This window comes from Lactuca serriola, chromosome 7, assembly GCF_051521515.1.
Source record: "Lactuca serriola cultivar US96UC23 chromosome 7, Lser_US96UC23_V15, whole genome shotgun sequence".
NCBI classification, from domain to species: Eukaryota; Viridiplantae; Streptophyta; class Magnoliopsida; order Asterales; family Asteraceae; genus Lactuca; species Lactuca serriola.
Genome location: NC_136414.1, coordinates 177,840,558 through 177,984,736, shown reverse-complemented (window position 1 = coordinate 177,984,736; position 144,179 = coordinate 177,840,558). Strand labels below are relative to the sequence as shown.

Here is a 144,179-nt window from a genome sequence, read left to right as displayed (position 1 = left end):
AAAAATCAGAGTACCTCTTGTAATAAAAATGTTTGCAGAATTTGTTCCGAGTAAAACATGATAAATACGTTATCAAAGCATTTCCGAATAAAAGTATTTTTATTCATTTTAAAACATTAGGGTTGTCATCGTCAATACAGAAACATAAGCATAAACAGAACTTACATTCATTATCACTAGTGATTTATATCTCCTTAATCTCTCAGTGTAATGTGACTTCATATCAACACCTATAATATAAGTAAACTGAGTGGGTCAGGTCAGGAAACCTGGTGAGTACATAAGGATTTCAATCCCACAATGTTATATCATATATATAATTTAGAACTCACCAAATATACAATTTCACCATATATGTATAAGCAACTCTTATCCCACCCCGTCGATCCTCACAACGAGACTATCCATACTCTCAAACCCAAGATTTACCGTTTTACCTAATCCATACTCCCGGATCATAAATGAACGGCTTTAATTAATCCATACTCTTAGATTAATGATGAATGGTTATGCCTAATCCATACTCTCGGACTAGGGACGAATGACTAATCCATACTCTCGGATTAATGACGAATGATCATGCCTAATCCATACTCTCGGACTAAGGACGAATGACTATATCTTAATCCATACTCCCAGACTAAGGACAACTGGCTATGTATTAATCCATACCCCGACTTAATGACAATTGACTATCTCCAATCCATACTCTCGGACTAGGGACAATGACTGTGTCTAATCCATGCTCCTGGATAAATGACATATACTAAAGTTGTATTCTCTGAGTATAACTCACTTGTACTCATAAGAAAATACTACCCAATATTTCTCATAATTAATTTAGGTCTACTCTTTATCCTAAATCATCATATATAATCAGGTATGTTCTTTAACACGTATTTTAAGCAACATCAATTAACTCACATATAAACATATAATTAATACTTCAATCTATACATGTATTAAAATCATGTTCATGAAAGGGACTATGCACTCACACATAAACTCTTCATCAAATATTTAACTCTTTAACATATATTTAATACTTTAATTAATACTTGTATTAAAATCATGTTCATGAAAGGGACTATGCACTCACCTGATACGGTGGCGATTCCGAACACAAATAGCGCTTCGCTTCTTAAAAAAATAATTTCCTTCGACGAAACCTAGTATTATTACCACTAGAGTTTAGTCTATTATTCACCGAGACTAATTAATAGTCTAGTTATTATTACTATTATATAAGTGTTAATCAATACTTATATAATCCATAATAATAGCCAAAGTACTTATTATAATTTCCTAATAATGTTACTATAATTAAATAAAAGTTATTTAAAAAATAGCGTAGGCGTAGCTCACTTACAACGGGTTTTATGGAAAACCGAGCTTCGCTGGAGCAGCGTTTCTGAGTCGAAAGCTTTTCTTCTCGGAGCCGTCGGGCGCTCTGGGGCTTCCTTCTCGTGTTAGGGAGGTTCCCTAGACTTGGGAGGGCATTAGGGAGGCTAGAGAGAAGTTAGAGAGAGAAAGAAAGGCTTATGGTGTGAAGAAAATATGAGGAGTTCACCCTTTATTTATAGGAGTTTTATAGTAAAGTAGTCTCTAAGCTTTGTTCGTATCTTCCGCGTACGAGCTCCATTTTCTACGTTATTTATATCCATGTGTTGGTATTTACGAGTAATATTGCTTTTATTTAGACTCCGTCGGCTAATTCTTATAGTATCTCAGATTTACAAAACTGTATTCGAATCCGCCGCCCTCGAAAAGTAGAGACTAAGCTTCGTCCATATTTTTCGCATACGAGCTTCATTTTCGACTATCTTTTTATCGTTTAACTCCTATTACCGATATTTTCATTTCTTGTTTAGATTGTTTTGGTTGAAAATCGACCGATTTAAAATTCGAATTTTCGGGTTGTGCACTGTTATGCTAAATGTTAGAAAAATCATAACTTCCTCATACGAAGTCAGATTTGGGCGTTCTTTTGATGGATGTTCTCGGTTTAACGTATACTAAAACTTTGTTTTAGATCACTAAGGCTAAAAAGTCCTCTATCGTAAATTCACTATTTATGTCTCACGGTGTCGTGTCGGTTTTGCCGAAAATGTTCGACGTGCCATAACTTCTTCGTTAGAACTCGGATTTCGGCGTTCTTTATATGTACGGAACCCTTGAGATATATTCTACAACATGGTTAAGATTAATCCTTATAAATAATCTTCCATTAAAAAATCATTTTTGACGCTCATTGTCTTTAAATTGGCTAGCCCGAATCTGCGGGCGTTACAATTATCTCCCCCTTAGGATGATTACGTCCTGGAATCATCAACGAAACTGGGCATTATAATGACTCCATACGTTATCTATTCATCCTAGGTAATAATCGTAACTTCCTTGTTTTTTCGAATGAGTATCTAACTCTTGGACTTCTTGACTGCAGGCGGTGCTCGATCTTGCACTTGCTCCCTATTTCACGTTAGACTTCAAATTATGACCTTCAAGTCAAAATCTTGATCCTCACTGGATACGAACTTAAAATAAGTTCCTTTATTACTACAATGGAACGATGTGTCATATTCTAATGACCTATCATCATATGTTGTGATACTTAGACTCAGGTTTATTAGAGTCATCCAGTACAGACTATACTTTCCTTCATGTTCTAATCTCATCTTAAAAAGGTAGCATTTCTAGCTACAAGCAACTATCACGATACCTCTACCGATTGCTTTGATTATCTTTGATTTCAATCTTCTGGCTTAGGTCATATGTTACATCAAACTTGGCTCTCTGAACCGCGTAACATACTTATCGTAGTCGGACTCAATTCGATATGACCATTAGGATCGGAATAAAAATCATCTTCTTAGTCATTACTGAAACAATGGTAATGACATATTTGAATAAAACGAAATCAATTACTAGCTTCTTGGTAACCTTGTGACTTTCCCTGATCCAAGCGTGAGTCCTGTGCTTCCGGTAGTATAGGCCTCTACTACCTTTCACACCTACTCATACTCGTCCCAGGTATTGTCTCGCACTATATCCAAGTCACCATGCAAGCAAATCACACAATCATTCAACACATCAGATAACAAAATGAAGGTTTTATATTATTTCTTGAAACTATTACATAGGTGTTCAAGTTCACCCTAGACTATGCCTCTAATAGGCTACACCATAACAGACTATATACATGGCTTCTTCATAACTTGATCTTCATATATCCATCCTCACTCCTGATTCCTTTCATTGTCTGCTGCTTCGTCTAGGATCATATGGAATGCTCTTGCCATCGGTTTTGGCGGCACATTTGGTTTTGCTGCTTCTTCTCTCCTTGGGAAGTCTTGCTTGAAGTGTCCTTCACCACACTTAAAGCAGACTTCTCTCTTGGTTGTGGATTCGCTGGCGTAATGACCAGTTTTCCCACATTTAAAGCAGGTCATCTCTTTAGAGCATTTCCCAATGTGCTTCTTTCTGTACTTGTCATAACATTGCATTCCTTCTTTGAACTTCTTTGAACCAGACTTCGAGAATTTTCTCTTCTCGTCAGACCTTGAGGATCCTTCAAATTTTCTCTTCTCGCCAACCTTCATCTTGCTGGCGGCTCTTCCTTTGATCATATCTTCAACAGACTTGGCAGCCCAGATAGTTGCCTCCAGAGTAGGTGCCTGGCGTACTGGCACCGCATACTCCCATGGAAGTCCCTTTGCGTACTTGTCAATTTTTGTCAGCTTGTCCGAAACATGGCGCAAAGCAAACTCAATCTTGTCCTTGAAGTTATTGGTGTATTCATCGATGGTCATGCTTCCTTTTTTCAAGGTTAGGAATTGGTTCTCCAGCTCGAGCAGGTTTTGGGCTGAACCGTATTTACGTTTGAATGCACCAAAATCTCTTCCCATGTCAGTTGTAGGGGCTCATTGGGGCTTAAAGTCTTCCCCAGGGTGTTCCACCACCGAACAACACCTCCTCGGAACTGCCGCACTACAAACATGGTCTGTAATTTGCCTCTGCAACCACACGTCATGAAAGCCAACTCCATCTACGAGATCCAATCCACAACTTCGATTGGATCTTCCTTTCTAGTGAAATTCGATGGCTTGCAAGTCAGAAAATCTTAGTACTTGCATCCATTCCTCTCGACTCCGTCATCTTGATTAATCCTCCTAATCACCGGTTCATCGGCTTGACCAACGGTCCCACTGTAGTTCCCTTCCTCTGACTGCCCATTTGACGATCCAAAATCATTTGGATCATTGCTTGCACTCCGACCATTGTGATTGGCTCAGGATCGGCTACGACAACAGGTATTTGCTTAATCAGTGGAGGTTGATTCCTGTTTCCAGTCGCGTTCCTGACTCCACTTTGGGTTCTTGTCATTTCAATCTCTACACCAGATCAGATGTTCGGGGCGAAATTACGAGAATTAAGATAGGAAAGATTTGATTAACGATTGACGTGTAAATCTCCTTATTACTGCGAAAAAATTACATATCAGTTCTAATACCGTAATTAAACATTTAGAAACCTGAACACATAAATTTTCTAGATCCGGTCGGCAACATACCATAAATCCGTTTATATAATGCATATCATAAATCATTTTGCACATAAAAGCATGTTAGGCATTTTCCCTAAATAAGCTAGTGCTTGTGTCTATTCAGGTGTATTACCTAAATCCATTAGACACACTCCTCACAATCATTCCTTAGCATTCTAAGTTTATGTCTAGAAATAAATCCATATTCCTAGTTCGCTTAAACTAATGCACTTATACCAACTGTGACATCCCCATTTTCTCGGACAGAATAGACCGATTTTGTTTATGCTTTATAAAAATCAGAGTACCTTTTGTAATAAAAATGTTTGCGGAATTTGTTCCCAGTAAAACATGATAAATACGTTATCACAACATTTCCGAATAAAGTATTTTTATTCATTGTAAAACATTTGGGATGTCATCGTCAATACAGAAACATAAGCATAAATAGAACTTACATTCGTTATCACTAGTGATTTATATCTCCTTAATCTCTCAGTGTAATGTGACTTCATATCAACACCTGTGATATAAATAAATTGAGTGGGTCAGGTTGGGAAACCTGGTGAGTACATAGGGATTTCAATCCCACAATGTTATATCATATATATAATTTAGAACTCACAAAGTATACAATTTCACCATATATGTATAAGCAACTCTTATCCCACCCCGTCGATCCTCACAACGAGATTATCCATACTCTCAAACCCAAGATTAACCGTTTTACCTAATCCATACTTCCGGATCATAAATGAACGACTTTACCTAATCCATACTCTCAGATTAATGATGAATGGTTATGCCTAATCCATACTCTCGGACTAGGGACGAATGACTATGTCTTAATCTAGACTCCCGGACTAAGGACAACTGGATATGTCTTAATCCATACCAACGAATTAATGACAGTTGACTATGTCCAATCCATATTCTCGGACTAGGGACAATGACTGTGTCTAATCCATGCTCCCGGATAAATGACATATACTAAAGTTCTATTCTCTGAGTATAACTCACTTGTACTCATAAGAAAATACTACCCAATATTCCTCATAATTAATTTAGGTCTACTCTTTATCCTAAATCATCATAGATAATCAGGTATGTTCTTTAACACCTATTTTAGGCAACATTAATTAACTCGCACATAAACATATAATTAATACTTCAATCAAAACTTGTATTAAAATCATGTTCATGAAAGGGACTATGCACTCACACATAAACTCTTCAACAAATATTTAACTCTTTAACATATATTTAATACTTTAATTAATACTTGTATTAAAATCATGTTCATGAAAGGGACTATGCATTCACCTGATATGTTGATGATTCCGAACTCAGACAACGCCTCGCTTCTTAAAAAAATAATTTCCTTCGACGAAACCTAGTATTATTACGACTAGAGTTTAGTCTATTATTCGTCGAGACTAATTAATAGTTTAGCTACTATTACTATTATATAAGTGTTAATCAATACTTATATAACCCATAATAATAGCCAAAGTACTTATTATAAGTTCCTAATTACATTACTATAACTAAATAAAAGCTATTTAAAAAATAGCGTAGGCGTAGCTCACTTACAACGGGTTTTATGGAAAACCGGGCTTCGCTAGAGCAGCGTTTCTGAGCCGAAAGCTTTTCTTCTCGGAGCCGTCGGGCGCTCCAGGGCTTCCTTCTCGTGCTAGGGAGGTTCCCTAGACTTGGTAGGGGTTTAGGGAGGCTAGAGAGAAGTTAGAGAGAGAAAGAAAGAAAGGCTTATGGTGTGAAGAAAATATGAGGAGTTCACCCTTTATTTATAGGAGTTTTATAGTAAAGTAGTCTCTAAGCTTCGTCCGTATCTTCCGTGTACGAGCTCCGTTTTCTACGTTATTTATATCCATGCGTTGGTATTTATGACTACTACAACTTTTATTTAGACCCCGTCGGCTAATTCTTATTGTATCTCAGATTTACAAAATTGTATTCGAATCCGCCGCCCTCGAAAAGTAGAGACTAAGCTTCGTCCATATCTTTCGCATACGAGCTTCGTTTTCGATGTTATTTATATCCACGTGTTGGTATTTATGAGTACTACAACTTTCATTTAGACACTGTTGGCTAATTCTCATTCTATCTCGGATTTACAAAACTGTATCGAATTCGCTGCGCTCCAAGAGTAGAGACTAAGCTTCGTCCATATCTTTCACATACGAGCTCCGTTTTCGACTACCTTTTTATCGTTTAACTCCTATTAACGATATATTCGTTTCTTGTTTAGATTATTTTGGTTGAAAATCGACCGATCTAAAATTCAAATTTTTGGGTTGTGCACTGTTATGCAAAATGTTAGAAAAATAATAACTTCCTCATACGAAGTCAGATTTGGGCATTATTTTGATGCATTTTATCGGTTTTGTAACGACCGAAAAATACAACCAATTTTAAATTTTTCAAAAACAACTCGATTCCATTAAATCATTACAAATAGGTTTTCAATACAAAACATTTAGCGTATTCCCAGAATCACATTACTACAAAATCATGAGGAGCGGTACGATCACGCCTTTGCCTTGCCATGGTCTCCTGAAGAACCTGAAAAACATAAAACCACAACTGTAAGCCCGAAAGCTTAGTGAGATATCCCCAAAATACCAACCACTTATACCATCCACGCATAACATGCCATAACATACCTGATCACAGAACAGCCATGCACTTTGGGTGTACTGTGTGACTGGTCCGCCGCACGGGCCTACAGTCCACCTGGTCCAGCCTCTGAGTCTAGCCATAAACATCGAGTCTACAGTGTGATTGGTCCGCCCGCACCGGGCCTTCAATCCACCTAGTCCACTCTCCGAATCTAACCACATACATTGAGTCTGCAGTGTGAGTGGTCCGCCCGCACCGGGCCTTCAATCCACCTGGTCCACTCTCTGAGTCTACAGTATGACCGGTCCGCCCGCACCGGGCCTTCAGTAGGCCTGGTCCACTCTCCGAGCCTTGGCACGTCTGGTCCGCCCTCTTGGGGCCTACAGCCTATCCGGACCGCTCGCTGGGCCTTCGGAACAACCGGCCCGCCCTGGGTATCTTGGCCTACAGCACAAAGCAGGACCCGCCTCAACCCAACTCCAGTCCAAACAACCATGTGCACATATACATATAATCATATAGCAATTCACAGTCAACAAGCAGATCAAACAGATCACATAACATATCATCATCCTAACCAGGATACAGACCTAACAGGTCACTAGCATAGCATCTCCCTATCTCTCAAGATACCGATCTCAATCAGGTCTCTAACATATACCATCCTAGCTCTCAGGATGCAAACATATCAAAGCAGTAACATAACAACAACTACCCGGATCTCAATCTGATAAGGGTCGGCCTTGGTGCCTTAGACCCTATTGATATAGTGAGGATAACTCACCTCGAAACTGCCGGCTGAAAGGATAAGATCCCGCTGCTCCAAACTCCGACACGAACTCCTCCACTGAACACCAAAACACTCAACACAATAAATACCCTTAATTACCAAAATACCCCCGGAAGACAATTGGTCAACCCTTGGACAAGGTCAAAGTCAACCCCTGACTGACTCTACTCGCCGAGTCAACCTGATGACTCGCCGAGTCCCCAAGCTCAGGACTTCCCTCAATCCGCGACCTAACTCGCCGAGTCACCCCGAGGCTCGCCGAGTCCAACAACTCTGAGTCCACTCGCACACAACTCACCGAGTCATCCCTTGACTCCCCGATTCTCGACCCGACCAGAAAATATTGGGACTCTTCGACAAGACTCGCCGAGTCCAAGAATAGACTTGCCGAGTCTAAGGCTATCTTCAACCTACTCGCCGAGTTGTTCATACAACTCGCCGAGTTCCAGGCCATCTTCATCCAACTCGCCGAGTTGTTCTTCCAACTCGTCGAGTTCCAGCTCATCTTCAAGCAACTCGTCGAGTCCACCCATGTGACTCGCCGAGTACCACCGGTCTGAATCCATACAGAAGCACTCCAGGCCATGCAATTGATCCAAAACATAGATCTAACCTCCTACAACCCATCCATCACGTAAAGTGACAAAATTTACGTGAATCCAAAGAGATCTAAGCCTTTAACACTTTAGGGCTAGGGTTTGGGACATGATAGCTTCACTACACACTCAAACACAAGGACTTTCAGGAATTCCAACCCTTCTCCATTCCAGATCTTAGGTAGCAACCTCAGATCTAACCTCTAAACTCCAAAACACCAAAAGATAAGCTCCCCACAAACCCCATAATGATGAGTCCATAAGAATAACAGCCCAAGGACGAGATATTACCTCAAAAGAACGCCCCAACTGCAATGGAACTCGAATTCAAGCAAAGCCCCATGCTCCAAGCCTCCTACCCTTCAAGATCTCCTCAATAATTGCTTCTCCAAGCTTCCCAATGCAATATGATCACTCACACACGAAGGCTAAGGGTTTTTGGACTTGAGGATGAGTAAAGAGGCTGGGGGAATGAATGTTATGTTCTTTATATAGGGCTCAACCCCGAGAATTAGAGTTTTCTCCACTTAGCGCCTACTCGCCGAGTCCACCTTACTGACTCGCCGAGTCGGCCACTTAACACACGACCAAGTCGCGACTCTGCTCGCCGAGTTACCCTTCCAATTTTACTCTTTTAGCCCTTCCACTATACTCTTTGCTATTCCGGGATGTTACAATTGTCCCCCACTTAAATTAGGCTTCGTCCTCGAAGCCTACGACAACTCAACTCCAAAATACTCCCACGACGCGCCACCTGGCCCTAACCAGACCAGGTTCCTCAAGGTATAACCATCGAAACTCGAACTCATTTCCTCTTTCCTTGCGGTGTCCTGACCACTGTCTCAAACCGGGCACCGGTTGTACCCTCTGCTAATCACACTCAACAATCGAGAATTACCCAAGATGCATCACTGCTCCAAATCACAACCATCACTCGACCCATATGAGTTAGAAGATAACCATGCACCACCGGATTCTCAATCCGAGTCCAACTCTAATCATTCTGCTGACAGGAAGACACATTCTTCAGAGCAACTCCCATGAGTTCTCCTCTTGTAATCACATACACATGCTGAACTAACTCTAGCACCCTCAGGTTAGGAAAACCCGATACACTGATGATATCTCCAAACATCCCCCAGGATGAACCACTACTACGCACTCAACCCTTGATCAGAATCACACTGAGAGCCCATGACTCTCTCCCTACATCCCTTCCAAGCCTCTTGGCTCTACAGCCGCGGAATTCCCTCCGCGACCTCAGCAGACATCCCAATCCGGATGTGACTCCATTCCACTACCGCAAACATGCTGCTCAATAACCATACACGGATCACTCTAATCATAACTCTGCTCTGCCGTTTTCACTTCTGTGAACTTGCACTCCCTCTCAGAGTTACACTCCTCTCCCATTCCTTACCAAGGAAATCCACTTGGCTGCCTTGTCACCACAACAAGTGCCATGGTGCTCACCCAATGCTGCACCACCCCTTTATAGCATAACCGCTATCCATGCAACACACATGCTTTGAATCTGCTCGCAAGGACCCTCGAGTCCATGCACCATCTCCACTAATCAAGATCAATACCCGGGGCCAGACCTCCTGATGCTAACACATCGCAAAATACTCAATCCATCTCCTCAACCGGACTAGCAATACATGCTGATTCTTCAGCATGACTGGACCGCCTCACCAGGCCTTCAGCCAATCTGGACCACTCTCAGAACCTTCAGCTAATCTGGACCGCTCTCAGTGCCTTTAGTTTGGCTGGACCGTTCTCCGAGCCTTCGGCCTGAATGGTACGCCTACCAGCCTTCAGTCTATCCGGACCACTTAACTAGCATTCATCATTCTGAGCTATCTCTCCCGGAAATCCTCCCATGTATACTGTTCTAACCCTTTAAGGGTTCCGAACTCTGTCTCAATCGCACATGCTCGATCTCGGCCTGCTCCCAGGCCCTCCACAATCGAATGCCCTAGGTCTGTATTCTGCCCCGCATGCCTGCCACTTACTCGTACCAACCTATACTCTTGACTGACAGAACCACAGATGAAACCCAAGTAGCTAAGCACCCTTAAATACTCATCGATCTCCCGGAGAATTTTCCAATTCTCCCCCACTTGTAGCACTGATTAACAACCACCGGTCGCCATCACCGACCTCCTAGAACAGCTCTGCACATAACCAACACTTACACGTGGACTAATTTACACAGGCATAAACAACCTTAACAAGATCCCACATCAACACTGATTAACCCGCTCAAAAGAAATTCAATCTGCATCTAACCACTCCTCAGAAAGCAGATGCTACCCGGCCTTCATACCAATGCTAGGTTTCCACTAATAACCCTCATGAATGATACAACGAAATTCCCAATACAATAACCCATAACCAAACCACAACCCTCAAAACGACGAATACCGCATCGAAAACCACACAAAGATACCAGCACATAAACAATACAACACAAATAATCACAAGATAACAAGATATCAAGAAAGAAACATACCCGCAGCTGCATCTGGCACTGTTCTGACCTCCTCTGCCGCAAGCTGATAAGCACGACCCTGAGCCCTTGGGGGCTCCGCTCCACCCTGACCTCCACCTGTAATCCTCAAAGTGGTCGGTGCTGGAGCCTGCACCGGTCCCGCAGCAAGCTGTGGACAGTTGACCCTCAAAAGTCCAACCTGATGACAATGATAACAAATCCTCAAATCCCGAACCGGCACTGACTGCCGACAATCCCTCGCATAGTGCCCCTCCTTTCCGCACTTGCGGCATGCACCACCGGAGCTACAAACTCCGGTGTGACCCCTCCCACACTTCCCACAAGTGTGGCTGCTCAGATCCCCCACTCTAACATCAACGGTCTTGGACCGTTTCGGCGCCGGCTGCGACTGCACCGGAGCCTGCCTCAGTTCACGCAACTGCAACTCAATCTCTAACTCACGCCGCCTAGCGGCCTCCTACAACTCCAACAAGGTCTCGCACCTCTGGGTAGACACAAACTGTCTGATATCCTTCTTGAGCATGCTCAGATATCGAGACATCTGAGCCTGCTCCGAAGCGAACTCTGGGCAAAACATTGCCCTCTCAGTGAACATCCTGGTGATCTGAGTCACCGACTCCGAACCCTGCTTCAGCTCAAGGAACTCCTGAGCCAATCTCTCCCTCTCAACTTGCGGAACATAACGAGTACTGAACATCTCCCTGAACTGATCCCATGAAACCGCAGCCCTCTGCGCATCCGAATATGACCCCGTGGTCAATCTCCACCAATCCTTCGCCCCGAGCCTCAACAGGTTCAGAGCACACCTCACCCTCCGATTAGCAGGGCATGAACACATGAAGAAACACCCCTCCACGTCCGATAACCACCTCATAGCAACAATCGGGTCCTGAACTCCATCAAAGGTGGGAGGCTTCGTATTGTCGAAGTCCCGATACTGAAAGCCCCGACCAGCTCCTCCCCCTTCCGCTGCTACAGCTGCTGTAGCCGCCGCGGCAGCCGTCTCTATGAGAGCTGCATAGCGCTCATCAAAATACTCAACCATGGCGGTCTTGATCGACCCAACCAGCTCCGGTAACTCAGCCCGGAACAACTCAGCAATCTCATCACGCAGGATCTCACGAATCCTCGCATCCAACTCACACGTGCTCATCTGACCGATAACCTCAGGCGGTACTGACCCGCCCGGAACTCCCTCTCCTGCTCCCAATCCTGATCCAGATCCACTCTCATCATGCCTCAGAATCTCCATACTGAAAAACACCACACAAAATCTCAGACGCTTCCCATTATCCTGGGATCCAACTCTCTCAACCCAACCCTAGAGGTCATGGTTTCCCTGATACACAAATGGGTCCTGTGCTTTCAGTAGTACGGGCCCATACTACCTTCCACACCTACCCATATTTGTATGAAGTACTACCACAACACCCTAGTGAAAACATGCATAATAACTCTCAACCCTCACCACTAGAGGAACTCTGAAAATCTCCCACAAGGAAACCCTAGGCTACAGGCATCACAAATCAAGCAACATTATCATGAAATCCTGAAGATCCCTAGCCTAACACTAGCATGCTGTTCTATCAAAGCTCAAAAACAAATAACATGTATGGTATTTTGGGGTTACTTACTGGCTCCGGCTGATCGTACCTCCGCGTCCTCATTTACTCATTTGAAAACCATTTTAAACTCTCTTTTGAAAACTCTCCTCGATTTCAGACTGGAGTCACATGAGTGTTTCTCCAATTCACTCAAACCAAGGCTCTGATACCAACTTGTAACGACCGAAAAATACAACCAATTTTAAATTTTTCAAAAACAACTCGATTCCATTAAATCATTACAAAAAGGTTTTCAATACAAAACATTTAGCGTATTCCCAGAATCACATTACTACAAAATCATGAGGAGCGGTACGATCACGCCTTCGCCTTGCCACAGTCTCCTAAAGAACCTGAAAAACATAAAACCACAACTGTAAGCCCGAAAGCTTAGTGAGATATCCCCAAAATACCAACCACTTATACTATGCACGCATAACATGCCACAACATATCTGATCATAGAACAGCCATGCACTTTGGGTCTACTGTGTGACTGGTCCGCCGCACGGGCCTACAGTCCACCTGGTCCACCCTCTGAGTCTAGCCATAAACCTCGAGTCTACAGTGTGATTGGTCCGCCCGTACCGGGCCTTCAATCCACCTGGTCCACTCTCCGAATCTAACCACATACATCGAGTCTGCAGTGTGATTGGTCTGCCCGCACCGGGCCTTCAATCCACCTAGTCCACTCTCTGAGTCTACAGTATGACCGGTCCGCCCGCACCGGGCCTTCAGTCGGCCTGGTCCACTCTCCGAGCCTTGGCACGTTTGGTCTGCCCTCTTGGGGCCTACAGCCTATCCGGACCGCTCGCTGGGCCTTCGGAACAACCGGTCCGCCCTGGGTATCTTGGCCTACAGCACAAAGCAGGACCCGCCTCAACCCAACTCCAGTCCAAACAACCATGTGCACATATACATATAATCATATAGCAATTCACAGTCAACAAGCAGATCAAACAGATCACATAACATATCATCATCCTAACCAGGATACAGACCTAACAGGTCACTAGCATAGCATCTCCCTATCTCTCAAGATACCGATCTCAATCAGGTCTCTAACATATACCATCCTAGCTCTCAGGATGCAAACATATCAAAGCAGTAACATAACAACAACTACCCGGATCTCAATCTGATAAGGGTCGGCCTTGGTGCCTTAGACCCTATTGATATAGTGAGGATAACTCACCTCGAAACTGCCGGCTGAAAGGATAAGATCCCGCTGCTCCAAACTCCAACACGAACTCCTCCACTGAACACCAAAACACTCAACTCAATAAATACCCTTAATTACCAAAATACCCCCGGAAGACAATTGGTCAACCCTTGGACAAGGTCAAAGTCAACCCCTGACTGACTCTACTCGCCGAGTCAACCTGATGACTCGCCGAGTCCCCAAGCTCAGGACTTCCCTCAATCCGCGACCTAACTCGCCGAGTCACCCCGAGGCTCGCCGAGTCCAACAACTCTGAGTCCACTCGCACACAACTCACCGAGTCATCCCTTGACTCCCCGATTCTCGACCCGACCAGAAAATATTGGGACTCTTCGACAAGACTCGCCGAGTCCAAGAATAGACTTGCCGAGTCTAAGGCTATCTTCAACCTACTCGCCGAGTTGTTCATACAACTCGCCGAGTTCCAGGCCATCTTCATCCAATTCGCCGAGTTGTTCTTCCAACTCGTCGAGTTCCAGCTCATCTTCAAGCAACTCGTCGAGTCCACCCATGTGACTCGCCGAGTACCACCGGTCTGAATCCATACAGAAGCACTACAGGCCATGCAATTGACCAAAACATAGATCTAACCTCCTACAACCCATCCATCACGTAAAGTGACAAACTTTACGTGAATCCAAAGAGATCTAATCCTTTAACACTTTAGGGCTAGGGTTTGGGACATGATAGCTTCACTACACACTCAAACACAGGGACTTTCAGGCATTCCAACCCTTCTCCATTCCAGATCTGAGGTAGCAACCTCAGATCTAACCTTTAAACTCCAAAACACCAAAAGATAAGCTCCCCCACAAACCCCATAATGATGAATCCATAAGAATTACAGCCCAAGGACGAGATATTACCTCAAAAGAATGCCCCAACTGCAATGGAACTCGAATTCAAGCAAAGCCCCTTGCTCCAAGCCTCCTACCCTTCAAGATCTCCTCAACAATTTCTTCTCCAAGCTTCCCAATGCAATATGATCACTCACACACGAAGGCTAAGGGTTTCTAGACTTGAGGATGAGTAAAGAGGCTGGGGGAATGAATGTTATGTTCTTTATATAGGGCTCAACCCCGAGAATTAGGGTTTTCTCCACTCAGCGCCTACTCGCCGAGTCCACCTTACTGACTTGCTGAGTCGGCCACTTAACACGCGACCAAGTCGCGACTCTACTCGCCGAGTCCACCCATGGACTCGCCGAGTTCCCCTTCCAATTTTACTCTTTTAGCCCTTCCACTATACTCTTTGATATTCCGGGATGTTACAGGTTTAACATATACTAAAACTTTGGTTTAGATCACTAAGGCTAAAAAGTCCTGTATCGTAAATTCACTATTTATGTCTCACGGTGTCGTGTCGGTTTTGCCGAAAATCTTCGACGTGCCATAACTTCTTCGTTAGAACTCGGATTTCGGTGTTCTTTATATGTACGGAACCCTTGAGATATATTCTACAACTTGGTTAAGACTAATCCTTCTAAATAATCTTCCATTAAAAACTCATTTTTGATGCTCATTGTCTTTAAATTGGCTAGCCCGAATCTGCGGGCGTTACAATTATCTCCCCCTTAGAATGATTACGTCCTGGAATCGTCAACGAAACAGGGCATTATAATGACTCCATACGTTATCTATTCATCCTAGGTAATAATCATAACTTCCTTTTTTCTTCGAATGAGTATCTAACTCTTGGACTTCTTGACTGCAGGCAGTGCTCGATCTTGCACTAGCTCTCTATTTCACGTTAGACTACAAATTATGACCTTCAAGTCAAAATCTTGATCCTCACTGGATACGAACTTAAAATAAGTTCCTTTATTACTACAATGGAACGATATGTCATATTCTAATGACCTATCATCGTATGTTGTAATGCTTAGACTCAAGTTTATTAAAGTCATCCAGAACAGACTATACTTTCCTTAATGTTCTAATCTCATCTTAAAATGTAGCATTTCTAGCTACAAGAAACTATCGCGATACCTCTATCGATTGCTTTGATTATCTTTTATTTCAATCTTTCGGCTTAGGTCAGACGTTACTGATGGGTTTTAGCCATAAGAACTTTCCTATGTGTGCATGCAAAACCCTAATGCTTGGATCTAGGCTTTCTAATTAAACATGCTTTGAATCCAAGACTTCTAATGACTATTTAGGTATAAGAACAATGTTAAAATAGATCTAGAATCATACCTTTGAATCCCTTGTTGATCTTGTTGTCTTGGAGCTTCTAGAGTCACAATTTTCACTCCTCTAATGGCTTACAAACACCAAATAGCAAGGAGGATGATTTGGGAGAGAGGAGAGGGGAGGAAATCGGCCAGGGGTTCTATACTTTAGATGAAGTGCCGATTTCCCTTTGCCATAGGGTCTATTTATACTTGTAGACTCCTTAAGGGTTACAGCTTAAACCCTAATTGGATAATCTTCTCTTAAAGTTATCCAAATCCATTCCTTTGATAACCTTGGACGATTTGAAGTTATCCCTAGCTTCTAGAATCCGTCCAATCCCTATCAATATGGATTTACAGTCTAAAGTTTAACTATCAAACAATTGACAGTTTATACCCTCTTATTTAATTAATCTCTTTAAGTCACCAAATTAATTCCAATTAATTCTATGACTTATATTAATCAAATAACAATATTATTATTCTTTATATTATTCTCATAATATATAAATAATATTTATTCTCTCTTAATAAATCATCCTATGAAGTTGCTATGGTGAAGGCAACCCAAAAGGACCATGCACAACCGGGTCAAATACTTGCCTAATATAGTTGCAGCCTTAGACACTATTCCAACAGTCTCCCACTTGGATATGTCTAGTAACTATATGCACAAGTACAATCCGGTTTGCAATCGTAGCTCTCAAAGACGCTGTCAAACTCTGATCTAATCAATCTTGTCCTTTAGATAAGGGATCGTACAGTCCTCTATTAGATATCATGCTGACAATCCTATGGAATGGTTAGTCAAGCATTTAGGTTTCTCGATCTATGATTCATTTGACATAGAACATAATCGAACACATCAATTCAGTTCTGACCGGGCCCGACACATATGTCAAATCAAATCATCAAGCGGCCGAGATATCGCTTCTACCTTCTTAGATAAAAGTTACAGATAAACTTCGACTTATATGCATTTACTTATTCATTAACCAACTATACACAACAAGGCGTTTTATAACACCGAGTTACTGATGCGTTTTCACATTATCAATGTACAATCAATTAACAAATAACAAACCATATATCTAGGTTTTAAGACTATATGATATTATCGTCTTGCGATCACCCTTTTATATCATATTCCATAAGGTGATTCCAGCAAGCGCGGGTTTGTTCCAATGCTCAAAACTAGTTCATAAGCACTCATGAACGTTGCAGCAACCCTTTGCTATGTCTAACACCATTTAGACAATCTACACAACAATTCATGACAATCTTCATTCATATCTACTTCCAACATATGAACGATTGTGGACAATTTGAACAATTCGATTATTCCTAATAAACTCAATTATTCTGAAGTCAAAACATGCAAAGTGAAACAATAGTTAAACAATTAACATAAGACAGTAACATTACTCATAAATAAAACTCCTTTATTTAATCATCAAATGTTAATTACATTTATCTATTACACGTTTCTAATACTATCTAATCTATACTAATATCATCCTTCAGCCCAATACTCCTAGCATGCTGCAACTGCTTAACCCTACTCAGTCCCTTCGTAAGCGGATCTGCTGGGTTATCTTCTGATGATATCCTCTTCACTATGAGTTTTCCTTCTTCTACACGATGTCTATTGAAGTGATATTTTCTGTCGATATGTCTTGATCTACCATGATCCCTCGGTTCCTTGGCCAAGGCAACCGCTCCTTCGTTATCACAGAAAATCTCCATGGACTCCTTTATGGCAGGTACAACTCCAAGATCACCGATGAAGTTCTTCAGCCATATTGCCTCCTTCGACGCTTCGCTCGCTGCAATGTACTCTGATTCGCACGTTGAATCAGCTACGGTTTCCTGCTTGGAACTTTTCCATGTCACTGCTCCTCCATTTAGGGTAAAGACCCAGCCCGACTGCGAACGGTAGTTGTCCCTGTCGATCTGAAAACTGGCGTCACTATACCCTCGCACCTTCAAGTCATCACTCCCTCCGAGGACTAAGAACCATTCCTTCGTCCTCCGAAGGTACTTAAGGATATTCTTCACTGCAATCCAATGTGCTCTGCCAGGATTCCCTTGATATCTATTAACCATGCTCAAAGCTAAGGCTACATCAGGGCGAGTACAAGTCATAGCGTACATGATTGAGCCAACTGTGGAAGCGTATGGTACTCGGGTCATTTCTGTTATTTCAGCTTCGGTGCTTGGAGTTTGAGTCTTACTCAACTTGGCATTACTTTGTATCGGTAATTCTCCCTTCTTTGAGTTTTCCATACTAAAACGTTTTAGTACCTTTTCTAAGTAAGTGTTCTGACTAATTCCAATTAGTCTCTTACTTCTTTCTCTTACTATCCTTATTCCCAAAATGTAAGAAGCCTCTCCGAGGTCCTTCATAGCGAAGCACTTCCCGAGCCAGGACTTAACCTCCTGCAGAGTCGGGATGCCGTTTCCTATGAGTAATATGTCATCGACATATAGAATGAGAAATCTTACTACACTCCCACTGGCTTTGACATATACACATGATTCATCTTCGCTTCGTACAAATCCAAACTTTTTGACTTTCTCATCGAAGCAAAGATTCCATCTGCGAGACGCTTGCTTAAGTCCATAAATGGACTTCTCAAGCTTACACACTCTATTCAGATGCTTCGGATCCACAAACCCCTCTGGCTGAGCCATGTAAACATCCTCAGCCAACTTTCCGTTAAGTAAAGCGGTCTTGACATCCATTTTCCAAATCTCATAATCATGAAATGCGGCAATCGCTAGCATCACTCTAATAGATTTTATCTTTGCAACGGGTGAGAAGGTCTCATCATAGTCAACTCCGGGAGTTTGAGTAAAGCCCTTCGCAACCAATCGCGCTTTATACGCGTGTACGTTTCCATCCACGTCGGTCTTCTTCTTGAACATCCATTTGCACCCAACAGTCTTACGTCCGGGCACATTATCAACCAAATTCCAAACTTGGTTATCATACATGGATTGGATCTCGCTATCCATTGCCTCTTTCCATTTTGCAGACTCCGGGCCTGCCATGGCTTCCTTATAGCTATTAGGTTCATCAAGATTTGTTAGTGTACCATCACTAATATACGTTTCCCCTTCGGTAGTAATATGAAAACCATAAAACTGGGGATGAACTCTAACTCTATCGGAACATCTAAGAGGTAAGGACTCGTCCATCGGTTCAACTGGAGTTTCCTCCTTGGGTTGAGTACCAGTGGTAGAGGTTCCTTCATCTATCGACTCTTGAATCTCTTCAAGCTCGATTTGCCTCCCACTGTCTCCTTGGCCTATGAGTTCTCGCTCTTGGAAAACTCCTCTTTTCGCAACAAAGACAACATTGTCCTCTGGTCTATAGAAGAGATATCCAAAGGATTTCTGCGGGTAGCCGATGAAAATACATCGCTCACTTCGAGGTTCGAGCTTGTCATGAGTATCTCGTCTTACGAAAGCCTCGCAACCCCAAACCTTGATATGTGCCAACGAGGGAGCTTTCCCTGTCCACATCTCGTGAGGTGTTTTGGCAACCTTCTTAGTAGGGACTCGATTAAGGATATGGGCGACAGTCTCTGAGGCATACCCCCAAAAAGAGATAGGTAGTGAAGCACGACTCATCATAGAGCGAACCATATCCAATAAGGTTCGATTACGCCTTTCTGCCACACCATTCAATTGCGGTGTCCTAGGTGGCGTCAATTGTGAAACTGTTCCACACTCCTTGAGATAATCGTGGAATTCAAAACTTAGGTACTCTCCTCGTCGATCGGATCGAAGCATCTTGATTTTCCTGCCCAATTGATTCTCCACTTCATTCTTGAACTCTTTGAACTTTTCAAAAGTTTCTGACTTTTGCTTGATTAAATAGATATACCCATATCTACTATAGTCATCGGTAAAAGTCACGTAGAAGCGGTTCCCATCCTTTGTGATTGATCTAAACGGTCCACATACATCGGTATGTATTAGGTCCAATAGACCCTCACCCCTTTCACACGTACTTGTGAAGGGTGACTTAGTCATCTTTCCAACTAAACAAGACTCGCACGTGTCATCTTCCCTAAGGTCGAATGACTCCAACACTCCATCCTTTTGGAGTTGGGCTATGCGTTTCTTGTTGACATGTCCAAGACGACAATGCCACAAGGATGCTTTATCCATACTAGTGGAAGAATCTATGTTCAAAACATCATTTCCTAAGTTATCAACAATCATAACAGTTTCATAAATTCCATTACATGGTATAGCTTCAAAGTAAAAGACACCATTTAGATAAGCCAAAATAGAACCATTCTCATTATTAAAAGAAAATCTAAAACCTTGTCTATATAAACCATGAAATGAAATGATGTTTCTAGCCATTTCTGGCGAATAGCAACAATTGTTCAAATCTAAACATAAATTATTCCTAAGCACTAAAGAATACACTCCAATCTTGGTCACAGGCGACGATCTTCTGTTCCCCATGATTAGATTGACCCTTCCTTGCTCCACATCCCTAGTTCTTCTTAGTACCTGCACATTAGAACAAATGTGATAACCACAACCGGTATCAAGAACCCAAGAAATAGCATGATTAGAATCGTTAGATTTAATTGTGTATATACCTGCGAAAGATGGCTTGATCTTTTCTTCCTTGATGGCTTGCAGGTACTCTAGGCAGCTTCTCTTCCAATGTCCTATCTTGTGGCAGTGGTGGCACTCTGCCTCCTTAGGGTTAGGGCAGGGCTTAGTGGGATCAACTTTGGTCCCACTAGAAGAGGCACCATCTCGGGCTTTAACCTTGCGATAGTTCTTAGACGAGGCCTTCCTCTTCTTTCCCTTTCCTTGACCAATAGCCAAGACAGGAGCAGCGGGTGGATTGGGAGTTGGTGCAACAGACTTGTCTTTGAAGTTGCTCTCAGCGACCCTCAAGAGACCTTGGAGTTTGCTTAGGGTGACCTCCTCTTTGTTCATGTGATAGGTCATCCTAAATTGATTGTACATCGGAGGCAAAGAGTGAAGCACCATGTCGATCGCCAAGTCTTCCCCAAAGTCAACATTTAACTTGCGAAGGCGGTCGACATACCTTTGCATCTTTTGCAGGTGCACAGTAAGAGATTCTCCATGACCCATCTTAGCGGAAATCATGTTAGTGAAAATCTCATAACGCTCTTGTCTCGCATTCTGGTGGTATCTCTCCAATAAGTCTTGATGCGTCTCGTACGGGTACATGTCCTCGTAGGACTTTTGGAATTCAGAGTTCATGGTGGCTATAATGATGCAATGTACCTTCGTTGCATCTCGCTCATGAGTTTCAAAAGCGGTAATTTCAGCCGGAGTAGTGATTTCAGGGTTGATTTTCTCGAGCTTCTCATCGAGGACATACTCCTTATCCTCATAGCGGCAATGGTGCGAATGTATCTTATCCATTCGCTAAAGTTCGTTCCATCGAAGGTGACCTTTTGGCAAAGGCTCATCAACGTGAAAGAACTAGTAGCAACGTTGTTTGCGTTCAACATCTACAAATAGAAAGGACAAAGATAGATTAGAATATGAATCCCTAATTATCACCCAATAAGAAAAATTAGGGCTAGGATCCGACAATAACATTTACATATTAGAAAAGGGATGCCGTAATCTAACATGCAAATAAATTGAAGGTAAGTGAATGACGATTCACTAATTCTCCACCATAAAACCTAACTATTAGTCCTAAATTTATTGAGAATTCCTAGGATCGGATGAGATTCATTGAAACTATTCAATGGCATGTTTAAATCTCGATAGGCCCCTCTTGTTTGTGACTGGGATACCGAGGATCACAAAGCGGGTGTGAATTACCATGCAAATTCACATGGTGCCTTCATTGTAACGATCACCTATTCGATGTGCCGGTAAACCCCACACACTCAATCGAACTATGATAAACAATGAATCACCCTTTGCCACCTTTGCTTAGAACCAATTAGTGTGCCGGTAAACCACACACGCTCCACTAACTTCTTAGCAAGGGTGCAAAGTGTAATTTCATCGGATTGCATCAATTCACTTTTCCTAAAGTAACTAAGATTGGGAAATTTTAAAAATGTGTAGTTACTTTGTATTACTTATTATATTTTTAATGAGAGGATGAGGTTGCCCTATCCTACCCGTTCGGCTAACGACCCTCCACCGATTAAGCACCATTTTATAGGACGCAACCTTATACCCACCTTATAGATCGGCTTCATGAATGAGGCCTACTAACGGTAAGACTAGCATTTTAGTTATACATATATATATATATATATATATATATATATATATATATGTATATATATATATGTATATATATATATATATATATATATATATATATATATATATTATTCTTGTAATATTATATTAGTATAGGGTTGTATTTTAAACCTTTTAAAATCTAGGGTTTGAAATTTAAATTATTTAAATTAAAACTTTTAATCACAAAATATAAATTTCAAAACTTGAGGAGAAGTTTTAAACATTTAAAACATGGAGGATCAAATAACAAATAATTTCAATTAACAATTAATTTCCTAATTATCTATATTTGATTTATTCAAGATTTCTTTCAAGATAATTACCAAAATAATCAAAATAATTAATTAATTATCATATAAGGAAATTAAATATTTTATTAGTTGATAAATATCTTTAATTAGATCAAGATTATAGTCATATATATCAAAAAATCTAATTAGGGTTGATCTAATATGATTAAGGTAAGTTTCCATAAGATAATCATGAAGAAATCCCGAATCTGGCCATTCATGACGCTTGGACTCGCCGAGTCAAGCCAACTCGCCGAGTCCACTATGGAACTCGCCGAGTCCATGACTCAGAAACACAAAATTTCGAATTTTGCAGTTAAGTTTCAAACAAGCAACAATTCAATGAAAACCAAGCTAGGCTTTGATACCATTGATGGGTTTTAGCCATAAGAACTTTCTTATGTGCGCATGCAAAACCCTAATGCTTGGATCTAGGCTTTCTAATTAAACATGCTTTGAATCCAAGACTTCTAATGACTATTTAGGTATAAGAACAATGTTAAAACAGATCTAGAATCATACCTTTGAATCCCTTGTTGATCTTGTTGTCTTGGAGCTTCTAGAGTCACAATTGTCACTCCTCTAATGGCTTACAAACACCAAATAGCAAGGAGGATGATTTGGGAGAGAGGAGAGGGGAGGAAATCGGCCAGGGGTTCTATACTTTAGATGAAGTGCCGATTTCCCTTTGCCATAGGGTCTATTTATACTTGTAGACTCCTTAAGGGTTACAGCTTAAACCCTAATTGGATAATCTTCTCTTAAAGCTATCCAAATCCATTCCTTTGATAACCTTGGACGATTTGAAGATATCCCTAGCTTCTAGAATCCGTCTAATCCCTATCAATATGGATTTACAGTCTAAAGTTTAACTATCAAACAATTGACAGTTTATACCCTCTTATTTAATTAATCTCTTTAAGTCACCAAATTAATTCCAATTAATTCTATGACTTATATTAATCAAATAACAATATTATTATTCTTTATATTATTCTCATAATATATAAATAATATTTATTATCTCTTAATAAATCATCCTATGAAGTTGCTATGGTGAAGGCAACCCAAAAGGACCATGCACAACCGGGTCAAATACTTGCCTAATATAGTTGCAGCCTTAGACACTATTCCAACAGTCTCCCACTTGGATATGTCTAGTAACTATATGCACAAGTACAATTCGGTTTGCAATCGTAGCTCTCAAAGACGCTGTCAAACTCTGATCTAATCAATCTTGTCCTTTAGATAAGGGATCGTACAGTCCTCTATTAGATATCATGCTGACAATCCTATGGAATGGTTAGTCAAGCATTTAGGTTTCTCGATCTATGATTCATTTGACATAGAACATAATCGAACACATCAATTCAGTTCTGACCGGGCCCGACACATATGTCAAATCAAATCATCAAGCGGCCGAGATATCGCTTCTACCTTCTTAGATAAAAGTTACAGATAAACTTCGACTTATATGCATTTACTTATTCATTAACCAACTATACACAACAATGCGTTTTATAACACCGAGTTACTGATGCGTTTTCACATTATCAATGTACAATCAATTAACAAATAACAAACCATATATCTAGGTTTTAAGACTATATGATATTATCGTCTTGCGATCACCTTTTTATATCATATTCCATAAGGTGATTCCAGCAAGCGCGGGTTTGTTCCAATGCTCAAAACTAGTTCATAAGCACTCATGAACGTTGCAGCAACCCTTTGCTATGTCTAACACCATTTAGACAATCTACACAGCAATTCATGACAATCTTCATTCATATCTATTGAAGTGATATTTTCTGTCGATATGTCTTGATCTACCATGATCCCTCGGTTCCTTGGCCAAGGCAACCGCTCCTTCGTTATCACAGAAAATTTCCATGGACTCCTTTATGGCAGGTACAACTCCAAGATCACCGATGAAGTTCTTCAAATGTACAAGAGTAAGAAACATGTTAATCTACATTTGATATGTGTTATAAACCTTTTTCTAAATTATGTCACTCAAGTTACAATCTTAGATTATGACTCTAAGACTTGATTTTGGAACGAAGTATGATTTATCTTTTGATTTAACCATTTCAACAATTCATGATTCATCTCCTTAGCCAAGCAAATGCACTAAGGTTTCTTTAGAGGATCAATTGTGATATGGTTTTATAATCACTAAGATAATCATAAAACAAGATACTCAAGTACTCTCTTATCTCTTTAGATTGGAGAAACTATTATCTTTCGGCCTAATTTGATTCTTCTTATTCACTTTGCCAATCATTGAAACCTTTCCAATGTTTCAGAATTATACTTAAACTTGTAAGCATAACCATATTTACTAAACTTTAGTAAATCATAATGAATAACCTTATTAGCCTTTGTGGTGGACCTGACCAGCGCACAACCTAATGTACCCGATCCTATAGTCCTTCACTTGACTCACATGTACATGTGAACAAGGAATTAGTCTTAATTTACAAAAGATGAAAATTCTCATTCATCATACAATACAAGTTGCATGATTCCAAGTTTCTATCCAATTGAAACTTGGGTGATGAGAATCTTTTCTTATTTGGTAAATTATGACACTAGCACAAATGAAAGAATCAAATCCATTTCCCAATAATGCTATCAATGAAATCATATAAACGACAATTTTTCACAAATGTCATTGTAAGGATACTTAAAATAAAAAAAATCAAAATTTTTCTTTTATTTTAAAACTTGTGGAAAAACATATCCTTACAATGCAAATACATATGAAAAACATGTTGTTATCTATTCCTAAGCAATTTATCATAACTCTTTAAGCAGCAGCTCAAAATTCTGATCACCGAACCATGCGATTGAAATCCATCTTCGTGATCAGAATCAGCATGCACCTTTTTTCCTTTGATTCTTCCAAAACATCAAAATGAAATTACATTACATCATGTATTAAGAATCTCCAAAAGAGACTTCATAGAGTTAGATAATGGACTCTACCTGAAGTAGAGTAAAACTTTTTGACTTTACCATCCTTATGATCTTTCAGGTAAATTGGGCAGCTTCGCAACCAATGTCCCTTCTCTTAGCAATAGAAACATATGGACTCTTTGGAAATGGTACACGAAGCTATCCCAGACTTAGACTTTCTCTTTACCATTAGGTCAAATGACTTGACCATGGCCAATCCCTTTCCATTGGGAATAGAAAGCTTTTCTGCACTTTCAATGTTACCATTACCAATGTCCATGGAAGCATGGGAAGTAGATCTTCCAATCAAATTTGCTTTACCATTGCTCCGAATAATTGCTGATTTTAGCAGCAACAAGCAAATAGGTATGATCATTAAGGGTCATGTCATGGTCTGTCACATAGAAATCCTTAAAGAAATCACTATTTGACTTGAGAAGTGATTGAAGAACCCAGTCAACAGTCAACTTCCTTAAAAGTTTGACACCCAACTCTCCCGGCTTGCCAATATGTGACTTAATCTCCAAGATGTAAGCACATATAGACTTTGTTTGACAAATAGGGATTGGGTGATCTTGAACGTGTGGGTCAGGGAGAATTATTGGAGGAGGTAGAGGAAGTGAAGTATGATGTCCAATCCTATTAATGCACAACAAAGGGATTGATCTTTCACCTTGATTGCCATTTGGGATATCATCTTCTTTAGGAAAGCTCTATCCAAAAGGATGAGGAAGACCATAGTTGTCTAAACTTTAAACATCTATGAGGGAGAAATTCAAGTTTCAGTTGATTTAAGCCCTTAACATAACACCCAATATGAAATATATGTTGGGTTTTGAGCATTCTAACACTCCTAAGGTGTACATGCAACCCTAGAAACCTTGGATCTATGTTTTACTATGATACATGCAAAATTGATTTTCCAAGTTTCTTAACCTATCTAGCATACCATGGGGAACTTTTAAACATAAATGCTAGAAAAAGAAAATACCTTTTTGTAGTTTGGATTCCTTGAGAACCTTGTGAGCCTAGCACCTCAAGTGTGATGCCTCAAATGTCTCACATAACACTACAACTCTTGGAATAGACTTGAGAGAAGTTCACTTAACCTCAAAATCGACTAGCCCTCTAATTTGTACAAGTAGTAGTGCAAATTTTGCTTCCATGGGGTTCTTTATATAGTTGTAGCACAATTAGGGTTACACCATGTAAACCCTAATTGTCATGGCTTTTCATATTCCATGACCCATAGGTTTGTAACCTCCATGGATTATCCATGGAGCACCTTTTGGGTTTTAGCCCAATCCATACAAATCATGGATCATTAGCCCACTATATAAGAATAGATTATTTACACAATCAACTCCATATATTTAATTAGTCTCCTTTTGATCACTTAATTAATTTCAAATCAATTCTTTGATCAATACCAATTAATTAATATTATTAATATATTATAACTTATAATATATTAATAATCCTTAAGTGTCCTTTCTCTCATTTAGTCTATCCAAGTGTTGCAATGCCATGCAACCCAAATGGACCATGCCAACCGGGTCAAGTACATCCCAGAAATAGTTATGAACTTAGACACCTAATCCAACAGTCTCCCACTTGGATAAGTCTAATAACTATATCTGCAAGAATAACTTCAAGTACCGATCAACAATCGTAGCTCTTTCAAGGTCTCGCAGAACTGAGATGATGATGATATGTCCTTTAAGATAAGTGATCATATAATCCTCTATTCTAGATATTAGCCAGACAAATACATGGAAAAATGTCTTACTTATTGTCCAAATTGTTTCCCGATTTCTGATTTGTTTGACATAGAACTTAATTGAACACATCAACTTATTTCTGACCGGGCCCGGTACATGGGTTAACACAAAATCATCAAGGGGGCCAGATATCGCTTCAAATCCAAGAAGGAACAGATAAGCTTCGACTCATATGCTTGTTCTACTACTTGTTGAATCATACACAAAGGCACATTTTATAACATCGAGTTACCAATGCGTTTACGTACAATCAATGTATAACCAACTCATAGGCAACAAGTTATATCTCTAGGTTTGAAGACATATATGATATTACTATCTCACGATCACTCGAGATAAATTCCATGAAATGGTACCAGTGATCGTGGGTTAAATCCAATACTCAGAACTTATGAGCACTCATGAATGTTGCAGCAACTCGTGTTATGTCCTATACCTTGGACATCTGCAATCCAGCTTCATGACAGTCTTGATTCATATCTACTTCCAACATATGACCGACTGTGGATGGTTTGAATAACTTAGTCATTCGGGAAGAATGACCTAGTTATTCTGGAAGTCAAAACATGCAAAGTGAAACACAAGAATAATCAAATCAAATATGGTTTCAGAACTTATGAATATAAATAGAACATCTTTTATTTATCATCATATTGATTACACATTATTCATTGCATACTATTTCAAACTATCAACTTTATACTTGAAGTAAAACAATAGTTGTCCCATGCTCCAAGCATGTACACTATGGTTTTTTTCTAAACACTAGTCATGCCATACACCAAGTATGCACACTATGTTTTTCCAAACATTAGTTATGCCATACACCAAGTATGCACACTAAGCTTGTCTATGATCTTTACTCTGTGAAATAGATCGATTGAACATAATTCCAATGATACTCATTTCACAATCCTAAATCCTTACTGCAAAATGCAAGAATTCCAAATTCCTGCCATTTACCTAAATTTGTTAGATTCTAAACTTATATGCATTGGTCCTCTTGTAATGATTATGCACAAAGTCAGAAAGACTTGTCATCAGACATTAAAGAGTATTCCAATGGAGATCAACTCCATGGAAACGAAGTCTCATATTCAAAGTTCATTGCTTTGAACATTCTTCTTCATTAAGTTTCCTAATATTACACAGATTTAATGAATAACTTCCACCTATGGGAACATTTCCATATTCCCTTTTTGACTATTACTCCTGAACAAGAGTTGCCTCTTTTCAGAATATGTCAATAAGGTCCTTCCAAAATTAACACTATACTTTCAACTGTCCCTGAGCAACCGATCTTTGGTAAACCTTAGATTGTCCTCGACAATTTCTTAATCAAATTAATCATATCTAGTTCTAGTACTTTTTCCCTCTTAATGCTCTAGGCATTTGGAAAAATTTAGAACAAATAAATATTATAGCACATACAATCGATCCTATATCTGAAGCATATGGGACACGATTCATAAAGACATGACACTAGACCAGTCTTTTGTTATAATATTTCTATTTCTATTTGCCAAGTTCTCACTGATGGGTTTTGGTCATAAGACATCCTATGTGCTCATACAAACCCTAATGCTTGGATCTAGGTTTCTCTATTGTACATGCTTTTGAATCCAAGACTATAAACCCTAATTCTAGCATACAAGTAATCATATTAGATATTAGAATAAGTTTATAATGTTACCTTGATTGTTATGTAGCAATAACAATCCCAATTCCTCCTTGAATTGACTTTGGAAGGCTTAGAGTCACAAGTGTCACTCCTCTAATGGTTCACAAACACCATAAGCAAGAGGATGAAGAGGAGAGAGGATGGAGGCTGCCCAAAACGTGTTCTAACCCTAGAAAAGAGGTTCCCCACGTTTTTGATTCATAAGGGTCTTATATATATATATAGTAAGGCTATTAGGGTTATCTAACAAGGAAACCCTAATTTGGTTGCTTAAGCCCTAAGCAACCCATGGAGCCCTTTCTTAAAGCCTTGGACGACTTCATATGGGCTTCCCCCATAGAATTCGTCCACCTTATAATAAAAGGCAATCCATGGCCCAAATTGCAATTATCTTATAATTACAATTCCAGTCCCTTAAGTTTAATTAATCTCTTTTAGTCACAAAACTAATTACTAATTAATTCTTGACTAATATTAATTAAACAATATGATTTCTCCTTTAATATATTATTCCCATAATATATTAATAAATCATATTTAATCCTTTCTCTCCATAATTCATCCTATCAAGTTGCTTTGGTGAAGGCAACCCAAAAGGACCATGCACCATCGGGTCAAGTACATACCAAAATAGTTATGGACTTAGACACTAATCCAACACTCATAATTCAGATTCTGAAAAGGGATGTTGTAATCATAATCGAATTTTAGAACGCAAATATTGGACCCATATATGAAATTTCCTTATGTTGAGCCATTCCAACATAAAATTCATATATATATATATATATATATATATATATATATATATATATATATATATATATATATATATATATATATATCTTTGACTAAAGATGATTAAAACCTTTAGAATTTAAATGAAGTATAATTTCCTCTCTCTTAATAATAGCAAAACAACTTTTTCCCAATTGAAACCTTTTGTTTTTCTATAATTAACATTGCTAACTTGCAACACTTATTATAATTATCATGCTCCCACTTGCATGATGATTATTATGACAACCGTCAAAATTCGAAGCGGTTCTAGATTTGATAAACTTAGTTGTACGTGTAGGCATGACACATACTAGACTTAGTAACTAGAAACTAAGTTATAACCTACTAGAAACTTGGAAACAATTAGAATTAATGGATAGTATATTTAGATTTCACATTGATATGTGAATTCTACAACTACTTAACTGTAGTGAATATCCAAATTTAGGTCACTCTTTGACTCGAACACCTTTTCATCAATCATATACACACATCATGCACTTGACCTAGTGGTAGAAATTAGGTCCTAGTCTCGTTGGAACTTAAGTCAGAATTGAAAACTAGGACTAGTATACTTGATTCCTCAATTTCGCTTGAATCTTGGAGTCACTACATAGAATGCCAATAAACCGATAAAATAAGTTACAAACATTATTTATAATTATAAAAAGAGTTATAATAACATAAGATAAATTGAAATCTCAAAGATTCTATAGATTTTGATATCCAAAGATTTATTAAATCTCAAAACCCTAAAAGCCCTAAAACCTAAATTTTATAAAATTTAACATTAAGAATTCAATAAAAATAGTTATGAAACTTATAATATTATCTTAAAATGATTAAATTCAAGGAAATATAATCAAGGAAAATAAAGTTTACGTCACTAACATTCACCCTTAATTTACAAGGCAAAAATCAAGGTTTTATGGATATATAGATTAATACGAATATTTTATAAAAATTTTATAATTTTATAAAATATATGAACTTTATAAAAAATGGAAGAGAGGTAAACCCTATTTCATCCCCTAAAATCCGTTCTCTCACTCCCACTATATCTCTTTCCAAAGTAGAAATCATTTAAACAACTCTTACACTCTTCCTTCTCTTTCAAACTTCACTCTCTCACACTCTCAATTACCAACTTCAGTCTCTCCCTTCTCCACCCTCTAAACCACGAAATTTTCTAGAAAATATAACCTCATAACACTCAAAACTTTCATCATCAAGTGTGGTTCTTGAGGTAATCACAAAACCTTCATTCTCCCTTCACTTTTTCCTTCATAACTTTATGTTTTCTTGCACTTTCTTCTTCTTCTACACCATCATATGGGTGGATTATGAATCATATGTTCATAACCACGATTTTTATGATGTTGGAGGTAGTATTTAACCCAAAAACCAACATGCATGTGATGATCTTCAAGCTTAGAGGCTTGATCATCAAAGTATGTTGTTAAAAAGCTTTCAAATGGGTTTATAAAGAATTTATTCCCAAATAAATATTTAAAACACCTTTTCTGATCAAATCCGATTTTTCCCTATATTCCAACAACAAGATGAGATGTTCTACAAAGTTTCAGAAAATAATTCATTTCTCTCGAATTATTATAATTATTGCAAGAAAATAGGGAAATAATTCATATAAAGTCCTTTCTAAGGTCTATAAATCATAGGTAAATTCTTGGATGACCCTTAAAGTGAATGATGACATATCAGTGAGTTTCATCGATTTTTGTTACTGTTTGCTATGACTTTGAATTTTCTTTTTGTTTAATTATAATAAATCATAAAACCACTTTAAAGAATATTAAAAGTCTATATAATAATTTTTGTAGCTCTTAACCTATGTGTAAGACTTAGAAAAATATTTTCAGAAATTTTCATAATGCATTCCTATTTTTACCCGATTTTTGTATTTATAATGGACTAATAATGGGAAAAAGATTTCTAATCATCCAAAATTCGTTATAATTTATCAGAAGACCTTAAAATATATTATAACACTAAATAAAAGTTATGAGGATTTTTATATTCAGGATACTATTTTCTCCTATTTTCTAAGAGTAAATACATTTAAATCCACAAAACCGGATTACACTATATAAAAATCACCATTGGGACTTTTCCCAGATTATTTACACTGTAAATAAAGTTTACAAATATCTTGGTAATTTACTCTAATTATTCTCCAATTAATGATTATTTAAGAGGATAAAACAAAAAAAAAATAGAAAAACTAATTGAAATATATATTTTATATTTTTCACAGCTGCTAAATGTATAATAACATTGTTAAAAAAATTTTGGGCAATTTTGGAAACATTTTTCTATTTATTTCAATTTTTATTAGAATAAATGAACAAAAATCATAAAATCGGGTTAAACAATTTAGAAATCCATTTTTATATTTTCCCCAGTGTACTTATGTCTAATGTCACTATCATAAAAAGTTAGGGAATTGTTATCATTTGGATTCTATTTTTAACGAATTTATATTGTTATGAAGGCTTAAAATTTTGGAAAAATAGTTAATCATATCAAAAATTCAAAGGAAAATTTATGGAAGACCTCTACTGTGATTAGAATCAAAATGAAAAGTATGAGAATTTTTGGAAACTGTTTGATAATATTTTGGCTTTTAAGAGCTTAAAACACATTTAAATGTGTTGAAATACCCTCAATTGATATTACAAAAATTCTGGAAAATTAATATCCAAAATTGTCTTAATCACATGAGTTATAAAACTTCACCATTTCAGAAAAATGTTTGTAACTTATTAATATTAAATTTTGACACAATATTGACATAATTTTATTGTAGTAGGAAATATACTAGTGTTAGCTTTCTATCAGAGACTCGTTAGTGTGTAACATCGTGTAGGAATCGATAGTGGTACAAGTGGATCGTAGTTGAAGGCACCATTTGCATCATCTCAATGCATGTAGTGAGTATTCACCACTCCCTTATTTTCGGTTTTTAAATGTTTTGAGGTAGAAAAGCATGTCCTAAAATATTATATTCGTTGTATTTATTTGACTCGTATAAAATTGGTTGCTATATTTTGCATATTGTGAGTATTCACGACTCCCCCTACTTTCGGTTTTTATGTTTTGGGGTGGAAAAGCATGGCTTAAACTATTTATGTTCGTTGTATTTAATTTGACTTGTATCAAACTTGGTTGCTATATGTTGCTATGTATGTGTATGCTATTGTTAATTAATGAGGTCTTATCGTGTTTAAGTCCCTGGAATTAGTTCACACAACTCATTAACTCATTTGAGCCTATGGTTATTATGGATAGCGCTATTAGGAGGTAGACAACTCCTCACTCACATGATTCGCTTGAGTGCATTTTACCATATTTCCCTATGTTAGCAATAGACATAGAAGAGGGCACCCTCGGTCATTAGGCTTGGGTTGTGAACTCATGGTATAATCATTATGCACATACGAACCTTGTATCTCGTTTTAGCAACAAACTTTATTTCCCATGAGAATATGAACGTTGCATCTCATTTGGGCAACATACTTCATTTCTCATGATGACAACAAACTTTGTTTACGCAAACTTATTTACTCATATTTGCAATATATATCTATTTATGGAAAGTTTATTTCCCATGAGAATATGAACGTTACATCTCATTTGGGCAACATACTTTACTTCTCATGATGACAACAAACTTTGTTTATGCAAACTTAATACTCATTTTTGCAATATATTTCTATTTATGGAAACTTTTATCAAAACTTTGATTTCGATTCATGAAACCAATATTATTATTTTTTTATCTGTGAGTACACACAAACTATTTTTATAGTTGATGCTCGATTTACATGTTTTTTCAGGAATCATAGAGTAAGTGGCACTTAGGGACACTTCACTGTTAGGAGCATTCACATGTGTTGTATTCCAATTTTCATTGTAATTTCTTTTAAAAGTTGTTCAAAACCCATTGTAAATTTGTAATGATTTTTAAAACTATGGTTGGTGTTGTCTTTTTAACTTTTGCTATGAAACCTTTTATACTGCCACGCCTCTTGTGCTGGTTAACGATACACACTCCACTAACAACTTTGAGAATGCAAATATCACAATTTCTATCTACTTAAAATCTACTTAGTGAAAGTGTTTCCTCACCATCATTTTCATGAATCGGAGAGAAACCTTATGACACTTAGATTTTATGGTGTATGTGTTCCTATCCATGTGAATTTGTCAAAACCATAATCACAAGACAAGGATAGTGACAAATCCAAACTCTTATGGATTGAACTTGTGCAGTCTTAACTTCATGCCATCTGGAAGCACAAGGGTCTGCCATTGCTTCCAAGTTGTTATGAAACCAATTGAGAACTCTCAGAACTCATATGCAAAGCCAACTTTAGCGGGAATAGGCATAGAAATAGGAATATGTCAACACAATAGGTTATAAACCTCAAGTCGTGTGCTAGTGATAAACTACATGTTTTATTCTTGATTAGATCTTGAAATTCTTTCATTATCTTTAAGACTCTCACTGCCCTCTTGACATATAAGAGTTACTTGTCAAAATTTCAAGAGATAGTGCGGATTCTTTATCAAGACAAACACTTCACACAATTGGTCTTAGTTGGTCTTTGTTTTATCCAAAACATCACAACTTACCAACTTCAAATGTACAAGAGTAGGACACATTTTACTCTTACATTTGACAAGTGTTATAAACCTTTCTTTAAGATATGTCACTCAAGTTACAATCTTGGAGTATGACTCGAAGACTTGTTTTGGAACGAAGTATGACCCATCTTCTTGATTTAACCACTTCAACAATTCATGATTCCTATTCTTAGCCATAAGAATGCATTAAGATGTCCTTAGAGGACCAATTTTGATATGGTTTCTTAATCATTAAGATGATCACTAAATATGATACTAAAGTACTCTCCCATCTTTTCAGATTTGAGAAACTTTTATCCTTCTGCCTAATTTGATCCTTCTCATTTGTCCTGCAATACATCAAAACTTTTCCAATGTTTCAGAATTATACTTAAACTGGTAAGTATAACCATATTTACTAAACTGTAGTAAATCATGCCGAATAGTCTTATCGATCTTTTTTGGTAGACTTGACCAGTGCACAAGAATGTGTACTTGATCCCTTTGTCCTTCACTTGACTCACATATACATGTGAACAAGGAATTAGTCTTAATTTTCCAAAGTTGGATGTTCTCATTCATCATACAATACAACTTGCATGATTCCAAGTTTCGGTCCAATTGAGACTTGGGTGATGAGAATCTTTCCTTATTTGGTAAATTTAGACACTTCCACAAATGAAAGAATCAAATTCATATTTCCATTATTGCTAGAAACATATAAACATAAATTTTCCATAAAAGCCATTGCAAGGAGATATAATAAAATAAAACAAAATTTTATTTATTTATAAAAATGCGGAAAAAACTTTTTCCTTACAATGCAGCTTTAAAAGAAAATTATGTTATTACATATTTCCTAGCAATCTATCATAACTCTCTATGTAGTAGCTCAAGAATCCGATCATCGAACCATGCGATTGAAATTCATCTCCGCGATCAGATTCAACATACTCTTTCTTTAAGTTCCCTTCCCTTTGCTTGATCTTGCCATACATCAAAACGTATTAAGAATCTCCAAATGGGAACTTAATTGAGTTAGATAGTTGACTTACCTGAAGTAGAATCAAAATTTCTGACTAGACCTTCTCTAAGATCTTTTAGGAACTTAGGGCAGCTTTGCAACTAATGCCCTTTCCTTTTTGGCAATAGAACCATATACCCTTTGGGAATGGTACACAGGACTATCTCAGACTTAGCCGTTCTTTTTACCATTTGGTCAACCAAGTTGACTATGGCCGATCCCTTTCCATTGGGAAGAGAAAGCTTTCTGGATTTCCAATGTCACCAATTTGTCAATGTGCATGGTAGTTTGGGAAGTTGATCTACTAATCAAATTTGCTTTACCAGAGCTCCAAATCATTGCTGATTCAGCAGCACCAAGCAAATAGATAAGATCATTAAGGGTCATGTCATAGTCTGTTACATAGTAGTCCCAAAGAAACTCACTATGTGACTTAGAAAGTGATTGAAGAACCAACTTTCTCACGACTTTGACACCCAACTCTCCCGGCTCGTCAATATGTGACTTCATCTCCAAGATGTGATCACACATAAACCTTGCCTACCAATAGGGCTTGAGTGACCTTGAACTTGTGGGATAGGGAGAATAATTGGAGGAGGTGGAGGAATTGAAGTATGATTTCCATGATCCAGTCACGGGACATCATCTTCATTAGGAAAGCTTGTTCCAAGACTTTTGGGAAGATCATAATTGTCTGAACCAGACATCTTTTGGGAGATATTCAAGATAGTTGATTTAAAGTCTTTAATATAATACCCAATATGAAATATTAAGGCTAGGACCCAACACAATATTTTATAACTTGGAGGAGGGATGTCGTAATCCAAGCTATAGAATATTTGAAGGTAGGCGAATGACGATTCACCAATTTCCACCATGAAAAACGAAATAAATTATTTGGTTTTAATTAGTTTTGAAACTCCTAGATTCTTTGAGATTCATTGAACTTTTCAATAACATGTTTCAATCTCGAGTGTGCCCTTCAGGTTTTGTGACTGGGATGTCGAGGATCAAAAAACAAGGTGTGAAGTAACCATGCAAATTACTTGGTACCCTTAATACTTACCCCTCAATCGATGTGCCAGTTAACCACACACACTCCATTAATACTATGATAAAAAAATAAGTTACCCTTTGCCTACCTTGTTAAGTCTAGCTAGTGTGCCGGTTAACCACACACGCTCCACTAACCAACTTAAGCAAAGTGAAAAGTGTAATTTCATGGGTTAGCATCTTATTCACATTTTCCTAAAGTAACTAAGATTAGGAATTTATAAAACATTTAGTTACTTTGTATTTATCATTAATACTTTTAATGAAGGGAGAATTCTAGTCCTTGTGCTACTCGTTCGGCTAATGACCCTCCACCAGTCAAGGAAGCGGTGGGTGAGAGTGGACACCCATTAAGCTGTCATTTTATAGGCAGCAACCTTATACCCCCTTATAGACCAGCTTCATGAATGAAGCATAGTAACAGTAAAACGAATTTTTCTTATACATATATAATTATTTTTAAACTTATAATATTATAAAGTATAAGGGTTGAATTTTAACTTTTAAAATTCTAGGGGCTGGAACTAAAGTTTTTTTAGAGACTTTACATGTTCCAAATCTTGAGGGCAAGTTTTGTAACTTTCAAAACTCTTTATCTTTCATAACTTATGAGTTAAATGGTTTATTAAAATGAATGACTTTTCATTTTATGTAACCTATGTGCTTATGTAATCGACTTTCAAAGTGTGACTTTTGGTAATCCATAACTTGATGACAAATTATGGATTCCATTAAAATACATAATGATCAAGAATTAACCTAATAATTGCTCAATCCTTATACTAATAAAATAATAGCTTTTTTTGCCATGTGTCATCATATTAGACATTTTAATTAATGTGTTGCCACTTGTCAATCTATTACTTTTCCATTTTAAATTTATTACACCTCCTCATTAATGTGATTCCATTTTAATTTTTAAATTTTGAATTTTAAATTATTCTTTTCATTAATTCACAAATAAAAAATATCTAATATATATTAAAAATTAATTTTATATATTTATTTGAATCAATGATTATAATTTCACATAACTAATAAAAATATCTCTTAAATTAATAATTTATTTAAAATAACTTATTAATAATTTTGAGTTTTTACTATAAAAGTTTGATTAATTTTATAACCGTGGTTCCCACGAGTTATAAACTAGTAACAATAAATAATATTGTTAATTTAGCGAAAAAAAAATGTACATTTTTGTTAAATTTTCAAAATTTGGTTATTTTTCCGGTGAACTTTAATAAATTTGGTAATTTTAATGATTAACTTTATAATTTGGTAATATTTGGTTATAAACAATGTAACACAAAAAAAAGTATTTATTTGAAATTTACCAAATGGTTTTGAAATTAAATAAAATACACTCGAATTGTTTATAATATCTTTCATAATATTATTAAAATAATAAACATTTGAAAAAAATAAAACAAATCTATGTTGAAGAGAAAGGTCCAGTGATGCACCACACAACACACGCACAACAATATTTAAGTTAGAAGTCTTCTAAAAAAACAAATAGTTATGAAATGTCAAGTGTTGCGCATGTGCTGCGTAATGTAGACAGAAATAGTTAGAAGTAGTTTTAAGAACATCCCATAAATGTCAATGACCGACTCTTTAGGTTGATTGTGGCTATCTGCAATGGTTGTTGATTTTGCACGCATGAAAGAAATAGCCAATATTAAATGTTATTTCGAATATTTTGTGTATCTTTGTTTTTTTTGCATTGCGTTTCTCAATTCTCAAAAGTCAAAAAACAAGATTTGAGATTTTAGAAACAATTCCTCATTCACTATGAAATATATCACCTCTTTCAAACATAAAATCAATCGTAATTTCTCTATGTTACTTAATTTTTCGCATGTATAATCAAATTTCAAGTGTTCACTATAACTTTATAAGTGTTGTTTTTTGTTACTTAATGATTATTCATTAATTTTTTACATCTTCAAAACATCAAAGAACTTCTTTATTCCATGCTTGTGATTGATGTTATTTGTTTTATATTATTTTTTAATACTCTTACTTAATATATATATATATATATATATATATATATATATATATATATATATATATATATATATATATATATATATATATATATATATATACTAGTTTATAACCCGTGGGAACCACGGTTACAAAATTAATTAAGCTTTTATAGTAAAAATTCAAAGTTATTAATCAATTATTTTAAATAAATTATTAGTTAGGAGATTTTTTAGTTATATAAAACTATAATTATTGATTTTAAATAAACATGTGAAATTATATCACTTTATAATTTGTATTAATATTATTTTAATGCTATTAATTTAATGTAGATAGAGTGAAAAATTTAAAATTTAAAATAATAATCAATAGGTTAACATGTGTCAAGTATTAATTAGTAGACATAAAATGATGACACATGGAAAAAGAATAATAAAACATGCATTAATTAAGAGGTCTAATAAAATGACACATGTCAAAAGGAGAATAAAACTATTTTTTTATTAGGATAGGAAGATATATACATTCGTAGGTAAATTGAAAGCCAAGTAATGTTTATATTTATGATGGGAACTCCAAATCTTAATAGAAAACTGAAAAACATCGACATTCCATATTCTCATTATAATTATGTGTTATCGTATTAGCAATTTTATAATAAATGTTAGTTTTAATAAATTAGTGGATTTCATTATTTCATACATCGTTGAGGATTTTAGTTATTTGACATTAGTTTATATATTTTGAAAGACCTCAATTTCATTTTTCCCTCAAGCCTCAAACGGATTTGGATTACCCTATATGCGAACAAGAAATCATTAAAAATGAAAAAAATAATAAAAAAACTTTATAAATATTTATCAAACAAACAATATACAAAAACTAATAAAAAATTACATCATTGTCATTATTTACAAACTAACCAAATATATCAAAAAGAATTTAATTTCTTTTGAAAATTCAATTTTATAAAAAAATTCTCCTAGCTTTGACGGATGTGTAAACGCGGACATGTGTGATTCACGTGAACCTTTGTGGGGAACCCAAAATACTTTCCTAAAATAGAAACAAACGTTCTCGAAAGTTGGGTCAGTCTCAAAGTTTTGAAGAGGAGACCCGGAGACACAATTTTGACTTAGCCAGAGGAAACAAGGCAATGCCTTTTTTATTATTTTATTTTATTTATTTTTAATTTTTTTAATAATTTTATATTATGTGACAGATAAGATTTGATGGTTTGTTCTGTGGTTTGTCACAATGACACGGAGGAATACCAGCCCCACCTTATGATCTCGAGTAATGATAGTGGTGGTTGCGGAGGTTGCATATGTGGTAGAGGTGGTAGTCGTGGTGGCAAAAGAGGCGGTGACGGTGGTGATGGTGGTGGTGACACAAGTGGCATAAGGGGTGTTGATGATGTTAGTAGTGACGAGGGGCAGAGATGGTACTAGTGGTGGCGGAGGTGGTGGCAATGGTGGTTGAGGTGGCAGAAGTGGGGGTGGTCGAGGTGGTGGTGGTTCCAGAAATAACATTTTCGCTAACGAGACTTATCAGTATGTAATATTTACGTATTATCCACACATATTGACGGAGGGTTTTGGAGAGCCGGTCGGAATTGAAGAGGCGGTGGGAAGCATCTAGATAATATAAATGGGCGATGAGTTTCTAAAAAGATATAACACGTAGTAGTGCCAACAATAAAAAAAAACAAAACAAATTTAATAAATAAATAAAAGAAAAAAAAACCCACCTATAGGAAACAACTCTTTTTCACCAAGAGAGTTTACAATTAGTATATTATATAATAATATGTATACATAAAATTTTAAAAATTACCCACATATATATTGAAGTTTTTTACATGTGAGGGTATTTACTCTGCCACATTATTTATACAATATCAAATATTATTGTTATTTAATTTAGTTAAGTTATCAACACATATCTAAAGTAATATTATGTGTTGGTAAAACGAAATGAATCATGGACACATCCAATTAATTTATATTTATATGTAGGTATATTACCTACACATAAAGAAAAAGTTCAACATGTGTGTAAATTTACATTACGTAAATCACAAATCTCGGAGGGAAAATTTACTCCCAAATAAAAGGTTACTATAAGGTATAACCTATACATATTGAATGTTATATGTTATGAGAATTTATTATTTTCAAATACTCACACATATGCGAATTATGTGTAGGTAGTTACATATCTACCCCACCCCACCCCCCATCCCTACGAACACACACACACCCACATCCACCCACCCACATACACAAACACATACCTACCCTCACCTTCACCCCCACAAACACACACACACACACAAACCTACAAACCGACCTCTACCCCCTACAAACACACACACACACACAACTACAAACACACACCATCCCAATCCCTCCTCCCCCCAAACACACACATCCATATACACACACCCCCCACCCCCATACACACACACCCAATACCCACCACACCCACACCCACACCCACAAACACACACAGACACACCCACTCAACACCACTACCATAATCATCGACCTACCATCACCATCACCACCACCACTAGGGATGTCAACGGGGGCAAACGAGACGGGGAGTGCATCCCCCGCCCCCGCCCCCGAAATTTCCCCGTTCCCCCGTCCTCGCCCCTGCCCCCGAATCCCCTTTATTACCCCACCCCCGCCCCCGTTCCCCCGTTCCAGATAGATTTTGTTTTTTTGTTTTTTTGTTTTTTTTTGTTTTTTTTTTTTTTTTTTTTTTGCTAAAAGAAGGTTTTATTTAGGCTAAAAGAAGTTTGTTTTTTAAGTAACAAATAATTATTTATAACAAAATTTTATATGTTAAAAATAAAAACGTTATGACATCTAAAAAACATTATACTAACAACTTAAAAACATGTTTTTGATGAATTTGGGAAGCTCGAAATCATGGTATTCTTTATTATATTTATATAATTAATATATGCAATTTATTAACGGGGTCCCCATGGGGGTTTCGGGACGGGAATGCCTACCCCTACCCTCGCCCCTGAAATAAAACCGGGGGTTAACCTTGCCCCCGCCCCCGTCCCCACCCCCGATATTTTTTAAAAATTTCCCCCAAACGGGACGGGGTCACACGAGACTTTTTGACATCCTTAACCACCACTACCCCATCACCAGAACCACCACCACTGCTACCATCACCATCATTGCCATAAATTATGCCGCCATCACCACCGCATGTCATCACCACCACCGCCGCCGACCCGCTGCCGCGCCGCCCCCACCCCTATCCTACCATCATTATCGTTTTCTAAAATTGAAAACCGATAGAAAAATACACATCTAAACACGTTTTTTAATTTTCTAAAACTAAAAATGAAAAATGAATAAGTTTTAATTAAACACGTTTTCTAAATTTTTCAATGAAAAATGAAATCGGAAAACAAAAACTGAAAAGGGAAAACGAAAAACGAAAAACAGAAAATGAAAACTGTTTTACTGTAACTAAATGCAACCTACACTTTTTGATGACTTGGGCTATGGTAAACACGACACCACACCCCAAAGTGTAACTAATAAAAACATTCCTATATTAATTAAAATTTCAAAATGTTTTTCTAATCAAGATTTTGAAAACCAGACCGAACATCAAACCGGCTACCATACCTGTTCGATGGTTCAACCGGTCGGTCTGGTCCAAAAAACCGGATGACCTCATTGTTACATTAGTATTGTATTATTGTATATTAAATTAAAAAAAATTCAAAAAAATACAAAAATAAAACGTACAAAACAAAATACAAATAAACATGTCTTGACATTAAGTAAAAATATCAAACATACAAAATACTATTAAAATACCAAGAAATGTATCAAAATCCAAACTTCAATCACATTGTAATCTTCATCTAAAGGAATTCATATCAATTTCTTTTAAGAGAACTCCATCATTCTATTCTTCATCATCTTTAATATCAAACAGAAATTCAATTTTAGCAAAACTTAAAATCAGATGAAAGAATAACAATAATATTTATAGAATAATATAAAATACTAACCTTGATAAACTTGGGATTCAAACATTGTTGATTCATTGTAGTTAAGTGGCTCTTCTTTAACCATATTCTCCGATTCGTTATAAGTGAGTTCACCTTCTGGTAATTCATCAACGACCCAAACTCGATTTTATCAATGCTTGCATAACTGACTGGATCATAAGACTTTTTGTAATAGCTTAGAAAAGAATATTAATATACTTTTAAACATAAGTAAAGAAAGAGGAAAAAAAATTGAAGGTATAAGTTACCTATTTTGTAGACACAAATTATAATGAACATAAATAATGTCTTTAAGCCTTTAATGCTCTAACTTATTCCTTCTTTTAGTGCAGATTCTCTTAAATACACTCCAATTCCGCTTACACCAGGAAGATGAAGCAGTTTGGCTTAAAATTCGAATTTCATATTTTTGAAAAATCGGAGCATCTCCACCATGTAATTTTCTCCATTCATCTAATGGAAAATAACAAAATAATATAATGATCCTTTTGCTATAATTCACCATGAATAAAAATTTGAAAAAATGTTACTTGGACGAGTAGTATTACGAGAAGCGAAAACAAATGTTCTACCAAAACTACATTCATGCTCACGAAACAACTTTAGTGTGTCTATGCGAGTTAGACCATTGACAATACCAACACTACTATAACGCTCAATCATATCCATAACCCTCGCAACCACCTCTGGTTTCTTACATAATCAATTTTGATCATATTGAAAGAGTGGATTCAACCAATAAGCATCACCATGAAGACTCCTATCCAACATCTTATCACAACGATTTTTAATGTTGTTAGCATACGGGTGTACAAGTCTCTGTTGTTGCAAAAAAGTTGGTTAATTCATTTTTTCCCTATACTTCCCTTCGTATACATAACCTTAAATAAGAAAAAGAAAACATCATTGAAAATAATTAAAATGATAATATATTTGTAAACATCATTAAAGAATATAAAAAAAAGTTATACCTAAAGCCGGCTTCTCATCAGAATTACAAATCTGTAAAAGTCTCAACATATGTCCAACCTAGTTTTTTTCTTAACCAATTTAATGGCCATTTGTGGTTATAAACAAAAATTGTAACCCTCAATGCAATTGTAACACAATCATCGACTTGAGGCTTCTTCGACATTTCCTTCATAATCAAGTTCATACAGTGAGCTACACAATGAGACCAAACAATAGACGGATATTTCTCACATAACAATCTTCCTGCAAGCTTACAGTTTGCAGTATTATCAGTGACTAAATGAACTACATTCTAACGACCAACAATCTCAACAATCTCACTAAATAAGTTGCATAATGTTTGCGCATTACTCTCAATATCCAATACATCAACTGGTTCAATGAAGGAAATCCCTTTTCACAATACACCATAAAATTGATAAGGGGTCTTTTTCTTGTATCCCGCTACCCATCACCCATAATTGTACAACCATTTTCTGCCTAGTAATGTCTATACGAATCAACTATAAGTTGTACAGACTGTTTCGGATCTTTCAGCAACGTAACATACATAACATGATATGAAGGTCCTTTGTATCCATGACCCATACTAGCAACTTTGCTCGTTGCTATTTGAAAAAAGGGAGAATTCACGACATTCATAGGTATGCAAGACTCATAAAACCACATAACAAGAGCTAAATTTGTATCATGCCATCTTTCCTTACTTTGCAATGCTGCTTTTAATCAATGGTTGTGAAGGAACATGCAATACTCGTTTGAAAAAAATTGGCACGATTTGTGTTTGGGAGGTAGGATGAGCTTTTCTTTTTCCATTTTTTTGAGTTATTTGTTGGGTGAGTACTTGAACCTTATCATCATCATCAAAAAAACCATACAGGTTATGTACATTCATACTCGAACTATCACCGAGCACAACGACATGTTTCTCTTTTGCGTTTTGGGTATTTTCATCCAATGAACTTAAATTTTTATGAGAAACTTTATATCTCTGGGACAACTCAGACATGTTGAAATACTACCTGGCAATGAAGCAAGGTGTTGTTTCATTCTATTGCTACCTCAACCATTGTACGTTTTTTCATAAAAGGTATAAAAATATGACTTTTTTCCGGCTCCATATCGTAGTTCAGTAATATACCTCCAAGAAGGATCCATTTTTTTAATCGAAGATTTGGTTGAGTACAGGTTTGTGAACCAGAAGGGACATAATTCGGCTATGCTTTAGAAGGATTAGATAGATTGGAACTTGAACCAACGGTACTCATAATCTATAACACATGCACAAACAACCAATGTTATAGCATATCACAATCTAATAAAAAATATGGTGAGTTCACAAACTGCTTTCAGAAATCAAAAATGAAAAATCTAATAAGTGCACAAATTATTTTCAGAAATCAAAAATATAATAAGTGCACAAACTGTTATAAGAAATCAAAAATCCGATAAGTGAACAAACTGTTTTCAGAAATAAAAAGTTCGATTAGTTCACAAACTGTTTTCAGGAGTACTCGTAATCTAAAACACAAACACACACTATTTTCATAAATCAAAAATGGAATGACAAACTGATATCTTGATACTGACATTAAGAAACACATCAACGACAATCTGATACTAATAATCTAACATTCAAAACAAGTGATAACCTTTGTCATACTCCAAAACAACTAACCATAAAATCAAGCTTCTAATATCTATACTAAAAAGGGTAATAAAGTAAGAAACAATGATATAACAAAATCATAGAATCATTACCTGGGGATTGTGGAAGTGTAGAGTGTGGACTCGTCGGTGGTGTAGTAGAAATTGAAGCCACTGGTTTTAAGTTTCTTTCAAGAATGGAGTGATCACAGATCAACAATCAAGAGGCAGGACGAAGGAAACGATGGAGAGCTATGATCGTAGAACTGGAAATCAAAAGCGAATGGAATTAGTCGACATTAGGTTATGAATTTGGAACTTTGGGTGTGTGTCTAATGTTTGCGATTCAACGATTGGGAGAATTCGGGAATGAACTTCATTTGTCCGATGGATTTTAAGAAAATAAAAAAAAACAACTGGTTCTGAAGCCGTTTACCCGGTATAGTCTGACCGATGTTCACATAAAATCGTCGGTTTTTTACGGTTTGATGCACAAACGGTTTTAAGACGCTAAAGAACTGGAATCAGTATCGATTCCTAGTTGGACTGGTCGAACCGGACGGTCTGGTCCGGTTTTCATAACAATGTTTATAATAAAAAGATGCTTGTTGTAATTCATAATCAAAACAATAAAGTTCCAATGACAATAACTAAGGATATAAATACATAATTAATAAAATTAGCTGAAACTAGTCTTTATTTGTATAGAAATATTAAAAAAAATATAGCTTTTTGAAAAAAATATAAAGAGAATATTGCAAGAAAGTCACTCTATTACCACAAAATTTTGATTTTTGACACCGAGCTATTCTTTTTCTCAATTATGTCACTACATTTATAATTTTGTTGTAATATCAACCAAATGACCGGTTCTCTTTATTTTCGCGGTAACCATGTTTCAAGAATTGCAATAAAGTCACTAAGTTTACCAAAATTTTGATTTTGACATCGAGTTTCAAATTTCAAGAAAGTCATTATATAACCACAAAGTTTCGATTTTGACACTGAGTTTTTTTTCTTAATTATGTCATTACATTTACAATTTTGTTTCAATGTGTTACATCCCAAATATAATAATAAAAGGTTTTCATTTTTAAAGTCATCAACTCATAGATCAAGTTTTTTCAATCAATCATAGTAAAAATGAATCGCAATCATCAAAATAAAAATAATAGTCATCGATGTGGAAACATCTAAACGGGATGATGTACAATCAAGTCAGGCTCTTCCCTTTGGAACTGGAAGTACCTGAAAATGTTAAAACCATAAACCATAAGCATAAAGCTTATTGAGTTCCCCAATATACCACAAACCAAATAATAGGCACAACCCAACATGTAAATGGGCCCTGTCCAACGTGCATACAAATGGGCCCATCCGAAAACCTAATCATGCAAATGGGCCCAACCCAATCATATAGTAAGTAGGCCTAGACCAATCATGGAAACGGGCCCAGCCTAATCATATAATAAATGGGCCCATCCCAACATATAATAAACGGGCCCAACCCAACATATACATGCAAGAGTCACAAAGACATCTACCATCCGATACACTATAATGAAAAGACTCACCTCAATCTGAAGACAGACAAATCTCACACTCGAGTTGCCGATACTAGAGCTCCCCACACTAATCAATATACAACAAGACCCTAATTAGAAATTAAGGAAATAATTCCCACTCAAAAGCCTTAGCTTATAATCATTCCTTCTCTGTGGTAAAAGACCATTTACCCTTCCAAGTCTAGAACCCACTCCACTTTACCAATAATCCAATTTGTCCAAAATCCCCTTTTCTCATGCTACGCCTAGCATACCCCATGCTCTACGCCCAACGTAGAGCCTAAGATGAAATCGGGGACACTTCAGGCTACGCTGAGCGTAGCCAAAATTACGCCCTGTGTAGCACGTAGTTTTTCCAACTTAAGAATAAGCTCTTAATGCCTAAAGACCAACCATCTAATTCTTAGATTTGCACCTAATAAGCATCCGAAGTGATAAAGTCTCCGACTTTACACCTTTGCATGGCTTAAAAGGGCACTAAACCAAACCCTAAATCCAAAACACACTCTAATGCTCAAGAAGTCGTGCATGGATGGATGAGAGTGACCAAGATCCGATTTTTGTGATTATGTAAGCTCATAAATGACTGGAAATAATACTCATAAGATCTAGAGTAGCTCATACTTATAAAGACCAAGGTTAAGGGACAAAAAGAATAAAAACCCATGAGCTAATTAGATCTAACAAAAGGAGTATCAAGATGAGCTTTATACATTCTGGAGTGTAACGTTTATTCCAAAATACATTTATAATTTTTTTAGTAATATAAGAAATGTGGAATCCTCAATGCTGCTGATGAGTGTGTACAATCATGTCTTCACCTTCCCAAGATCATCGAATTAACCTAAGAACATAAACAATTAGATGAGCACAAAGCTTAGTTAGTTTCCCCCAAAATACTTCATACAACAAACATATTAGCATGAAAAACGGGCCCACAATGATTGGATTGGAATACCGTAGCCCAATCAGTCATCAGACTGGAATGCTAACATGCAACGGTCTAATCAGTCATCAGACTAGAATACCCCATGTTTGTTGGTGTGCCGCCTAAACCCAACCAATCTTCTCGAGCCTTCGTGCCTACGACTTACGACGCACCAGGTATCTTCACCTACAACAGATAGTAGGACCACCTCAACCTCATCCTCCACCATATGTCGACATATAAAAACTCAATGATCAAATAGGCGCATAATACAAGCAATTATCAATCATACAACTCCCTACCGCCTACTAGTCCTCTCATATCATACTGCTCTGCTACTAACTAACCTCTATGAAATACATAACCATAAGTAATTAGATGTGAGATAGCCACCCAAACATATGATCTTATTCCAGAGCCACAACCAAACAAGAAACAAGCAAAAAAGCCTAGATCAAAAGTTCTCAGGCTATCCCACATGACTACCTACAACCCTTAGAGCACTCCACTAGGCGATAACCAACCTACTGGTATTCTAACCAACACACCGCTACCGTTGCATCCTATCCTACAAGGATCTTTGTATATAAATCTAGTAGATCACTACAGCACAACAACGTCCCATACACAATCCAAGGAATGCATAACCATATGTACCCAGAAGTGAGATAGACATGCGGGCAGATGATCCAAATCTAGAGCCACAACTAAATAAGTAACATGCAAGAAAGCCTATATCAAGAGTCCTCAGTATATCCTACGTGACTACATACGATCTGATGGGTTTTATGAATAAGAACAATCCTATGTTCTCATACAAACCCTAATGCTTGGATCTAGGTTTATCTATTGTACATGCTTTGAATCCAAGACTTGCAACCCTAGATCTAACACATATAATTCGAAATCAACATCATAAGAATAGATCTAAGTGTTTACCTCTTTCAAATTGCTTGAAATCCTTGAAGTCTTCTTGGTCTTGAGCTTAGAGTCACAGTTGTAACTCCTCTAGTGGTTCACAAACCCCACAAGCAAGAAGGCAATATGAGAGAGGGTGAGAGATGCTAAAATCGGCCCTAGGGATCTCTTGGAATCAAGTGTAGCTGATTTTCATAGCCTAAGGGTCATATTTATACTGTAGGCTCCTAGGGTTTCAGTCTAAACCCTAATGGACAACTTAGCCACCAAGCAGCCCAAGGAACCTTCTGGAATAAGGCCTTGGATGAAAATATGATGGATCCCTATCATAATTTCGTTCCCCCTTTATTCCATTAGGTTTCCCAGCCCAAAACTCAACTATCATACATTTGACAGTTTATGCCCCTTTATTTAATTAATCTCTTTTAGTCACAAAATTAATTCCTAAGTAATTTATGACCAATGCTAATTAAATAAATATGATTTCTCCTTTAATATATTATTCTTATAATATATTAATAAACCATAATATTCTCTATCTGTCCATAAATTACCTTGTCAAGTTGCTTTGGTGAAGGCAACCCAAAAGGACCATGAACAATTGGGTGAAGTACATACCAAATATAGTTACGGGCTTAGACACTAATCCAACAATCTCCCACTTGGATAAGCCTAGTAAATATATCTCACATATGACTTCAGGATCCAATTAGCAATCATAACTCTTATACGTCGCCGTCAACTCTGATCAACAACTTGTCCTTTAGATAAGGGATCGTATAATCCTCTGTTCTAGATATCATGCTGACAATGCTTATTGTCCAACATTTGTTCCTCGATCTCTGATTTGTTTGACATAGAATTTAGTTGAACTCATCAACTTCATTCTGACCGGGCCCGACACATAAGTCAAACCAAATCATCAAGTGGCCAAGATATCACCTTTATTCTCATAGAATATTGGAACATATTAACTTCGACTCATATGCATCTATTATTTACCAATTAAATCATGCACAACAATGTGTTTTATAACATCAATTTACTAATGCGTTTACACATCATCAATGCATAACCAACTAGCAAACAACAACCATATCTCTAAGTTTTAAGACTATATGATATTTTCACTTTGCGATCACTTAAGGTAAAACACCACAAAGTGATACCAGCAAACGCGGGTTTGTTCCAATGCTCAAATCATATTCATAAGCACTCATGTACTTTGCAGCAAACCTTTGCTATGCCCAAAACTTTTTAGACAATCTACAAACAATTCATGACAGTCTTCATTCACATCTACTTCCAAAATATGAACGATTGTGGATTGTTCGAAGAATCCTATCATTCAGGAAGTCAAAACATGCAAAATTGAAACAATAGATAAATAACCAACAAAAGATAGTAGCTTTACTCATAAATAACACAACTTTATTTATTCATCAAATGTCAAGTACAAATTATCTATTACACGTTTCCTATCTAATGCAAACTTATATCATCCTTCAGCCCAATGCTCCTAGCATGCTGCAAGTGTTTGACCCTACTCAGTCCCTTTGTAAGAGGATCTGTTGGGTTTTCTTCTAATGATACCCTTTTCACAACGAGGAGTCCCTCCTCTCCCCGATGTCTGATAAAGTGGTATTTTCTGTCGATATGTTGAGATCTACCATGATCTCTTGGTTCCTTGGTTAAGGCAACCACTCCTTCATTATCACAGAAAATTTCCATTGGCTCCTTTATGGATGGCATAACTCCAAGGTATGCAATGAAGTTCTTCAACCATATAGCCTCCTTTGACACTTCGCTCGCCGCAATGTACTCTGATTCGCACGTTGAATCAGCTACGGTCTCCTGCTTGGAACGTTTCCAAGTCACTACTCCTCCATTTAGGGTAAAGACCCAGCCCGACTGCGATCGGTAATTATCCCGATCTGTCTGAAAACTAGCGTCACTATACCCTCGTACCCTTAAGTCATCACTCCCACCAAGGACTAGAAACCATTCCTTGGTCCTTCGTAGGTACTTAAGAATATTCTTAACTGCAATCCAATGAGCTCTACCAGGGTTCCCTTGATATCTGCTGACCATGCTCAAAGCGAAGGCCGCATTAGGGCGAGTACAAGTTATAACGTACATGATAGATCCTACTGCGGAAGCATAAGGTACTCGGCTCATATCAGCTCTCTCTGCCTCTGTACTCGGGCTCTGAGTCTTACTCAGTTTGGTATTGCTTTGGATTGGCGACTCCCCTTTCTTGGAAATTTCCATACTAAAACGCTTTAGTACCTTATCCAAGTATGTATCCTGACTGAGTCCTATCAGTCTCTTTTCCCTGTTTCTCACTATCCTTATTCCCAAAATATAAGCAGCCTCTCCGAGGTCCTTCATAGCGAAACATTTCCCAAGCCAGGACTCGACCTCCTGCAAGGTTGGGACGTTGTTTCCTATGAGCAGTATGTCATCGACATACAATACGAGGAAGCTCACTATACTCCCACTGGCTTTGACATATACACAAGATTCATTTTCGCTTCGTAGAAAGCCAAACTCTTTAACTTTCTCGTCAAAACAAAGATTCCATCTGCGAGACTCTTGTTTCAATCCATAAATGGATTTCTCAAGCTTGCACACTCTATTTGGATGCTTCGCATCGACAAAACCCTATGGCTGATTCATGTAAATATCATCAGCCAACTTTCCATTAAGGAAAGTGGTTTTCACGTCCATCTGCCATATTTCATAATCATGAAACGCAGCTATTGCGAGCATTACCCTAATAGACTTTATCTTCGCAACTGGTGAGAAGGTCTCATCATAGTAAACTCCGGGAGTTTGAGTAAAGCCCTTCACAACCAATCGTGGTTTATAAGTGTGCACTTTCCCATCCATGTCCGTCTTCTTCTTGAAGATCCACTTGCACCCGACTGTCTTACGACCCGGTACATTATCCACCAAATTCCAAACTTGGTTGTTGTACATGGACTGAATCTTGCTGTCCATTGCATCTTTCCATTTAGCAGACTCTGGGCCTGCCATGACTTCCTTGTAGCTGCTAGGTTCATCCAAATTCATTAGTGTTTCATCACTAATAAACGTACCCCCTTCACTAGTAATATGAAAACCATAAAACTGGGTTTGAACACTAACCCTATTAGAACGTCTTAGTGGTAAGGACTTGTCAACGGGCTTAACAGGAGTTTCCTCCTCGGGTTAAGTGCCAGTGTTAGAGGTTCCTTCATTTGTTTGCTTTTGAATCTCTTCAAGATCAATTTGCCTCCCACTGTCCTCTTGGCTTATCAATTCTCTTTCTTGGAAAACTCCTCTTCTAGCAACGAAGACAACATTGTCACTCAGTGTATAGAAAAAATAGCCAAAAAAATCCTCTTCTAGCAAAAGGAGGCTTGAGAGAATAAGTTGATTATCACAAAATTGATTCACACTCTCTAAGAATGTATGTGGAAACCGATTTTTGCTCTAGGGAGTTCCTTTTATAGTGTGACAAGCGCTAGGGTTACATCCATGCTAACCCTCATACACCATGACTCTTCATATTACTTAGGCTCCATGGACTATCCATGTTGGTTTAGCCCATCCCAAATAACCATGGATCATTGGCCCACACTATAAGAATCATTGATTTACGAAACCAGTCCCATATATTTAATTAGTCTCTTTTGATCACTAAATTAATTCTTGATCAATACTAATTAAATAATATGATTTCATATTAATATATTATACTTGAAATATATTAACAAATCACTAATAAACTTATTCTCAAAAGTCCATCCTATCAAGTTGCATTGGGGAAGCCAACCCAAAAGGACCATGCTACTCTCGCATCAAGTACATACCAATTATTGTTATGGGCATAGACACCAAATCCAACAGTCTCCCACTTAGATAAGTCTAATAACTATAACTGCAAGTACGCCTTAAAACCAACTAGCAATCATAGGTTTTAAAAGCCGCTGTCGAACTCTAACCCAGTCAGTGACGCGTGCTTTAGATAAGGGATCATATAATCCTCTGTTCTTCAAGATATCGGCCAGACAATTACATGGAACAATGTCATACTTATTGTCTAACAGTTTCTTTCTAGATTTCCGATTATTTTGACAGAGAACTTAATTGAACACAACAATTTAGTCTCGACCGGGCCCGACACATAAGTCAAAACAAAATCATCGAGGGGCCCAAGATATCACTTTTAATCCTCTAAGAATTAAAAGGAACAGATAAACTTCGACATTATATGCTTGTACTAACTATTCATCAAATCATACACAATAGTGTGTTTTATAACATCAAGTTGCTGATGTGTTTTCTCACTGTCAATGTACCACCAACTCATAGTCAATAACTCATATATCTTCGTTTGAAGACTTATATGATATTATCGTCTCACGATCACTCACTACAAGAAAAAAGGCCTTTTACGATGCTCATTGCGCGACGTAAATGGCTCAGACGACGCGCAAATGCGTGTCAAGGAAGGCCAAGTCATAAAGATAGACGACGCGCATTTACGACGCGCATTTACGACACGCATTTACGACGCACGGTTACGACACGCAATGCGTATCAAGGAAGGCCCTGTCATAAAGGAAGACGACACGCATTCGCGTGTCGTAACCTTACGACGCGCGTGTTAATGACACGCAATGCGTATCAAGAAAGCCCCTGTCAAGAAAGGCCATGTCATAAATGAAGACGACACACATTTTTGCGTATCGTAATTTTAATTTTTTTTAAAAAAAAATATATTTATATATTTATTAATTTATAAATTAAATTTGCATTTAATCTCTCATAATAGAAATGAAATACCATATACAAAAAATACAATCCATTGCATAATATAAAATAAAATACCATATACAAAAAATACAATCCATTGCATTTAATTTGTATGTATAACAAAGACACATGTGTTAAACTTGTTACCATTAACATCTAATCGTATGGACTCGAGTGTAAAACTTGTTACCATTAATATCTGATTCATAATTCCTTTCAACAAGATTGTTACCTGCATAAATGAAAACAAATAGGAACATTAACAGCCCAGCATGCTCAAGCCTCATCAATACAACAAAGGAGACAAAAGTAATGTAATAAGCCAAACATTAAAACCAAACATTAATATAAGAGATGGGAAATCTTTTACCTGAATATAACTAGCACCAAACAAACCACCATTTCCAAGCTGGAATTGAGTCCGATGCAATGTGACTAAAAAAACACAAATCACTCTCAAATTTCACTTACCCCTTTCACTTTCACATAACACCAACCAACCTACTTATAAGTTGCTAATTATCTGTAAATAAATGTGAGTACTGAGTACATTGCTATAACGGGTAAAGAAATGCAAAAACTTAATTAAATTTCATTGCCCATATTTATAAACTTGAAACAGTTTTTTACCTTGAGAACGTGGGAGAAACCTAATTGGTAAATGGAATAGCGTGCTATCTCACAAAGATCACATGAACTCAACTTCCAGACCTGTATTCCTCCACCAAGAGTTCCTTTGTGAGATGGATTTGTAAGGGGTCATAAGTAGATGTATCCAAAAGATTGCCTTAAGATATTATTGGAATCACTTCCACAATATTTTTAACTACATCTAATTTTACTTAGAAAAACAATCCATACTCAAATTCCTCAAGATAGAAAGTACGCATATACAAACAAACATCAAGGCAAAGAGTGAGTAACTTGGAGTTGATTGTATAACAGATGCAATATTGCAATTCTAAGGCAAAGCCCAAACTAGAAATCCTTTAACAAGGAACAAAAACAACATTCTTAAGTTGCTGGTGGCTTAAGCTTATTATTAGAAACAAGAAACGACAACATGATACCTGTGGTAAAAATTCAACACCCTTGGCTTATGTATTTTCTACATAAAAGAGTACGACAGTGAAATCTACAACAATATTATATGAATCTAAAACTTCACACTACCAACACTTTGCTCCAAAATTGTGATCTAACAACATTCTAACTACAACAATACTTCACAATAACAAGACACAAAGAAACCAAAAAAGAAAGTGGTGCATATGCATTACATCAAAACAATGATACCTTTATAAAAAAATGGCCTCATTTCCTCTTGTTTGAAAGAAATTGGTGTTTGTAATCTATGAACAAAAAACGCAAAGACCAAGGTTAGCATTTGCTATATAGAAAGCACAACTGGACATATGAATATATAATACGCAACATAAACTTCTATCTCACAAAAACTGCAGATCCCAACTCATCAATTTCATTCATCATTTTCCTGATCTTTTGATCTTCTTCATCAGCAACATCCTCAAAAACTTCTATCTTTTTCCTTCTCTGCATAAACTTCTATCTCACATTCAGTGTAGTTTTACACAGAAATGTTGACCAGCATTATAATTTATATGAATGCAATTATCTTCAAACAGGGGTCCACATCCAAACTCACAACAGTAGCACGTCGAACCCTAGCCTGTGACATTATAGAAATATGATAAATTTCAGTAAAATGAGCAAATTATAACAAGCACTCCACAAATCAACATCTACTCTATAATAAGTAGAACCTAATAAAAGCTCAGGAGGCCGATACCACAAAGTAACAACTCTACTTGTTAAAGGTTGCCTTTGATTGCTGCTAAAAATAGTTGCTAGACCAAAATCCCCAATTTTTAAATTCCCATTGTTGTCAATCAAAAGATTTGAGCCCTTGATGTCTCGATGTAGGATTCCATGATTGTGGCAGTGTTCTAGCCCACAAAGTAATTGTTTCATATAACATTTTATTTGCAAGTTCAATACAATAAATCCATATTAGAAGATAGAAGTTATGTGTTATTGGAAAAAAATTCTTCTACTCAATAAACAAGATGGCTGCCTAAAAGAAAGAGATATACCTGTGATTCGGTAAACTTAATCATAGGAGATGCTGCAAGTCCAGCAAGATCATGCTCCATGTAATCAAATACAAGATACAAATTCCCAAAAACCCTAGATGTTAGTAAACCTTCAAGCTTCATCAGATTTGGATGGTCTAACCTACGAAGAACAATGATCTCTCTTGCCATAAACCTAACACTTTATGGATCCATCTTAGTGAACCTTACCTTCTTTAAAGAAACAATCTTTCCAGTTTCAATGTCTCGAGATCTGTACACACTGCTGTAAGTCCCCTGTCCAATCTGCATCCAAATGTACACAGTTTATATAAAATCTAACAGTTTCACTTTAAAATATAAGCAAAAGAAGGGCAGACCTTGTCTAATTTGTCAAATGAGTCTGCTCTTCTGAGCAACCATCCTTTAATGGCTTCCCCTGCAACAGCAGTGAGCCAAGAAGGCCAACCAGCAGCTTCTTGAGCACCATCAAATCCATTGGCAACGCTAAATGTTCTACAGATTTTAGGCTGGTGTATCTCTCCGTTTCCCTTGGTTTCAGTTTTTACAGGTTTTTGAGATAGTTGCACAAGCGGTTGCACTTGCACCACAGGTCGCTGCTCATAAACCACACTCTTTCTCTCCCCTTCATCCCATGGTGTTTGTCCTGAACTTGCTGTGTTTTCTCTGTTACCCTCTGAAATTAGCCTAGCAGTAGCTTCATTGCTGCCATTATCAACCTCCACTGCAACTTCATCCCTTCTTGAAGAACCGAGGAAATGTTTTGATGATCTCTTTGATTCCTTCTCTGAATACTCATTTGCTGATATTCCTTTCGAGCACATAAGATTTAAAAACTTCTTTCAACCTTCACTAGGTCTCCAAGTTCTTCAACCAACCAATTCTCCAAAAGATTCTTCAACCAACCAACTGTGTCTGGGGTACGGAGAATGCCTTGGGGAGATTCTGCAGCAAGCTCAGCAGCCTCTTTGTACTTTGTTTGAGCAACCAATTCTTGGAAATGTTGTACAACCTAATCATTCATGTGAAAAGTGCATTTGTGTTTAATTTTTATATAATGTTTTCAAAGACTATGGAAAATAAAAAGAAACTTACCAAATTCTCTACACCAGGTAAGTTTCCTCTTTTTGCAAGATTGACAGAAAGCTCCAGGTTGTTTAACTGCAGTAAGACATCAAATTAGGATTGTGATAGTAATAAAATAGTAATACATGTCAATGATGAAACAACTGTAAGAACTAACTTGTCCGCTAACAAAAGGCACAATAGTTGCTTCATTTAAAGTGGCAAGTAAGACCCGCCCACGTCTATTGACAGCATAAAAACCCCCAACTGATGAAGCTTCAGATGTTAGAAAAATTGGGTATGGGCTAATTCTATTTCCGTAGACTGCAGTAGCTGTTTCAAGATCATATACGAATAGAAGCCCCAGCTTGGTGATTACGTAAATCAAACCATACTTGTGAGATATCTAAAAAGTCAAAAACATGTATGTATAAAATAATATTAAATATGTAATGCAACTTGTTACATAAAGAATGAAAGATTAAGTACCTGCATAGCAACTGGAAAATCATCTGCAAAATCTGGAGGGAAGAAAAGGTCTGCTTGTTTCTTGGTAAAAACAGCCTTCCCTGCATTATGTTTGCAATAGAGAAAGAGAGGAGGAGGAAAATTAGATGCAGTACATAAAGAGACACAAAAAGGGAAGAAATAATAATAAACGGCTCATAAAAGAATGAAACCTGGCTGGGCCACAAGCTCAATGACATGCAGCTTTGATGTAACCTGTCCAGCATTGGAGCTTTTGGTGGCAAAATAAATAAGAATAGAAGGATTCACATTGCCAGAGACCTGTTTGAAATGTATAAATATCCGATCAACTTTATGCAACTGTTTACAATGTGAAAAGATATAGAAAGCAACTATCTTCTATCTTTTTTCAGTTGCAGTATTAAAGTAAATATGAGTACTTTGAAAGAGGCAAATGATGCTGCATGTGCTTCAAGGGCTTGACTCCGCTGCTGGTAAACAGAAAAAAGATGCATATTTCCTTTGCCTAACTGGGGTTTCTGTCAACATCAAAAAACAGGGTTAAAATGATCCATAAAAGTAAAATGGTTAAGTGTTTGCATTTAAGTAATGAGTAACAGCTAACAACAAACCTCTGGTGAGCCAGGGGCAATTCCAATTAACACCAGCCATTTCTCAGATGGATCACATTTGTATGTAATGTGTGTGCGGATGGTATGTTGGATTCTTGTCTCGCATCTGCATTGTTGATTCATTCTCATGAGGCGAGTCCATATCTCCAAACAGTTTGATTACAAAATTCTGATTAATGAACCAATAAAATAATTGTAAGGCTGAAAGCACTATGTTTGAATTCTTACAGAAGATGGTCAAACTTACCGGCTACAATCAAAGTCAAACAAATCCCGCCATGTTTCTTTGAGGCATTACAATGAGTTCTTGAATAAGATATTTCTTTGAGGCATTTCTACAAACAGGTTATTGGCAGCTGACAAAATGTCATTTGTATGAACATATGTCACCTCTCGCCCTCCCCAGTTCAACAGTTTGAACCTCCATATGTCACCCGACGCGTTGTCTAGAGAGAAAAGTAGCAACAAAATCGAAGAGAAAGAAAAGAATTAGACGAACTCGGTATAGAAATAAAAATCAAACCTTGAAAAGCATAAGACATGGCGACTGGAGCTCTTAATAGAGGGTGACTCGACAAAAGGAAGCAGAGGCAGCGAGGCACGTTGCATCGGCGCTTCGAAGCAAGCAGTAGGTGGCAAGAAGTTTTGGGGGAAACGTCGACGCCAAGAAAGAAAACCCACCGAGAAGTCTCCTGCCTCTTCTTGAGGCGACAGCTTCTTTTCTTCTGATTTTCTGGCCAGGCAAAGTAATAGGGCGAAACCAAACTCGTATTAAGAGGTGAGTCGGCTATTTGAGGGAAAAGAGAGATGAGTTGGCTATTTGAGGCGGGAAAGGGGAATCAGGTGGAGAATGGAGCTCTATAGGTGACTCGACAAAGGGAAGCAAAGGCACGTTGCATCGACGCTTCAAATATGTAGGCGGATGACCAGGAATTGCAAGTCTACTGTTACCTTTATCGACGGATGATCGGGAATTGCAAGTAACGATGGTCGAAGTGAGAGGGAAGAAGTAGGCGGCGTCCATAATTTGGGCAAGAGGGAAAGGAGAAAAAAAAGGAAGGCGGGGTTTTTAATTTTTTCATAATTTCATTTCCCCCTACTGTTAAAGGATGGAACGCGCGTTCCATTAAAAATTATAAAGCGACATCCTTAGACAACGCGCATTTTATTATAGGTGCCCTCCGTGTTTTTTTTTTTTTTTTTTTTTTTTTTTTTTTTTTTTTTGTTTAGACACTAATTTAAGGGCACGCAATAATGCGAGTCCTCTATTGTTAATTTTTTTGAAGAGATGACACTTTTTTAATGTCACTCTCTTTTGCGTAACATAAATCAACGAGTGTCGTGGTTTGCGCGTCGTAAAAGGGTCTTTTTCTTGTAGTGACTCGAGATAAATTCCATGAAGTGATTCAAGTGAGTGTGGGTTTAATCCAATAGTCAGACCTTATGAGCACTCATGAATGTTGTAGCAATCTCTTGCTATGTCTAAAACACATCAGAAAATCTACAAGCCAAATTCATGACAGTCTTGCCTCAATACCTACTTCCAAAGTATGATCGACTATGGACAGTTTGAATAATATCATAATTCTGGAAGTCAAAACATGCAAAATGAAACAATAGTAAACAATTGACACAAGATAGTAACTTTACTCATAAATAAGACACCTTTTATTTAATCATCAAATGTCAATTAAATTTTATCTATTACAAGTTTCAAAATAGCTATCTAATCATTAAAACTGATATCATCCTTCAGCCCAATGCTCCTCGCATGCTGAAAATGCTTAACCTTACTCTGTCCCTTCATGAGGGGATTTGCTGGGTTCTCATCTGATGATACCCTCTTTACCACGAGGAGTCCTTCTTCCACTCGTTGTCTTATGAAGTGATATTTCCTGTCGATGTGATTGCATCTGCCATGATCCCTTGGTTCCTTGGTTAAGACAACCACACCCTCATTTTCACAGAAAATCTCCATAGGATCCTTTATAGGTGGTACAACTCCAAGGTCTCTGATGAAGTTCTTCAGCCATACCGCCTCCTTCGATGCTTTGCTTGCTGTTATGTACTCAGATTCGCACGTTGAATCAACTATAGTCTCCTGTTTGGAACTTTTCCATGTTATCGTTCCTCCATTCAGGGTAAAAACCCAGTCTGACTGAGAGCGGAAATTATCTCTGTCAGTCTTAAAGCTGGCGTCACTATACCCTGTGACTCTTAAGTCATCACTCCCACCAAGAGTAAGGAACCAATCCTTAGTCTTGCGTAGGTACTTAAGAATATTCTTTACCGCAGTCCAGTGAGCTTTACCAGGATTCCCTTGATATCTGCTGACCATGCTCAAAGCAAAGGCCACATCAGTGCGAGTACAATTCATAACATATCTGATCGAGCCAACTACGGAAGCATATGATACTCGACTCATCTCAGCTATCTCAGCCTCTGTACTTGGACTCTGAGTCTTACTCAGTTTGGTATTGCCTTGGATGGGTAATTCACCTTTCTTTGAATTCTCTATGCTGAGCTGTTTCAACACTTTGTCCAAGTAGGTACTTTGACTAAGTCCAATTAGTCTTTTACTCATGTTTCTCAATATCCTTATCCCTAGGATGTAAGCAGCTTCTCCAAGGTCCTTCATAGCGAAACACTTCCCAATCCAGGACTTAACCTCATGCAAGGTTGGAATGTCATTTCCTATGAGTAGTATGTCATCCACATACAACACATGAAAGCTAAATGTACTCCCACTAGCCTTGAAATACACACATGACTCATCCTCGCTTCTTGAAAATCTAAACTCTTCGACTTTCTCATTGAAACAAAGATTCCATCTACGAAATGCTTGTTTCAATCCATAAATGGATTTCTTAATCTTACACACTCTATTAGGGTAATTTGCATTGAAAAAACCCTTTGGCTGACTCAAGTAAACATCTTCAGCCAACTCCCCATTAATGAAAGCGGTTTTGACATCCATTTGCCATATTTCATAGTCATGAAATGCAGCTAAGGCTAGCATAACCCTTATAGATTTAATCTTCGCTACTGGTGAGAAGGTCTCATCATAATCTACTCAATGACTGTAAGTAAAGCCCTTCGCAACCAGTCACGCCTTATATGTGTGTACTTTCCCATTTTTCTTAAAGATCCATTTGCACCCGATTTTCTTACGACATGGTATATTGTCAACTAAGTTCCAAACTTGATTGTCATATATGGAATGAATTCGCTGTCTATAGCCTCTTTCCACTTCGCAGACTCGGGGCCTGCCATGGCTTCCTTGTAATTGTTAGGTTCATCCAAATTTACCAGTGTGCTATCACTGATAAATGTATCACCCTCAGATGTTATAGGGAAACCATATAACACAGTTGGAACACTAACTCTACTGGAGCGCCTCAGAGGTACGGATTCGTCAACCACTTCAACAGGAATTTCCTCCTTAGGTTGATTGCTAGTGTTTGAGGTTCCTTAACCACTTGACTCTTGAAGCTCTTTAAGGTCAATTTTCCTCCCACTGTCTCCTTGACCTATGAGTTCTCTCTCACGAAATACTCCTCTCCTCACAACGAAGACAACATTGTCACTCGATTTGTAGAAGAGATATCCAAAGGATTTCTGTGGGTAGCCGATGAAAATAAACCGCTCACTGTGAGGTTTGAGCTTGTCGTGAGTCTCGCGTCTCACGAAAGCCTCGCAACCCCAAACCTTGATGTGTGATAACGAGGGAACCTTCCCTATTTACATCTCCTGAGGTGTTTTGGCAACCTTGTTAGTTGGGACTAGATTAAGGATATGGGTGGCAGTCTTTAAGTCATACCCCTAGAATGAGATAGGTAATGAAGCTCGAATCATCATGGAATGAACCATATCGAACAAGGTTCGATTGCGCCTCTCAGCCATACCATTAAGCTGTGGTGTCATAAGTGGTGTCAATTGTTAAACAATCCCACAATCCTTAAGATAGTCTTGGAACTCGATACTAAGATACTCACCATCCCGATCGGATCAGAACATCTTTATCTTCCTTCCCAGTTGATTCTCCATTTCTTGTTTAAACTCTTTGAATCTTTCAAAGGTTTCTGACTTATGTTTGATTAAGTAGATATAGCCATATCTGTTGTAATCATCAATAAAAGTCACATAGAAGCGGTTAGCATGCCTTGTGGCGGTTCTAAATGGTCACATCAGTATGTATGAGATCCAACAAACCTTCACCCCTTTCACAAGTACCATTGAAGGGTGACTTGATCATCTTTCCAAGCAAACAAGATTCGCAAGTGGCATCCGACCTTAAGTCGAATGACTCCTAGATTCCAGCCTTTTGGAGTTGGAATATGCACTTCTTGCTGAGATGTCCTAGAAGACACTACCACAAGCATGCCTTATCCAAAATATTGGAATAATCAATGTGCAACACATTATTTCCTAAGTTGTCTACAACCATCACAACTTCATATACACCATTACAAGGAAATGCTTTAAAATAACAAACACCATTATAAAAAATATTAATAGCACCAATTTCATTATCAAATGAAAAACTAAAACCTTGTTTGTGCAAACCATGAATGGAAATAATATTTCTCGCCATATCAGAACGAGTAGCAACAATTATTCAATTCTAATTCTAACCCACTACTAAGAAATAAAGAATAAACTCTAATCTTGGTGATAGGTGAAACCTTCCTATTCCCCATGATCAAGTTCATTTTCCTGTGCTCCACATCCTTACTTCTTTTTAGTCCCTGCAAATCAGAACAAATGTAAAATCCACAACCTGTATCAAGGACCCAAGAACTAGAATGTAATGAGTTATTAGATAGAATAGTATAAATACCTGAACGAATGGATTTAACCTCCCATCCTTGACATCCGACAAGTATTTGGGGCAGCTTCGCTTCTAGTTCCCTTTATCATGATAGTAGAAACACTCTTCTTCTTTTGGGTTGGTAAATGGATTTGCAAAACCAGCCTTGGTCCCACTGGAAGAAGATCCATCAAGAGACTTTCCCTTTCGGCTCTTAGAGGGAGCCTTCCTTTTCTTCCATTTACCATGTCTAATTGCTAAGATAGGGGTAGTAGCAGTAGGAGTAGAATGATATCGATGGCCAACTCTTCATCGATGTTCACATTTAACTTCATCAAGTGGTCCACAAACCTTTGCATTTTCTGCAAGTGGGCCGTGATGGGTTCTCCATCCTTCATCTTTGTTGTTATCATGGAGGCGATGATTTCATACCTCTCTTGATGAGCACTCTGATGGTATATTTCCATCAGGTCTTGGTGCATCTCAAAAGGGTAGAAGTCCTCATAGGACTTTTGGAGTTCAGTTGTCATAGTGGCCAACATGATACAAGACACCTTGGTGGCATCCTTCTCATGAGTCCTAAACTCAGCGATCTCCTCAGGAGTAGTAGAAGACTCATCAATTTCCTTAAGCTCTTTATCAAAGACATATTCCTTGTCCTCGAAACGAGTAACCATCCTGATGTTCCTAATCTAATCATTAAATTTGGAACTATCAAAGATAACTCTCCCACATAAGTTCATTGGGAAAAAGAGCCAGTAGGGCTTGAGCCAGAAGCAGTTTTGGAAGACATCCGAAAAAGAAAGAAAAAGTTTAGATTTGATAAGAGTCCTTAATATAACACACAAATGAAATATTAAGGCTAGGACCCTACACAATATTTTACAAGTTGGAAGAGGGATGCCGTAATCCAAATGCAAAATATTTGAAGGTAGGTAAATGACGATTTACCAATTTCCACCATGAAAAACGAAATTGATTATTAAGTTTTAATTGGATTGAAATTCCTAGATTCCTTTGAGATACATTGAAATTTTCAATGGCATGTTCAAATCTCGATTATGCCTTGAAGTTTGTGACTGGGATACAGAGGATCACAAACAAGGTGTGAAGAACCATGCAAATATGCTTGGTACATTCGATGTCATTTATCACGTAATCAATGTGTCGGTTAAACACACACACACTCCATTGATCTATGACAACATCAAGCTAACCTTTGCCACCCTTACTAGTCCAAGTTAATGTGTTGGTTAACCACACATGCTCCATTAATGACTTGGCAAGGTGCAAAGTGCAATTTCATGGATTAGCATCAATTTCACATTTTTCCTAAAGTAACTACGATTGGGAATTTAATAAAACATTTAGTTACTTTATAATTATCATTATACTTTTAACAAGAATTAAAGTCCTATCCAATCCGTTTGGCTAACGACCCTCCACCAGTCAAGGAAGCGGTTGGTGAAAGTGGACACCCATTAAATCACCATGTTATAGGCAGTAACCTTATACCCGCTTATCGATCGACTTCGTGAATGAAGCCTACTAATAGTAAGACTGACTTGCTTTATACATATATATAATTATTAAAATTTTAATATTATAATAGTATAAGGGTTGAATTTTAAACTTTTAAAATTCTAGGGTTTGGAATTAAAGTATTCAAAAGTGTGACTTTACAAATTCCAAAACTTGAGGGCAAGTTTTGAAACTCTTCAAAAATTTTCATTTATATAACTTATGAGTTTAATGACTTTTAAATGTGAGACTTCTCGTTTTCCATAACTTGAGGAGAAGTTATGGAATCCATTAAAGGCATTTAGATCAATCTTTTAATTAACAAAATAATCAAATAATTTATCTATGATCTAGTTAAACTCATAAGTCAAGATAATTCATATCAACAATTTACAAGATATTAGCCTAATCATATAAACTAATACAAATCTTGAAATTTTGACAATTATCTTTTAAGTGGATGAGCATGATCACTACCATATCAAGAAAATAGATTTTATGTTTCAAAAAACAATTTGTGGTAATGATCCTAATCCAATTCTGGCCAAAAACTCGAAAATCTGCAACTAGAGCCATAAATTCGATGAGTTCATGAACCTAACTCGTCGAGATGGTCTTTTACTGAGTGGACTCGTCGAGTCATCTAGTGGACTCGACGAGTTCATCAGTCAGAAGCCAGAAAATTGATTTTTTCAATTTGGAAAATTAGTAAGCATCAAGTATAATAGAAAACAATCCTAGGCTCTGATACCACTGAAGGGTTTTGAGCACTGTAACAACCTTATGGTGCACATGCAACCCTAGATGCTTTGGATCTATGTTTTCTCTAATTATACATGGAATTTGATTTTCCAAAGAATACATCCTAACTAGCATACAATTTGACAATTGAACAAAATAACTAGTTAGATAACTTACCTCTTAGTAGGACTTGTAGTTCTTGGCCTTCAAAAGCTTTAGCACCTCAAATGTGTCACAAACACCAAGTGCAAAAGGAGGCTTGAGAGAATAAGTTTCTTACCATAAAATCGATTCACACTCTCCAAGAATGTATGTGCCAACCAATTTTAGCTCTAAGGAGTTCCTTTTATTGTGTGACAAATTCTAGGTTTACAACCATGCAAGCCCTAATACACCATGAATCTTCATATTACTTAGGCTTCATGGGTTAAACCTCCATGGACTATCCATGCAAACCCTAATACACCATGACTCTTCATATTACTTAGTGCTAGGGTTACATCCATGCAAACCTATTACTTGAGCATGCTCAAGACAGACATCTGACAGTTTGTATCCACGCAGTGTTATGGATCATTGTTGGAGTTGTAGGAGGCCGCTTGGCGGTGGGAGAGTGAGATGGAGCTCCAAATAAGGGAGCAAAGACAGGACCCATCGCATTCATAGCCTACGCTGAAGCGATTCAAGGCCAATGATGTTAGATGTGGGAGTCAGAGGTGCCGCACTTGTGGGAAGTGTGCCAAGGTTCATGATGGTGGTTGTCGATCTACTGGTGTATGCCACAAATGTGGCAAAGAGGGGCCCTACACGAGGGATTTTCACCAGCTGGCCCCAGTTCCGAGTACCAGGATTTGCTATCACTATGATCAGGTTGGCCATATGAAGGTCAACTGTCCATTGTTTGCCGCCAAGCCGACGTAGGCCTCGATGTCAGCCACTTTAATGATCACCATGGGCGCCAGGGAGGGAAGAGCCCCCAAGGGCTTGGGGCCATGCTTTTCAGCTCGCTGCCAAGGAGGCCAGAGCAGCTCTAGACGTCGTGGCCGATATGTTTTCATTATTATTCTGTTGATTATATTTTATGGAATGCTTATATTTTATCTTTCCAATAGGTATGTTCTAAGTGAACTATGTGTCGGCTCTTATGTTATTCGACTGGGGCGCAAGTCGGCTCTTTGTGTCTCGATCATTCAGTAGGAAGTTTAACATGCCTATTGGGGAGTTAGAGTGTCCCTTGCGGGTTTCTATCACCAATGAACACGGGGTATCTACATTCACAGTGTATCAGGATTGTGTATTGGAGATCTTCGGGGTGCCTTATCCGATTGATCTTTGTTGAAACAATAAAATAGTAGATCGATAGATTCAAAACAGTAAAGTAAGTCAACCAATAAAAATAATGATCGAAGTTGTGCTGAACAATTAATAATCAATGCCTTAACATAGTTCGATTTGAACTTTTCTGTAAAGATAATGGAGGGATTCAAAAGAACGATTAACCTAAATACAAAACATGCATGCAGTATTTATAGCCTAACCCTAGCAACATAAATGCAGATGGACAGGCCCAATATGATTAATAAAGGCTAAATACATACATATTAAATTTTGACACAACACAACAAATTACCCAACAATCTCTCCCTCTGTGTCAAATAAGGAACGAAATTCTCCATGCACTTCTTAGCTGTAGCATCATTCGCTTTGCATTGTTCAGTTATTCCCAATACGTAGTTCAGACAGTGTATACAACACAGATGCTTGTCTGATAAAGAGAACAAAAACCTCTGAACAATCATACCATCTCTAGCACTTTGTTGAAACGCCACACTCCAATTATCCGTTTGAATTATTCCGAGTTTCATCTTGGTGAAATTGTTCATAGCTTCTTTGTCACACCCCCAAACCAAGGATGGAGGAAACGTCCGGGGGTGGAGGACTTCATGTATAGTATCACAACAGCGAGTATAATAGTGCTCAAAGTAAATATAAACATCATAAATATAATTGAAAAAGTTATATCATAGTAAGTTTACATGTTTCAAAATCAATTATATTATGATGACAAACTGAACTGTTTGACGATTTAACGTCCCATCCTCAAAATGATGTTGTTTTCCTATATCACTGATATCCTGAGAATACAAGTAGTTTTGAAAAAGTGTCAACAATTAAGTTGGTGAGTTCATAAGAGTTTTGTTTGAGAAAGAAGACGTTTTCCTTGTAAAAGAGACATAATATGTTTCCAGAAAACCCAAAATTTTCTTTATTAAGTATGAAATGAATGCTTCTATGTTATGCGACAATGAACCCTAGAAAGTCCCATAGATTCCTTCTATAATCGTCCAATGTATATAAATTATATAAATTCAAGTTAAATAAACCGTTGAATATAATGGGTTTACCCTAGGTCCACAACCAAACAAGGAACAGGAGATGAGGAGGGCCCACAAATTCTAAGTCGATTGTGACTAGATTCTTATATAACCCTAGCATATACACTTAGCGATTGTTGTTGAAGTCTAACAATTCTAGCTTTATGTAGTTTTAATAGAAATGTGTTTCCAAAGAAAATCCAATGTTTTCCTTATAAGAGTTAGGTAGTCCTAAATCCCAGGACCGAAAATAAACAAGTATTTTTCCTTACATAAAGATATATAAGTGATTTTAAATCGACATAAAACCCTTTTTGATACGAAAGTGTACAAGTATTTTCCCATACTTAAAGTAATTCCTGTGAGTTAAATCGACATAACTCGCTACTTTAAAAGTAGAACCCGTAAATCTTATGATTTGTTAATACCACATGTGAGTTATTATAACCATGCTAAGAATCAGGCGGCCTCGTAATATGACGTCCTTCACGCGTCGCACGTTAAATGACACTTGTCACCTCAGACATGCCGGTCTAGCTGTTGCAAGCAGCTCTTGTGTGGGCTTGTCATACCCAATATAGATCTATATACAACTATCACGCTCTCCGTACAAGAGACTCCGGTTACAATTTACAGGACTTTTGACTTTGTTACCATGAAGGTAACACGAAGGGAATGTCTCACAAATTTATTCGTTAACAGATTTACGTGAACTGAACTGAAAACCTTTGGTAAATAAGTCTGAAATGTAAATGATACATAAACTATATTTGTTATAGTTTATCCAAAACGTTTGTAATGTAAAAGAACTCTTTTATGAAAATACATTAGTGCTATGAATCCATAAACTATGCTTATTATAGCTTTTTATATGTGTTCTAAATGAATGAAGAATCTTATCATGAATGACTAAATTTCAGTTTATGATGATAAACTAATAAGAAAACACAATCAATATTTAGAACTTATAATTATACACTTTGCTCAACATAATATGAAGTTTTATGAAAGTTATATGCTATTAACTAGTTTTTAACCTTTCTGTACTGTTTTAGAAAAATCATAGAAAAATCATACGAAGTCGAAAACTCAATTCGTAAATTCTGAGAGTTCATAAAATGTGTCTAGTTTATTCATAATTTTATTATGATTTTTGGAAGTCTTTAACTTGTGTTAAAATGTTCATATTCACGGACTGGTCCGAATTCTTTTATGAAATGATAGGTTGTTTTGTAAAAATCACCATAAATCGTAGAAAAATCATATGAAGATGTGGAAGTAGTAATTTTAAAGGTATGAACCTGAACTATTTGCCCCTAATACAGTTTTCAAAACTAAAATGTTTAAGTTAACCAAAACAGTCCATGAATGGAGTTAAACGTTTTTGATGAAGGCTGTTAAATGAGTTTAGTTATGTTCTTAGAGTTTTAACTTGTATTCCCCCCTTAAAACTTAAGAAAAACATGAAAAGATAGGTGTGATTTCAGTGGGTGGATGTTGAAGGAGAGATGTGTTCAACTCAAGAACACTTGGAGGATTGCTTGAGGATTCGAGAATCTAACACAAATATGATGGAGTTTGTGTAAGGAATCTATGATTTGAGAAAAAGGAAGTGTAATAACCATATGAAGGGTGATGATACTTACCAAATGTAGAAGGAAAGCTTGAAAAATGCCATGGAAATCTCGAAACTGTGAGAGAGAATTTGAGAGAAAAGATGTGTTTGATTTTTTTTGGTGGAAATGAGAGAAATGAGAGGAAAGTGAGGAGAGATAGGAGTTTTCGGCCTTTCTCCAAGAGTGTGGCTGGTAAAATGGTGGAAAAGTACTCTTGAATGACCATGTATGGTGGAAGGACATTGGCTGGTTGCTTGTGTCATACACTAAGGCAAAGTCAACACTCCACCACAAGATCTTACTTAATAGATTTTTACTCTTAAATAAGGATTTCCCTAAAAATATGCTTAATTTATGAATATATGTGGTCTTATATGTCAAAATATAAGTTTGGGTGAGATTCCCTCGTTAAAATAATTAAAAACGGGCTTAAAACGGAGTCGCAGTCGAAAACAGGGTGAAAAATGGGAAAATATGAAGTCAGGGGCGAGGGTCCGGTCTCAGCAGCCTTAAAACCGGAGTGGCTTGGTCGCTGAAGTGGATCCGAAGGAGAAAGGACTGCGGTCCGTGCAGGTACCGCATGCGGGTTCGTCAGGTAGGAACGTAGGTGATGTTCGGATGCGGTGTTCTAGGTCCGAGTTCGGTTCGGCGCTGAGGGTCTTCATCAGCCTCGGTCCTCAGCAGATACGGTCCGCTCCGATGGCTGCGGTTCAATGGCTGCAGTTCGGTGGCTGCAACTACTCAAGGGTGACTCTGGTCTTGCTTCTTGGGACTTCGGCTCAGGGAGGGTTTGGTCCCTATAGAGGGACTTCGGTCCTAAAAGGATATTTTCTAAGGTATCATCCCGTTTCGAATGATTTTTCACCAAGTCAAGTGTCGGGTCGCCCCAAATGATTACAAAATTAAAAGAGGTTTTGAAAGAGATTTGGGAGAGATTTGACATACTTGGAGAGATTTCTCATACGGAGAGATATTTGGGAGATATTTGACATACTTGGAGAGATTTCTCATACAAAGAGAGATTTTGGAGAGATTTCACATTCTTGGAGAGATTTCTCATACAGAGAGAGATTTGGGAGAGATTTCACATTCTTGGAGAGATTTGGGAGAGATTTCACATTCTTGGAGAGATTTGGGAGATATTTCATATTCTTGGAGAGATTTGGGAGATATTTCACATTCTTGGAGAGATTTGGGAGAGTTGGAGTGCAAGAGATTGAGAGAGACTTCTTTTGTGACCTTTTTGAGTGTTTGGCTCTATAATTCAAAGTTTGTAAACCTCGTTAATTCTTGTTATGATTATCATATGCCCCCGAGGGTTAAGGAATAATGTTTTATCGAGTAGTTTCATCACTTGCCCTGATTAGGGTTTAGAATTTCTGAACACGTGAAAACTCAAAGTGATACTTTGTATTACGATTGCGAGTTGTTCAATAAGAAACATAATGAACACCCTAATATAGAAGGGTTAGATGAGTTGACGGGTTTGACTTGTTGACTTTAGTTGACTTTGACTTGACTGGAAATTAACGGTAGTCACATCATCCCCCCGTTAGAGGGAATTTCGTCCCGAAATTCGCATTTTGACTGGGAATTCAAGAGTTCGATAAGAGATGTGGGTACTTTTTGGTGTACAAGAAATTGGTATCGCGGGGGACCAATCCGCCTGATGTTAAATGAAGAACTTGGAATTTCTTACTATAACTTGAGCTAAGTCGATTTAAAAGAGTTATTGTTTTTGAATGACAGTATATTCTACACATGCCTTTATACTCTCCGTTTTATTCTCGCTATTACCACTATGAATATTTTAGGTTGTAGTTCGTGAGTATTAGCACTAAAAGGGTTTCGAAAATTAATGACAAAGTTGGTAGTATAAGCCCTACCAGTTCTTTTACAATCGCTTGGTGTAAACTAGTCGTATATCGTTAAGGTTGCAAGGGCAATCGAATGAGTGACTCTGCCTTAGGCCCACATCCAAACAAGGAATAGGAAATAAGGCGGAATTATACATTCTAAGTCCTTAGAATCTTAATGATATATGACCATAATGTATACACTAGCCATCATAGATTCGCTAGTAAAAACCCTGTGTTTTTATATACGTGATAAGACTTACTTGGATTTGTTATGTTCTCTAGATCTGTGGTTGATAAACCCTAAGTCAACACTAGTCTCAGCAAGGATTTAACACCTACATGTGGCGGTTAGAAGCACGTACCGCTATTGACGGGTGGTTCCGGGGGAGTTTCTCCTGCGGTGATCATAAGCACCATTCCACCGTCACCAGCATTCCTTGTCCTTGGACAGTCTCTCTTAAAGTGTCCTGTTTCACCGCACTCGTAACAAGTTGGGGTGGCTCCAATACCGGGGACCTGGTTGATGGGTTGTGCCGGTGCCCTACAGAAACGGATAGTGTGCCCCTTCCTGTTGCAATTCTTTCAATGCATCGCCCAGAAAACCCCAGTATTATGGAAGTTACACTTGTTGCATTTCGGAAGGGTTCCAGCGTATCGATTTATGGGTGCTGGAGTGGCAGGAGTTGTGGCAGCATGAACAGCAACGGTCTATTGCTTCTTGGTGGAGTCCTGGGCTGGTTGGTCCTTCTTGTTGTTCTAGAACTTCCTTTTGTTGCTTCTCCCTCCGTTTTGCTCAGGAGTGGTTGTTACAGTGTCATGGCTGCCCCTATGGTCGATGAGTTGTTGTGCCAACTCCTTGGCACTGTCAAAGGTAGCTGGTCTTGAGGCCAACACGCTATTTTGAATTTGGGGAGACAATCCCCAGAGGTATTATTCCACTTTCTTTTCCTCAGGAGTGACCATCGTGGACAAGGAGTACTAGATCAAAGAATCGGTCGGTGTAAGTTGTAAGGTCAGAGCTTGTCATTTTAAGGTTCCAGAGTTCTTGCTCCAGGTTTTGCACTTCGCCCCTTAGGCGGTACTCTTTTAGCATCATCGTCTTTATGACTTCCCCGCTTAACGAGTTAGCCACTGCAAGCATCAGTGACATAACGTGGCTGTTCCACCAAGTAAGGGCTCAGCCAGAGAAAGTGCAAGTTGCAATTTCGACCTTGCTTGCTTTGGGGCATGCACAAATTTCGAAGACCGATTCGGTCTTCTCGAACCATTGGATCAGTGTGATGACTCCCCTGCTTCCATTAAAAGAATCGGGTTTTCCATTAGTGAAGTCCTTACAGGAACACTCCCTCAAGCGCCCTTGGCTTTCTCCTTGAGTGGAGTTATTAATACCACTCCCTGTCCTTCTGGTACCTTCAGTGCTGATTTGGGACATAGCAGCTGCCATCACGGCTGTGACCGCAGCTTGGAACATGACATGATCATATTGGGGAGGGGGCGGTGTTTGATTTGTCTGCGTTCCGCCAGTGCGTCTAGTAGACCTATGAGGCAACATCTTTCTGTTGTAGAATTTCAGACGAAATGGGTATCAGTCTTTTAGTAATGGTTATTAGTCATGCGTCGTAAAACTACGTTATCAGTTTTTAAGTATAGCATTTCCCTGTTGTTCGAAAGTGGAAATCATTTCATAGTAAAGGTCTATATAATTAAGCTTATGTATTTAGTAGTAATGAGTCGAATGAAATCTTGTAATCTTGTAATCTTGTTCCACGGCTGACCCACTCCCAAGATCACTTGGCATATACCAGTTGTGTATAATTAAGGTCCAATAGGCCGTTAAACTTAATGAGTCTGCCCTAGGCCCACAACCAAACAAGGAATAGGACCCAAGGCGGACTCACTATTTGTAAGTCGATCTTCTCTTCATTATACCTAACCTGGGGGTATACATTAAGCAATCTTAGAGGCACCATAAGCGAATCATTTGTAATACCCGGTTATGAAATATTTGATAAACTCCCAATGAAATAAAATGTATGCTAATTTCATTTATATAGTTTAGTACGTAAACTTTTGGAAAGTTTGACCTTATAGAAGGTCCACAATACACTATGGTATGGAAAGTTTTCGACACCGACATGACTCTCTTGAACGGTGTAGTCTCTAAATTTGAAGGGTCAAACTCATGCATGTGAGGGGTAGTGTTTAAACGTATTCTAGTAGTTTGAGTCTTTATCGGTTCGTCAGTAGTGTACACACTACTCGCGGTGGGTGATGTTTCGTGGGCCATAGAATGAAGGCATGAAAGTATGCATCGACCTAACTCCTGCCCTGGCTTCTGTGATTTGGTGTTCTGCCTTTACCACGCGTTTTCTCCAACGCCGTTTGGCGTTCCAGGTACTCTCTAATCTCGGCTCGAGTTGCGGTCACTTCCTTCTGAAGGTTTTGATGCGGTTTCTGATATGTTCATGGCCTCCGTCCAAGCGACCAAGGCAAATTGTAGTGATCTTGGTGGTAGTTCCAACCTCCACGCTTCGGCTGACCGATGCTCACGTTTGCACCCACTAGTGAGTGATGCGGCATACCATGACCAGGAGAGCCCTGTCTACAAATCCCCCTTTATTGAGGTCGTAGAAGCCCCATCCATGCCACACGGAGGGTGTTGACCTTGTTCCTAACTCTATCTCTGTAAATCTACGACTCATCGAGGTGTCGGACCATGGAAATCTTGTCGGGGACTTCCTTTATTATTTCTTCAGGATCCTCTTCGAAATTCTCTCTTTGAAATTCTCTTTGATCCAACCACCATTTTCTTGGTTACGAAGAATAGGGTCACTTGGTAGTTGAGCTCCCGTCACGTTGCTGGTGCGAGAATAGGGGTAGAAGAGATAATTAATAGACGTCTAATCCTATAATTACTTATAGGGGGTGATCCTCATCAGTCACGTCTATAATCACATAGTGCATACCAATTATACATAATATGAGATAGAATAGACATTCGAATAAATGACTCTACTCTAAGTCCACAACCAAACAAGGAACAAGAAGTAGAGAAATAGTCATAGATTCTGATTCTATAATATCTTTGATTATGTATAACCTTAACGTATGCACTTAGTCATTATAGATCTACTAATAGGGGTCTTTAGTTTTCACATAAATTAGTTATAGTATCAGAAAATACTCCTATAGTATTTTAATGTTTAAATTATTCTTTTCAATGTTTCTTGGTAAGTTTTTAGACTTGTTGCAACACCACAACCATTCCTGGGCATATGCTAATCACTTTTGGGTCAGACATAGTTGATCAGGCTATGTCATTTCCAGACCTGACTATACATCCCCAAGCCTACTTGTGCCATTCAACAATCACTACTTTTGTTTTGTTCTAGTATGATGCTGACCTTAGTATGTATGCATGTATACTTTTAACAAGAAACTATTTATTTCTAAAAGTATAGTTGTTTGGAAATGTTTAATCAGAGACTTTAGTCCCATTGTATTTATAGTTCGTATATCTTATGTGGTTTGATATACTTAGTTCATTATAAACAATATTATGATACCAATCTGTCACACCCCCAAACCAAGGATGGCGGAAATGTCCGGGGGTGGAGTACTTCATGTATAGTATCACAACAACGAGTATAATAGTGCTCAAAGTAAATACAACCATCATAAATATAATTGAAAAAGTTACATCATAGTATGTTTATATGTTTCAAACTCAATTACATTATGACGACAAACTGAACTGCTTTACGATTTAACTTCCCATCCTCAAAATGTTGTTGTTTTACTGTATCACTGATTTCCTAAGAATACAAGTAGTTTTGAAAAAGTGTCAACAATTAAGTTGGTGAGTTCATAAGAGTTTTGTTTGAGAAAGAAGACATTTTCCTTGTAAAAGCGACATAGTATGTTTCCAGAAAACCCAAATTTTTCTTTATTAAGTATGAAATGGATGCTTCTATGTTTTGCGATAATGAACCCTAGAAAGTCCCATAGATTCCTTCTATAATCGCCCAGTGTATATAAATTATATAAAATTCAAGTTAAATAAACCGTTGAATATAATGGGTCTGCCCTAGGTCCACAACCAAACAATGAACAGGAGATGAGGCGGGCCCACAAATTCTCAGTCGATTGTGACTAGATTCTTATATAACCCTAGCATATACACTTAGTGATTGTTGTTGAAGTCTAACAATTCTACATTTATGTTGTTTTAATAGAAATGTGTTTCCAAAGAAAATCCAATATTTTCTTTATAAGAGTTAGGTAGTCCTAAATCCCAGGACCGAAAATAAACAAGTATTTTTCCATACGTAAAGATATAAAAGTGATTTTAAATTGGCATAAAACCCTTTTTGATACGAAAGTGTACAAGCATTTTCCCATACATAAAGTAATTCATGTGAGTTAAATCAACATAACCCGCTACTTTAAAAGTAGAACCCGTAAATCTTATGATTTGTTAATACCACATGTGAGTTATTATAACCATGCTAAGAATCAGACGGCCTCGTAATACGACGTCGTTCACGCGTCGCACGTTAAATGACACTTGTCACTTTAGACATGTCGGTCTAGCTGTTGCAAGCAGCTCTGGTGTGGGCTTTTCAGACCCAATATAGATCTATACATAACTATCACGCTCTCCATATAAGAGACTCTGGTTACAATTTACAAGACTTTTGACTGTGTTACCATGAAGGTAACACGAAGGAAATGTCTCAAAAATTTATTTATTAACAAATTTACGTGAACTGAACTGAAAACCTTTGGTAAATAAGTTTGAAATGTAAATGATACATAAACTATACCTATTATAGTTTATCCAAAACGTTTGTAATGTAAAAGAACTCTTTTATGAAAATACATTAGTGCTATGAATCCATAAACTATACTTATTATAGCTTATTATATGTGTTCTAAATGAATGAAGAATCTTATCATAAATGACTAAAATTCAGTTTATGATGATAAACTAACAAGAAAACACAATCAATATTTAGAACTTATTATTATACACTTTGCTCAACATAATACAAAGTGTTATGAAAGTTATAAGTCGTTAACTAGTTTTTAACCTTTCTGCACTGTTTTATAAAAATGATAGAAAAATCATACGAAGTCGAAAACTGAATCCGTAACTTCTGAGAGTTCATAAAATGTGTCTAGTTTATTCATAATTTTTATTATGATTTTTGAAAGTCTTTAACTTGTGTTAAAATGTTCATATTCACGGACTAGTCCGAATTCGTTTCTGAAATGATAGGCTGTTTTGTAAAAATCACCATAAATCGTAGAAAAATCGTATGAAGATGTGGAAGTAGTAATTTTAAAGGTATGAACCTGAAATACTTGCCCCTAATATAGTTTTCAAAACTAAAATGTTTAAGTTGACCAAAATAGTCCGTGAATGGAGTTAAACGTTTCGGATGAAGGTTGTTAAATGAGTTTAGTTATGTTCTTAGAGTTTTAACTTGTATTCCCCCCCTTAAAACTTAATAAAAACATGTAAAGATAGGGTATGAACTCACCTTATGTGATTTCAGTGGGTGGATGCTGAAGGAGAGATGTTTTCAACTCAAGAACACTTGCAGGATTGCTTGAGGATTCGAGAATCTAACACAAATATAATGGAGTTTGTGTAAGGAATCTATGATTTGAGAAAAAGGAAGTGTAATAACCATATGAAGGGTGATGATACTTACTAAATGTAGAAGGAAAACTTGAAAAATGCCTTGGAAATCTCGAAACTGTGAGAGAGAATTTGAGAGAAAAGATGTGTTTGATTTTTTTGGTGGAAATGAGAGAAATGAGAGGAAAGTGATTAGAGATAGGAGTTTTCAGCCTCTGACCAAGAGTGTGGCTGGTAAAATGGTGGGGAAAGTACTCTTGAATGACCAGGTATGGTGGAAGGACAATGGCTGGTCATGGAGTGGGCATAGGGTGGTTGCTTGTGTCATACACTAAGGTAAAGTCAACACTCCACCACAAGATCTTACTCAATAGATTTTTTTTCTCTTAAATAAGGATTTCCCTCAAAATATGCTTAATTTATGAATATATGTGGTCTTATATGTAAAAATATAATTTTGGGTGAAAATCCCTCGTTAAAATAATTAAAAACGGGCTTAAAACGGAGCCGCGGTCGAAAACCGGGTGAAAAATGGGAAAATCCGAAGTCAGGGGCGAGGGTCCGGTCTCAGCAGCCTTAAAACTGGAGTGGCTTGGTCGCTGAAGTGTATCCGAAGGGGAAAGGACTGCAGTCCGAGCAGGTACCGTAGGCGGGTTCATCAGGTGGGAACGTAGGCGAAGTTCGGATGCGGTGTTCTAGGTCCGAGTTCGGTTCGACACTGCGGGTCTTCATCAGCCTCGGTCCTCAGCAGATCCGGTCCGCTCCGATGGCTGCGGATCAATGGCTGCAGTTTGGTGGCTGTGGCTACTCAAGGGTGACTCCGGTCTTGCTTCTTGGGACTTCGGCTCAGGGAGGGTTTGGTCCCTTTAGAGGGACTTTGGTCCTAAAAGGCTATTTTCTAAGGTCCCAAATGATTACAAAATTAAAAGAGGTTTATAGAGAGATTTGGGAGAGATTTGACATACTTGGAGAGATTTCTCATATGGAGAGAGATTTGGGAGATATTTGACATACTTGGAGAGATTTCTCATACAAAGAGAGATTTGGGAGATCTTTCACATTCTTGGAGAGAGTTGGGAGAGATTTCACATTCTTGGAGAGATTTCGGAGAGATTTCACATTCTTGGAGAGATTTGGGAGAGTTAGAGTGAAAGAGATTGAGCGAGACTTCTTTTGTGACCTTTTTGAGTGTTTGGCTCTGTAATTCAAGGTTCGTAAACCTCGTTAAATCTTGTTATGATTGTCATATGCCCCCAGGGTTAAGGAATAATGTTTTATCGAGTAGTTTCATCAGTTGCCCTGATTAGGGTTTAGAGTTTCCGAACACGTGAAAATTCTGAATGATACTTTTTATTAAGATTGCGAGTTGTTTAATAAGAAACATAATGAAAACCCTAATATACAAGGGTTAGATGAGTTGACCGATTTCACTTGCTGACTTTAGTTGACTTTGACTTGAGTGGAATATGGCGGTTGTCACATTCTTTTTGTTGCATAATGGGTTTCTTTCGGAGTACAACCGCGATCACGACATCTATTTTCCCGATTTATTGAATGTAGGTGACCAACATTTTTTTCAGATGTGCCAAAATAGGTTTGGATTTCTATTCATCTTTAGATAAAAGATGGAACAAATAAATCCAATCATATGGATTAAGGCACGACAAACCAGCAAGAGTCAATTCAATGATCGATTTGCTTGCCCCTCGTGATGCTTTGAACCGAGCATTGAAAACGCTTTATATTTCAACCGAACCAAAGAATTTCATAGCAGTAATCTTCTTCGAACTCCAAGTATAATATTGGGGCTTTCGTTGCTTGAGATAAAAGGAGATAAGCATGAGATTGGCATCGTTATCTGAATCAAGAGCTTTCTCAACCTTATCAAAACAATGGAATAAAAATGCCTTCGGAGTGATCGTAAAATCAAGCTGAGACTTCGAAGTGTTTTCCAATTCAAACGTAACAACTGGCACCAACCAGTAAACATTCGGATTGTCAATGGCTTCATTCAAAATTCGCTCCATCGACCAAGGAGGGAAGAGGGCCTTCTAAGTTTTGAGTGTGACTTGAGCATCATGAGCCTCCTTTTCCCGAGCTTTAGCTGCTTTTGCGACTCGCACATTCTCATCAAGCTCTTTTTCACGTTTCCTTCATTTGAGCTTTGCCCCTTCAGATAAATATTCTTCTTCTTCTTCATCATCATTAACCAGCTTTCCTTTTCCTTCCGATCCAGAAGCTTCATTACCCTTCTGATATTCTTTTGCTTTCGGCTATGGTTTTTATTCGTGCTCACCAGAATCATCAGATGGTTTCTTGGGTTATTCAGCAGATGGCTTCTTAGGTTCTCCCCCTAGTTTTGGAAGAGATCCAGATTCCGAAACACCCTCTATACGACGAAGCATGGAGAATATTGGTTTGAATTTTTCAGCAAGATGTTGGCGAACCGAGATTGTGAGCAAGGAGTCATGAGTCTCTACGAGATTTTGCAAGAAAATATTGACATCTACGACACAACTCTTGAGAATAGCCTTTTCGGACTTTAAAGCATCAAGTTGTTGATTGTAATTTGAAAGTTGTATAGAAAGAACCTTCACCTTTTCAGTCTTTACAACTAGCTTATCTATGATCTCATTTTCGATGCCAAGAGCTGCCTCTAACTTCTCAATTTTTGAAACAATGGAGGCACTTATATCCTTATTATCCACTCAGAGTTCTGAACGAACCTTGGATAAAGCTTCTTTCTTCGTTTGAAGAGTATAGCCAAGACTCGTAATCACCTTGTTCGCATCTACTGTATTCTTATCAGAGGAACTCCGAAAATCCTTCATAAACTGAGTGACATCAACAAATAGTTTTTCAACTTTTTCGGTCGTTTCATGAACTGTGTTTTCTAATTTTTCAACAACTTTTGCAGAAGAATCGAGGCTTTTGGCATGCTCCTTAGTGAGAGTCTCAATTAATGATTTGTGAGCCTCGAAGGAATAGGTACTATCAGACAAAGATTTGGAAGACTGAATCAGAGTATCCAGTTTAGAATTGAGGGCCTTGAACTTCGCTTTCGTCATGGGTGCATCATCATCACTCTCTTGATGAACATTGAATGGCTATAGTGGAAATCATGAAAATCATCACAATCATCACCAAAGATCGTATAAGGATCATTTGTTCTTAAAGGTGATATTGAGGTGGAACTAGGACCGATCGTAACACCACCAGCTCCTACCCCCATATCAGATAAGTTGACAGTCACTTGAGTTGAAATCGTGGTTATGGTGGTTGTTGCGGTGGATTCGGTGTATAGGGGAATGGTACAAGCAATCAAGATCTGTGGTTGCGAAACACAAACAAAAAGATTGGGACTGACTGTGATCGGTGTGGATAGGGGAGTAGATGTAGTAGGAGGAGAAGGAACATGAAAAGAGTCATCTGACATGGGAATTGAAGTGGAAATAGGAGATGATACCTTCGCAGTAGACTATGTGCGAGTATGCTCCGAGACTGTAACACTCCAAACCAGGTATTACCTTAAAGCCCTTGAAGATTTTAAAAATTGCATAATAGGTCCCTTAAGTACGCTGGGTGTACTCATGGGAACGCTTAGTGTACTATGTATGATTGATCGCAGAGGGACAATCTGTACGCTGGGCATACCAAAAGTATGTTGGGGGTAAGTGACAGATGTCCAAACCCTAATTTTTGGACTTGATACATATATAAGCACCCTTATCTTATTTGAGCCTGACCTTAATCAGCCTCTTTCACCTTCAAACGTCTATGAGAAACCTAATACCATTTAAGAGTGTGTTTTGAGCTTAAGGAGTGCATTTGTGGCCATTATAGTGTCCATTCAAGACGAAGAAGTTGTCAAGCAAGCTTGGATTGGCATTGGGCTTCAAGAATCTGCATCTAGTTCACCTTGAAGAGCTTCTCGAGGTATAAAGCTTTCATCTTTCCTTCTTATTCATTAGATCTAGCTAGGGTTTTCTAGTTTTGTCCCTTTTGTTGGTTTTGGATCTCCTATTGTGGGTTGAGAAACTCCAGAGGCTGGAAAGGTTAGATCTGAGGTCCTTTGGTCCATTCATAGCATAAAAATGAAGTTGTGATGGGTGTTTTGACCTCATGCATGGATTAAGACCCTTGGAAAGGTCTTAATGTGTTGTTGGGAACATATGAGACATGAAAAGGCATAAAGTTGCCAACATTATGCCCTAGGTAGTCTTAATGAGCTTAGAACTGACTATTAGACGTGAGAAAATCGAGTATTAAGCACTTAATGGACGAAATTTCTTAATCTGTTAGCATGTTGGGTGTAACTTAGCGTACGCAACGCGTACAACCCAGGGACTCAATATGTTGCGCGTACCAAGGTGGTACGCTAAGCATACACACAACAGATGGACTTGAACTTGTTTTGGGCCTTTGAGCTTTTGGGCCTCAATTTTTCATTAAGCCTCGTCATGTTTTGGGGTTAGTGGGCCAGTTTATCTGTTTTGGACCATGGGTGTTATGATTGGGCCTTATTGGACCATGAGGCCTATTAATGATTTTGGATATGGACTTTGGGCACATTGACTAAGGAAGACCTTTTGGGCCTTTGTGAAAGGACTTGGAGTTTGGGTTTTTCAGTTAGGTTGTGCTTAGCCCTAACATTGAGTGATATTATTATTGTTCTGCACGGGTGTCTACAGACTGTTAGGAGAGCAGCCTTCGGATTCTACAGACAGAGGTGAGTCTTCTCACCATACTAATGGGTCTAAGGCACCAAGGCCAACCCATTTTATGATATGTGGTACACTAGCTGTAGTAGAGATATGTGGTATGATAGTTAGCTTTATCCTAAGTTGTATGCATGTGATTGTGTGATATTTGTATGAAAGACCATGGGGGAGCCCATGCCACTGTTGGATAAGGTGTCTAAGTCCATAACTATTTCTGGTATGTACTTGACCCGACCCGACATGGTCCATTTGGGTTGCATGGCACCATGCAATTGGATAGACTAAATGAGAGAAATTACACTTGGGAATTATTAATATATTATAACTTCTAATATATTATTAATATTATTTAATTATTTTGATCAAGAATTAATTTAGAATTAATTAAGTGATCAAAAGATAACTAATTAAATATATGGGTTGAATATGTGAATCATCCATAACTTGTATAGTGGGCTAAGAGGCTCCATGGATTATCAAGTTGGGTTCCACCCATAGGATGCTCCATGGGAGTTACAAACACATGGGTCATGGAAATGAAGAGTCATGACACATTAGGGTTTACATGGTGTAACCCTAGATGTGTCAACACTATATAAGAAACCCATTCTCCACAAAAATCGGCTACACATATGAAACAAGAGGGCTAGGCCGATTTTAGAAGTGTGTGTTCTCTCTAAAGTCTTTCCAAGAGCATTTGGTGTTGTGTGAAGCATTTGAGGCATCACACTTGGGGTGCTAGGTTCACAAGGTTTCAAGGAACACAAGCAACAACAAGACAAACATAGATCCAAGGTTATTAGGGTTGCATGTACACTTAGGAAGTGTTAGAATGCTCAAAACCCATCAGTGGTATCAGAGCCTAGGTTTGTTTGTTTGTTATTTGTGCAAAATTGCTGAAAAAAGTCGATATTGTGCAATCTGCCTGATGAACTCGCCGAGTCCATGGGGGGACTCGCCGTGTTCATGTGTAAATTCATCCTACTCGCCGAGTAGGTTCGTGCACTCGACGAGTAGGAGCGTCAGAATGCAGATTTTTTACTTTTGTTGCTGGAAATGGACTAGAAACATTACTCTAAACTGTTTTGGTACTTGAAAACTTGTTTTAGATGGTGTAATGTTTATGCTAATCCATTTGCAATGACAATTATCAAAATTACAGATTTTTAAGTGTAATTTTGATTCTTGAAAATGTTCATATTCATGTTCTTGAACTTATGAAGATTAGATGATCATAGGAATTATTTGTAACCTACTTGGTAGTTTAATTCTTGATCATAATGTGTTTTAATGGAGTCCATAACTTGTCCTCAAGTTATGGAAAATCGAAATTCACACTTTTATTAAAACCATTACAAGAACACATGAGTTATAAAAAATGAAGAGTCTTCATTTTACTACTTAATTAACAAATAAGTTATAAGAAATGAAAAGTTTTGAAAGTTTACAAAACTTTCCCTCAAGTTTTGGAACATGTAAAGTCTTGATTAAAACTTCAGTTCCATCCCTTAGAATTTCAAAAGTTAAAATTCAACCATTATATTTTATAATATTATAAGTTAATAATATATATATATATATATATATATATATATATATATATATATATATGTATGAGATCAAGTCGTCTTACCGCTAGTACGCCTCATTCACGAAGCCTATAAAATGGCAACTAAATGGGTGTCCACTCTGACCCACCGCTTCCTTGATCGGTGGAGGGTCGTTAGCCGAACGGGTAAGACAAGGACTTATAAATTCTCATTAAAAGTATTATGAATATTATAAAGTAACTAAATGATTTTAATTAAATTCCCAATCTTAGTTACTTTAGGAAAAAATGTGAATAAGGTGCTAATCCATGAAATTACACTTTACACTTGGTTTAAGTCGTTGGTGGAGCGTGTGTGGTTAACCGGCACACTAACTTGGACTTAACAAGGTAGGTAAAGGGTGACTTAGGGTTTATTATAGTATCGATGGAGCGTGTGTGGTTTACCGGCACATCGATTGAGTGATAAACATTAAGGGTACCAAGTGATTTGCATGGTTACTTCACACCTCGTTTTGTGATCCTCGGCATCCCAGTCACAAAACTTGGAGGGCACACTCGAGATTGAAACATGCCTTTGAAAAGTTCATTGAATCTCAAAGAATCTAGGAATTTCTAAGAACCAATCAAAAACCTAATATTTAAACATTTCGGTTTTCGTGGTGGAAATTGGTGAATCGCCATTCACCTACCTTTCAAATATGGTATAGCTTAGATTACGGCATACCTCTTCTAAGTTATATTATATTGTGATTGGATCCTAGCCTTAATATTACATTTGGGTGTTTTATTAAGAACTCTCTTATATCTAAACTAATCTTGTTCTCTTCTTTTTCAGATGTCTTCAAACAATGCTTCTGGCTCTAATCCTAATGGCTCCTTTACCCTTATGAACTTGTGTGGGAAAGTCACTTTTGGTGGATCCAACTTCAATGAATGGATCAGAAACATCAGGATGATTACCCGCTACGAGGACAAAGAATATGTTCTTGACAAGGAGCTTAAGGAGATTGATGAGACTACTTCAACTCCCCAGGAGATCGCTGACTTTCAGGCACATGAAAGGGATGCTATCAAAGTGGCATGCATCATGCTGGCCACGATGACAGCAGAACTCCAAAAGTCCTATGAGGACTTCTACCCTTTTGAAATGCACCAAGATCTGATGGAAAGATACCACCAAAGTGCACGACAAGAGAGGTATGAAATCATCTGCTCCATGATAACAACCATGATGAAGGACGGGGAATCTGTCACGAGCCACATGCAGAAAATGCAAAGGTATGTAGATCGGTTGCTGAAGCTTAATGTGAACTTCCCCGAGGAGCTTGCAATAGATATCATTTTGCACTCCTTACCATCGTGCTATGATCAATTCCGCATGACATATCACATGAATAAGGAAGAGGTCACACTCAGCAAACTTCGGGGACTTCTTAACACCGCAAAAACAGGTCTTAAGGGGAAGTCGGTTGTTAATACTCCTACTCCAAACTCCGCCCTGGTTTTGGCAATCGGGAAAAGTCGAGGGAAGAAGAAAAAGAGCTCTTCGAAGGGTACCAAGGCAAGGACCCTTGATGACTCTTCTTCAAGTGGAACCAAGAAAGGTTTCGTCACTCCTTCTTCTGACCCAAAAGAGGCTGAATGCTTCTATTGCCATGAAAAGTCACATTGGAAGCAGAACTGCCCAAAATACCAGCAAGATGTGAAGGATGGGAAAGTTAAAACCAACCATGCAGGTATTTACACTATCTTATCTAATAACTCACCCCATTCTAACTCTTGGGTCCTTGATACCGGTTGTGGTATTCATATCTGTTCTGATTTGAAGGGACTAAGAAGAAGTGAGAATGTGGAGCAAGGAAGAATAAACTTAATCATGGGGAATAGGAAAGCTTTACTTGTCACCAAGATTGGAGTTTATACTTTATCACTAAGTAGTGGGTTTAGTTTAGATTTGAATAAGTGTTGTTATTCGCCAGAAATGGCAAGAAACATTATTTCCTTTCATGCATTGTATAAACAAGGTTTCACCTTTTCATTTGATATTGAAGTTGGTTCGATTAATGCTTTCTTTAATAATGTTCTTTATTTTAAAGCAATACCTTATGATGGTGTGTATGAAACAGTATCTGTGGTTGATAACTTAGGGAATAATGTATTGTGTATTGATTCTGTTAATGATAATAACTTGGATAATGCATCATTATGACATTGTCGTCTTGGATATATAAGCAAGAAACGCATAGGCCAACTCCAAAAGGATGGAGTCTTGGAGTCATTTGACCTAAAGTCAGATGATAGTTGTGAATCATGCTTACTTGGAAAAATAACAAAGTCACCCTTCACAGGTTCTTGTGAGAGGAGTGAAGGTTTGTTGGATCTTGTACACACGGATGTGTGTGGGCCATTCAAACATGCCACAAAGGATGCGAATCGTTATTATTTGACTTTTTTTTGATGATGATAGTAGATATGGATATGTCTACTTAAGCAAGCACAAGTCAGAGACTTTCGAAAGGTTTAAAGAATTTAAACAGGAAGTCGAGAATCAATTGGGTAGGAACATTAAGATGCTTCGATCTGATTGAGGTGGTGAGTATCTTAGTTCCGAGTTCCTCGACTATCTTAGGGAATGTGGGATTGTCTCACAATTGACACCTCCCAAGACACCGTAGTTGAATGGTGTGGTTGAGAGGCGTAATCGAACCTTGTTCGATATGGTTCGTTCCATGATGGGTCGAGCTTCGCTACCAATCTCATTTTGGGGGTATGCCTTAGAGACTGCCGCCCATATCCTTAATCTAGTCCCTACAAAGAAAGTTGCCAAAACTCCTCATGAGATGTAGACTGGTAAAGTACCCAAACTAGACCACATCAAGATTTGGGGTTACGAGGCTTTCGTGAGACACAAAACTCATGATAAGCTCGAACCTCAAAGTGAGAGGTGTATTTTCATCGGCTACCCACATAAATGCTTTGGTTACCTCTTCTACAGACCCAGTGAAAATGTGGTCTTTGTAGCTAGGATGGCGTTCTTTTGAGAGGGAGAGAGAGTTCATAAGCCAAGGAAACAGTGGGAGGCAAGTTGACCTTGAAGAAATTCAAGAGTCAAGTGGTGAAGGAACTTCAAACCCTAGTGCTCAAATTGAGGAGGAAACTCCTGTTGAGCCAATTGACAAGTCTGTACCTCTGAGGCATTCCACAAGGGTTAGGAGTGCACTTGAGCACTACTATGGATTCCATATTACTGTGGAAGGTGATACACTTATCAGTGATGAGACACAGATAGGTCTGGATGAACCTAACAGTTACGCGGAAACCATGGCAGGCCCTGAGTCAGCCATGTGGAAAGAGGCAATGAACAACGAGATACAATCCATGTATGACAATCAAGTTTGGAACTTGGTTGAGAATGTACCAGGTCGTAAGACTGTAGGGTGCAAATGGATCTTCAAGAAGAAGGATAACATGGATGGTTAGGTACACACTTATAAGGGACGACTAGTTGCAAAGGGTTTCTCACAAACTCCAGGAGTTGATTATGATGAGACCTTTTCTCTAGTGTTGAAGATTAAGTCTATTAGGGTTCTGTTAGCCATAGCCGGATTTCATGACTATGAAATATGGCAAATGGATGTCAAAAACGCTTTCCTAAATGGAAAGTTGGCTGAGGATGTTTACATGAGTCAGCCAGAGGGTTTTGTCAATACAGAGTACCCTAATAGAGTGTGTAAGCTTGAGAAGTCCATTTATGGGTTAAAGCAAGAACCTCGCAGATAGAATCTTTGCTTTGATGAAAAAGTCAAGGAATTTGGCTTTTCTAGGAGTGAAGATGAATCTTGTGTATATGTCTAGGCTAATGGGAGTATAGTTAGCTTTTTGGTGCTGTATGTGGATGAAATACTACTCATAGGAAATGACATCCCAACTCTGCAGGAAGTTAAGTCCTGGCTTGGGAAGTGTTTCTCTATGAAGGACCTACGAGAAGCTGCCTATATTCTAGGGATAAGGATCTTGAGAGACCGGTGTAAAAGACAAATCGAACTTAGTCAGAGTACATACTTGGATAAGGTGCTGAAGAGATTCAGCATGCAGGACTCCAAGATAGGAGAGTTACCCATCCAGAGTAACGCCAGACTGAGTAAGACATAAAGCCCTAGTACTGAGGCTGAGATAGCAGAAATGAGTCGAATACGTTATGCTTCGGCTGTAGGATCGATCATGTATGCTATGACGTGTACTCGACCTGATGTAGCCTTTGCGTTGAGCATGGTTAGCAGGTATCAGGGTAACCCTGGCAAGGCACACTGGATTGCGGTAAAGAATATCCTCAAGTACCTACGGATTACTAAGGAATGGGTCCTTACCCTCGGTGGGAGTGATGACTTGAGAGTTATAGGGTATAGTGATGCTAGGTTTCAGACTGAAAGGTATAATTTCCACTCTGAGTCAGGCTGGGTCTTTACCCTAAACGGAGGAGCAATTTCTTGGAAGAGTTCCAAGCAAGAGATAGTAGCTGATTCAACTTGCGAATCAGAGTATATTGCAGCTAGCGAGGTAGCAAAGGAGGCGATATGGCTGAAGAACTTCATTGGACACCTTGGAGTTGTACCAGCTATTAAAGAGCCAATGGAAATTTTCTGAGATAGTGAAAGTGAAGTTGCCTTAGCCAAGGAACCAAGGGATCACGAGAGATCGAGACACATCGGCAGAAAATACCATTTTATCAGACATCGAATAGAACAAGGGCTCCTCGTGGCAAAGAGGGTATCATCGGATGAGAATCCAGCAGATCCCCTAAGAAATGGACTGACTCGGGTTAAGCATCTCCAGCATGCTCGGAGCATAGGGCTGAAGGATGATATTAGATAGAGTAGTTAGATAACCTTGAAATTTGTAAAGTGTAATTGACATTAGATGATGAATAAAAGGTGTTTTATTTATGAGTAAAGTGTTGCTATCTCTTGTCGATCGTTTACTATATTTCTTTTGTACGTTTTGACTTCGAGAATAATTATGTTTGGTATATCATATTATTCAAACCTCCATAGTCGGTCATATGTCGGATGTAGGTATGAATCAAGACTGTCATGATTGGTTGCAAAGGTCTAAGGTGTTGGACATGGCTACAACAATCATGAGTGCTCATAAGTTTTGAGCATTGGACTCAACCCACGCTCACTAGAATCACGTCATGGAATTTATCTCGAGTGATCGTGAGACGGTAATATCATATAAGTCTTCAAACCTAGAGATATGATTTGTTACTTATGAGTTGGTTATGCATTGATTGTACGAAAACGCATTGGTAACTCGATGTTATAAAACGTGCTTTTGTGTATAATTCAATGAGTGGTAGAAAAAACATATGAGTCGAAGTTTATTTGTTCCTTCTTGGATTAGAAGCTAATATCTGGGCCCCTCGATGATTTTGTTTTGACCTATGTACCGGGCCCGGTCAGAACTAAGTTGATGTGTTCAATTAAATTCTTTGTCAAACAAATCGGAAATCGGGAAACAAACTGCTGGACAATAAGTAAGACATTGTTCCATGTATTTGTCCGAATGATATCTAGAACAGATGATTATATGATCACTTATCTTAAATGGCGTATTATCATCTTCTCAGTTTTGAGAGACCTTGAAAGAGCTACGATTGCCGTACGGTTCCTGAAGTATTACAGTTATAATTATTAGACTTATCCAAGTGGGAGACTGTTGGATAAGGTGTCTAAGTCCATAACTTTTTTTGGTATGTACTTGACCCGACCCGGCATGGTCCATTTGGGTAGCATGGCACCATGCAATTGGATAGACTAAATGAGAGAAATTACACTTGGGAATTATTAATATATTATAACTTCTAATATATTAATAATATTATTTAATTAGTTTGATCAAGAATTAATTTAGAATTAATTAAGTGATCAAAAGATAACTAATTAAATATAGGGGTTGATTATGTAAATCATCCATAACTTGTATAGTGGGGCTAAGAGGCTCCATGGATTATCAAGTTGGGTTCCACCCATAGGATGCTCCATGGATGCTGCATGGGAGTTACAAACCCATGGGTCATGGAAATGAAGAGTCATGACACATTAGGGTTTACACGGTGTAACCTAGATGTGTCAACACTATATAAGAAACCCATTCTCCACCAAAATCGGCTACACATATGAAACAAGAGGGCTAGGCCGATTTTAGAAGTGTGTGTTCTCTCTAAAGTCTTTCCAAGAGCATTTGGTGTTGTGTGAAGCATTTGAGGCATCACACTTGGGGTGCTAGACTCACAAGGTTTCAAGGAACATAAGCAACAACAAGACAAACATAGATCCAAGGTTATTAGGGTTGCATGTACACTTAGGAAGTGTTAGAATGCTCCAAACCCATCAAACACTTGGATGTAAGACCATGTGAAGGAGCCCATTGCTGTCCAACAGGGAAAGACCTTAGGGGATCCCATGGTACTTAGGTGTAAGACCATGTGCGGCAGCCCATGGCATCCTTTTGCAGGGATATGTGGTAGAGATAGCTTTTATAGCTAATATTATATGGTAGAGACAACTTTATGGCTAATATGATATGTTATGTGGTAGAGATAGCTTTTATAGCTAATATGATCTGTGTTATGTGGCTTGTGTGTGGGTTATGCTCTGGGGGACTCACTAAGCATTAGCTTACAATTTGTGGATTTGTTTCAGGTACATCTTAGCCCAAGGACAAGGGCAAGGCTTGATGGCGCGGCGTGCACTCTCTCCCCGGCATTTTATGGGATACTTTGATGTTTTTAAATAAAGTTGTTATGAATGTGGATTTGAAAACAATTGTTTATGGAACTTAGGTGTAAGACCATGTCCGGGAGCCCATGTCATCCTTAGGAAGGGATATGTGGGAGAGATAGATTTTATAGCTAATGTTATATGGTAGAGAAAGCTTTATGGCTAATATGATATGTTATGTGATAGAGATAGCTTTTATAGCTAATATGATATGTGTTATGTGTCTTGTGTGTGGGGTATGCTCTGGGGGACTCACTAAGCATTAGCTTACTGTTTGTGGATTTGTTTCAGGTACATCTGAGCCCAAGGGCAAGGGCAAGGCTTGATGGCACGGCGTGCACTCTCTTACCGACATTTTATGGGATACTCTGATGTTTTTAAATAAAGTTGTAATGAATGTGGATTTGAAAACAATTGTTTTAGGATTTCAAATATGATATGTTTTATGTGGCTTGTGTGTGCGGTATGCTCTGGGGGACTCACTAAGCATTAGGTTATAGTTTGTGGATTTATTTTATGTACATCTGATCCCAAGGGCAAGGGCAAGGCTTGGTGGCACGACGTGCACTCTCTCACAGACATTTTATGGGATACTCTGATGTTTTTAAATAAAGTTGTAATGAATGTGGATTTGAAAACCATGTTTTTGGGATTTCATGGTGTATGGAAATGTGTTTGATTAATTAATAATGAAAAATTTCATTTGAAAATTTGGGTCATTACAAGTTGGTATCAGAGCCTTGGTTTGAGGGATTTGGGCACACTCTTTGGTGTGTCAGGACTCAAACTATGGAAATGGTAAAATTGTTTTCAAGAATAAAATAAAAGCTGAAGATTTTAAAGAAAGGAAAAGATGAGAGTGCAACGTGTGTGATCAGTCGAGGCAAGTAAGTAGTTCCCCAATGTGTTAGCCATGTTATACTAATATTTGAACTTTGATGATTGTATGGAACTTGCTATGTGTATGCTTTTAAAAGTTTATATGGTTAGGCGCTTATAGCCTTAGAATGATTGATTTGGCCGTATTAACTGTTCCTTTTATGGTTATGGTCCTAGGGTAGAATCTTTTATTTGAACGTCTATTTGATCCTTTTCTGTGTGTAATTTGCATGCATAAAGGCAACCTGTTATGATTGATCTGTTTGATGTGGGTAGAGAAAATCTTAAGATAGCCTGGGAATTAAGATATGCGGTAGTATGTGTCATATGGTTTATTTTGGGACGAATTGGAGTTATCAAGTAGAGCCTTGGGAAAAGGTACATGTAGGTTTGGAAGGTAGTATTGGGCCTGTACTACTGAAAGCACATGACCTGTACCCATACCAATGTTAGACCTGGGAGCTCTAAGGGTGACCAGTGTGGGAAGATCCCTGTTATGGACATCCTGATATTTATGTTTTATGGTATTGTAGTTCAGTATGGTGGTGAAACGACACAGAGTTAAGGGATCAGGATCGGGATCTGGATCTGGGTCGGGCGACGGTACCGATCCTATTGATGAGAGGTTGCGTGAGCTCAACGCAGTCGAGGTTACGAGGGGAATTCTTGATGCTACCCCAGTTATCTTTGGGATAGTCAAGGAGGGTATGATGGAGATTATGGAGGAGAGGCTCAGGGCATTCAGAGCCGAGATTGTTGCAGGATAGGTTAGGTCTCGAACTCCCTCATTCCGAGAGTTCAAGGCATGCAGAGAGCCAAAGTTTTTTGGGGTACTGGACCCCATTGTTAGCCGATGCTGGGTGGCAGCTATCGAGAATGCCCAGCGCACGACTTCTTTCCCGGATGCAGAAAAGGTGGGTTTCGCTTTGTGTATGCTGAGAGACAAATCCCAGTATTAGTCGTGCGGGGATACTAGCTAGGTGGGCGCAGCCGGTCTGGCTGAGATGACACGGGTCGAGTTTGTTCGGCGATTTGACCTGGAGTTTGCACCAGCCATTGAGGTACAACGACTTGTGAGGGAGTTTCATGACCTTCAACAGACCACTGAGACTGTGGAGGAGATCACTGTCATGTTTTGGGAACGAGCTTTGATGATCCCATAGTGTGTTACCGATGAGGACATGAGAAGGCCCGTGAGCTTCACAGCGTGCAAAACCTTAAACGAGGTAGAGATTGCAGATGACCGCACCGTGAGTGCTGCGAAGGTGTATTTGGACTGTGTCCTGAATGTGTTGGCGAGAGGTTCCGCATTGATCTAGCCCTGATACCGTTGCGAGGGTTAAAGGTGATTGTCAGGATGGACTAGTTGGGGTCCAATGAGGCCATGATTGATTGTGAGCACCAGTTGGTGAGGGTTTGAACCCCAAGTAGGGGAGAACTGGTTATACATGGTGAGAAGGCCTCGTAGGGGCCAACTCTCTGTTCGGCTGCAAGGGCTAGGAGATTTCTACAGCAGTGATGTACGAGATTTCTGGCTTATATCTCAGATACGACAGTTGAGACCACAACGGATGTGGACAGAGTGCTAGTTGTACCGGAATTTTGGGTTGTATTTCCCAAAGAGCTACCAGGGGTGCCTCCGAAGAGGCAGGTGGAGTTTCGCATAGATTTGGTGTTGGGTGCCAGTCGAATAGCGAAGGCACAATACCGGTTGGCACTACTTGAGATGCAAAAGTTATCTATGTAGCTTCGGGCGCTAGTATACCGAGGGTTCCTCCGTCTAAGAAGTTCCACGTGGAAGAACCCATTGTGTTCGTGAAAAAAAGGAAGGATCACACAGGATGTGCATTGATTACCGAGAGCTAAACAAACTAATGGTGAAGAACCGTTATCCGTTACCGAGGATTGATGATTTATTCGATCATTTGGAAGGTGCGTCTTGGTTTCCCAAGATTGATCTTCGGTCGGGGTACCATCAGATGAGGATTCAGGATGAGGACATACCGAAGACAACTTTCAGAATTCAGTATGGGTATTACGAGTTTATGGTGATACCGCTTGGGCTCACCAATGCCCCAACAACGTTCATGGATCTCATGAACAAGGTTTGTAGACCAATGTTGGATCGATCAGTGATTGTTTTATTGATGATATCCTGGTCTGTTCTACGACCAGGGAGCAGCATGAGCAACATATGAGGGAGGTATTGGAGACCCTATGGGCAAAAAAGCTGTTTTCCAAGTTCTCCAAGTGTATTTTTCGCTGCGAGGTACAATTTTTGGGGCACATCATCAACCAGGAAGGCATTTCGGTTGATCCAGCCAAGGTTGAGGCAGTGATGCGGTCGGAAGTACCGAAGAATGTGTCTGAAATCCGTAGCTTCCTGGGTTTAGCGGGCTATTATATGAGATTTATCCAAGATTTCTCCAAGATGTTGTGCCATTGACCCGCTTGACTAAGATGAATGTGACATTTCGGTGGGGCACGGATCAACAATTGGCTTTTGAGACCCTAAGACGGAGGTTATGTGAGGCTCCGATTTTAGTACTACCCGAGAGGTTAGATGATTTGGTGATATACTGTGACGCGTCGATTTTAGGGTTAGGTATGGTACTGATGCAGAGGAGGCATGTGATAGCTTACGCCTCAAGGCAGTTGAAGCTTCATGAGGTGAATTACCCCACTCACGACCTAGAATTGGGGGAATTAGTGTTCACCCTCAAGATTTGGAGGCGTTACTTTTATGGAGTGAGATGTACCATCTATACTCATGAAAAAAAGTTTGAAGTATTTGATGGATCAGCAGAACCTCAACATGTGACAGAGGAGGTAGTTGGATGTACTGAAGGACTATGATTGTGAGATTTTATACCATCCCGGGAAGGCCAATGCGGTGGCCGATGCTTTAAGCGGCAAGGCGGCGGGTTCCCCGATTAGGAACGTTTGTTTGAGGATAAAAGTGATCTCTCCATTGTTGGATATGATCAAGGAGGATCAGGTCGAGGGGTGAAGAAGGAGAACTGGAAGATAGAGTGGATTCGGAGATAGTATCCTTGGTTTGTCAAGGATAGTCATGGCCTTTTGACACAGTGTGGTCGAATGTGGGAAACAGTGACTAGAGGAGTGAGACCGAAGATATTAGAGGAGCCACACAAGTCCAAGCTCTCTACACATCCTGGGGATACGAAAATGTATAGAGACTTTAGATTGAGTTATTGGTGGCCCTGCATGAAGCGGGAGATCGCTTTGTTTGTGGAGCGGTGCTTGACCTGTAGGAAGGTCAAGGCCAAGCATCAGCGACCTCATGGCAAGGTTCAACCTCTACCTTTTCCATGTGGAAATGGGAAGAGATCACTATGGACTTCATCACGAAGTTACCGAGGACGAAGAGGGGTGTCGACACCAAATGGGTGATCGTGGACAGGTTGACGAAGAGTGCCCACTTCATTCTGATATTAGAGAGTATATCCGCTGAGAAGTTGGAGAATATTCATGTAAGGGAGGTGGTGGCAAGGCACAGGGTGCCAGTATCGATAGTCTCTGACAGGGATATTCGGTTTACATCTAGGTTCTAGAAGAAGTCCCACGAGGAACTAGGCACTCAGCTGTGTTTTAGTACAACATACCACCCCCAGACAGATGGGCAGAGTGAGAGGATGATCCAGACACTTGAGGATATGTTGCGAGAATATGTGTTAGATTTTGGAGGGAGTTGGGATACGTACCATCCACCGGCAGAGTTTTTGTACAAGTAGAGCTACCACGCCAGTATCGACCGACCTCTATTAGAGATGTTGTTGTTGGATATAGTGTCTAAGCCCATAACTATATTTGGTATGTACTTGACCCGACCCGACATGGTCCATTTGGGTTGCACTTCACCCGAACAATTTATGGATAATATTTGAGAATAGTACAAGTTATGTTTTATTAATATATTATAAGTTCTAATATATTAATATAAATTTAATTAGTAGTGATCTATAATTAATCTAGGATTAATTTAGTGATCAAAGATATTACTAATTAAATATGGGCTTCTATATTTATATAGTGTGGGCTTATGCTTATTTGGAATGGGCTAGGCTTGGATGGAGAAGTCCATGGATACTCCATGGAGCTTTAACCCATGGATCTCATGGAAATGAAGAGACATGGGTATTAGGGTTTACATGGGTGTAACCCTAATCCACCACACTATATAAAGGAGGCTTTGGTTCTTGAAATCACACTAGTTGACACTTGTTGAGGTGAGGGATGATTTCAAGAGAAGTGGTGACTATTCTCTCAAAGTTCCAAGTTTGTGGTGATTTGTGACTTTCATTTGAGGCATCCACACTATTGGTGCTAGGCTCAAAAACTCCAAGCAATCAACTACAACTTCAAGGTAAGTATTTCTACTAGCTTTATTTGATTCATGTTCCCCATGCCATGCTAGTTAGGATATGAACCTTGGAAAAATAACTATTTGCATGTATCTTAGACAAACATAGATCCAAGGTTTATTAGGGTTGCATGTACACTTAGGAAGTGTTAGAATGCTCAAAACCCAACAGTGGTATCAGAGCCTAGGCTTGTTTGTTTGATACTTGTTGCAATATGCTTGAAAAAGTCGAAAAATTGCTGTCTGACTGCTGAACTCGCCGAGTCCATGGGGGGACTCGCCGAGTTCACTTGTATCTTCAACCTACTTGCCGAGTAGGTTCATGCACTCGGCGAGTAGGGTCGACAGAGTGCAGGTTTGTGACTTTAGTTGCTGGAAATGGATTAGAAACATTACCCTAAACTGTTTTGGTACTTGAAAACTTGTTTTAGATGGTGTAATGTCTTTTCTAACTCATTTACAACAACTAGTTACCAAAATTACAAAGATTATGTGTGATTTTGATATATGAAAGTGTTCATGATCTTGTTCTTATGATGTTTAGATGATCATAGGAATTATTTGTAACCTATGTGGTAGATTAATTCTTGATCATAATGTGATTTAATGGAGTCCATAACTTGTCCTCAAGTTATTGAAAACCAAAAGACTCTTGGATTGAAAACCATTAAAAGAACACAAGAGTTAGAAAAGTGAAGAGTCTTCATTTTATTACTCTATTAAACTCATAAGTTACAAGCAATGAAAAGTTTTGAAAGTTTACAAAACTTGCCCTCAAGTTTTGGAACAAGTAAAGTGAAGATTAAACTTTAGTTCCAACACTTAGAATTTTAAAAGTTAAAATTCAACCCTTATACTTATATTATTATGATTTAATAATTATATATATATATATATATATATATATATATATATATATATATATATATATATGTATAAGAACAAAGTCGTCTTATCGCTAGTACGCCTCATTCACGAAGCCGGTCTATAAGGTGGGTATAAGGTTGTTGCCTATAAAATGGTGACTTAATGGGTGTCCACTCTCACCCACTGCTTGCTTGACCGGTGGAGGGTCGTTAGCCGAACGGGTAAGACAAGGACTTATAAATTCTCATTTAAAGTATGATGAATATTATAAAGTAACTAAATGTTTTATTAAATTCCCAATCTTAGTTACTTTAAGAAAAATGTGAATAAGGTGCTAATCCATGAAATTACACTTTACACTTTGTTTAAGTCGTTGGTGGAGCGTGTGTGGTTAACCGGCACACTAACTTGGACTTAACAAGGTAGGTAAAGGGTGACTTAGGGTTTATTATAGTATCGATGGAGCGTGTGTGGTTTACCGACACATCGATTGAGTGATAAACATTAAGGGTACCAAGTGATTTGCATGGTTACTTCACACCTCGTTTTGTGATCCTCGGCATCCCAGTCACAAAACTTGGAGGGCACACTCGAGATTGAAACATGCCTTTGAAAAGTTCATTGAATCTCAAAGAATCTAGGAATTTCTAAGAACCAATCAAAAACCTAATATTTAAACATTTCGGTTTTCGTGGTGGAAATTGGTGAATCGCCATTCACCTACCTTTCAAATATGGTATAGCTTAGATTACGGCATACCTCTTCTAAGTTATATTATATTGTGATTGGATCCTAGCCTTAATATTACATTTGGGTGTTTTATTAAGGACTCTCTTATATCTAAACTAATCTTGTTCTCTTCTTTTCAGATGTCTTCAAACAATGCTTCTGGCTCTAATCCTAATGGCTCCTTTACCCTTATGAACTTTTGTGGGAAAGTCACCTTTGATGGATCCAACTTCGATGAGTGGATCAGAAACATCAGGATGATTACCCGCTACGAGGACAAAGAATATGTCCTTGACAAGGAGCTTAAGGAGATTGATGAGACCACTGCAACTCCTTAGGAGATCGCTGGCTTTCGGGCACATGAAAGGGATGCTACGAAAGTGGCTTCCATCATGATGGCCACGATGACAGCGGAACTCCAAAAGTCTTATGAGGATTTCTACCCTTATGAAATGCACCAAGATTTGATGGAAAGATACCATCAAAGTGCAAGGCAAGAGAGGTATGAAATCATCTGCTCCATGATAACAACCATGATGAAGGACGGGGAATCTGTCACGAGCCACATGCAGAAAATGCAAAGGTATGTGGATCATTTGCTGAAGCTTAATGTGAACTTTCCTAAGGATCTGGCAATAGATATCATTTTGCACTCCTTACCATCGTGCTATAATCAATTCCGCATGGCATATCACATGAATAAGGAAGAGGTCACACTCAGCAAACTTTAGGGACTTCTCAAGACCGCAAAATCAGGTCTTAAGGGGAAGTCGGTTGCTATCACTCCTACTCCAAACTCAACTCCGGTTTTGGCAATTGGGAAAAGTCGATGGAGGAAGAGAAAGAGATCCTCGAAGGGTACCAAGGCTCGGACCCTTGATGGCTCTTCTTCAAGTGGAACCAAGAAAGGTTTCATCACTCCTTCTTCTGACCCAAAAGAGGCTGAATGCTTCTATTGCCATGAAAAGTCTCATTGGAAGCGGAACTGCCGAAAGTACCAGCAGGATGTGAAGGATGGGAAACTCAACCCAACCATGCAGGTATTTACACTATCATTTCTAATAACTCACCCCATTCTAAATCTTGGTTCCTTGATATCGGTTGTGGTATTCATATTTGTTGTGACTTGCAGGGACTAAGAAGAAGTGAGAATGTGGAGCAAGGAAGAATAAACTTGATCATGGGGAATAGGAAAGCTTCACCTGTCACCAAGATTGGAGTTTATACTTTATCGATAAGTAGTGGGTTTAATTTAGAATTGAATAAATGTTGTTATTCGCCAGGAATGGCAAGAAATATTATTTCCTTTCATGCTTTGTACAAACAAGGGTTTACCTTTTATTTAATAATGAAGTTGGTTCTATTGATGTTTTCTATAATAATATCTTTTATTTTAAAGCATTACCTTGTGATGGTGTGTATGAAGCTGTATCTGTTGTAGATAACTTAGGAAATAATGTTTTGTGTATTGATTCTACTAATCATAATAACTTGGATAAAGCATCATTATGGCATTGTCGTCTTGGACATATAAGGAAGAAACGCATAGGCCAACTCCAAAAAGATGGAGTCTTGGAGTCGTTTGACCTAAAGTCAGATGATAGTTGCGAATCATGCTTACTTGGAAAAATGACAAAGTCACCCTTCACAGGCTCGTGTGAGAGGGGTGAAGGTTTGTTGGATCTTGTACACACGGATGTGTGTGGACCATTCAAACATGCCACAAGGGATGCTAATCGTTATTATTTGACTTTTACTAATGATTACATTAGATATGGATATGTCTACTTAATCAAGCATAAGTCAGTGACTTTCGAGAGGTTTAAGGAATTTAAACAGGAAGTCGAGAATCAATTGGGCAGGAACATTAAGATGCTTCGATCCGATCGAGGAGGTGAGTATCTTAGTTCAGAGTTCCTCGACTATCTTAGGGAATGTGGGACTGTCTCACAATTGACACCACCCAGGACACCACAGTTGAATGGTGTGGCTGAGAGGCGTAATCGAACCTTGTTGGACATGGTTCGTTCCATGATGAGTCGAGCTACGCTACTAATCTCATTCTGGGGGTATGCCTTAGAGACTGCCGCCCATATTCTTAATCTTGTCCTTACAAAGAAAGTTGCCAAAACTCCTCATGAGATGTGGCCATGTAAAGTACCTAAGCTAGACTAGATCAAGATTTGGGGTTGCGAGGCTTTCGTGAGACGCGAGACTCATGATAAGCTCGAACCTCGAAGCAAGAGGTGTATTTTCATCGGCTACCCACGACAATCCTTTGGTTACCTCTTCTACAGACCTAGTGATAATGTGGTCTTTGTAGCAAGAAGAGGAGTTTTTCGAGAGAAAGAATTTATAAGCCAAGGAAACAGTGGGAGGCAAATTGATCTTGAAGAAGTTCAAGAGTCAAGTGGTGAAGGAACTTCAAACCCTAGCCCTCAACTTGAGGAGGAAACTCCTGTTGAGCCAGCTGATGTGCCTGTACCTCTTAGGCGTTCCACGAGAGTTAGGAATGCACCTGAGCATTATTATGGATTTCATATTACTATGGAAGGTGAGACACTTATTAGTGATGAGACACTAGTAGGTCTGGATGAACCTAACAGCTACACGGAAGCCATGGCAGGCCCTGAGGCTGCTAAATGGAAAGAGGCCATGGTTAGCGAGATACAATCCATGTATGACAATCAAGTTTGGAACTTGGTTGAGAATGTACCTGGTCGTAAGACGGTAGGGTGCAAATGGATCTTCAAGAAGAAGACCGACATGGATGGTAATGTACACACTTATTAGGCACGACTGGTTGCAAAAGGTTATTCTCAAACTCCGGGAGTTGATTATGATGAAACCTTTTCACCAGTGGCCAAGATAAAATCTATTAGGGTTCTGTTAGCCATAGCTGCGTTTCATGACTATGAAATATGGCAAATGGATGTCAAAACCGCTTTCCTTAATGGAAAGTTTGCTGAGGATGTTTACATGGTTCAGCCAGAGGGTTTTGTCAGTACAGAGTACCCTAATAGAGTGTGTAAACTCGAGAAATCCATTTATGGATTGAAACAGGCACCTCGCAGGTGGAATCTTTGCTTTGATGAGAAAGTCAAGGAATTTGTTTTTTTCAAGGAGTGAAGATGAATCTTGCGTCTATATCAAGGCTAGTGGGAGCATAGTCAGTTTTTGGGTACTGTATGTGGATGACATACTACTCATAGGAAATGACATCCCAACCCTGCAGGAAGTTACGTCCTGGCTTGGGAAGTGTTTCGCTATGAAGGACCTTAGTGAAGCTGCCTATATCCTAGGGATACAGATTTTTAGAAACAGGAGTAAAAGGCTAATTGGACTTAGTCAAAGTACCTACTTGGACAAAGTGTTGAAAAGATTCAACATGCATAACTCCAAGAAAGGAGAGTTACCCATTCAGTGTAACGCTAGATTGAGTAAGACACAAAGCCCTAGTACTGAGGCTGAGATAGCAGAAATGAGTAGACTTCCTTATGCTTCAGCTGTAGGATCGATCATGTATGCCATGACGTGTACTCGGCCTGATGTAGCCTTTGCATTGAGCCTGGTTAGCAGGTATCAGGCGAACTCTGGCAAGGAACACTGGACTGCGGTAAAGAATATCCTCAAGTACCTACGAAGGACTAAGGACTGGGTCCTTACCTTCGGTGGGAGTGATGACTTAAGAGTTATAGGGTATAGTGATGCTAGCTTCCAGACTGATAGGGATAATTTCCGTTCTCAGTCATGCTGGGTCTTTACCCTAAACGGAGGAGCAATTTCTTGGAAGAGTTCCAAGCAGGAGACAGTGGCTGATTCCACTTGTGAATCAGAGTATATAGCAGCAAGCGAAGCAGCAAAGGAGGCGATATGGCTAAAGAACTTCATCGGAGACCTTGGAGTTGTACCAGCTATAAAAGAGCCAATGGAGATTTTCTGTGACAGCAATAGTGCGGTTGCCTTAGCCAAGGAACCAAGGGATCACGGGAGATCCAGACACATCGACAGAAAAGACCATTTTATCAGACATCGAATCGAAGAAGGACTCCTCGTGGCGAAGAGGGTATCATCGGATGAGAACCCAATAGATCCCCTCACGAAGGGACTGAGTAGGGTTAAGCATCTCCTGCATGCTCGGAGCATAGGACTAAAGGATGATATAAGTTTTAGTAGTTAGATAAATTAGGAAATTTGTAAAGTGTAATTGACATTTGATGATGAATAAAATGTGTTTTATTTATGAGTAAAGTGTTGCTATCTCTTGTCGATCTTTTACTATATTTCTTTTGCATGTTTTGACTTCCAGAATAATTATGTTTGGTATGTCATATTATTCAAACCTCCACAGTCGGTCATATGTGGATGTAGGTATGAATCAAGACTGTCATGATTGGTTGCAGAGGTCTAAGGTGTTGGACATGACTACAACAATCATGAGTGCTCATAAGTTATGAGCATTAGACTCAACCCACGCTCACTGGAATCACTTCATGGAATTTTATCTCGAGTGATCGTGAGACGGTAATATCATATAAGTCGTCAAACCTAGAGATATGATTTGTTACTTACGAGTTGGTTATGCATTGATTGTACGAAAACGCATTGGTAACTCGATGTTATAAAACGTGCCTTTGTGTGTAATTCAATGAGTGGTATAACAAACATATGAGTCGAAGTTTATCTGTTCCTTCTTGGATTAGAAGCTGATATCTGGTCCCCTCGATGATTTTGTTTTGACCTATGTATCGGGCCCGGTCAGAACTAAATTGATGTGTTCAGTTGAGTTCTATGTCAAACAAATCGGAAATCGGGAAACAAATGCTGGACAATAAGCAAGACAATGTTCCATGTATTTGTCCGGCTGATATCCAGAACAGAGGATTATATGATCACTTATCTAAATGGCGCGTTCTAGTTCAACAGAGTTTAAAGAGCTATGATTGCTGATCGGTTCCTGAAGTCATACTTGCAACTATAGTTATTAGACTTATCCAAGTGGGAGACTGTTGGATATAGTGTCTAAGCCCATAACTATATTTGGTATGTACTTGACCCGACCCGGCATGGTCCATTTGGGTTGCACTTCACCCGAACAATTTATGGATAATATTTGAGAATAGTACAAGTTATGTTTTATTAATATATTCTAAGTTCTAATATATTAATATAAGATCATATTATTTAATTAGTAGTGATCTATAATTAATCTAGGATTAATTTAGTGATCAAAGATATTACTAATTAAATATGGGCTTCTATATTTATATAGTGTGGGCTTATGCTTATTTGGAATGGGCTAGGCTTGGATGGAGAAGTCGATGGATACTCCATGGAGCTTTAACCCATGTATCTCATGGAAATGAAGAGACATGGGTATTAGGGTTTACATGGGTGTAACCCTAATCCACCACCCTATATAAAGGAGGCTTTGGTTCTTGAAATCACACTAGTTGACACTTGTTGAGGTGAGGGCCGATTTCAAGAGAAGTGGTGACTATTCTCTCAAAGTTCCAAGTTTGTGGTGATTTGTGACTTTCATTTGAGGCATCCACACTATTGGTGCTAGGATCAAAAACTCCAAGCAATCAACTACAACTTCAAGGTAAGTATTTCTACTAGCTTTATTTGATTCATGTTCCCCATGCCATGCTAGTTAGGATATGAACCTTGGAAAATAATTATTTGCATGTATCTTAGACAAACATAGATCCAAGGTTTATTAGGGTTGCATGTACACTTAGGAAGTGTTAGAATGCTCAAAACCCAACAGTTGTATGGTAGGAGATGTAGGGCGCCAATTTATTGGGGCGAGGTTGCATACCGGGTCGTGGGGAGTACTAAGGTAGTGCTCAAGACTACCTGGTTGATTCAGCAGCTTATTGACCGGCTATGGGCCACGTAGAGCCGTCAGAAAAGTTATGCTGACTGACGACGATTGGATCTTGAGTTTCAGGTGAGGGACTTCATGTTACAAAAAGTATCGCCCTAGAAGGGGGTCACCAGGTTTCGGAAGAGGGGCAAGCTACGGCCTCAATATATAGGCCCGTTCAGGATTACGGTTCGGATGGGCAAGGTGGCATATCAGTTGGAGTTGCTGGATGAGATTAGCTAGATTCACACCACGTTCCATGTGTCATAGCTTCGGAAGTGTATCACTGACAGGTCCGTAGTCGTTTCTCTAGACGACATTCAGGTAGACGAGGGTTTAAACTACAGGCCTATTGTGATTTTGGATAGGAAGACCAAGGGTCTTCGAAACAGGGAAGTGAAGCTTGTAAAGGTCTAGTGGCAGCATCTCAGGGGCTCCGAATGCACATGGGATCCGGAGGAGGAGATGCGGGAGCACTACCTCGATCTATTTGCATCTATGGACTCCGAGGACGAAGTCTAGTTCAAGTGGGGGAGAGTTAAAGCCCTTGAAGATTTTAAAAATTGCATAATAAGTCCCTTAAGTATGTTGGGCGTACTCATGGGTACGCTTAGCGTACTATGTATGATTAATCGCGTAGGGACAATACATACGTTGGGCGTATCAGAAGTATGTTGGGTGTACGTAACAGATGTCCAAACCCTAATTTCCGGACTTGAGACCTATATAAGCACCATTATCTTATTTGAGCCTCACCTTAATCAGCCGCTTTCACCTTCAAACGTCTCGGAAAACCCTAATACCATTTGAGAGTGTGTTTTGAGCTTAAGGAGTGCATTTGTGGCCATTTTAGTCTCCATTCAAGAAGGAGAAGTTGTTCAACAAGCTTAGAGTGGCATTGGGCTTCAAGAATTTGCATCTAGTTCACCTTGAGGAGCTTCTAGAGGTATAAAGCTTTGATCTTTCCATCTTATTCGTTAGATCTAGCTAGGGTTTTCTATTTTTGTCCCTTTTGTTGGTTTTGGATATCCTCTTGTGAGTTGAGCAACTCTAGTGGCTGGAAATGTTAGATATGAGGTCCTTTGGTCCATTCATAGCATAAAAATGAAGTATTGATGGGTGTTTTGACCTCATGCATGGATTAAGACCCTTGGAAAGGTCTTAATGTGTTGTTGGGAACATATGAGACATGTAAAGGAATAAAGTTGCCAACTTGATGCCCTAGGTAGTCTTAATGCCCTAGGTAGTCTTAATTAAGCACTTAATGGAAGAAAGTACTTAATATGTTAGCACGTTGGGCATAACTTAATGTACGCAGTGCGTACAACCTAGGGACTCAATACACTGCGCGTACGAGGGTGGTACGCTAAGTGTACGCACAACAGATGGAATTGGACTTCTTTTGGGTCTTTGAGCTTTTGGGCCTCAATTAGTCGTTGAGCCTAGTCATGTTTTAGGGTTAGTGGGCCAATTTATCTGTTTTGAACCATGGGTGTTATGATTGGGCCATGGGGCCCATTAATTATTTTGGATATGGACTTTAGGCCCATTAACTAAGGACGACCTTTTGGGCCTTTGTGAAAGGACTTGGATTTGGGTTTTTCAATTAGGTTGTGATTAGCTTTAACATTGAGTGATATTATTATTGTTCTGCAGAGGTGTCTACGGACTGTTAGGAGAGTAGCCTTCAGATTCTACAGACAGAGGTGAGTCGTCTCACCATACCAATGGGTATAAGGCACCAAGGCCGACCCATTTTATGATAAATGGTACACTAGCTATAGTAGAGATATGTGGTATGATAGTTAGATTTATCCTAAGTTGTATACTAGTGATTATGTGATATTTGTATGAAATACCGTGGGTGGAGCTCATGACACTTGGATGTAAGACCATATGGGGGAGCCCATGGCTGTCCGGCAAGGAAAGACCATCGGCGAGTCCATGGCACTTAGGTGTAAGACCATGTTGGTGAGCTCATGGCATCCTTATGCAGGGATATGTGGTAGAGATAGCTTTTATAGCTAATGTTATATGGTAGAGATAGCTTTATGGCTAACATGATATGTGGTATATGGTAGAGATAGCTTTATGGCTAATATGATATGTTATGTGGTAGAGATAGCTTTATAGCTAATATGATATGTGTTATGTGGCTTGTGTGTGGGGTATGCTCTGGGAGAATCACTAAGCATTAGCTTACAGTTTGTGGATTTGTTTCAGGTACATTTGTGCCCAAGGGTAAGGGAAAGGCTTGATGGCGCGGCGTGCATTCTCTTACCGACATTTTATGGGACACTCTGATGTTTTTAAATAAAGTTGTAATGAATGTGGATTTAAAAACAATTGTTTTGGGATTTCATGGTTTATGTAAATGTGTTTGATTTATTAAAATTGGAAAATTTCTTTTGGAAATTTGGGTCGTTACAAGTTGGTATCAAAACCTTGGTTTGAGGGATCCGGGCACACTCTCGGGTGTGTCTGGACTCAAACTAAGAAAATGGTAAAATTGTTTTCAAAATAAAAAAGTTAAAGCTTTTAAAGAAAGGAAAAGATGAGAGTGCAACGTGCGTGATCAGTCGAGCCAAGTTAGTAGTTCCCTAATGTGTTAGTCATGTTATACCAATATTTGAGCTTTGATGATCGTATGGAACTTGCTATGTGTATGCTTTTAAACTTGTATACGATTTGGAGCTTATAGCCTTAGAATGGTTGATTTGGCCTTATTAAATGTTCCTTGTATGGTTGTGGTCCTAGGTAGAATCTTTTATTCGAAAGTCTATTTGATCCTTTTTTGTGTGTAATTTGCATGCATAAAGGCAACCTGTAATGATTGATCTGTTTAATGTGGGTACAAACAAATCTTAGGATCGCCTGGGATTTAAGATATGTAGTAGTATGTCGGATATGTTTTATTTTAGGTCAAATTGGATTTATCAGGTAGAGCCTTGGGGAAAGGTATAGGTAGGTGTGGAAGGTAGTATTGGGCCCGTACTACTGAAAGCACATGACCTGTACCCGAACCAATGTTAGACCTGGGAGCTATAAGGAGGATCAGTGTGGGAAGATCCTTGTTATGGACATCCTGATCATTATGTTTTATGGTATTGCAGTTCATTATTATAGTGACACGACACGGAGCTGGGGGATTAGGATCTGGATCTGGGTTGGGCAATGGTACCGATCCTATTGACGTGAGTTACCATGAGCTTTCTTCTTCGGAGTGGTAGTAGGTTCGGAAGGTCCTACTTTCATTTTTCATTTACCTCCCTTTTGGGTTTGCTCGCTTCCTCAAGAGCTTTTCGCATCGCATTAGACGTTGGACGAGGACCAAATATTTGCTTCTTTCGGTATTCGTTGATAATCACATTATCTATAGGAACGTAAAGGAGCATGGCTTCCTGAAGTGATCCCACAAAATCAAACTTGGTAGGATCATATACGATGAAGTTGGAGGGATGGAATATTGGAATCACAACTAGTATCGAGTCTTCTGGTACTTGAATCTAAAGGCGACTGATATACCTCTTAACACTAACAGACCAAAACCTAGCACAAGAAATCTTCGAATGCCTTAATGAAGATAGTATGCTCTGAACAAGTTGTGCCCAAAGAACTGAACCAAAATCCAAGTGAATATCCATGTAAAGACCGTAGATTAGCATGCAGAAGTGCTTGTTGACACTATCTAACCCAGTAATGCGCTTAGAAAAACTATTGAATAAAAAAGTGAAGCGGTCATTCCACATTGGTGAAAGATGAGGTTTGTTAAACTTGGACAAGAGCATAAACTCACCAAGATAACCTATTTTAAAAACATCTCGATAATGGCAGAGGAGGAAATCGATTCAGGATTAACAAGACCCTCAAAGGAAGAAAACAATAACAACCAGCAAAACAGGGTTTTTGAGATGGAGGTTTTATGGGAATCGATTTCAAAAATAATCACCCCTTCATGTTGATTGTAGAAGGCAGATGAATATGCCTTAGAGAGATGAACCAACGGCACAGTTTTCACCATTGTCAGAGCTTGAGCAGTATGAGAATATTTCTGACATTCAATCATTAGCTTGAGGTCATCAGAGTATCTTGAAGAGTTATGATCCAGAATGAGATTCTGATTTTCCTTGATATTGAGCATCACAGTGATAAAGTTTGTTCAGCAACAAATGGAGTTTCAGATGAAGTGGTCATGGATGCTGTTGGAGAACATGATGAATAGTGCATAGAGAAGGAGTTATTATCGCCGGAGATTTGGAAAACTTTGAAAGAGGTGAGAGAAAAGCAAACGTCAGTTTTCTGTATATACGGTATAAGTGGAGAGAGAAAATTATGATTGACGTTTCCATATCCCGATAAAGGCGCCTGGAAAAATATGACAAATGTTGCATGTCAAGCGACGTTTGAATTGACACGCGTGATGTCAGGCGGCGTAGGTTTTGAAAAGATGCGCCATTTTCGAAATCTTATCCCTTTAAATCCGCCAGTTCAGTTCTCCACATTCGGAATCAAACCACAAATTGCCATATCTTGTTCTCGGAATAAAAGGTAACCTTTCAGAATTAAGAACTACACTTTTGAAAAAGCACAACGATTTTTGTGCAAAAGTGTGGCAAAGATAAAGTAATAAATCAAAATATATATGTGGGAATCTGTGATGTCAAAATAGACATAAAAGCAGATGGATCACGGGCAACGATCTCTTCTTCGGAGTCAACATAGATTTGGAAGTGTTTGTGTGGTTTCCCGTTGGATAATGATCATCTGTTTGTTGAGAAATAGTGAAAGGCTTCTTCTCATTTAGGCTTTAGGGTGGTTTAAGCTTCATCCAAATTCCGAATCTCAACATGAGTCCGAAAGTTTGGAAGAATTACTTGTCTGACCAGTGTAGCCATAATACCAAGTATGCTTTGGAATTATTTAAGTGGCTTGATAGTGTAGAAATCCCAAGAAAAATTTAAGTTGGATCTTGTGGGAAGAAAAGTCTTAGGTCGAGAACATTTCATCAATATCTCATAAAAATAAAGAAAATGAGATTGAAAAAGCAAAAGGTACCAAGCATATAGGTTTTTCTTGTCAATTCAATGGTGAAAAAGCTAGAACATTTTAATTGTTCACCGTCAATTCAGAAACTGGTTTTGGATTTTGGGGTTCACTCAATTCTTGGTCACAACGAATTTAAGATCATGAACACAGATGTTTTTTAACCATAAACCTTAGAGGTAATTTCTGAGAGTCTCCAGGGTTACAATGATGGAAGTGAAAATTATGGAGAAATGTTGGAGGTGGTTCCGAATAAAAAAGTACCTCTTCTATATAAGACTGACCAAGAAGTGAACTCTTAACTAATTGTGAGAAGAGTAATGTCGGTCAATGATTTATGTGAATGTATAGCCTATTTGGGAAGAAACGATTGGTGTTGTCGATTCACTAAGGCTTCAAACATAGACTCTTAGCGGCTTTGGGCAACATGCAAAGCATGCTTCTAGCGACACTTAACTCGTGCAAAAAATTTGGAATTACAAACCTATCCCCATCGTTTTGATAATGAATATATATCCCTGCAACTAAAATACATGCTGAAAATATCACACAAAATAAAATAAAACAAAATAAATGTTTTTGGTAATTTTAAGTTTTTTTGAAAAAGATAAAACAGAAAAATAAAGAAAATATTTTTGTGATTTTGAACTTGCTGAATGAAATAAAAATAGAAAAATTAAGAAAATATTTTAGTGATTTTGAATTTTCTGAAAAAGAAATAAGAACAGAAAAATTAAGAAAATATTTTTGTGGTTTTGAATTTTCTGAAAAAGAAATTAAAACAGAAAGATAAAGTCAAAACAAAAAATGTATAGTAACTTCTGAATCAGTCAGAAGAGACTTAATATAAAAAGGATAAAAAAAACTTCCGAATATCTAGATGAACAGCGGACTCCATGTCATTCTGAGCGTTCGCAACCATTTGGAAGAGAAAACATAGATTGCGAATCATTCCGAGGGCTCGGAGAGGTTCAAAGAAACATCACTGATTTACTTTACAATGTTGTTTTTGGAACAAAATTTGCTTCTGTCATTCCTAAGCGTTGAAGAAGTCGATTAAAGGATGGTTCGGGCAAGGCTTTTGTAATGATATCATCCAGTTGATTAGTGGATCTTAGAAAGTGAATATCGACATTGCCATCCTCCATGTGATCCTTTATGAAATGATATCGCAGTGCTATATGCTTAGTCTTGGAATGTTGCACTGGGTTGTGGCAAATGCGAATAACACTCTTGGTATCACAGTATAAGGGACTTCTTTGATTGCCAACTTACGATTTTGCCATCAAAAAATTGACATCCTCCAGTTGTACTTTTTCGATCAAGACCGCAACCTCCAAGATTAGCATCTGAGAATGCTTGAACAAAGAACCTTGAGTTGGAAGGGTACCAAATTCCGAGTAACGTGGTTCATTTAAGGTATTGGAAGATAGTCTTTACCACAGTCATATGGGGTTCGCGACGATTTGCCTGAAACCTGGAACAATAAAAAACAAAAAACATAATGTCTGGACGACTCATTGTTAGATACATCGATGAACCTGTAATTTGTCGATAAAGAGTCATATCAGTTGCTGGTTTCTCCAAAGAAGGTATAAGTTTTGTTCCGAATGCGATTGGAATCTTGACCTTTGAGTCTCCCACCATTCCAAATTTCACAAGAAGAGACTTTTTGTAGGCTTCTTGATTTATGAATATCCCCTCTGAACTCTGTCTAATAATCAATCCAAGAAAAAAGTTAATTGGACCCATTGCGCTCATTTCAAATTTAGTCTCCATCAACTTTCGAAATTCGTCAGTTAATCTTGGATTAGTGGATCTGAAAATGATATCAACAACATAAATTTGAACGATCATAAGGTGGTCACCGTCTTTCTTACGAAAGAAGTTCGGGTCAAACGATCTTTACTTAAACTTAGATTGCTTTAAAAAACGAGTTATAGTTTCATACCATGCTCGGGTTCTTGTTCCAAACCGTGCACAACCTTATCAGATATATATATCAACGAATTAGATATTATTCATTGACGAAACCTGGTGGTTGCTCCACATAAAATGTTTCTTCCAATTCACTATTAAGAAATGCACACTTCATGTCCATCTGATTGACTTCGAAGTTTTTGTGAGCCGTGTAGGTAAGGAAAATGCGAACAGATTCTTCCCTTGCAAAGGTGCGAACGTTTCTTCATAGTGTATGCCTTCCTCTTGACATTATCCCTTCCCAACTAGTCGTGCTTTATTTCTGATCACGTTGCTTTCTTTGTCAAGCTTATTGCGAAATACCTCTTTCAGACCTACAACCGATGCATCATTCGGAGTTGGAATTAGCCTCCAAACTTTATTTTGCTTAAACTAATTGAGCTCTTCCTGCATTGCTTGCACCCAATCGGAATGATCTAGAGCAATCTTAATTGTTTTTGGCTCAATCTGGATATAAACGAATTAAATATGAAATATTCCATTTTGGAAAATAATACAGTCTGATTCGCTTTTTGCTGAGCTCTAGTGAGAGCGACGGAAGAAGTTGAACCAATCACTTTTGATTTGGGATGATCTTTGGTCCACTTTTCCAGGGGAGGGATGTTCGGATCATAGGATGAATTCAATTCAGCATTTACATCTTCAAATTCCGACTAAGCATCTGATTCATTATTTTCACCTTCATTCTCCCCTAGGAATGGTGCATTTGGCTCAATATGTTGAATCGGATTCTCTCCCTAGAATGGAGTGTCAAGGATGACTTCAAGATTTGCATTCTTCTCCTAGATAAGTGAATCAGATGTAGAGGTTGAAGTAGAACCCTCCCCTTGAATAGGTGCATTTCTAGCATGTGGTGAAGGTTGGTTTTCTGAAACATTTAGAATTTGTTGTTCGCTTTCAAGGTCTTTTGCTGCATCATCAATGATCCTCTCCGGTTCATCTTCTCTATTATCTGCTTTAGATTCTGAAGAGATCACCTTTTCTGGCTCATCAAATAGGTTCATAAATTCCTTGTAAAGGTTCGTGAGAGGAATCGTCATCATATTTGTCGCGGGAAAAATCTCCTCAGATTGACAATCAGCATTCTGATACTTCTTCAGATAATTATCATCAAACGTGACATAGTAGGTTTCTTTAATCTTTTTCTACATTTTGTTCAGAATCCTATATTCCTTCGGAGTAAGAGAGTACCCCAAAAAAATCCCTTCATCTGCTTTCACATTGAACTTCTTCCGTTGCTTTTTAGAATTGAAGATAAAACATCTGGAACCAAACACATGAAAGAACTTGACATTAGGTTTTCATTTATTCAGAATTACTTAAGGAGTGATTGAAAATAGTTTATTGATGAGAGATCGATTCTGAGTGAAACAAGAAGTTATGATAGCCTCAGCCCAGAAGTAAAGTGGCAAGTTCGCAAAAGATAACATGCTCCTTGCAGCTTCTCACAGAGACCGACTTCGTCTTTCAACGACTCCATTATGCTGAGGAGTGTAAGGAGTAGAGAAGTTATGAGCAACTCCTTTTTCAGCCCGGAATTCTTCAAATACTTGGTTTTTGAACTCCGAACCATTATCACTGCGAATGTTTTGAACTAGCTTTTTTATTTGAAGCTCGATTTGCTTGATAAAGTCTTTAAGCTTAGAAGTGGCTTCTGATTTCTATTTAAGAAAATAAACCATGTGAATTTGGAAAATTGATCAACAATAACTAGAATGTATTTGTTACCACGAATACTCTCGATGGCAGGAGGACCACAAAGATCTATATGTAATAGTTGAAGTTGTTCGATCACTTTGGTGTTGATGATAGTCGAATGACTCCTCTGACTTTGCTTCCTAGCTCGTAAGCAGCACAAAGATGTTCCTTCTCAAACTTCAGAAGTGTAAGTCCTCGCACATGATCGCCAAGTATGAGTCTTTTGATGTCCTAAAGTTAAGATGCGAGAGTCTTCGGTGCCATAACCAACTGTCATCCGAAGATGCTTTTGTAAGAAGGCATATTGAAGGCTTTCCTATGATCGACTTTATATCTAAAGGAAACATCTCCCTCTTTCTTTTGGATTCCAGAAGCAATGCCTTTTTTTTATTTTCTATAATTTCCGATCCCTCATCATAAAATGATACTTTCAGCCCTGTACCAACAACCATTGAGAAACACTTATCATGTTATGTTGCAGGCCTTCCACATATGCTACCTTGCAAATTGAGAATTCACCATTTATAATCATGCCATGTCTTTTGATTTCTCCCGTGGGATTATTTCGATACTTCACTTTGCCTTCGTCCTTTAGTGATCAGAATTCCCTCAACTATTATCTCCTTCCAGCCATGTGATCCAAACAGATACTATCAATATATCATTCCGAGTCATATTGTTCGTCACGAATCACATACAAAATTCAGAGAGATTTAGGAACCCAAAGTTGCTTGGGTCCTCGTGAGCCTTTCTTAAGAACAGGAAAACTTGTTGCTTCATCAACCAAATAAGATCTTTTTATCAAAGTTGAATTCTCTCCTTTCATTACTTTAAAAACAATTATCCTTTTATCATTTGGATTTCTTATAAAATGAATTTTTGTTTTTTAGATGATATTTGTTGCTTGGCAGACTTTTTCACAATCTTCTTTTCCTCCCTTTTCAAGTGTGTTTTGGAATCCTTGAAGAAAAGTTCTGGTTCCGAAACAAGTTTTCCTTTGCCTTTAACAACTTTTGATGTACTGACAGTTTTTGAAAAATTGGTTTTAGGAGAAAAATATGGTTTAGTCTTTTCCAAAGGTTTTGTTTGTTTTGAAAACAAAAATTTTGGAAAAAATGTTGGTTTTGAAACCTGTGGAGTTAAAGACCGTGGCTTTGAAAATGAATTAGGTTTCATATTTGGAGAGAATTTCGCATTTTTATTTGCGAATCTTTCTGGGTTAACTGAATTGGAATTTTTGGATTTCCAGAATCGATTTCTTTATTTTAGATTTTTCTGGTATCTAGCATTTAATTGTCTTTTCTTGGCAATATTTTCTTCAGTTGGTTGATGAATTTTGACTCTAAGCTTCAATTTTCTAACATGTAAGTCAGTTTGTTCGGAAGATATATCACTCGGGACATTTTTGGTTCTACTCGGACGTGCTTTATCAAAACAAGAGTTAACATAGTTCAATGGTTCTGCGATGCATCTCGCTTTGGTTTTTCAAGAGGTCATTTTGGAAAGACCTTTGGTTTCATAAGAGTTATCAATTGGCCCCGACCAAAAGAATTAACCGAAACCATCTGCATAATCATCATGTACTAAGGACGTTAGTTTGGAAGTGTGATTTTTGCCCAGTCCGGTTTTTACAAATACTCGATTAGGGACGGTTTGAACTTTCAAAAACACTGTAGCTTTTGCTTTTAAAACATCTGAACCGTTATTTTCAACAATGCGAACATATTCAACTGAGTTTTCGAAAATCAACTCTTTCTTTGGTATATCCTCATTTTGCACAAATGTCGAACAATCCATCTCATCCTCTACAGAGATCTCACTCATGTTACTTTCATCAAATTTGGAAACATTCTCAGTATCGAAAGATTTTTTAGAACTCAATTTTGTGCATAAAGAGTGAAATTGTTGTATAGCATCAGATTTAATATTCTCTTTATCATTTTCATCCAAAATTTGTTTTAGCATGCTTTTATGATCTTTGGACTGAATATATGCTTCAATTTTTGTCAAGTACGACTTTATAGGATTCAGAAACATCATCCGAGGACACTATGGATTCAAACTTGTAATATTTTGCATCAATTTCATCCTCTATCTGTTTGAGAAAGGGTAAAATCATTTTGTGTATCTTTTTCCCTATTTTACAGTCAAGATGCAATTGGGTAATGTTAAAATATAATATCTTAGCAATCAAATAGAAAATATTCCTTTGTTTTGAAAGCACTAAATTGTATGTTTTCAAATAAATGACATCATCCCTAGACCTATTCAGCTCTAACTCCAACTTCACTATCCACATCTGTCTCTATTCGCTCTTGTTTGTTATCCTGTTGATTTGATAAGTTAGGTTAGAATTGTTTAGACGTGTTCGTTTTAAACTGACACTAAAACTAGAGATAGTAAAACTCAAGTCATCTAATTTAGATTCGTAATGAGCGAATGGAATATTAAGAGACTGGAGAATAGACTGTACCTTACTAATGAGCCGCTCACATTCATTGACCTGTTATGAAACAGGTCTTGCATCAAAACAGTTGTCAGAAGCATGCGCGCTGTCAGTGACGTATCCTCTATGCTCCGAAACATCACCACGCACCATCAAGAAACTTCCCTCGTACTCAGGGCCTCCATAATTCACAGCGAAGCATCCACCATGTGTGGGCTTACGAACTTCGTCGTCTTCCGAATCAGTTGACCTGACTTCAACGCGTCCAAACTCATCCACATCCTCTTGCATAATCAAAGCAGGCTTAGCACTATCATCACTCTTTTTCTTTCTAAGCTCTTCTAACTTTTGAAGATAGTAAGTTTCATCATTTTCTCAATCATTCTTCTCAACATACACCCTTTGGCCAATTGATTCTTTCCATGACAATAGTTGCAGTCATAGCTGGAAACTCCCATCAACTTCTTTTCTTTCTTCACCTCATCCTTTTGAGAGTTGTTGAGGCTCTCATCGTTTGCTTTGTCTGAACTGTAGTTCCATTGCCAGTTCCTGTTTTTGAGGCATGCAAAATTCTTTTTAGCAAACTTTCTAGGATTTGACACCATCAGTGTGTATTCTTCTTTTGTAAGCTCACAATTAGAGAGATCAGACTCCGAATCTTCTTCTAATACCTTCTTCCCCTTCACAACTAGGGCTAATGACCCCATTCCAGACACAATATTCCCTTACTTTGTTACTTTGTCTTCGAGGGACCTCATAATTCCTACCAGTTTCGCCAAAGTGTAGCTCTTAAACTGTTCATGAGCTTTTACTGTGGACACTACACCTTTCCATTCAGGCCTTAATCTGTTCATAAAAGTTACCTTTTGCTCTATCCTTTCACGCTCGAGGTTTTGTTTAAGCATTCTGCTCAAAAGTTGATTAAAACGATTAAAATTCTGATCGAGATTTTCATTTGGTTTTTGAGAAAAAGCACCAAAATCCGAAAGAATTAGTTTTTGAACTGAATGCTCAAGATCTGCATCACTCGAAGAGAGTTCTTTCAGCCTGTCCCATATCTCGTTCACTGTTTCACAAGAACTCACCAGACGAAACGTGTCTGGAGGAAGAGTGAACCTGATTATCCTCATTGCCTTGAAGTTACTCATTAACTTCTCCTTTTCATCTTGAGGAATGTTAATTTGTTCAACGAGAAGAGCGTTGTATTCTGGTTGAGTTTTAATTACTTTCCTTATAGCGGTGTAAGCAAACGTCTGTTGGGTTGTTGTCACACCCCCAAACCAAGGATGGCGGAAACGTCCGGGGGTGGAGGACTTCATGTAAAGTATCACAACAATGTGTATAATAGTGTTCAAAGTAAATTAAACCATAATAAATATAATTGAAAAAGTTACACCAAAGTATATGTTTACATGTTTCAAATCAAATACATTATGATGACAAAATGAACTGTTTGACGATTTAATGTCCTATCCTCAAAATGTTGTTGGTTTCCTGTTTCATTGATTTCCTGAGAATACAAGTAGTTTTGAAAAAGTGTCAACAATTAAGTTGGTGAGTTCATAAGCTTTTGAAAGTAAGAGTTTAAAAGCTGATCTTTGTAATGAGTTGTATGTTACCAAGAAAATCCAATATTTTCCTTATAAAAACGATATGTAGTCTTAAAACACAAGATTGGATGTGCGTGTGAGTTTTATGTTATGTGATCTTAAGTATCGAGACCGAAAGTGTACAAGTAAAATCCATACCCATTGTTATTAAAGGTGGTTTTAGATCTACATAAAAACCCTTTTTGATTTATAAAATCCCATATACTTTAAGTTTTGTTAACTCCCTATGTGTGTCACTATCACTATACTAAGATTAACCGGTACTTTGTAATGTACCCTTTTTTGTATAAACCCAGTACTTTGTATTCGTACCCCATTTATATGAAGACCCGGTACCTTGTGATGTACCCCTTTTTGTATAAACCCGGTACTTTGTTTTCGTACCCCATTTATATGAATACCCGGTACATTGTTATGTACCCCTTTTTGTATAAACCCGGTGCTTTGTACTCGTACCCCATTTATATGAAGACTCCGTACTTTGTGATGTACTTCTTTTTGTATAAATCCGGTACTTTGTATTCATACCCCATTTATATGAAAACCTTATGTAATGTAAATGAACATAAACTATACCTATTATAGCTTATCAAAATGTTTGTAATATATATATGCGACCTAACTATACCTATTATAGTGTAGTATGTTTGTTCGTGGTGTATAAGAACCCTTTTCTATGTAAGTCGAATGTATGGCGAAATATAACTATGTTTATCATTCTTGTTTTGTACTAATGGTAATGGGGGAGGATTCTTACACTTCAGTGAGTATTTATCTATTATGTAATTATACCACAGCAAGAAACACATGTAAAATATGAAGTCTTCAATAATAACACTTTGCTCAACAAGTTACAAAGTGTGATGAAAGTTATAAACTGTTATCTAGATTTTTACCTTTCTACACTATTTTAGAAAAATCATAGAAAAATCATATGAAGTCAAAATTTGATTCCATAAATTTTGGGAGTTCATAAAATGTGTCTAGTTTATTCATAATTTTTATTATGATTTTTTAAAGTCTTTAACTAGTGTTAAAATGTTCATATTCACAGACTGGTCCGAATTTGTTTCTGAAATGCTAGGCAGTTTTTTAAAAATCACCATAAATTGTAGGAAAATAGTGTGGAGATGTTCCGGTAGTCATTTTAATGCTAAGAACTGGAACTACTTGCACCTAAACCAGTTTTGAAAAATAAAATGTTTAAGTTGCCTAAAACAGTCCGTGAATGGAGTTGAACTTTTCTGATGAAGGCTTTTAAATGAGTTTGTTGTGTTCTAGGTGTTTTAACTTGTATTCCCCCCACCCCCCCCCCCCTAAAACTTAAGAAATACATGAAAAGATAGGGGTATGAACTCACCTTATTTGTTCTTAGAGGATGGATGTTGGAGAAGAGAAGTGTTCAACTCAAGAACACTTATAAGATGCCTTGATGAATCGAGAACCTAAAATGAAGGTGACGATGTTTGTGTAAGATTCCTATGATTTTGAGTAGAAGGATGTGTAATAATCATAGGAAGAATGAATTATACTTACCAAGAGTGGAAGAAAGCTTGATATCAGCCTTGGAAGTCTCGAAATTGAGAGAGAATGTGAGAAAATTTGGAGTGTGATCCTTGGAGGAAAAATGAGAGAATGAAGGAAGTGTGAGGAGAGAGGGTGGGTTGTCCAGCTCTTAGGACGTGGGAATGGCTGGAGATTGATGGAAAAGTACAATGATTGACTTGGTATGGGTGAATAGTGACTAGGGTTGTACTATGAAGGTACGGTGGGGTTGCTTGTGTCCTTGTCCAAAGGATAAGTCAACACTCGACCTAAATATCTTACAAATTAGATTTTATTCTTAGGTAAGGATTTTCCCCAAAATATAGTTAAAATATGAACATTTGGGGTTTACTATGTTAAAATATGAGTTTGGGTTAAAATCTCGCGTTAAAATTATGAAAAACGGGCTTAAAATGCTAAAAATATTGAAAAACGGGTAGGAATTACTGAAATCCGAACTTCAGGGCCGAAGGTGCGCATGTTCAGCTCCTTAGGAGCATAGAACCGAAGGCAAGGCTCGGTTGTGCATGGGAACCGAGAGGTCTCGCAGGCTGCTCATCAGAAGGGACCGAGAGTGGAGGGGTTCGGCTACGCAAGTGCTTCTCGGACCGAAGGTAAGAAGGGAGAGTCTCGGTTTGGAATTGTTAGAGGACCCAAATAGACAGAGCACTCGGTCCATTTCGGTTGAGAGGTTTCGGTTCCTAAGAGGTTTCGGTTCCTTTAGTCTGTTTTTCGCGTAGACTTCCGTTGTTGGGTTGTTTTCGTCAGATTCAAGGGTCAGGATGCCCAGAGTGATTTTAAGAAGTTGAGAGAGATTTCGAGAGAGATTTGGGACAGATTTGACGTACTGGGAGAGATTTCACATACTTGGAGAGATTTCTCATTTAAAGACATATTTGGGAGAGATTTCACATACTTGGAGAGATTTGGGAGAGATTTGAAATTCTTAGAGAGATTTCTCATTTAGAGAGATATTTGGGAGAGATTTCACATAGATGGAGAGATTTGGGAGAGATTTGACATTCTTGGAGAGATTTCTCATACATAGAGAGATTTGGGAGAGATTTCTCATACTTGGAGAGACTTCGGAGAGATTTCTCATATAGAGAGAGATTTGGGAGCGATTTCACATACTTGGAGAGATTTGGGAGAGATTTGACATTCTTGGAGAGATTTCTCATACAGAGAGAGATTTGGGAGAGATTTCACATACTTGGAAAGATTTGGGAGAGATTTGACATTCTTGGAGAGATTTCTCATACAGAGAGAAATTTGGGAGAGATTTCTTATGTGACCTTTTTGAGTGTTTGGCTTCGCAACGCAAGGTTCTTACACTCTGTTAAGCCTTGTTATGAATGTTACACTCTCTCGAGGGGTATGGAATAATGTTTTATCGAGTAGATTCAGCACTTACCCTAATTAGGGTTTAGAATTTCTGAACACATGAAAAATCTAAGTGAAACTTTGTATTAGGATTGCGAGCAGTTCAATAAGAAACATAATGGAAACCCTAATATACAAGGGTTAAATGAGTTGACTGGTTTGACTCGTTGACTTTGGTTGACTTTAACTTGGCCAAAAATTGACGGTTGTCACATCATCCCCCCGTTAGGAAGAATTTCATCCCGAAATTAGTGTTTTGAATGGGACTTCAAGAATTTGGAGGAAAGATGGGGGAACTTTTCGTAGTATAAGGAATTGTTATGGTGGAGAACAACCCGCTTGATGTTAAATGACGACCTTGGAATTTCTTATTGTAACTTGAGCTGAGTCAATTTAAAGGAGTTATTGTCTTGGAATGATAGTGTATTTTACGTGTGCCTTTATGATCTCCGCTTTATACTTGGTATTACTACTACGAATATTTTATAATGTAGTTAGCGAGTTCCAACATTACGAAAGTTTCAACAAATTGTGACGAAATTTGCATTGTAAGTCCTACTAGTTCTTTTATAATCGCTTTATGTAAACTATTCGTATATCATTAATATTGCAAGGGCATTCAGATGGGTGACCCGACCTTAAGCCCACTACCAAACAAGGAACATGGAATGAGGCGGAATCACACATTTTAAGTCCATAGAATTTTAATGATATATGACCATAATGTTTACACTAGCTATCATAGATTCACTAGTAAAGACCCTGTGTTTTTATAGAGACGATAAGACTTATAGGGGTTTTGTCATGGTCTTGAGGTTCTTCCAGCCTTTCTCGTATTTGTACTAAGTCATAAGTGATAGCTTCCCCTCGGAGCGCCGCAGGGGTCTGCTTTAGTGTTTCTCGTTTGATTAGATCGGTAGGGAACATATGGGTTTGGTTTACCCGACTAGACTTATTCCGATGACAGGACTTCACTCGTCCTCCTGGGCAACCTTGACCCGATGTTTATGGCAGGACTCCTACCTGGTCCGTCTATCATTAACTTGCGCATATAGGTCGTATGTACTTAAGGTTGGCAAGACAGTTGGATGGGCGACTCTGCCCCAACTCCACAACCGGAGAAGGAACAGGAAATAGGGTGGAAGCACACATCCAATGTCCGTAGAATCTTAAATATACATTATCCTCGCGTATACACGTAGTAGTGGTAGACTAACCGTATCCGTCCTAAGCTTCTGTGCTTGAACCTTGTCTGCTATATGCTTGACATTCCCGAAGGGTCTCCTGGAAATACTTGTGATAAGGTTTCGGAAGGTATAACACTCCTATGGTGAGTGTTTTGGGGTTTTCACAGCGAGAGATGACCCGGAGGTCCGTGCTGGATGTGTTTAGGGATGACAAAGGTTTCGATATTCGATGGGTTAGGTGAAGGGTCCTTTCGTAGCCGTTAAATCGGGAAGATGAGGACTATACCAATCGAAATTGAATGGTGACAACAATATATTTTTAGATAAAACATGTGTTAAGCTGTATTTGTAAGAAGTGCTTATTCGATTCATAGAGTATCTTGTGTTTCTTTTCAGTGTGTTCCGTTTTGTTCGATGTTATTATTACTGTAGATGATTCATACCATAATGTCTAGCACTAGTAGTGGGCGTGTTTCGATAGCTAGTAATGATACTTGATATCATGATCCCTGATAGGTCACTTTGTGATTGAGCGGTATATGTACGTCGTATGTAATTTGATATTGGTGAAGTCGTCGAGTGGGTGGCTCCACTCAAATCCCACTACTAGACATGGAACAAGAGTCAGGATGGAATTATTTGTTTCAAGTCTTTAGTATTTTGATTATAATTAACCCTGATGTATGCACAAAGTTATCACAGCTTACAGGTAATGATCCTAAGGTCATATATGAGTGTCTTTGGTTTGATTTGAACGATAGAGTATTTTAACTATTTTAGAAAGACGGTGATTTTAGCAAGCATACCAAATTCATTACAAACATATGGTACTTAAATGTTTTTGTCGTTGGAAACATTAAAAAAGTCCTAATAAGATTCCTTGTTACCCTTGCTAATTCGTTTGTCACACTCCTCCGGCTCCCCCGTCATTCCTCTCAGTTGGACAGTCTCTTTTGAAGTGTCCTGTTTCGCCACATAGGAAGCATACTCGACTTACATTGGTATTGGGGGTTAAAGAGATGTGCTGAGTCGAGGCCTTACAGAAATGGACGGTATGCCCTTTCCTGTTGCAGTTGTTACAATGTAAAAACTGGCAAGCTCCTGTGTCATGGTAGTTACACTTATTAAAATTTGGAAGCGCTCCCATATATTGCCTGTCTGATGCTTGAGCGATAGATGTTGTGGCTGATGTCAAGGCATGTGTTGTGACTACTGTCGTAATTGTAGGGGTGGCCATGGGTTGTTGTCTTTTAGCGAGTCTTTGAGATTGGTTGCACTCCTTTTTGTTCCAAAACTTCCGCTTCTAGTTCGTAGGTTTCTGGCCTAAGGCATTTTCATTGGTAGACGCCCGCTGGTGTTCTTGATTGTTAATGCGGTTAGTATTTTTGACACCATCTCCGTGTCTGTTGGCGTGGTTAGCATTGAGCTGCGTCATGATGGCTGTCACGACTTAGCATTGAGCTGCGCCATGACGGCTGCCACGGCTGTCGTGACAGCAGCTTGAAAAGTAGCAGAGTCTATATGCAAGGTTGGTGCCTTGCTAGATGGTCGGTTTCCTCTTGGTGAAGACATAGCTCTGTTTCACGATGAAAAACGACTTCGTGAGTGGGGATAATTATCTCAAGTGCATTCTTGTGATTTATATTCACATATATAAATTTTTGCACATTACTATACTATTCTTAGTGTTTCTGCTAACGTCCCTAAGACGGATTATGGGAGTGGGTAGAAGTAGGTTTCGTACAGGCGTTAAGATTTACTCATCTTAGAATCATGTTTGTCCAAACACAGTTAGCTGAGGAGTTTTGATGGGATCCAGTGTATTAGTACTGGTATGATCGCACCCTATAGGTCTACGAAGAAGGCACCCCTCAACCATAATGTTTAAGGGAGAGACGGTAACAAATCTTTTAGAATGGCTATACGTTTCGAGTTTTCTAACTAAGTGTATCTTAGTTCAATTTGTAACGTATTTCGGTTGTTTTATGGTGTTCTGAAAACAATTCATGACGAGAGTTTATATATGATAAACTCATGTGTTTTAGTAGTTCTGTATCCAAGTGAAACCTTGTAATTTGACCCAAGCTAGATCCTTATTATGACCAATTGATGTATGCTTAGTTATACAATTAAGACTACATAGACCTTCGAGTCTGTTAGGTATGTCCTAAGCCCATCTTGTTTATATGATTCTAATAATTATGGCTTCAGCGAAAATTTTTGACCTCGATGCAGGTCTGTCTCACATCCATGCAAGGAAAAGTTTTGATAGCAACTAGATCTCTCGATTAGTATGAATACGTAAATTGTAGTGTCGTGCTTTTACCTAAAATAGAGTAGCACCAACACATACTCATGAACTTAATTTACAAGGTCTTGTGAGCGGTATGAACTTACTCACGACGATCCGTCCCTTGTGATGCCTGAGGCACATTCGATGCACCTTGCAGCTTTGCCAATAGACGCTTGGCTGCAATCATCCTCTCTTTGAATGTCGTGTGTCTACCCTGTTACTCTCTTGCCTCTATCCGAGCGGCGACAAGGTCCTGAAAAGAATGTTGGTCTCTAAAATAGTAGTCTCTTCCTGAGTCTTGGGTACGTGAGACGGTGGGGTCCGTAGTAGCGCGCAGTTTTCAAACTCAGTTTGCAGTCTCCCTATTTTAATCCCTGATGTTCGTAATTTGCTGGGTCTTCGCCGGAAGGGCTCTGTCAGTCGGTCCCCCGTGATTGAGGTTATAGCACCCTCGTTGGTCTCCACATGGTGATAGCTGTCATTGCTGTCGACTTTAACCCTCGATCATGGTTGCCCAACGGGGAATAGGTTCGATGTAGTCGAAACGGTTCGCGGAAACCCTAGCTATGCATGGAGGGTTGATTACCTCCGGTTCCGCTTCTGATTCTTCTCATAACCATTCAGCATTTCTTAGGTTGGGAAAGTAGGGGTCGCCTGGTAAATAGGATCTTGCTATGTTATACGTGCGAGAATAGGAGTGGAAGAGATAATTACTAGGCGTCTAACTCTATAATTAATTACTTATAGGGGTGATCCTTATTAGTCCTGTCTATAATCACTTAGTGCATACCAATTACACATAATCTGAGATAGAATAGACCTTCGAATAAATGACTCTACTCTAAATCCACAACCAAACAAGGAACAGGAAGTAGAGCAATAGTTATAGATTCTGAGTCTATAATATCTTCAATTATGTATAACCTTAGCGGATGCACTCAGTCGTTAAGGACCTACTAATAGGGGTCTTTAGTTTCACATAAGTTGGTTATAGTATTACAAAATACTCCTATAGTATTTTAATGTTTGACTTATGCTTTTCAACGTTTGTTTGTGGGTAGAATTGGTTAGTTTTTAGACTTTTTGCAACGCCACAATCATTCTCGGTCATATGCTAATCACTTCTGGGTTAGACATAGTTGATCAGGCTATGTCCTTCCCATACCTGACTATACATCCCCAGGCCTACTTGTGCCATTTAACAATCATTACTTTTGTTTTGTTCTAGAATGATGTTGGCCTTAGTATGTATGTATGCATGTATACATTTAATTAAGAAACTATTTATTTCAAAAAGTATAGTTATTTGGAAAATGTTAAATCAGAGACCTTAGTCCCAATGCATTTATAGTTTGTATATCTTATGTGGTTCGATATACTTAGTTCACTATAAACAATGCTCTGATACTAATCTGTCACACCCCCAAACCAAGGATGGCGGAAACGTCCGGGGTGGAGGACTTCATATAAAGTATCACAACAACGTGTATAATAGTGTTCAAGGTAAATTCAACCATCATAAATATAATTGAAAACGTTACACCAAAGTATATGTTTACATGTTTCAAATCAAATACATTATGATGACAAAATGAACTGTTTGACGATTTAACGTCCCATCCTCAAAATGCTGCTGGTTTTCCTGTTTCACTGATTTCTTGAGAATACAAGTAGTTTTGAAAAAGTGTCAACAATTAAGTTGGTGAGTTCATAAGCTTTTGAAAGTAAGAGTTTAAAAGCCGATCTTTGTAATGAGTTGTATGATACCAAGAAAATCCAATATTTTCCTTATAAAAACGATATGTAGTCTTAAAACCCAAGATTGGATGTGCGTGTGAGTTTTGTGTTATGTGATCTTAAGTACCGAGACCGAAAGTGTACAAGTAAAATCCATACCCATTGTTATTAAAGGTGGTTTTAGATCAACATAAAAACCCTTTTTGGTTTATAAAATCCCATATACTTTAAGTTTTGTTGACTCTCTATGTGGGTCACTATAACTATACTAAGATTAACCGGTAGTTTGTAATGTACCCCTTTTTGTATAAACCCAGTACTTTGTATTCGTACCCCATTTATATGAAGACTCGGTACATTGTGATGTACCCCTTTTTGTATAAACCCAATACTTTGTATTCGTACCCCATTTAAATGAAGACTCGGTACTTTGTGATGTACCCGTTTTTGTATAAACCCGGTACTTTGTATTCGTACCCCATTTATATGAAGACCCGGTACTTTGTGATGTACCCCTTTTTGTATAAACCCGGTATTTTGTATTCGTACCCCATTTATATGAAAACCTTTTGTAATGTAAGTGAACATAAACTACACCTATTATAGCTTATCAAAATGTTTGTAACGTATGTGCGACCTAACTATATCTATTATAGTGTAGTATGTTTGTTCGTGGTGTATAAGAACCCTTTTCTATGTATGTCGAATGTGTGGCAAAATATAACTATGTTTATCGTTCTTGTTTTGTACCACATCAAGAAACACATGTAAAATTTGAAGTCTTCAATAATAACACTTTGCTCAACAAGTTATAAAGTGTGATGAAAGTTATAAACAATTGTCTACATTTTTACCTTTCTACATTGTTTTAGAAAAATCCTAGAAAAAATCATATTAAGTCAAAAACTGATTCCATAAACTTTGGGAGTTCATAAAATGTGTCTAGTTTATTCATATTTTTTATTATGATTTTTAGAAGTCTTTAACTAGTGTTAAAATGTTCATATTCACAGACTGGTCCGAATTTGTTTCTGAAATGATAGGTAGTTTTATAAAAATCACGATAAATTGTAGAAAAATAGTGTGGAGATGTGCAAGTAGTCATTTTAAAGCTAAGAACTGGAACTACTTGCACCTAAACCTGTTTTGAAAAATAAAATATTTAAGTTTCCCAAAACAGTCCGTGAATGGAGTTGAACTTTTCTGATGAAGGTTGTTAAATGAGTTTAGTTGTGTTCTTGGTGTTTTAACTTGTATTCCCCCCCCCCCTAAAACTTACGAAAAAACATGAAAAGATAGGGGTATGAACTCACCTTATGTGTTCTTAGAGGATGGATGTTGGAGAAGAGAAGTGTTCAACTCAAGAACACTTAGAAGATGCCTTGATGAATCGAGAACGTAACATGAAGGTGACGATGTTTGTGTAAGATTCCTATGATTTTGAGTAGAAGGATGTGTAATAATCATAGGAAGAATGAATTATACTTACCAAGAGTGGAAGAAAGCTTGATGATTAGCCTTGGAAGTCTCGAAATTTAGAGAGAATGGTGAGAGAATTTGGAGTGTGATCCTTGGAGGAAAAATGAGAGAATGAAGGAAGTGTGAGGAGAGAGGGTGGGTTGTCCAGCTCTTAGGACATGGGAAATGCAGGAGATTGATGGAAAAATACAATGATTGACTAGGTATGGGTGAATAGTGACTAGGGGTTATACTATGAAGGTATGGGGAGGTTACTTGTGTCCTTGTCCAAAGGATAAGTCAACACTCCACCTAAATATCTTACGAATTAGATTTTATTCTTAGGCAAAGATTTTCCCCAAAATATAGTTAAAATATGAACATTTGGGGTTTACTATGTTAAAATATGAGTTTGGGTGAAAATCCCGCGTTAAAATTACGAAAAACGGGCTTAAAATGCTAAAAATATTGAAAACCGGGTAGGAATTGCTGAAATCCGAACTTCAGGGCCGAGGGAGCGCAGGTTCAGCTCCTTAGGAGCATAGAACCGAAGGCGAGGCTCGGTTGTGCGTGGGAACCGAGAGGTCTCGCAGGCTGCTCATCAGAAGGGACCGAGAGTGGAGGGGTTCGGCTGAGCAGGTGCTTCTCGGACCGAAAGTGAGAAGTCTTGTCCGACCCAAGGTAAGAAGGGAGAGTCTCGGTTCGGAATTGTCAGAGGACCGAAATAGACAGAGCACTCGGTCCATTTCGGTTGAGAGGGTCTCGGCTCCTAAGAGGTTTCAGTTCCTAAGAGGTTTTGGTTCCTTAAGTCCGTTTTTCACGTAGACTTCCGTTTTTGGGCTGTTTTCGTCAAATTCGAGGGTCGGGATGCCCCGAGTGATTTTAAGAAGTTGAGAGAGATTTCGATAGAGATTTGGGACATATTTGACGTATTGGGAGAGATTTGGGAGAGATTTCACATTCTTGGAGAGATTTCTCATTCAGAGAGATATTTAGGAGAGATTTCACATACTTGGAGAGATTTGGGAGAGATTTGACATTCTTGGAGAGATTTCTCATACAGAGAGAGTTTGGGAGAGATTTCACATACTTAGAGAGATTTGGGAGAGATTTGACATTTTTGGAGAGATTTCTCATATAGAGAGAGATTTGGGATAGATTTCATATACTTGGAGAGATTTGGGAGAGATTTGACATTCTTGGAGAGATTTCGCATACAGAGAGAGATTTGGGAGAGAGTTCACATACTTGGAGAGATTTGGGAGAGATTTGACATTTTTGGAGAGATTTCTCATACAGAGAGAGATTTGCGAGAGATCTCACATACTTGGAGAGATTTGGGAGAGATTTGACATTCATGGAGAGATTTCTCATACAGAGAGAGATTTGGGAGAGATTTCTTTTGTGACCTTTTTGAGTGTTTGGCTTCGAAACGCAAGGCTCTTACACTTTGTTAAGCCTTGTTATGAATGTTACACGCTCTCGAGGGGTATGGAATAATGTTTTATCGAGTAGATTCATCATTTACCCTAATTAGGGTATAGAATTTCTGAACACGTGAAAACTCTAAGTGAAACTTTGTATTAGGATTGCGAGTAGTTCAATAAGGAACATAATGGAAACCCTAATATACAAGGGTTAGATGAGTTGACCGGTTTGACTCGTTGACTTTGGTTGACTTTGACTTGGCCAAAAATTGGCGGTTGTCACAGTTGTTGACTCTCATATCAATGAACCATGATCTTCAAGACCTAGCACGTATTCTTCAAAGTTTAGCACCCATACTTCGTAATCTTGCGGAAAAAGAATAGAGATCTTGGTAGTAGATCCGATGCTGCTTGATAGATTGAAGGAAAGAGTGTGTGGATCTTCTGGTTGCATGATTTCGATTTATAGAAACCTGTTAAGAATCACATGTGTGAAATTATACTCGAGTGTAGGGCTTAACTAGAAACCAGATCTAATGTCTACAATCGATGAGAACGATGAAGGCGACAAGAATAGATCTAACAAAAACTTAAAAACCCTAATAAGCTCGACAAAAGATATATGTATTTATTACACAATCTCCTGCTTTGATACCAATTAATGAAACAATAAACTAGTAGATCGATAGATTCAAAAAAGTAAAGTAAATCAACCAAGAAGAACAATGATCGAAGTTGTGCTGAATGATTAATAATCAATGCCTTAGAAGAGTTCGATTTGAACTTTTCTGTAAAGAAAATGTAGAAAATCACAAGAACGATTAACCCTAATACAAAACATGCATGCAATATTTATAGCCTAATCCTAGAAACATAAATGCGAATTGATGAGACCAATCCGATTAATAAAGGCTAAATACATACATATTAAATGTTGACGCAAAATAATAAATAACCCAACAATCTTATCCCTATCCTCATGGGGGAGATATGCTTGATAGTGGGTATGGAGCGAATGGTTGAGCAGGTTTAGTGCCATGATCAATTGCGAGGGCCAACAGGTGGTAGTTCGAACCCCAAGTGGGGGAGAATTAGTCATCTATAGAGAGGGCACCCGGTTTGGTTCAAGGTTTTGTTCAGCAGCTAGGGCACGATATTATATTTAGCATGTGTGAGCGAGTTATTTGGCTTATGTGGTTGATACTCAGTTAGGGCGTAGACCTCAGTTTCTGATGTGCCAGATTTCAGGGCGTTTACTGAAGTTTTCTTGGAGGATTTACTGGGTGTGCCTCTAGAGAGGTAGGTTGAGTTCAAGATCGATCTAGTTCTAGGTATTTCTCCAATTACTAAGGCGTCCTACCGCTTGGCACCGCCTGATATGCAGGATTTGGCCTCTCAGCTTTAGGTGCTGTTAGGAAAGCAGTTCATCAGACCGAGAAATTCTCCGTGGGGAGCATCGATATTGTTCATAAAGAAGAAGGATGGTTCACAACGGATGTGCATTGATTATCGAGATTTGAACAAGTTAACAGTGAAGAACTGTTATCTCCTTCTGTTGATTGATGACCTCTTTGATTAGTCGCAGGGTACATCTTGGTTCTCTAAGATAGATATAAGGCTTGGGTATCATCAGGTGAGAGTGAGTGAGGAGGATGTGGAGACGATCGCGTTCCGGACTCATTATGGGCATTACAAGTTCATGGTGATGCCATTTGGGATCATCAATGCGCATGCTATATTTATGGATTTGATGAATAGGGTATGCAGACCAATGCTCGACCGATATGTTATCATGTTCATTGATGATATCTTGGTATATTCCAACACCAGAGAGTAGCATGACGAGCACATTCGAGATCTTCTGGGAGTTTTGAGACGGGATCTGTTATCATGCTCATTGATGATATATTGGTATATTCCAAGACCAGAGAGGTCCAATTCCTGGGGCACCTCGTTAACCAGGATAGGATTTTGGTCAATCTGGCCAAGATTGAGTCGGTGATGTAGTGGGAGGTTACGAAATCTCCCTCAAAGATCAGGAGTTTCTTGGGTTTGGTAGGGTACTACTGGAGGTTTATTTAGGATTTCTCCGAGATTTTGGTACCCCTCACTCGTCTGACGAGGAAGGGAGTGCATTTACGGTGGGGCCCTGAGCAACAATCGACATTCGAGACTCTTCGACAGAGGTTATGTGAGGCCCCGTTATTGACCCTTCCGGAGGGAGTCGAGGATTTTGTGGTCTTTTGTGATGCATCTATCACAGCTTTGGGAGCGTTCCTTATGCAGAGAGGGCGAGTGATCGGTTATGCTTCGCGGCAGCTGAAGCCTTATGAGAAGCTTTATCCCATGCATGATCTAGGGTTGGGTGCAATGGTTTTTTCCCTAAAGATTTGGAGACATTATCATTATCGGTTCCGTTATACTCTCTGGAGACACAGATCACAAGAGTTTGAGATATCCTATGGATCAGCCGAACCTAAACATGAGGCAACATAGGTGGTTGGACGTAGTCAATGATTATGACTGCGAGATCCTTTACCATCCAGGTAAAGCATATGTAGTAGTGGATGCATTAAGCTGCAAGTCGGCTGGGTCTTCAGTTGGGGAGATGTTTATGAGGATATCCATTGATTTTCCGCTTTTGGGATTGATCAGAGAGGCACAAGAAGAGTAAGTTGGGAAAGAGAACTGGAAATAGGAGAGGATCAGGTGTGAGATCGACAGGTTTGTCACTGATAGCCAAGGGTTATTGACTCGGTGTGGTCGGGTTTTGTAACATACACATTCAGTTATCGTGTATTGTAAATTATAAAAGTGAGTAATATTATGAAATATTATCTGAATTTGAATGTTGAGTTCTACAGATAGTTCTTACTAGAATTGAAGTAAAACTATGCTTAGAATCATTCAGAAAGTATTGGAAGTCTTATGAGATTCCAATCAAATGTCAAATAATGAAATTTAATGAAAATATAAAATTTGGAATAAGTAAAATTTTATTATTGAAAGTTGTAGATAATCTCTTTAGAAACATTTAGGCAAAAACCTCATTGAAATCCGAGTTATAACGAAGAAGTTATGACCAATCGAAGATCCGCGACAAAACCGGCACAACGCCGAATGACGTAAAAAGTGAGTTTTTGATAAACTACATTTTAGCGTTAGTAATCTAAATGAAATTTGTAGTATTTGTTAAACCAAGAAGTTCGATAAAAAGAACACCGAAATCTGACTTTGTATGAGGAAGTTACGATTTTTCTAAGTTTCAGCTTAACAGTAGATAGCTAAAAACTCGAATTTTAGATCGAGTGATTTTTTTCCAACACCACCTAAACGAGAATTGAAGGTCTCGTCATTAGTAGTACAACGGTAAAAAGTCTGATGAAAACGGATGTCGGATGAAGAAGTTATGAATTTTTAACGGATTTTCCTGTCCCGCTCTGTTAAAAATAATAATATAAAAAATAAATTAAAAATTTACCGACGAAGTCTAAATGAAAGTTGTAGAGCATAAATTTACCTACGCGTGCATATAAAGAATGTCAAAAACGGATGTCGCATCCGAAGCTCGGTGCAGCTGCCGCGTATACTGTCCCTCGCAGCCTCGTGCCATCTGCCCTCTCCCTCTCGCATCGGATCCGAACTTCGCCCCTATATAAGGGGTGCGAGACCTCCCGAGTAAATGTTGGAAAATTGTCACTTTTCACCCTAAACTCATATTTCTACTACTTCCACTTCCCCCGAAGCCTCGTAAACATTTTCAACACTCGAAACACAACCTAAAGTTCCCGAGAAGCCCAAAAAATTTATCTTTTCGGTTTTGAAGCTCTACCTCTACAGAGCCCAGTTATCAAGAAAACTCCCGGTTTTCAAAGAAGGAAGTTATATTTAGAGCCGAAGTGCTGCCCAAATTAATATTTTAACCCCCAATTATTTCACAATGAGTTTAATATATAGGAACAATTGTATGTTATGTGTTATATGTGCTATGTGCTTTTCAGTGTTATTATTCTGGGTGATTTTCCCGTTTTATTTTTATTCGCTATTTTTAATAGCAAAGAGATAGCTTTGACCATGTGATCAGTGAAATAGATTCACGTTTGGACTGGTATGTAGCCTCTAGCCATGTAGAACATGTCTCCGTAAGATAATGATTTCTATTCTATGGTATTGGCAGAATGTTAGACAAGGCTATAAGCCTGAAATATACCAAATGTTAATACGAAGTTGTATGTCTTTTATGCCATTTGGGCCAAAGCTTTGTTGATGTATATCAAGTATGGAAATTGTTATGTCTAATTGATTGTATATCTTTGAATCAAATCAATGATTGATATGAAAAGTTTGACACATGATTCACATATGCCCTTGTTGTTCCTTGTTCCTCTTTGCTTCTGCCATATTGAAGTATATATATATGGCATAACGTTATATTGCATCTATTATTGAACTCACTAAGCGTCACCGCTTACCCTCTCAATGTTTAACAAATTGCAGGAGATAAGCATCCAATATAGTTATATACTGATAGAAGATTTTGGAATAGTTTGAAACTATTGTATTGATAGAAGATTATGAATTGTTTGAAACTATTGTATTTTTCACTCCCATATGGAAAAAAAGTAAAGAATCCTAGGAAGTTATGTAATATATAACACTTTGAAGTAGTCTGTTTGTATCTAGTAGTTTGTAACCTCTTTATCAATGTAAAATATTGTTTTTATGAATATGCAAGTAGCATGTTTTGGAGTAAGTATATTGTCAAGTATGAGAGTTTGGGTCTTTCCGAAATATGAAAGTGAGGGTCAATCATGGTATCAGAGCAGAAGTTTGAGTCAACTTAATTCCACGAATTGGTATTTAGACTTAAACTATTGGAAGTTCAATATATGAACGGATTCATTGTAAGTATATGGATACAAACCATAGTAAATATTTAAGTAAAAGTATTGGGTAAGAATAAACCCTAATGTTTTAAAATACAATGTTACTCCATATTGTAGAGTAATGGCTGAACAGGTTAGTAGCCATAACCCTGAGGTTGGTTGAGGTCCTCAACCCGAGGAAGTGAATACTCCAGTATCTACTCTTAGGAGTGACTCTTGGGTAAACTTACCAGAGTTATTCGACATACTTTCGAAGAACACAAAAAGAATGGTGATATAGGAAAAGAGAAAGCTACTGGAGAATCTTCAAAAGGAGAGGTGAAGTGTCGCTCGTTCAAAGATTTCAAGAGTAGTGGTGCTATAGAGTTTTTCAGTGTTCTTAATCCTATTATTGTTCTTACCTGGATCCAGAACACAGAGAAAGTGTTTCATATTTCTCATGTGGATAATGAAGACAAGGCTAACTATGCTTCCGTAATGCTCATCGGAGAAGCCTTGGTTTGCTGGGAAGCAACATACGAAGCTCTCAACGGGTTTGACTAGGAGAATTTAGCCTGGGAAATGTTTAAAACTTGTTTACTAGAGATGTATTTTCCTCTAGACATGAGGAGCAGATTGGAGAAGGAATTCCTCGAGCTTTAACAGGTAGGAATGACTGTGAATGAGTTTGAAAATCAATTTAATCAAAGAGCAAGGTTTGCTACGAAGTATATTCCAGCTGAAGATGAGAAAATTCAGTTATTCATGGAAGGACTACGCCACAAAATCCACGATTTCGTTGTCCGAGAAGTTCTGTCATTCGATAAAGCCATTGAGTATGCTCGAATACGAAATACGTGGTGCCACTTTTACTGTTCCAAAGCATCCACGTACTGAAAGAACTATTCCTGTTCCTTCTTTTCTACCAACACAGTCCGTTCGGACTGAACCTGGTAATCAAGTGCAAACCCAAAATGCCTCTCGTGGACGCGGTAGATCACAATCTTTTTCTATTCAATCGCCTTCATGTCGTGTTTGTGGAAGGAATCATCCGAGCCAATGCAAAATAGACAAGGAATCCTTTGTCTGTTATGGATGTGGAGAAAAGGGTCATATAAAGCCAGCTTGCCAAAGAAAGGATGTTACTTGCTATGCATGTGGTATTACTGGCCACAAGAAGCGTTTTTTCCCTACTCTTACTAGTCAGATGACGGGAAGTCAAGCTTTTGTTCAACAACCGGCGAGAAGTCAAGTACCTGTTCAACAATCAAAGGGTACTCCAACTAAAAAGGAGGAGGTGCCAAAAGCTAAGGGTCGTGCATTCCAGATTACCTCAGAGGAGGCACGTGAGGACCCGAATTTTGTGACGGGTACATTTCTTGTCAACTCTAGACCTGCTCACATCTTATTTAATTATGGTTCCTCAGATTCTTTTGTGTCTTATGAATTTGCGCATTCCTTTCAAATTGCTTGCTTTGTACTCGCACAACCATTTCATGTAGATACTGTGTGAAGTATATCATTACTTACTGATAAAGTCTATAGGGATTGTGTTATAGAAATTGAAGGCTATAATTTTCTTGCTAACCGGATCCCTATCTCCTTGCCCAACTTTGATATTATTCTCGGTATGGATTGGTTATCAAAGAACCATGTAGAACTCTTGTGCTATGAAAAGATAGTACACATTCCTATTAAAGGGGAGAATCCTATCTATGTTTACGGTGAGCAAAGAATCTTAAAAATAATCTCTTTCCTCGAAGCTCGTAAATTCATATCGAAAGGGTGTTCTATCTATCTGGCCTACACAGTTGATGTCTCAAAAGAGGAGAAGAAAATTGTAAATGATGTTCCCGATGTTAATGAATATCCTGATGTTTTCCCCGATGACTTGCCTGGACTTCCTCCAGACAGGTAAGTGGAATTCCAAATTGACCTTGTACCTGGTGCTGCTCAGATTGCAAAGACTCCTTATCGTCTCGCGCCAACAGAGATGAAGGAAATGATGATCCAACTGCATGAATTACCTGACAAAGGCTTTATCCGACCAAGTACCTATCCTTGGGGTGCACCGGTATTGTTTGTCAAGAATAAGAACGGATCGATGTGGATGTGCATTGATTATCGTGAGTTGAATAAGGTGACAATCAAGAATAAGTACCCACTACCTCGAATTGACGATTTATTTGATCAACTTCAGGGTGTTAGCTATTTCTCGAAGATTGATTTAAGATCTGGCTATCATCAATTGAAAGTTCACGAGCAGGATGTACCAAAGACTTCTTTTCGTACTCGATATGGGCATTATGAATTCCTTGTTATGTCGTTTGGTTTAACAAATGCTCCTGCTGTATTCATGGATATGATGAATTGGGTATGCCGCCCAATGCTCGATAAATCAGTCATCGTATTCATTGACGATATTCTAATCTATTCCAAGTATGAAGTTGATCATGCCATTCATATTCAAGCGGTATTAGATCTTCTTCGGAAGGAGAAACTATATGCTAAACTCTCGAAATGTGAATTTTGGCTTTACCAAGTTCAATTTCTCGGTCATGTTATTTCTAGTAATGGTGTATCCGTAGATCCTATCAAAATCGAAGCCATTCAAAATTGGGAAGTGCCACGTAATGCTTCCGAAATTCATAGTTTCTTGGGTCTCGCGGGATATTATCGGAGACTCATTAAAGACTTGTCTCGTATAGCTGTACCTCTCATGAGTCTTACACGGAAGGAAGTGAAGTTCGAATGGGGTGAAGCCCAAGAAAAAGCTTTCTTAAATCTTAAAGATCTTTTGAATCATGCTCCGATCTTATCACTCCCAGAAGCTGATGATGATTTCTCCGTATATAGTGATGCTTCAAGATTGGGACTCGGTTGTGTGTTGATGCAATGTGGCAAAGTGATAGCCTATGCCTGAAGACAACTGAAAGATTATGAAAAGAATTATCCTACTAATGATCTCGAACTCGCTACAATGGTATTTGCCCTAAAACTTTGGAGGCATTATCTTTTTGGTACAAAATACCAGTTATTTACTGACCAAAAATGTCTCAAGTACATATTCATTCAACAAACTTTGAATATGAGACAACAACGAGCCATGGAGCTGATCAAAGATTATGACTGTGAAATCCTATATCATCCTGGAAAAGCCAACGTAGTAGCCGATGCACTTAGCAGAAAATTTTATCGTAATAGTATGTGTTATGCTATTACTCATACCACAATAAAATTCACTATTCTAGATGAACTAGAGAAATGGCAAGAAGAGGCCTTAAAGCCAAAAAAATGTGAAGAAAGAAGGAATGATACATTATAATGATGCTTTACTTGATGATCTGCGAGGATTAAAAGTATTCAAGAATTGGCTATGGATTCCAAAGATTGGTGGATTAAGACAAAAGATTTTAGATGAAGCCCATAAATCTAAACTGTTAATACATCCTGGTACAAGTAAAATGTACTATGATGTAAGACTAGATAATTGGTGGCACAGATTAAAGAGAGACATTGGAAGAGATGTACAGGAATACTTATTATGCTTACAAGTCAAAACAGAGCACCAAAAGCCTAATGGAACCCCAAAAAGTCTTAGTGTTCCTATATGGAAATGGGAAGAACTGTCCACAGATTTTATTACCAAATTGCCAAAGACTGCTAGACAGTATGATAACATTTTGGTAATTGTCGACCGCCTGACTAAAAGCGCTCATTTTCTTGCCATGCATGAAATGGTTCCAATGGAAAAATACGCACAAGTATACTTTGATGAAATTGTTGGAAGACATGGTGTGCCACTAAAGATGATTTGCGATCGTGATACTCGCTTCACTTCTAACTTTTGGGCGAGTATGCAATGTGAATTGGGATCTCAACTTGCTCTCAGCATAACTTATCATCCCCAGACAGATGGTCAGACGGAGAGAACAATCCAAAAAGTAGAAGATATGCTTCGTGCATGCATCTTGGAGTTCGGTGGTAACTTGGATAAATACGTACCTCTTGTCAAATTTTCGTATTATAACAATTACCACACTTCAATCAAAATGGCACCATATGAAGCATTATATGGTCGCAAATGTCAAACGCCATTGTGTTGGTGAGACATAGGATAGAAGATCCTTGGAGGCCCTGAAATGATTCAAGACACCACTAACAAGATTCAAATTGTACGAGAAAGAATGAAAGCAGCCCATGATCGATAGAAGTCCTATACAGAAAAGAGGAGACGTCCCATAGAATTCCATGTGGGTGATTTCGTAATGCTAAAAGTTTCCCCATGGAAAGGCATTATGCGATTTGGGAAGAAAGAAAAACTCAGCCCTAGATTTGTTGGTCCTTTCAAAATCATCTAGAGAGTTGGTAAACAAGCATACTGCTTGGAATTACCAGAAGATTTGGCAGGTATTCATGATGTGTTTCATGTGATCTATCTGCGCAAATGCTTGAGCATCAATGATAACACAGTTCCATTATCCGAGGTGACATTGGATAATAAGTTAAGATATGTAGAAGAGCCTGAAGAGATTGTGAATGAAAGAATAACTAATCTATGTAATAAAGAAGTAAAGTTGGTGCTTGTCAAGTGGAAGCACCATCGAGGCCCAAATTATACTTAGGAAAATAAGAATGAGATCAGAGCAAAATATCCCCATTTATTTTAATCGATATAATTTCAGTGACGAAATCCTCAAAAGGAGGAGGTATTTGTAACATACCCGTTCAGTTATCGTGTATTGTAAATTATAAAAGTGAATAATATTACGAAATATTATGTGAATTTGAATGTTGAGTTCTAACAAATAGTTTTTACTACAATTGAAGTAAAACTATGCTTAGAATCATTCAGAAAGTGTTGGAAGTCTTATGAGATTCCAATCAAATGTCAAATAGTGAAATTTAACGAAAATATAAAATGTGGAATAAGTAAAATTTTATTATTGAAAGTTGTAGATAATCTCATTAGACACATTTAGGCAAAAACCTCATCGAAATCTGAGTTATAACGAAGAAGTTATGACCAATCGAAGATCCGTGACAAAACCGACATGTCGCCGAATGACGTAAAAAGTGAGTTTTTGATAAACTACTTTTTAGACATAGTAATCAAAATTAAAGTCGTAGTACTCATTAAACCGAGAGGTTCGATAAAAAGAACACCAAAATCTGACTTTGTATGAGGAAGTTATGATTTTTCTAAGTTTCAGCTTAGCAGTTGAAAGCTAAAAACTCAAATTTTAGATCGAGTGATTTTTAGCCGACACAACATAAATGAGAATTGAAGGTCTCATCATTGTTAGTACAACGGTGAAAAGTCTGATGAAAACGGATGTCGGAGGAAGAAGTTATGAATTTTTAACGGATTTTCCTGTCCCGGTATGTTAAAAATAATAATATTAAAAATAAATTCAAAATTAGCCAACAAAATCTAAACGAAAGTTGTAGAGCATAATTTTACCTACGCGTGCATATAAATAAGGTCAAAAATGGAGCCCGTATGTGAAAGTTATGGATTTTTGAAGATTTGGGCACAATTTTCGAGAATTTTCGCATGGATAAGGTCCGTCTCGGTGAGTCACCCACTGAGTCCGACGCGTGTCGCTTGCTGATTTGACCGAGGGTGCGGTCCAGTGGCTTTCCAACTCGCCTCACATCTGACTCCACCCTGTGTCCGAGCCGAAGACCCATCCGATGACGCGTCTGAAGTCGATGACTCCTCGCATCTGAAGCTCGGTCCAGCTGCCGCGTATACTGAGCCTTGCAGCCTCGTGCCACCTGCCCTCTCCCTCTCGCTTCGGATCCGAACCTCGGCCCTATATAAGGGGTGCGAGACCTCCCGAGTAAATGTTGGTAAATTGTCACTTTTCACCCTAAACTCATATTTCTACTACTTCCACTTCCCCCGAAGCCCCGTAAAGATTTCAACACTCGAAACACACCCTAAAGTTCCCGAGAAGCCCAAAAAATTTATCTTTTTGGTTTTGAAGCTCTACCTCTACAGAGCCCAGTTATCAAGAAAACTCCCGGTTTTCAACGAAGGAAGTTATATTTAGAGCCGAAGTGCTGCCCAAATTACTATTTTAACCCACAGTTATTTGACGGTGAGTTTAATATATAGGAACAATTGTGTATGTTATGTGTTATATGTGCTATGTGCTTTTCAGTGTTATTATTCCCGGTTATTTTCCAGTGTTATTTTTATTCCCTATTTTTAATAGCCAAGAAATAACTTTGACCATGTGATCAATGAAAGGACTTAGATTCACGTTGGTACTGGTATGTACCCTCTGGCCATGTAGAACATGTCTCCGTAAGAGAATGATTTCTATTCTATGGTATTGGCAGAAGGTTAGAAAAGGCTATATGCCTGAAATCTACCAAATGTTAACCCGAAGTTGTATGTCTTCTAAGCCATTTGGGCCAAAGCTTTATTGATGTATATCTACTATGGAAATTGTTATGTCTCATTGATTGTATATCTTTGAATCAATTCAATGATTGATATGAAAAGTTTGACAAATGATTCACATATGCCCTTGTTGTTCCTTGTTCCTCTTTGCTTCTGCCATATTGAAGTATATATATATGGCATAACGTTATATTGCATCTATTATTGAACTCACTAAGCGTCACCGCTTACCCTCTCAATGTTTAACAAATTGCAGGAGATAAGCATCCAGTATAGTTATATATTGATAGAAGATTTTGGAATAGTATGAAACTATTGTATTGATAGAATTATATGAATAGTTTGAAACTATTGTATTTTGCACTCCCATATGTCTAAAACTATAGAATCCTGGGAAGTTATGTAATATATAACACTTTGAAATAGTCGGGTTGTATCCAGTAGTTTGTAACCTCTTTATCAATGTAAAATATTGTTTTTATGAATATGCAAGTAGCATGTTTTGGAGTAACTATATTGTTAAGTATGAAAGTTTAGGTCTTGCAGAAATATGTAAGTGTGGGTCTTTCAGGTTTAGCTTCCAGTTTTTGGTGGGATCAGGCAGATTGTGGTAAAGGAGGATCCTAAGTCTCCTTTTTCTATACACCCAGGTGCCACCAAGATGTATCAGGATTTGAGATTTAGTTACTAGTAACCGTGTATGAAGAGGAAGATAGCCCGGTATGTTGAGAGGTAATTGACTTGTAGGATGGTCGAGGCCAAGCATCTGAGGCTACATGGGAAGCTGCAGCCTCTGGAGATTCCCATGTAGAAGTAGGAACAGATCACTATGGATTTTATCTCCTAGTTTCTGAATAAGACTATGGGTTTTGATGCTATATGACTCATCGTCGATCGATTGACCAAGAGTGCCCACTTTTTAGCTGTCTGGGAGAGGTCTTCGGCTAAAAAGTTGGCCGATGTTTATGTCCGGGAGATTGTTGCTCGTCATGGGGTTCCGGTTTTCATTGTTTCCGACCGAGATGTTCGGTTCATATCTAAATTTTGGTAGAAGTTCCATGAGGAACTGGGCATGGGGTTACACTTCCGCACCTCTTATCATTTGCTGACATACGGTCATAGCAAACGAGCCACCCATACCATTGAGGATATGTTGCGGGCGCGCATCATAGATTTTGGTGGGAGTTGGGATTCCTACCTACCTCTTGCGGAGTTCTCCTACAACAACAATTATCACTCCATCATTGGTTCCCCACCTTTTAAGCTCTTGTATGGTCGGAGATGTTGCATCCAGGTATGTTGGGGAGAGGTTGGTCATTGGGTCATGGGAAGGCCCGAATTAGTCCTGCGGACAATGAAGCTTATTCGGTAGATCAGGAAGAGACTATAGATCGCTCAAAGTCGGCAGAAGAGCTATACCAGTCGGAACCGATTAGATTTGGATTTTTAGGTTGGCGATATGGTGTCCTGAAGGGCTTGCCCTGGAAGGGTGTGATACGCTTTAGGAAGATGTCAAAATTGGGTCCCCAGTATATTGGACCCTTCCTTATGATCGCCAGGGTAGGCAAGGTGGCTTATTGGTTGGATTTCTCTAGTAAGATCAAACAAATCCACAACACTTTCCATGAATCTCAGTTACAGAAGTGTATGTTGTAGAACGAGAAGATGGTTCCTTTGGATGATATTCAGGTCGATGAGTGCCTCAATTATATCGAGAGGCCAGTAGCTATTTTGGAAAGAAAGATGAAGGTCCTGCGCAACAAGAAGATACCTTTGGTAAACGTTCAGTGGCAACATCGGAGAGGCTTCGAATGGACCTGGTAGCTGGAGGCTGAGATGAGGTAGCATTACCCCAAGTTATTCATTGTAGCAGACTTCGAGGACGAAGTCGAAGTCAAGTGGGGGAGAATTGTAATATACCGATGATGAGGTACTTCTAATTTTGACCATAAAATCTAATTATATTGCAATTTGGACGCTAAGTAAAAGAAAGAGTTCGATGAGGGGCTTAGTGGCATATTCGTCATATGGGTGTTGGGGGAGTACACCATGCGCACATGTGTACACTGAGCGTACTAGGGTGCACCCTAGTACGCTATGTGTACGTGCCAGACATACAAACCATATTTTTTAGGGTTTGGCTCATATTAGAACCCCATTATAGCCTTATTTCCCCACACTCTATCAGCCTCCATCCTCTTAGAACGTTTTTGCAACCCTAATCCATCTTGTGAAGCATTTCTAGGCTTGATTGTGTGTGTTTTATTCTTTTGAAAAAGAAGGGAGGAAGAAGAGACCATCTTGGAGGAGTGAAGTTCTTTAGATCTAGGATCACACCATCTTTTGGCATAATTTGGAGGTATAAAGTTCTGAACTTGGTGAAGTTTCTATTAGATCTTGTTTTGGGTTGGTTTTAGGTTCTTTGTTACCAAATGTGGTGTCTCATGAGCATAGCATGTTCTTGACCCAATAGTCATCCTTTCAGACCTTTGGAAGGGTCTTGAGTCATAAAAATGGGTTCCAAATGGTTGGTTTTGCTCCATCCATCATTTAGAAGGTCTTAATGTGTTAAAATGTTGACTTTTGGTGTTTTAAGCACTTATTGGACATGTAAGGTTATAAAGTTGGAAACTTTATTACTCTTTATGATATTTTGGCCATGCATATGGAATTGGATGCTCTAAGTCGAAGTATTAAGCTCTTAATATGAAAAGAGGAAACCCTGTGAGTACGTCATGCGTACCTATGTGTACATCAAGCATACTCAGTCGGCCACCTCATTTCCAGTCAACACGAGTGCGCCCCGTGTACCTCTAGAGTACGCCCCGTTTACACTCACTAAGTTGACTCGGCTAGGTTGACTCAGTTGGGCTGACTCAGTTGACTTTGATCAAGTTTGACCAAGGAGTATTTTATGGGTAATTTGAATGGTGTTTCATAATTGGTCATTTGGATGAATAGGTAGCGGTTAGAGTTGAGATTCAGAGTCGGGACCTCATAAACTATTGTTCGGATTGTGAGGTGGGTTTTCCTCATTGTACTTACAGGTCGAAGGCACCAAGGCCGGCCCATTGGATTAGATATCATTTTATGTGATAGTATGTTATCGTGTTGTAGTGATCTTTTAAATCGGTATCCTGGTATATTAGATGATGTTATGCTTAGTGATCTGTAGATCTTCCTGATTGTCTGTTGGTTGGTTATATATGTTTATATGTTATGTATATGTCGACATGTTCTATGGGGCTAGGTTAAGGCGGACCAATGTAGACTAAAGGCCAAGAGAGTTAGGGCGGGCCAAATGGACTGAAGGCCTGAGAGGCGTACCAGTCAGGCCGAAGGCCCGGAGAACGGTCCAGATAGGCTGAAGACTCGGTGAGGCGTTCCAGTCATGTTGAAGGTTCTATGAGAGGTCCAGACAGACTGTAGGTCGATGTGGCGTTCCAGTCAGGTTGAAGGCTCTATATACGTGTTGTTTGTTGTTATGCTTATGTAGCGGTACTTTGGGGGATCTCACTAAGCGTTGGCTTACAATTTTTGGTTATGGTTTCAGGTACTTCGGATGATCGCATGAAGGAAAATGCATGAGCTTACACATCCTCTTGTTTATGGCTTATGATTCCTGGACACTCTGATATTTGGAAAATATTTTTAAAACCATGATTTGTAAACAGTTTATTATTTTGCGTTGATTTTAAAAGTATTTTTGGTGACTTTTTATGGATGTTACAGCATCTCTATGTTTGTGGTCCTACTCGCGCATCCCATGGAAGCAATCAGCTTGCTTTGGGGTCATGTGTGGCTAGACATGTTCTTCTCCAATGCCTAGTCTCCTGCTTTGCAGCTTTCCACTTGCATACACTAAGTGTGGTGATTTGCAGCGTTTTCCCTATGGGAGACTTTGATGAGTCTAGAAATCTCATGTTTCTTGTTGAGTATGCTCATTATTGGATGTTGCTTTGTCTTGCTAGTATTTGCACCAAATTTTGGCACTCGTGGCAGCTTGTTTTCAATCCCAAGCGGTGATAGTGCTTTTGCGCTTCATGTTGAATTGACGGGTACTTCTACGACATCAGGTGTTGAGTCCAGGAAATATAGTTGAGACGTAGCTGACAGTTCTCCGATCTAGGCCTCCTTCGATCCCGACGGATGCTTGGTTCTTGCCTATTTAATGAAATGGTCAGCGGTAACTAGAGAGAATCTGGATCCTCCTGGGGTGACGGGGGTGACCCAATGGAGTCTATGCCCTGTTGATCGGGTGGCCGATGGCTATTGGTTAGAGTCGTGGAATGTTGGTTTCAAGAAGGTATCGGAACCAGGTGTCCTGGGTATTCGTCAGCAACATTTTCCAGGAGCTTGATTGTGTCTTTGCACACGTTGGACCGACATGCTCCTGGGTGATGTGTCTATCTAGAGACGGCTCTCAAGCCTCCTTGTGTTCTGGTTTCGCTTTCCTGATTCCTTTCTAAGGGCAAGTGTCTTTCCTTCCCTAGTTACGATTTCTTTTTTACGAATTGCACTACCTTGGCACTGGCCTTCTTGTCATCTATGAGATAGCTTGGAAGAGACTCGCGCGAGAAGTGATCCATTGAGCATTGGAGTCGATTGGAGATATATGTGGCATTGGTGATCTGTTTTTGTTGATCTCTTTTCCCTAGAGGGCTTCAGTCAGTACTTTCTTGATTTTCTGGTCGAAGGATGTTGAGGGCAACCTGCTTGGAGTGTTGGTACTCACGACTTCCTCTCGGGGGGTCTGATCGACATCGACCCTGTTGGTGATAGATAGAGGCTCACCGAGGGTTGGAGAGTGTTCTTCCCTGACTTCCTATGCATGACAGAGGCCTGTTCCAAGACCTTCTGTGTTTGTTTTTTCATTTTCTATGAGGGGTTTTTAAATCTTGCTCTGATTGAAGGTAACTTCTACTTGACCATCCATGGATTGACCTTTCCCCTCCTTGATAATGAACTCACCTGGGCTGGGCGTCCTTTGCATTTTTTCCGTGGTCTGAGAAGTTCTTTTGGTTTCGCATAGCAACACTATCTCGCTCAGGTTAGGGTAGCTAATGTGTTTCCTCTGTATCATGTCATGTTTTCTTGCCGCCATTCGGTTTGTGACCCAGCTAGGGGAGATTGATTCCCGAAATGGATTGGTTGGGTCCCAATGGGGCCCTGATAGATTGCGAGCGCCAGTTAGTGAGAGTTTGAACCCCAAGTGGGGGAGAACTGGTTATTCATGGAGAGAGAGCCGCACATGGACCAATTCTCTGTTCGGCTTTGAGGGCTAAGAGATTCCTTCAGCAGGGTTGTTTGGGGTTTTTAGCTTACGTTTCAGATACGAGGGTGGAGGCTACGACAGATATGAGAAGGGTACCAATTGTGCAATATTTTCTCGATATATTTCCATAGGAGTTGCCTAGGTTGCCTCATGAGAAGCAAATGGAGTTCCTTATCGATTTAGTGCCCAGTGCGGCTTTGATAGCCAAGATGTCGTATCATCTAGCTCCGTGTTGGGTATTATGTGTTGCGTCATGGGCTATTCTTTTTGTATATCCGGTTTGGGACTGTCCAACCGTGATTATAGATTAGGGTTATAGATTATATATAGTGCATGCATGTATGCCTTTAATACGCAAGTTATTGATTATCTTTTGTATTGTAACCCTAAGCACCTCTACAGTCGAAGTTCTTCATCGAGCTATTCTTGGGTGTTAAAGTTTAATCATACGACATCTTTAAATCCATTCATGTGTTCTTCATTACATCTCTAATTGTTTATCTGCTTAGAATCTATCGATCCTACTAGAACTTTGTTTCTACAATTGGTATCAGAGCAGGAGACAGTGTGATCAATTCACATTCCTTCTGTATCAAGAATTCTTTAGGGTTTCCGCTTTTATCGAATATAAAGAAGCCTTCTTCTTCTTCCTGTCGATGGTAACTCTGGTGTTTGATAAAAACCCTAATCACAGTTTACTGGTCTGATTCTAGTGTTTCTAGGGAAAGACTCACCATGTCTCACGAAGATTCTCAAACAAATCCTATCAACATCTCTAACATCATTGGATCCACTACAAGGGTTCCTATCCTCTACACACAAGACTATGAAGTATGGGCGCATCACTTTGAAGATTACGTTGTTGGAGCTAAAGACAATGGCTATCTCATATGGGAAGCAATCACGCTTCGGAAGTTTGTTCATTCTGGACCGAACACGACTGTGAAGAGTCAAAAAGAATATAACAAGCTTTTGACGGACATAGAAAAGATACCGCAAGATGAGAAGGACAAGTTGTTATGTAATGTGAAGGCCATGAGAATGATCAGATTCTCTTTTCAATTTAACACTTTTTTGTTAGTTGGTTAATGCACGACGGCTAAAGAAATCTGGGATAGGTTGAAGGAACTCTACTCAACCGATGAAGATCTAGAGCACTCTATTCAAACCTTGCTACTCTCTGACTTTGAATTTTTCGAACAGAAACTTTAAAAGAAACCGATACAAACATTTGATTGCTTTAATCATCTAATAAGCAAGATGATCGAGGATGGTATAGAAAGGAAGTTGAGCGAGCAAAAGTAACCTTCATGAATGGTTTGAGACCAGAATGGATGGTTGTGGTTTCAACAGTGAAAGCACATAAACAGTTTAAATCTTACTCTCTAGCGAAACTTGTGGGAATACTTAAGTCACATGAGAGTGTGGTAACCAAGGAGGAAAAAGGTGGTTTCAGGTGTGGGATCACTGGCCCTTGTTTCAAAAGGAAAAAGTGTTATAGAAGAAGAGGAGGAGTCAGATATGTCTGAATGCGGCCTTACAAGCGCAGAATATGTTATGATGGTTATCAATCCAAAGAATTTTACACGAAGGAAATTTCCTATCAATAAGAACCGAAACTGGAAGGGAAGTTACAGTTCTGAGAGAGTAAAAGATGAAGCGAAAACTACTTCTCAAAAGGAAGACGACAAAAAGGAAAGCAAGCTTGCAGGAGACT

The 144,179-nt window shown here is 38.4% G+C and overlaps 1 protein-coding gene and 1 pseudogene across 1 annotated transcript; both read right to left on the bottom strand.

Annotated features, from left to right (window-relative positions):
- Positions 1-55,164: 55,164 nt before the first annotated feature.
- LOC145064589 (putative serine/threonine-protein kinase At1g09600 pseudogene) lies at positions 55,165-56,404 on the bottom strand (annotated as a pseudogene).
- Positions 56,405-56,409: 5 nt separating this feature from the next.
- Positions 56,410-57,868, bottom strand: LOC145064588 (clathrin heavy chain 1-like). Its single transcript, XM_079012007.1, has 7 exons — positions 57,746-57,868; positions 57,554-57,652; positions 57,326-57,434; positions 57,135-57,214; positions 56,824-57,051; positions 56,676-56,741; positions 56,410-56,592 (listed from the first exon to the last, which is right to left on the bottom strand). The coding sequence occupies exons 1-7, from the start codon at positions 57,866-57,868 to the stop codon at positions 56,410-56,412; spliced, it is 888 nt and encodes a 295-aa protein (XP_078868133.1).
- Positions 57,869-144,179: the final 86,311 nt, after the last annotated feature.

What these genes read in the sequence shown, in the direction of transcription:
- LOC145064588 (XM_079012007.1), bottom strand. Translation starts at nt 57,868, where the DNA reads ATGAATCAACAATGCAGATGCGAGACAAGAATCCAACATACCATCCGC. An exon ending in TTGCCCCTGGCTCACCAGAG is followed by an intron (nt 57,653 to 57,745) that starts GTTTGTTGTTAG and finishes TGATGTTGACAG; the next exon opens with AAACCCCAGTTAGGCAAAGG. An exon ending in CATCATTTGCCTCTTTCAAA is followed by an intron (nt 57,435 to 57,553) that starts GTACTCATATTT and finishes CATTTCAAACAG; the next exon opens with GTCTCTGGCAATGTGAATCC.